General features: G+C 36.6%; 1 non-coding gene across 1 annotated transcript; it reads right to left on the bottom strand.

The window, feature by feature from the left end:
• Positions 1-124641: 124641 nt before the first annotated feature.
• LOC141688028 (small nucleolar RNA R71) lies at positions 124642-124748 on the bottom strand. The gene has a single exon (XR_012561498.1). It is a non-coding gene; the product is annotated as a small nucleolar RNA R71 (small nucleolar RNA).
• Between the last annotated feature and the right edge of the window lie 19431 nt (positions 124749-144179).

The raw sequence follows: 144179 nt of genomic DNA, 5'->3' as shown, positions 1-144179 counted from the left end.
GGAGTTCCAGGTGCAGAAAATTCCTGTTTGATTCCATGATCTTTGCAGAACTCTTCCATGACTGAATTCTTGAACTCAGTGCCATAATCATTCTTTATGATTTTAACAGAATCTTTGATCAATTTATCCAGTTGTCTGACATGATCAGTTAGGGTAGATGCAGTTTCAGTCTTCTTGTGCAAGAAGTACACCCATGTGTACCTTGTGAACTCATCCACTATAACCATAGCATATTTCTTCTTTGCAATAGACATGACATTGACTGGACCAAATAGATCAACATGCAGTAGGTGATAAGGCTCAAGAATTGATGACTCAGTTTTGCTCTTGAAAGAAGATTTTCTTTGTTTTGCCTTCTGACATGAATCACAAAGGCCATCAGGAGCAAATATTGTTATAGGCAGTCCTCTCACAAGATCTTTCTTTACAAGCTCATTTATATTGTTGAAATTTAAATGAGAGAGTTTCTTGTGCCAATTCCAGCTTTCTTCAATTGATGATGTACTCAACAGACAGATTGCAGAACCATCAGTACTTGTTGAAAGTCTGGCTTCATAAATGTTACCATGCCTGTATCCTTTTAGAACCACTTTTCCTGTTGAATTACTTATAACTTCACAGTATTCTTCAAAGAAATCCACATGATAACCTCTGTCACAGATTTGACTTATACTCAAAAGATTGTGTTTAAGTCCTGAGACAAGAGCTACTGATTCAATGATGACATTCCAAAGATTGATCTTGCCATATCCCAGAGTTTTCCCAATGTTGCCATCTCCATAAGAAACTCTTGGGCCAGCTTTCTCCATAAAGTCCGATAGTAGGGCTTTATTTCCAGTCATATGTCCTGAACATCCACTGTCCAGAACTAGGATGTTCTTCCTGTTGCCCTGCAATCACAAAGACCACTAATGGTTAGTTTTAAGGACCCATACTTGCTTGGATCCTTTGGCCTTTTTAAGTTTGTTAACATTTACAGCGGATTTAACATTAAAGTTTATGCTAACAATTTTCTTATCAGTATTAACATTATCAGACTTTGCATAATACTTTACACTAGAAGGAATTAAAGTAACTTTCTTCAAAGAAAGTTTTATCTGATAATAATCATAGTACAAACTATGATATTCCTTACAAGTATAAATGGAATGCCACATACTACCACAATGAAAACAAGGATTTTGTGGCTTAAACCTAACAGACTGACTCTTAACTCCTAACTTAGAAGGTAAGGAGTTTATATTCTTATTCTTCCTGCAAAAAGAAGCCAGATGGTTAGAATTTCCACAGTTATAGCATTTCTTTCTAGGTGCGTTAGGAACAGGCATATAATTGTTGCTTTTATTCACACCTTCCTTTCCATTCCTATTTTTCCTAGCTTCCTTTACCTTGTTTACACAGGTAATCATGTTCTAATTTGTCAGAAGTTGACTCTGCTATCACTTCTGTCTCAACATCTTCCATCTTTTCAGAATCAGACTTTACAGTTTCAGTTACAAATTTAACAGGATTTAGCTTTGTCTTAGTAGTCTGTTTAACAATAATTGGCTTAACTTGTTCAGTTCCTTTTTCACTTTTCTCATCTTCATAACCTAAGCCCTCTTTCCAGTTTCCACTATTTAGTATATCCTGAGTTGCTCTGCTAGAGTTTGTCAAAATCCTGATAATCTCTCTCTCCTTTTCTAACTTAGTTTTTAGAGATATATTCATTTTTAGTACTTCATCTCTAACATAGAAAGCATCATCTCTATCCTTCTGAATTTGATGGAACATAACTAACTCTTTTTCTAAATAATCATTTCTCTTTTTAAAAGCAAGATTTTCTAAATAATCATTTCTCTTTTTAAAAGCAAGATTTTTAGAAGTTAATCTTTCACATGTTAAAGTTTGATCTCTATAGCTAATAAACATGGTTTTAAGATATAATCTCAACTCAGTAATATCATCACTATGAAAGGCATAAGTTGTTTGAGGTACATTTAACTTAGCAGCATCAGAACTGCTATCAGCATTTACCATCAAGGCATAGTTCTCCTCATCTTCAGAATATGAGGTGTCTGTCCAGCTTTTCTTCTTTGTGACAAGAGCCTTGCCTTTGTCACTCTTTCCTTTCTTGTAGTCAGGAGATATGTGGCCTTTCTCACCACAATTGTAGCATTTGACATTTGAGTAATCTTCTCTGTCAGACTTTCCTCCTTTGCCTTCAGATTTTCTGAAACCCTTCTTATCAGAACTTCTTCCTTTCCTGGAAAACCTCTTTCCTCTTCTGAATTTCCTGTAGGCTATCTTTGTGATACCCTTCACCATAAGAGCACACAACTTCATCATCTCTTCATCAGCATCTACTTCAGGTAGACTTTTAGTTTCTGAATCATCATCATCAGAACTTGATGATTCTGAATCAGACTTTATGATGAGAGCCTTTCCTTTTCCTTTCATTGAGACAACCACTTTGGGGGATTCCTCCTCAGCATTAAGAGCAACTATTCTTGACTTTCTCCCGTGTATCTTGCTTCTTTGATCCATCTCAAGTTCATAAGTCTTGAGCATTCCATAAATTTCATCAAGAGTAGTTTCATCAAGAGCATAGGTATCTCTTATAATAGTAGCTTTCAAATCCCAACTTTCAGGAAGAGCTAAAAAGAATTTTAGATTTGAATCTTCAATGTCATATTCCTTCTCCACCAGTGATAGATCATTCAAGAGTTTGACAAACCTGTCATATAAGTTAGTTAATGACTTATCACTTTTTGAGTCAAAGTGTTCGTACTCTTGAGTGAGTATAGTCCTCCTATTTTTCTTGATTGCATCAGTTCCCTGACACCTTGTCTCCAAAGCATCCCATATCTCCTTTGCAGTCTTGCAGTGAATTATCCTATTTGACATGACATTATCAATGGCACTAAGCAGCAAATGCCTTACCTTTGTATCCTTGGCAATAGATGAGATATCTTCAGCTGTGTATTCACTTTTCTCCTTTGGTATGGTCTTTGCTGGCTGATATGCAACTACAACAGAGAGCTTGGTTGGCTTATGCGGTCCTTCATTAATTTTGTCAAGGTATTCTGGATCTGTAGCTTCCAAAAACATAATCATCTTCACTTTCCATATGGGATACTCAGACGGTCTCAGCATGGGAACCCTGATAGTCTCATATCGACTATGGGTTTGAGTCTTTGAAGTTTTTTCAGTTTTAGCGGGCTTGGTTGGATTTTCTGTTTCTTCAGACATGATTATTTTGGATCTTTACTGTATGTGTGTTAACAGATAGGCTCTGATACCACTTGTTAGGTCACACAACAATGTAGAAGGGGGTTGAATATATTGTAGAATACAACCAAATCAATTTAAAGCACAAGTAACAGAAAACAGATGTATTCGATATAACAAACTCTGTTACAATGGAACTGTTCTCTCTCAGTGATGAACAAATATCACGAGAGCTGCTAGGTTATAATATATGATCTTCTCGATGATCGTAACTCTTATAGAGTAAACCTATGTCTGTGTTTATATAGACACACGGTTACAAGATAACTTCTAGTTGATATGGAATATAATTCTGTCTCCTAAAATATTTAAACCAGATATCTTATATAATTCTTCTAGTCCTCGAACTCTTTCCATGCATATCTTATTCCGTATTAGTTTCGATCTTCTTTCATGTAAATCAACTTCCTTTCTTAACTGTTAGTCCTCCAGTACTTAAGTTATGATATCCATCTTCTGATATTATCTTCTGATAATCTAAGTTCTAATATCCTTAAGTCCTGACTTCCAGTAAGTCCCGATTCCAGTAAGTACTGATATTTCCTGTTAGTTAAGATCTGAAAACTAAACATGAAACATATTAGACATGACATCTCAAATATATCCAACATGATCTCTAAAACTAATGAACATGGTTTTCAGATATAATCTTAGCTCAGAAATATCATAAGTATGAAAAGCAAGAGTTGATTGAGGTACCTTTAATTTAGCAGCATCAGTACTGCTATCAGCATTTACCATCAAGGCATAGTTCACCTCATCTTCAGAATCTGAAGTGTCTACCCGGTTTTTCTTCTTTGTGATAAGTGCATGTCCTTTATCACCTTTTCCTTTCTTGGAGTCAGGAGAGATGTGGCCTCTTTCACCATAACTATAGTATTTGACATTTCATTTGTCTCCTATGTTAGACTTTCCTCCTTTGCCTTCAGACTTTCTGAACCCATTCTTTTCAGAACTTCCACCTTTCCTAGAAAACTTCTTTCCCTTTTTGAATTTCTTGTAATCTATCTTTGTGATACCCTTCACCATAAGAGCACATAGTTGCATCATCTCTTTATCAACATAAACTTCCGATAAATTTTCAGACTCTGAATCATCATCATCAAAATTTGATGACTCTGAATCAGACTGTATGATGAGAGCCTTTCTTTTGCCTCTCTTTGAGACAACCACTTTAGGGGATTCCTCCTCCGCTTTAAGAGCAACTGTCTTTGACTTTCTTCCATGCCTTTTGCTCCTTTGATCTATCTCAAGTCCATGAGTCTTGAGCATACCATAAATTTTATCAAGAGTAGTTTCAGCAAGGTCATAGTTGTCTCTTATGGTAGTAGACTTCAAATCCCAATTTTTAGGAAGAGCTAAAAGGAATTTTAGATTTGAATCTTCAAGATCATATTCCTTGTCCACCAGTGACAGATCATTCAAGAGTTTGGCAAACCTGTCATATAAATCAGTTAATGACTCATCAGCTTTTGAGGCAAAGTGCTCATACTCTTGAGTGAGTATAATCTTCCTATTCTTCTTGATTGCATCAGTTCCCTGACATCTTGTCTCCAAAGCATCCCATATCTCCTTTGCAGTCTTACATATAATTACCCTGTTTAACATGACATTATCAATTGCACTATGAAGCAGATGCCTTACCCTTGCATCCTTGATAATAGATGAGATGTCTTCAGTTGTGTACTCACTTTTCTCCTTTGGTATCATCTTTGCTGGTTGATTAGCAACTGCAACAGAAAGCTTGGTTGGCTTATATGGTCCATCATTGATTCTATCAAGGTATTCTGGATCTGTGGCTTCCAGAAACATAGCCATCTTTACCTTCCATATAGGTACTTAGATGCTCTCAGTATGGGAACCCTAATACTCTCATATCGACTGTGAGTTTGATTGTTTTGAGTATCTTGAGTTTTGGTGGGCTTAGGTGGGGTTTGTGTTTCTTTGGACATGATTGTAAACTGGATCTTGTTGTTTATAAATCAATAGAGAGGCTCCGATACCACTTGTTAGGTCACACAACACTATAGAAGGGGGTTGAATATAGTGTTTATACAATCAAATCGATTTCGAACACAAGTATGTAACAGTAATCAAGTATATTCAATATAATAAACTATGTTACAATAGAACTGTTGTTCTCTCTCAATGATGAGCAATATCACTAAGAGCTGCTAGGTTATAATGTATAATCTTCCTCGTGAATGATAACACTTATAGAGTAAATCCTAAGCTGTGTTTATATAGTACACAGTTACAAGATATCTTCTAATTGATATGGAATATAATTCTGTCTCCTAAAATATATCAATCAGATATTATCTTCTACAAGTCTTCTAACTGTCCAACTCTTCATGCATATCTTTTATTATTTTAGTCACGATCATTTCCTGTAATTCAGCTGTATTCCTTATCTGAAGTATCCGCACTTAAGTCCTCATATAAATCCTGACGGCCTTAAGTTCTGATATAAGTTCTGACTTCAGTAAGTTCTGATTTCCAGTAAGTCCTGATATTAAGTTCTGAAACTAAACACAACAGATTAGACATGACATCTCAAATATATTTAACACATAGATCTTGTACAAAACAATATACAGGTTAGTTATTTACATGTCTCCTCCACAGTATCTAAATACAATACATACACTTGACTCCTACAAAATATTACAAATTCAGGTAAGCTAGAAGCCTCTAATAGAGTTAGCAGCAAATTTAAAATAATGATGCTTACTAGTCCCCCGGTAAAAAGAGTAGCAACACATAGACTTCATATGTTCCTGTGTATTGAATTAATAAAGATATAAATCTGACATATTATCCCTCGATAGTAAACCCAAAGCTTTCAGGTTGCCCCTGTGTAATAACCCCAATTTTTGGGAATTTTTTTTTGAAACCCTTATGAATAGTGATTTTGCTGATTGAGAAAATTTTTCATGCCACACTATGTAGGAGTTCTGATATGGATATTCTGAGGTTTTATTAGTACTCTATATGGTATATAAGTGTATGCAAAGATCGTCAGAATCCAATTCCGAACACTTTGATTTTTCCCGGAAATACACTGGATACGGAGAGAATTGAGTATAAGGTAACAGGATAAAAAGGATTTGAATTAAAGGATTATAATAGAGGATCATAAAAAGGAATATAATGTATTGAGAAAGGTTAAGGGAACCTAAGTAATAAGATCCCGGGTATGATCCCTCAAACGATAAACGAAAGTTAAGCGAACCATATAACAGATCAGCGGTCATTAGGCAAACAATTAGAAGCTAATCAAAGAGATTAGAAGGGATGATGACATATCAATGTGACATAAGCATGACATAAGGGGAAGGAGATGTGGTTGATTTAAAACCACACAAAGTCAAGGCTAGAAAAGTAATTAACCAAAAACAAGACAAAAAGCAACCAACCAAGCCAAAACATTTCATTTTCATCAAAAAAACACAAAACCCCCATTTTCTTCTTCAAGCTCTCGGCCTCTTTTCTTAAAAAATGAAAGTCCAAGCTCCTCCACTTACTATTTAGCAAGGTAATTATCCTAGCTTCTCCTAGTTAAGTTACATACTTCCTATAAGTTTAAGCTTCTAATTCCAAGCCAATCTTTTTCTATAAATCAAGAAAGAAGATGGTGAATAGTACTTTCTTGAAAATAATTTTTGTGTTCTTGATTTCTTTGAAAGAACAAGCTTGTAGGAGGTTAGATTAAGGCTTCCATGGGCATTCCAAGGATCTTTCATGGATTAAAAGCTTCAAGGAAGGTATAACTCTTCATGATCTTAGCTTTAAGTTTTGTTGTTTAGATTTCCTAATGTTTAGATGAAGGGTTAGGGTAATGGGTGTGTAATCATGTTAAAGCTTGTTATGAGTATTTTAGTTGGTGAGAGGCATGATTATTGTGTGTTTAGAGATTGGTTGATTTTGTGATATTTTTGGAGTTGGAAATCTTGGTTAATTAGTCAATGAACTTAAGTAAAACTCTTAGTTCATAATTGAGAAATAAGTATGAATTGGTAACATTGATTTGATGGGGCTGTTGGAGTGTGTTTTGGATGGATGTTGGTTGTATGATTGATTTGGGGTTGAATTGTGGTTGGTTTTGAATGGTTTAAATTTGGGAAATCACGTAAACATAGCCGTCGTAACGTCCGATTTTCTTTAGACTGTTTTTGTGCATAACATTAGGACCCGAGAACCCCCTGCTAGATTATGACCATTGCCATGTCTAGATAGCTCATGTTACGAGCTTCGTTTTGATATGTGGTTCGTTCGATTCCGATGCACGGTTTAGGAGAAACGACCGTTTTAAGTAACGGCGTTTCGCGAACGAAACATTTCCCCTCGCCTTACTTTGAAACATAGGTTAAAGGCCAAAAAGGGTTAATTAATGTATGAAACATTTATGGTAAGTGTGTTAGGCAGTTGGTAAGACACTCGCGAAGGAATCGCCTTAAAACTCGTAAAGGTTAAATTATTAAAAAATGGTGGAGCCGAGGGTACTCGAGTGACTTAAGAGAATCAGTAAGCACAAAACGAGCGTTAGAGTCTGAGTTGGTTAGAGTATAGATTTACAAGTGACTTTGGTTTAATTCCAACTTACTTGTTGTTTATAGGTTACCAGACTCGTCCCGAGCCTTTTTCACCCCAAGTTGCTCAGGCAAGTTTTCTACCCGTTATACTGTTGTTGTGATGTATATATGTATTTGCATTATCTTGCGATAGATGCATGTTGGTTAATTAGCAAATGTTGCAATATATTGAAGCATGCTGCTATGATATATATATATGTGCATGCCTGTTTCGTATTCTTGCTATATATATCTGTTGATTCAGTTGATAATACCTATGCTAGAGGATAGCGGTAACTTGCATATACCCTTAGTATAGGGACCCAAAAGGTGGAAATATTTTCTAAACCGGGAGTCGAGGATCCCGAGTAGATTTTGTATATATGTATATATATACATATATACTTATATATATATGGTTATAGTTTTCAAAACTATTAATCGAATAAGGTTTATTCGATAACTTTATTTTATTTAATGAATATTATTATGAATATTCATTCGAGGGTTTATGACTTCTTTATTTTATTAAATGAATATTATTCACATATTCATCCGAGGACTTATGACTCCTTTATTTTATTATTGAATATTATTTGAATATTCATTTGAGGATGTATGACTCCTTTATTTTATTTAATGAATATTATTTATAATATTCATTCGAGGTATTATGACTCCGCTTATTACTGAAATATATTCTTTATTTTATTAAAGAATAAGGTGTCGATAATCAAACTTATTATTGATTATTCAAATAAAGATATTACTTTCGTATAAGTATATCTTTGATTATTTGCTATTCATTTCGAGTATAAGTTTTCCAACTTCTACCTCCATTATTCTTTATGGGAATATTATTTAAATAATAATATTCAGATATTTCTTTCATAATTGGGACTGATTTATTTCATAAATCAGCATTACTCCAAACATTCTTAAAAATGTTTTCGAGTCTTCAAAATGAATTTAAAAAGGGTAGAGCGGATCCCAAAACTTGTTTTCAAATTCAAGATCTTCCATTTTAAGGGGACTTGAATACTCGCTCAAAAATCTAAGGGATCCAGCTCTGTGGGGTATTTTATATTCGCAACAAGGTTACAGTTTTGGTAAATGAATTGATTACTTACCTAACGTTCGGGAAGTAAGTCCATCTATCGAGTCGGCATAAGCAACATGGGCTCAGTGGGCGTCCATGATAGTGTAAGTGGCTCAATGGGAGTCCATCAAATGCATAAGTGGCTGAGTGGCAGTCCAGCATAAGGTCCTATTGAGACCAGGGTGATGACCAGTGGGGAATTCGTCCATCTACTAGTAGAAAAGGTTACTTATTGGTATCTTTGCCTGATCAGCAAGATATCAGGTTTATGTCAAAATTCTTTCCTTTCCAAATTTATTGGATATTGCAATTCTGTTCATACTTTACATGACAGAGGTTTTCAGGAAATGTATATATATATATAGGTGTATATATGTCGGGACTTAATGAAGTATCTCGTAACTTCATTATTTATAATGATATTCAAAGATTGAATCTATTCAAATCTTGTCTTGTAGTCTCATCTATGTGATGAACTTTTGAAACTAATTATAACTTGAACGGTGGTAGTTCAAGTAGTATTTGGGAAAGATATAAGTATATTGGGGTATCTTGTAACTTCATCTTTTAAACTTATATCTAATTAATAATTGTCTTATGAATGACAAAGATTTTCAGAAAAATATTGAGACAAGGTTAGATATATGAGATCACCTTGCAACGATATTTTTTTTATACAGTTATACACTGGGACTTTGTGTATATTATGCATGGAAGAGGACTTCCAATATTTTGAAAAGTATATATGTATATATATATATACTGAATATTTTGCGACTTCATCGCATTAAGATATCGACTTGGTTCATTTCTTTTGACCAAGACTTTCATGAGTATTATGAGTAGGCTCATATATTGTTAATCATTATACATATTATTTTGGTGGGCTTGCTGCTCACCCTTGCTTTCTTTTTTCATCACACAACATCAGATAGATAAGATGAACAGGACCAAGCTCCCAATTCGCAAGCGAATAGGAAACGTTCCGCAGCTTTCTGGAAGCGTTGAGGCCGCTGTAGCTGAGGTAGAAATTACCAATAGGCTAAGTTTTTAACTAATAATGTACCAGACTTATGTATCTTTATCAATTGTAATAATGGCAAAGAAATGTAAATCTATTCAGAAACCTTTTTAAGGTGTATTGACATATAATTGTGGAATAAAACGACTTGTGATTATTTTTGGATATTCATCTCTGAGACTATAACTTGTGGTGTGTGTGTTTATTGTGGGGTCACAGTACAAAGTAGTTGATTGTGTATTAAGATTGGGTGTTATTAAGGGAAATGGAACTCGTGACAACCTGGATCCCCTACCCTGGATCTGGGGGTGTTACAGAAGTGGTATCAGAGCTAAGCGTTATAAACCTCAGAGATGATGTGACGTTAAGATAATAAGTTCACTAAGATGATAAGAACTCTTGCCAAGTTCATAGTCGGGCTACCTAACGTAGTACTAATAGTTAAAACCCTTATGGGAACCCTTATAAATATCGTGATAGAAGCGTAGTTCGTTATCGTATATGGTAGCGGGAATCCGAACCCTGAGGTTGAGGAACAACAGCGCGATAATGTTTTATTACTAATTGGAGATCGGATTGTGGATCCGATAGAGCGTCCTAACGCAGGACCGGATGATGTTGATATTGAGGATGTTGTCCTAGAAGGGATAGTTGCTGAGGAGGATCCCATGGAGGATCCTGACAAGAATGAATAAAGGACCACTGATGAATTGATGACCATGGTTAGGTCGACTACCAGAGGTAGGATTGGTCGATCACTACCGGAGGTTCGTTCAAGTTTGTAAAGATAGTAGCCCCCTTTAACGCGGCTTACTCGTAAGACTGAGAAGTTTGAATGGACAGAGAAATGCGAGAACAGCTTTCAAGAACTGAAGCAAAGGTTGGTGACGGCCCCTATGCTGGCGTTGCCGGATGGAAAAGGAGATTTTATGAAGTATAGTGACGCTTCGCACAAGGGCTTAGGGCGCGTGCTTATGCAGCACAATAAGGTAATCGCATACGCGTCAAGTCAATTAAGGGAATATAAAATTCGATATCCCCGCCCATGAGCTTAGGCTCGTGGCAATAGTTTTACCCTAAAGATTGGAGGCACTACTTGTATGGAGAGAAGTGCGAGAATTACCTAAGCCATAAGTGCTCTAGTACATTTTCACGTAGAAAGAGCTCAACATATGCCAGAGGAGGTAGTTAGAGCTAATCAAGAATAATGATTGGGAGATTCTTTATCATTCGGGGAAAGCCAATGTGGTGGCTGATGCCCTTAGTAAAAAGGAGAGACTCAAGATGATAATGTCTTTGGGAGAGTTTATAAGAGATTTTGGAAATAGTAGTGAAGGTAACCGGAGCCGGTACCGAAAAGCTGTTTGAGATTGCAATACAGTCCGAATTATCGGAAAAGAACATATTGTGCGAGAAAAAGTGAAGAATGAAGGCAGAGAGCCAACAAAGAGATATGAGATTAATACCGAGAAAAATGATAAGGGAATAATGAGGTATTCCTATAGAATTTGGGTTCCAAATGTTCAAGAGCTTAAAGATGAGATCTTAGATGAAAGTCATAGTTCAAGGAATAAGATTAAGGGCAAACCCTGAATGTGATAGTCAGGGAGGACGCCATCAAAATAGAAGGAACCCATAACATAATGAAGTGGAAAATGAGGATTTTAACGTATAAGATAACCCCAAGTATGGGAGAAGGATGAAACATTTCATACTAAGGAAACAGAAAGTCGAGTAAGGAAAGGAGACCCGAGACGTTACTCCAATACGGCAATTCATGGACCTGTCTAAAAAGAACTTAGACTATTATCCCCAACCACCACCTTGAGGAAACAATGCGGTAGGAAATTCTTTCATGACCTTTAAGTCGCTAAGCTCTTAGAGTTCTAAGGAACAAGCTGACCCAGTCGAGGCAAGAGCCTGGCTAAAGGAAATATAGGAATCATTTGAGATTCTAAATGATTGACGAACCACAAAAGACTGTTTTTGTCACTTACCCTCCTAAGAGAGAGACCACCCGCTGGTGAAAGACCAAGAAAGGCACGGAGCCAGAGGTTAGAATAAACTGATTTAAGTTCAGTCAATTGTTTTCGGGAAAGTAATTCCCAAAGATAAGGAGATAGTGTAAAAGCTTTGGAGCTAGAACAAAAGTGGATGAGTATGATGAATTATGAATCTAAGTTGTAAAAGTTATCAAGATTCGTTCTGAGGACACGAATCCAGAATGGCGGGATGTTTGGAATCAATACTTATGTTGTGTTAGTTCATGAAATAATGATAAGAGAAAGGAAAATAAAAAGAAACTGAAGTGGAAAGGAATATAAAGGCAATAGAGTTTGAGGTATGATAAGGGAGTTGGGTATGAGGAAACCCTAAAGACTCGTAGCAATAGACATAGAAAAGTATGTAATCGTCAGGATGAGGGTGATTCACCATGAGTTAAAATAGATGGTTGAAGGCATAAGAGATACACATATAATTATCCCCTGTAATTTGGGAGAATTCAATGAAACCTTGAGATAATTCGAAGGGTAAATAATGAGACGCGGATAGACTAAGGAGACAAGGAAGTAAGAAATTAAGAAAATTGGATGAAGGAAGTGACCTTCAAGAATGGGAAGTGTAAGACCGGTGGCATGATACCCAGAAAGGGAGACGCCAGGTATGAAAGATATCCCAACATTGAGGTGACTGTTGAGATAAACAACAAAAGTACATAAGGAATATTAAGAAGAAGTTCATGTTGAACATGACAATTATCTTCCAGAACATCCATGTTATCATTACCAAATCAGGAAAGAAAAGCGGATGACCATTGTTATCTTTTGGAGGCCATATGGATTGACCTCAATTTGAATAAGGATGCTATTATGAAGTTAGGTATAGACTATCGAGGTGGGGATGATTGAATAAGACACCCTTATCAGGGATATATGACTTGATTTATCCATGGAAGAAGGCAGGTACCTTTTAAAGGTGGAATTAAGGATAGAACATCGGTAACTTAAAATGAATCCTCGGGGAATGCATAAAAGTTGGAATTTCACCCTTAATAGGGATAGTGTGAGTTTTGACCGTATGAATTGGAAATGATTAAGGTAATAACAACCTTTAAGAATCAGTGGAGAAATTTTTCAGAAGTATATAGACAATGATTCTGGTATTAATAAATGGTATCTTGATATGCCCTGTATCTAGGGAATACAGGAGGAACGATTGAAGGATAACCTTAGAGGTTTTACAAGGAGAAAGGTAATATTCAAAATTCTCAAGAATAGAAATGTTGATAAAGAAAATATGACGTAATTATAATGTTGCCAAGTGGGGCACGTGTTAAACCACGAGAAAGTATGGATCGAACCAGTAATGGTCGAAATTGTTTAGGGCAATTAGGATTTAAGATAAAAGATGTTCTAAGTATGATTGAGAGTCAGTCTTGACAGTGATTAGCCTCTAAAGACTGAGGCAATAACTTATGGAAAAATGGTGATATTTTTTTTTATTTACTCATCAGATATTAAAGAAAAGCAATTTCACATAAGCTGTGATTGAAATAAGGTAGAAAATTTATTTGGAGGTGGTTAAAATGACATTGACTGTAAGGAAATTTTACTATCAGGAAAGGCCAAAGAGGTGGCCGACACTTTAAAGGTAAGTGGATAATTATAGGCGCGTGTGCCAAAAGAATACAGTGATGATGGTTAAAACTGTGAAGGTTGTATTATGGTTTGGAAGATTGACATTCCTTCTGATGACTGTGCAATACCCAACCGTAATAGTAGTTGGTAAAGGTATAATTCGTGTAATCGCCATAAACGGGCTATCTATCTTAGAAGGTCCTATCTTGAGATAAGTCAGGACCATGTTTCAAAAAGGACTAGACGAACCTTTGAGTAAGTCTTCTATTTAAGGCATATGATTTAGAATGGTATTAACCTGCTATCGTTGCTTTGATTGAAACTCTTCTGCAATTTTATCTGCTTCATGTCATGTATGTATGTCAGGATCAGGAGTGTTCTTCATGAATCAGGAATGGTGATTATGTTACCTCCTTAGAATGATTTAATACGACATGTATGGACTCCGTATGGTTAGATATTAAGATTTTATGGAAAAGTGAATAACGACAGTAGGTCAGTGGTGGACCATAGTAAGGCAGCAATGATTCTGCGAGTAGTGAGCTGATTACAACCATGAGAGTTGTATTGGAATGGGTGTTGAGATTGAGTACCACTAATCGGGTCGTGGTAGTGTATAAGTTATCATTGATAGACTAATTAAGTAGAGTATCTACCTATTGTATATTTATTCTACTTATCAATAGAGAGTCGTATTACTATACGAGGAAGGTTACAGTGCAAGCATAGAATTTTAGTAACGGTGATGTCTGGAATGAAAACCCAGATTCAATTTTCGATGTCGAGGGAGTTTCAAAGGTGATTGTGTATAAGCTCGAGGAAGAGCATGGGTCCATAGAATGATGGACGGAATAGCAAAAAATATTTAAGCATGCAAATGCGATGCGATAATACTTGATGTTGATATAAATACATATGTTTTGTTCTCCTATGACAAACCTCTATAGTTCAGAGGTAGGTTCCAAGCCAGATATTTTGTGGCAGTATAATTTTTTTCATATATACAATTCTCTTCAATTCGTTCTTTTCTCTTCTTTTCATTTCATGTAAGCTGAGAAGAACAACCCTTCCAGAAGGGGAGGTATTGCCGAATGACTATCTATCTGTGTGATAGAAGCCTAGTAGGATACCATCTATTGTTTAATTGCTTGTCAAGTACTAAAGGCTGGCCACCTTCTGTACTAACTATGCAATATAACAAGTGTTCATGATCATAGTGATCTCTCAACAAATTCCTTTATTTCTATATGATTGATCAAACTTTGGGAAATAGAAACAGCTGAAAAGGAGTAATAAAGTTGTGGTAGTATTCGGAATGGAAACACATTCGTGATACTAAGGTTGACCGTGGTTATTAAAAGGTTATAGAACTGCTAACGAGCAAAGGTATAACTAGTATAATATTAGGAACGGAAGGTAGTAGCGACTACGAACTGGAAACAGATGGGTAGTGAGACGCCAAAGCTATAATGCTTAGAAGCTATGATGAGAGTCTGTGTAATAGACTTGAAAGAATTTGGAATGATCACTTAACGCGGATTAAGTTATCTTACGACAATAGATCATATGTCATTATCGAGATGTCGCCTTATGAGATCTTGAGGGAGGACAGTGTCGATCTCCCTTATGTTAGGATGAAGTTGTAGAGCGCAAGATGCTCGGACCCGCAGTAAGTCCAAAGGACCAGGGATATAATAGATCTAATCAGAGGACGAGCTGGTAGTAACCCCAGAGGACATAAGAGGTATGCTGATTTGACTCAAAAGGGACAAAGAGTATGAATAGAGGCACCTAGTAATGTTATAAGGTATTCCCTTGAAACCTTGGAAAGGATTAATGAGATTCGGAAAGAAAGGAAAGCTAAGTCTACCAATTGTTGGACCCTTGGATATATAAGACGTATTGGGAAGTTAGCATATGAGCTAGCCTTACCCCAGAACCTGTAGCAAGTCATAACGTGTTTCACGTATCCAATGTTAAGGAAGTGTAATTCGGATGCCAGATAAATAGGGGCATAGGAGCGCATAGACATGCAACCAGACGTAACCTATATGGAGCAACCAGGAAGGGTATAGATTAAGAAGGAACGAGTTCTTAGGAGAAGGGTTATCAAACTAGTAAGAGTTTGATGGTAGAACCACAATATGGGAAAATTGACTTGAGAGTTAGAAAGTGCAATACTAAGAAAGTATCCCTATTCATTTCTATCTGATTCCGGGATGGAATCCTTTTAAGGAGGGGAGACTGTAATAACCCCAATTTTTGGGAATTTTTTTTTGAAACCCTTATGAATAGTGTTTTTGACTGATTGAGAAAATTTTTCATGCCACACTATGTAGGGTTCTGATATGGATATTCTGAGATTTTATTAGTACTCTATATGGTATATAAGTGTATGCAAAGATCGTCAGAATCCAATTCCGAACACTTTGATTTTTCCCAGAAATACACTAGATACGGAGAGAATTGAGTATAAGGTAATAGGATAAAAATGATTTAATTAAAGGATTATAATAGAGGATCATAAAAAGGAATATAATGTATTGAGAAAGGTTAAGGGAACCTAAGTAATAAGATCCCGGGTATGATCCCTCAAACGATAAACGAAAACGAAAGTTAAGCGAACATGTATAACAGATCAGCGGTCATTAGGCAAACAATTAGAAGCTAATCAAAGAGACTAGAAGGGATGATGACATAGCAATGTGACATAAGCATGACATAAGGGGAAGGAGATGTGGTTGATTTAAAACCACACAAAGTCAAGGCTAGAAAAGTAATTAACCAAAAATAAGACAAAAAGCAACCAACCAAGCCAAAACATTTCATTTTCATCAAAAAACACAAACCCCCATTTTCTTCTTCAAGCTCTCAGCCTCTTTTCTTAAAAAATGAAAGTCCAAGCTCCTCCACTTACTATTTAGCAAGGTAATTATCCTAGCTTCTCCTAGTTAGGTTACATACTTCCTATAAGTTTAAGCTTCTAATTCCAAGCCAATCTTTTTCTATAAATCAAGAAAGAAGATGGTGAATAGTACTTTCTTGAAATTAATTTTTGTGTTCTTGATTTCTTTGAAAGAACAAGCTTGTAGGAGGTTAGATTAAGGCTTCCATGGGCATTCCAAAGATCTTTCATGGATTAAAAGCTTCAAGGAAGGTATAACTCTTCATGATCTTAGCTTTAAGTTTTGTTGTTTAGATTTCCTAATGTTTAGATGAAGGGTTAGGGTAATCGGTGTGTAATCATGTTAAAGCTTGTTATGAGTATTTTAGTTGGTGAGAGGCATGATTATTGTGTGTTTAGAGATTGGTTGATTTTGTGATATTTTTGGAGTTGGAAATCTTGGTTAATTAGTCAATGAACTTAAGTAAAACTCTTAGTTCATAATTGAGAAATAAGTATGAATTGGTAACATTCATTTGATGGGGCTGTTGGAGTGTGTTTTGGATGGATGTTGGTTGTATGATTGATTTGGGGTTGAATTGTGGTTGGTTTTGAATGGTTTAAATTTGGGAAATCACGTAAACATAGCCGTCGTAACGTCCGATTTTCTTTAGACTGTTTTTGTGCATAACATTAGGACCCGAGAACCCCCTGCTAGATTATGACCATTGCCATGTCTAGATAGCTCATGTTATGAGCTTCGTTTTGATATGTGGTTCGTTCGATTCCGATGCACGGTTTAGGAGAAACGACCGTTTTAAGTAACGGCGTTTCGCGAACGAAACATTTCCCCTCGCCTTACTTTGAAACATAGGTTAAAGGCCAAAAAGGGTTAATTAAGGTATGAAACATTTATGGTAAGTGTGTTAGGCAGTTGGTAAGACACTCGCGAAGGAATCGCCTTAAAACTCGTAAAGGTTAAATTATTAAAAAATGGTGGAGCCGAGGGTACTCGAGTGACTTAAGAGAATCAGTAAGCACAAAACGAGCGTTAGAGTCTGAGTTGGTTAGAGTATAGATTTACAAGTGACTTTGGTTTAATTCCAACTTACTTGTTGTTTATAGGTTACCAGACTCGTCCCGAGCCTTTTTCACCCCAAGTTGCTCAGGCAAGTTTTCTACCCGTTATACTGTTGTTGTGATGTATATATGTATTTGCATTATCTTGCGATAGATGCATGTTGGTTAATTAGCAAATGTTGCAATATATTGAAGCATGCTGCTATGATATATATATATATATATGCATGCCTGTTTCGTATTCTTGCTATATATATCTGTTGATTCAGTTGATAATACCTATGCTAGAGGATAGCGGTAACTTGCATATACCCTTAGTATAGGGACCCAAAAGGTGGAAATATTTTCTAAACCGGGAGTCGAGGATCCCGAGTAGATTTTGTATATAATATTCAAATATTCATCCGAGGACTTATGACTCCTTTATTTTATTATTGAATATTATTTGAATATTCATTTGAGGATGTATGACTCCTTTATTTTATTTAATGAATATTATTTATAATATTCATTCGAGGAATTATGACTCCGCTTATTACTGCAATATATTCTTTATTTTATTAAAGAATAAGGTGTCGATAATCAAACTTATTTTTGATTATTCAAATAAAGATATTACTTTCGTATAAGTATATCTTTGATTATTTGCTATTCACTTCGAGTATAAGTTTTCCAACTTCTACCTCCATTATTCTTTATGGGAATATTATTTAAATAATAATATTCAGATATTTCTTTCATAATTGGGACTGATTTATTTCATAAATCAGCATTACTCCAAACATTCTTAAAAATGTTTTCGAGTCTTCAAAATGAATTTAAAAAGGGTAGAGCGGATCCCAAAACTTGTTTTCAAATTCAAGATCTTCCATTTTAAGGGGACTTGAATACTCACTCAAAAATCTAAGGGATCCGGCTCTGTGGTGTATTTTATATTCGCAACAAGGTTGCAGTTTTGGTAAATTAATTGATTACTTACCCAACTTTCGGGAAGTAAGTCCATCTATTGAGTCGGCATAAGTAACATGGGCTCAGTGGGCGTCCATGATAGTGTAAGTGGCTCAGTGGGAGTCCATCAAATGCATAAGTGGCTGAGTGGCAGTCCAGCATAAGGTCCTATTACGACCAGGATGATGACCAGTGGGGAATTCGTCCATGTACTAGTAGAAAAGGTTACTTATGGGTATCTTTGCCTGATCAGCAAGATATCTGGTTTATGCCAAAATTCTTTTCCTTTCCAAATTTATTGGATGTTTCAAACCCTGTTCATACTTAACATGACATAAGTTTTCAGGAAATGTATAAAGGAAGATGTATATGTGGATATATATATATATATATCAGAACTTAATGAAGTATATCATAACTTCATTTCCTTTAATAATATTTTAAAGATTTAATCTATTCAAATCTTGTCTTGCAGTCTCATCAATGTGATGGACTGTTGAAAGCTCATTATACTTTGAACAATGGTAGTTCAAGTAGCTTTATAAATGATATAAGTGTAGTGAAGTATTTGGTAACTTCCTCTTTTAAACTTATATCTAGTTAATAATTATCTTGTGAATGACAAAGATTTTCAGAAAAAGGTTGAGACAAGGTTAGATATATGAGATCACCTTGCAACGATATTTTTTTATACAGTTATACACTGGAACTCTGTGTGTATTATGCATGGAAGAGGACTTCCAATATTTTGAAAAGTATATATGTATATATACTAAATATTTTGCGACTTCATCGCATTAAGATATCAAACTTGGTTCATTTCTTTTGACCAAGACTTTCATGAGTACTATGAGAAAGCTCATATACTATTAATCATTATACATATTATTTTGGTGGGCTTGCTGCTCACCCTTGCTTTCTTCTTTCATCACACAACAACAGATAGAAAAGATGAACATGACCAAGCTCCCGATTCGCAAGCGATTGGGAGACGTTCCGTAGTTTACTAGAAGCATTGATGCCGCCCTAGCTGAGGTAGGAACTACCAATAGGCTAGGCTTTCAACTTCTGATGTACCAGATTTATGTATATTTATGAATTGTAATAATGGCAAAGAAATATAAATTTATTCAGAAAACCTTTTAAGGTGTATTGGCAGATAATTGTGGAATAAAATGATTTGTGGTTATTTTTGGATGTTCATCTCTAAGACTATAATGTGTGGTGTGTGTATTTATTGTGGGGTCACAGTACAGAGTAGTTGAGTAATTATTAAGATTGGGTGTTATTAAGGGAAATGGAACTCGTGACAAACCGGATCCCCGACCCCGGATTTGGGGGTGTTACAGTCAATCATACCTCTGTAATCAGTAATATCTACTGATTTACCAGTATCCTTATCCAGTTTTGTTGCAGTGGCCATGGGAGTGGATGCACATGAACAATCTTGCATTCCAAATTTCTTTAGCAAGTTTCTGGTGTACTTAGTTTGACAAATAAAAGTGCCTTCTTCATTCTGCTTGACTTGAAGGCCCATAAAATAGCTAAGTTCCCCCATCATACTCATCTGATACCTTGACTGCATCAGTTTGGAAAACTTCTTGCAAAGTCTGTCATTTGTAGACCCAAAAATGATATCATCAACATAAATCTGGACCAGAAGTAAGTCTTTTCCATGGTTGAGGTAGAACATTGTTTTGTCTATTGTTCCTCTGTTAAATCTACTTTCCAGAAGAAACTGAGCTAATGTCTCATACCATGCTCTGGGAGCTTGCTTAAGTCCATAAAGTGCTTTATCAAGCCTGTAGACATAATCTGGATGTTTGGAATCTACAAAGCCTGGAGGTTGTTCAACATAAACTTCCTCCTCCAATTCTCGATTGAGAAAAGCATTTTTCACATCCATTTGAAAGACAGTAAACTTTTTGTGAGCAGCATAAGCCAAAAATATCCTTATGGCTTCTAACCTAGCAACTGGAGCAAATGTTTCATCATAATCAATTCCCTCCTGTTGAGAATATCCTTTTGTAACCAGCCTTGCCTTATTCCTTGTAATTATGCCATCACTGTCAGTTTTGTTTCTGAATACGCACTTTGTACCAACAACAGATCTATTCTTTGGTCTTGGCACTAGGGTCCAGACTTTGTTTCTTTCAAATTCATTTAACTCTTCCTGCATTGCTTGCACCCAATCAGCATCTTGAAGAGCTTCTTCCACTTTCTTTGGCTCAGTCTGAGAGAGAAAAGAATTGTAAAGACATTCGTTTGAAGTACCTGTTCTAGTTCTGACACCTGCATCAGGATTTCCAATTATCAAATCAGGTGTATGTCATTTAGTCCACTTCCTTGCAGATGGAAGGTTTTCTCTAGAACTGGATGCTCCCCCATGATTCATGCTGTCTTCATTTTCATTTTCTGGTGCTCCCCCTGAAACTATGCTCTCTGAGTTGGATTCTTCAGAATTTAGATTTTGAGAACTATCAGAACTTGGCTTATCAGAACTTGACGAATTAGAACTTGAAGAGCCAGATGTATGTTCTGATGCTTCTTGAGATGTGGTATGTTCTTGAGTATGCTCCCCCTGCATAGGTGTATCTTCCTTTGGCGTAGTCACCACAGTTTCAATAATATCAGAGTTTAATCCATCAGAGTTTACAGTATCAAGACTTAGACTGTCAGGATTTTCAGTATCAGAATTTGAGTCTTTATTTTCAAATCTCAGCTGATCATGATCAATAAAATTTTCAAGACCAGTAATATTCTTGTCATCAAAAGAGACATTGATAGATTCCATGACCACTCTTGTTCTCAAATTATAGACTCTGAAGGCTTTTGTGGAAAGTGGATATCCAACAAAGATTCCTTCATCAGCTTTTAGATCAAATTTAGATAGCTGTTCAGGATGAGTCTTGAGAACAAAACACTTGCATCCAAATACATGAAAGTACTTCAGATTTGGCTTCTTTTTCTTCACCATCTCATATGGTGTTTTTCCTTGCTTGTTAATGAGTGTTGCATTTTGAGTAAAACAAGCAGTCTGCACAGCTTCAGCCCAGAAATAGGTTGGAAGCTTTGCTTCTTCAAGCATTGTACATGCAGCTTCAATGAGAGTTCAATTCTTCCTTTCAACAACTCCATTTTGCTGTGGAGTTCCAGGAGCAAAAAATTCCTGCTTAATTCCATGGTTTTTGCAGAACTCTTCCATTATCAAATTCTTGAACTCAGTGCCATTATCACTTCTTATGGTTTTCACAGAATCTTTGACAAATTTATCCAGATGTTTGACATGATCAATCAAGATAGATGCAGTTTCACTTTTTGTGTGCAAGAAATACACCCATGTGTATCTGGTGAACTCATCCACTATGACCAACGCATATTTCTTCTTTGCAATAGACATGATATTCACTGGACTAAATAGATCAACATGTAGTAGATGATAAGGCTCAAGAATTGATGATTCAGTCTTGCTCTTGAATGAAGATTTTCTTTGTTTGGCCTTCTGACAAGAAACACAAAGGCCATCAGGAGCAAATACTGACTTTGGCAGTCCTCTCACAAGATCTTTCTTGACTAGTTCATTTATATTGTTGAAATTTAAATGAGAGAGTTTCTTGTGCCAATTCCAGCTTTCTTCAATTGATGCTCTACTCATCAGACAGATTGCAGAACCATCAGTACTTATTGAAAGCTTAGCTTCATAAATGTTACCACGCCTGTATCCTTTTTGAACAACTTTGCCTTTGGATTTACTCACAACTTCACAGTGTTCTTCAAAGAAATCAACATGATAACCTCTGTCACAGATTTGACTTATACTCAGCAGATTGTGTTTAAGTCCTGAGACTAGAGCTACTTCTTTAATGATGACATTCCCAAGATTAATATTTCCATATCCCAATGTTTTTCCAATGTTGCCATCTCCATAAGAAACACTTGGGCCAGCTTTCTCCACAAAGTCTGATAGCAGGGCTTTATTTCCAGTCTTATGTCCTGAACATCCACTGTCCAGAACTAGAATATTTTTCCTGTTGCCCTGCAATCACAAAGACCACTAATGATAAGTTTTAATTACCCAGACTTGCTTGGATCCTTTGGCCTCATCAAGTTTGTTAACATTTGCAGCGGATTTAGCATCAGAGTTTATGTTAACATTTTTCTTATTAGAACTTACACTATCAGACTTTGAATCAGAATTTACACTAGAAGGAACAATGGAAACTTTCTTTAAAGAAGGTTTTATTTGATAATAATCATAGTACAAACTATGATATTCCTTACAAGTATTAATGGAATGCCATAAACTACCACAATGAAAACAAGGATTTTGTGGTTTATATCTAACAGACTGACTCTTATCTCCTGATTTTGAAGGTAAGGAGTTTATGTTCTTATTCTTCCTGCAAAAAGAAGCCAGATGGTTTATAATCATTGCTTTTATTCACACCTTCCTTTCCATTCCTATTTTTCCTAGGTGATTTTACCTTGTTTGCATTCTTAACATCTTTCAGCTTATGCTTAAGCTGCTTCTTAGTCATTAAGCCTATGTTTACTTCAACTGTCTTTTCCTGTTTTAGTTTGTCAGAAGTTAATTCCTCTTTAACTTCTGATTTCTCATTATCAGACTTTACAGTTACAAACTTAACAGGTTTTAATTTTGGCTTTTGCTTAACAACAGGCTTAATTTCTACAGTTCCTTTATCATTCTTATTCTCTCCATAACCTAAGCCCTGTTTCCAATTTTCACTACTTAGCAAATTTTGAGTTGTTCTGCCAGAGTTAGTCCAAGTCCTGATAATCTCTCTTTCCTTTTCTAACTCAGTTTTTAGAGATTCATTCATTTTTAGCACTTCATCCCTAACATAAAAAGCATCATCTCTATCCTTCTGAGTTTGATGGAACATAACTAACTCTTTTTCTAAGAAATCAATTCTTTTCTTAAAAGCAAGATTTTCAGAAGTTAATCTTTCACATGTTAAAGTTTGATCTCTATAACTAACACGCATGGTTTTAAGATATCTTCTCAACTCATTAATATCATCAGTATGAAAAGCATAAGTAGTCTGAGGTACCTTTATTTCAGCAGCTTCAGAACTGCTCTCAGCACTTTCTTTATCAGCATTTGCCATCGACGCATAGTTCTCCTCACTTTCAGAGTCTGAGGTTTCTGTCCAGCTTTTCTTCTTTGTGACAAGAGCCTTGCCTTTGTCACCCTTTACTTTCTTGCAATCAGGAGATATGTGGCCTTTCTCACCACAGTTATAGCATTTGACATTGGTATAATCTCCTCTATCAGACTTTCCTCCTCTGCCTTCAGATCTTCTGAAATTCTTCTTATCAGAACTTGTGCCTTTCCTAGAAAACTTCTTTCCCTTCCTGAACTTCCTGTATGCAATCTTTGTGATCCCTTTCACCATAAGAGCACACAGCTTCATCATCTCCTCATCAGCATCATCCTCAGGCAAGCTTTCAGAATCTGAGTCATCATCACTTTCAGAACATGATGACTCAGTATCAGACTTTGTGACAAGAGCTTTACCCTTGTCTTTCTTTGAGGTAGCTGTTTTGGGGGATTCTTCTTCAGTCTTAAGAGCAATTGTCCTTGACTTTCCTCCTTTCCTCTTGCTTCTTTGTTCCATCTCAAGTTCATGAGTCTTGAGCATTTCATAAATTTCATCAAGAGTTGTTTCATCAAGATTGTAGTTGTCTGTTATTGTTGTTGCCTTTAAATCCCAACATTCAGGAAGAGCTAACAGGAATTTAAGGTTTGAATCTTCAAGATCATACTCCTTATCAAACAATGACAAATCATTCAAGAGTTTGACAAATCTATCATATAAATCAGTCAATGACTCATTAGACTTTGAGTCAAAGTGTTCATACTCTTGAGTGAGTATTGTCTTCCTGTTCTTCTTAATTGTATCAGTTCCCTGACACCTTGTTTCCAGAGCATCCCATATCTCCTTAGCAGTCTTGCAGTTAATTACCCTGTTTGACATTACATTATCAATGGCACTATGCAGTAAGTCTCGTACCTTAGCATCCTTAGCAATTGATGCGATATCTTCAGCAGTATAATCAATCTTCTCCTTTGGTACGATCTTTGCTGCTTCACCTGCAACTACAACAGCGAGCTTGGTTGGTTTGTGAGGCCCTTCCTTGATTCTATCAAGATATTCTGGATCTGTTGCTTCCAGGAACATGGTCATCCTCACCTTCCATATGGGATATTCAGATGGTCTCAGTATGGGAACTCTAATGGTCTCATACCGACTTTGAATTTGTGTCTTTGGTGGTTCTTCAGTTTTGGTAGGCTTAGTTGGAGTTTCTGTGTCAGACATGATTGTGTTTGGATCTTTAACTGTATGTGCGTTAACAGATTAGCTCTGATACCACTTGTTAGGTCACACACACTGTAGAGGGGGTGAATACAGTGTAAAGTACAATCAAATCGAACTTTAATATCTCAAGTAAGAGAAAACAAACTTTATTGAAACAATAAACTCTGTTACAGTATAGAACTGTTACCTCTCAGTGATGAACAAATATCACGAGAGCTGCTAGGGTTACTACAAATAATCTTCTTGAATATGATAACACTTATAGTGTAAACCCTATGTCTGTGTTTATATACTACACAGTTACAAGATAATCGCTAATTGATATGGAATATAATTCTGCTTCCTAAAATATATCAATCAAATATCTTTTCTTGCAAGTATTCTATTCTTTATAGAATTCCTTCTTCATGCATATCTCTTCTTATGTTTATCTCGATCTTCTTTCCTTTAATCAGCTACTGTCCTTATCTGAACGTCCTTCAGCACTTAAGTTCTGATATCCATCTTCTGATGATTATCTCCTGATAATATAAGTACTGATATCCTTAAGTCCTGACTTCCAGTAAGTACTGATTTATCCTGTTTAAGTAAGATCTGAAAACTAAACATAAATCATATTAGCCATGACATTATCAAATATATCTAACACAGTTCAGGATGAAGACCTAAAGTCTGATATTCACTGAAGTAACATTGAATATATATACTTGATTCCTGCATTTAGATAGTTTTGACATCATCAATTGGAACTTGTCCATAATTCTATAATGAACAAGTAGGGGAGATTGTTAGGAGAAATTGATGATATCAAACAAAAACTATCAGAAGCATCTATAGATGGTAATTAATGACATCGATGGATGATGGTGATAAGCATCGACAGATGATTACAATCATCGACGGATGATGATGACATCGACGGATGTTGATATTCGACGGATAACGATAACAACAGATGGTGATGTAAACAGATGATGGAATCAGTATTTGTCACATTAGTTGATCTTTGAAGAAGAAAAGGAAATAAGAAACTCAAGTCGGTGGAGGACTTTATCTCAGAAGCAATAGTATAAGTTTCCTTGAGTTAATAGAATAAGATTCATTATACATTGGTAGTTGTGCTCTATATAAAGCACAAATTAGGTTCATGCTATAAGCATTACGACATTGTTATATCTTTCGCATAACCTAGCAGCTCTCAAGGATATCTTGTTCATCCTTTCGAGAGAGTACTTGTGCAATAAGTTTTATATGATCGATATAAAAACTGTTGATTCTGTTGAAGCTTTATCGAGTTGATTATATTAACTGTATTCACCCCCCTCTACAGTTGATTAAGGGCCTAACAAACTATGATGCTAGGTTTATGACCGAATATAAACGTACAAGAGTTGAACCATAATTTTTCGGTATAGAATCGGTAATGATTGTAGACCGAAAGGACCAAGTATTGAGAAACAAGACTATAGCGCTAGTGAGAGTGCCATGAGAGAACAAGAAGGTTGAAGAGTCAACATGGGAATAAAAATATGTTGCAACGGAGAAGTACTTTCATTATTCTAATTAGATTCCCAGGACATAATTCTTTTAAGGAGGGGATACTGTAATAACCCAAAATTTTGGATGAATTTGAAATTTTTGGATGAATAGTAATTTTGCTGATTGGGAATATTTTCAGACAACCATATGTACGAGTTCTAATAATGAAATTCTGAGATCGTATTAGTATTAAGTAATAAATTTGAGTGTATGTAAAAGTCATCAGAACTCGAAAACGAGCAATTTGATTTTTCCCGAAAATCCACCAGTCACTAAAGGGATTAAGTATAAAGCGTTAAGGTTGAAGGATTTAAATCCAAGGATTATAAAATAGATAAGTTGTATTCGTAATAATATTAATTCCTTTGAGGATTTTACACGTCTGGTGTTATAACTGGGGATTCGGACGAATGCGTATTCTATCGGTAATCGAGGATCAATTTTTTTGGTATAAAGTTATTAAATAGTAACTTCACAGGATACATAAATATATATCATTCCACCTATACTGCAAGACCCGGAACAGAATTCGAAATCCATATTAGTGATCCATACTATAAATATGGGTATGTAAATCACGTCAGATCTCAGAGATTCGCAACTTGGATTTTGACCAAAAAATCGAACTATTTCGGTAACTGAAAGAGTGTAGGAATATTTAATTCCTCAAAATGGATTTATAAAGAGATATTTTTAATCTAGGAATTAAATAAACGTAAGTTGGGATCGTCAGAATATGGAAACTGAAAACTGTGATGAATAGTGCCCAATAAATAGTAAAAAATTTCGGTCTCCGATCGATCCCATATTTCAGCGGATTCTCCGGGATGATAGATAGTGACTACATTTGCAATTATAAATAGTATCTGAGGCAAATAAATTAAAATTTTAGAGGAAGAGTAGATCGAAGGAGAAACAATAAGTGAAGTGTATTGAAGAAGCGTTGAAAGAAAGCAAACTTGAGTGACTAACTTGCACTTTGAACAGACCTTTGTTATAAATTGATAACACACCAAAAAAGGCCTTAAAAGCATCCATTTTCTCCCCCATTTTCATAAATAATTTGAGGATTAGGAAGAAGAAGGAGTGGAGCTTGCTCGTTTCTTGGTGGATCGCCGCGTTCAATAGCTTAAAACAAAGAGGAAAGCGAACCCGTTCTTTTGAAGGTAAAATCTATCATATGCTCCATCTATAGAATGATATTTTATTAAGTTATATATGTTGATTGATAGTATTTTCATAAATTAAATTTCTTGAAACTTATAGATGAAATCATGTATGTATTGTTTATGTTAATGGTTGATATTTTAAGCGATTAGATGAGTTTTGGAGATTGGTTTTATATTTTTCTCTTGAGTATAATGGAGTATTTGACTGAGTATAGGGAGTAGAAGCTGGATTGTGAGTTGGTCTTTGATTGGAGGTTATTTGGTTGAGTTTTGATCTTTGGAAACGTCCCGTTTATAACCGTCGTAATGTCCGCGGAACGTTACCCATTGTAGGATTTTTTGTAGCACATTTTCGAAAATGTAAAATGCTTATTTTTAAGCACCACTAGTCATGAATGGAAAGAGCTTGTCTTTTAAATTTTAACCATCTAAATATCGTGTCCAGATGATTTACCGTTTAAGAGAAACGGTCGTTTTAGTAAAAGCGGCACAAATAGTAAAACTTAGTAGGCTCAACTTTTAAAATGTTTTCATCGAGTTAAACTCTTAATTTTGAAACATAACATTTATTATAAATATAAAAAATACCCAAGAAGAGTTTGGAAGTGGTTTTATATCTAAATACGAATTCCTTGATTTATTAAAATTGTTAGACTGCGAGTCGCGTAATAGTAATTCTCAGGAATGTCAACTCTAGAGGCACTACTTTGACCATCCATTCTGACCAAGATAAAAGGGTAGTTTCAAATAGGTTAAAACACGGAAAATGTTGAGGATTATCATGACTAGTGTTGAGAATGAGTGTAAGGATCATAGATTAAGTATATGTTGTACTTGTGTTTACTGGACTCAATATAGGCTTGTGGATTAGTATCAGGGTCTTGGCAAGTAATGAGTTAATGGAGTTAAATATGTTTCTTAGTTGTTTATTAGCTATTGAAGCTAATTTAGATTATAATATCAGTTGATAGAACCGGTCAGAGCGAGTGGAGCTCTGAGGACAATTAATGACTGTGAGAAACCTTGAGACTATATAGCTGGACTTCAGGCAAGTTTTCCAACCTCGAACTCTATTTTCATAATATTATATCCTTGTTTTGCATATAAGATATAAGTATGTTATGCAAGTTTCTAAGCTTATGTTTTACATAATAAAACACACTATTGTTATTTAGCAAAAAAAACACACACTATTGTTGTTTATGTAAGTTTCTTAATACTATATCTTGCTTATCAAAGTATAATTGATTATTACGATGCAAGTTTTCTAACCCTGTATTTTACCTATCAAAATATAGGTTATTTGTTTATGCAAGACTTATATCCTTTAACTGTTAACTTCTTGACTTTATGATATTGTTCGTTATAAAATGTGTGTATATATATATATATATGAATAGACTACATATGAATTCAGAATTAATTCGAGATATGAATGACTACCCTAAGTTATGTACGTATAAGAACTTGTAAATCCCTAGAATGTGGAAGAGTAACTAAGTGAATTGGATTCAATTGAACGAGAAAGTTATTAGCTAATTAATTTTTTTCGTTATGTCAACCAAAAGCCGACATTTCTTCTAACAGTAGTCATCTCAGTTCAAAGATTGTTCCTTCAAATATTATACGATTATATATTATTCCTTTCTTGGTTATCAGATATTGAGGTATTTAATCTTATTAAATACCAGAATGAGGATAACAAACAAGTTTATCACAACCTAAACTCATAAAGACGATGTAGTCATAATTTCATTATCTATCTATTCTTCAAAATATTTTGGGTTTAATGAATGATTTGAAATCGATTTTGGTAATTGAAGATTAGTTGATAACAGTTAATAATTTAAAGAAAAATAATTTTGCTTTAGTTTAATTATTTTTGTAATACTGGATAAGGTTATCTTAATTGATATTCAAATGAATGCTGAATTCTAAAAGTATTATTTTAAATCAGAGAGTAAGAGATTATTAAATTACTTAGAAATTGTTAAGGCTTCCTAGTCAAATCAAGAATGTTCTTTGATTAATAATATTCCTTAATGGATAACAATTAATGTAATGACTATTGAGATAAATAACAGTAATAATGAGAATAAAGAGATAATAATGATGTGATTGATATAGAAAAGATTGAGAGGAAATTTTGGAATATGAAACATGAAATGTTATGAATGGATTAAAATAAAAAAAGGAAATATTTTTTTTATAATGAATGGGACTCGATTAGTGCAAGGATCATTGTACATGATGCCCTAGCAGATGCGACCGGATTGGTCAGCATACTATTAAAACTAGATTACGGTTGACATGAACGTCAGTACCGTGGATTGAGAATACTGGAAAGGAGGTACTTCTGCGTAAGTAGCCGTGTCTAGTTGGTCTAACCATTTTATTTCTGGCCCATGTGCTGCCAAAGGATGTGATCATGTTTGAAAACCGTTCTTTTCCATCATAAGGTCAAGTCCAAAAAGTGTTATTACCTTGGTCAAGTTCGAAAAGTGTTCTTTTCCATCTACTAGTAGTAAAAAGGTCCCTAAGAAGGACATGATTGAATGAATGATCATCGTTTAATCATATCCAGTTGGTTAAAAGTCTCAATCCCTCGGTAAAGAAATATTTAAAATGTTATAAATTTAATTTTCACTGAAATGATGTTAATAAAGAGAATAAATTATTTTCCTATATCTAATAACATATTGGATGGTTAAGATTTTTTGGTAATGGAACATCTTGAAACTGATGTTGATTGTTGAAAGAGGGAATTGGGTAATTATTGTTATTAAATTATATTACAGCTAAGTGCTGGTAAATGATACATTAAAGACTAAATGGCAATTGGAGAATTATAAAATGGTTTGAGGTTTATAAAAGATGTTGAGATTTCATTCGCACTTTATACTACAAAGATTTTCAGAAAAACGTTTAGGTAAGGTTAAATATATGAGATCACCTTGTAATGTTATATTATATATTTTATATTTTGAAACTCTGTTTATAATGTGAATAACAGAGTATTTCAGACAATTATGAAAAGAATATATATTAAAGTACCTTGTAAGTTCATCTTTTAGAATATATCGAAACTTTATTCATATTTGCATACTAAAGGTTTCATAGGTATTATGAAAAATTCTATATATATTGTTATGCATATATATATGTACATATATTATTTTGGGATTTTTGCTCCCTTTTATACAGTATTTTGAACAGTATGTTATCCTCGAAAACTGAGAAATGTTATTATCCCTTGTATAATATTTCGAACCTTATGGTATTCTGAAATCAATGTTGTGTCTTAGAGATTTTGGTTGTTATACCAATAAAGATTATTAAATTTCAAACTTATAAGTGGAGAAAATATTTATTCTACGGTAGGAATACTTGCTGAGCATTATTGTACTCACCCTTATTTTATTTTTTAAACCTTTCAGTTGCTGGAGAATATAGTCAATTATTTCGTACTACGAGGAATGGATGTTGAAGATTCAACCCTGAGAAAGCCAGTTCAGAATGATTAATGCAGAAGAGAGTTGTACAGGTTTCAGTCGGGAATATTGAAGCCGGTATTCAAGTCTAGTTGTTTATTCGGTATCCTTGTATAATTAAGATTAACTGTTAGTATAACTTCAGGTAGAGGTTGAAATTAATAGTGTGAGATCTTGGATTGTACATTTGGTTTGTAATATCTAATGTTACTTTTTAGAATCATTTTATAGGCTCTAACTTGTGTGTGTAAGAGACTAGGGTCATTTGGTGTTGTATTATTGGATTATTGAGTTAATGCATGTAATATATGTTTGGACGGTAGCGTAACGACTCAGATCCCTGACCTCGGGTTTGGGGGTGTTACAGTTGTTAATGTGACAGTCTTTTTGTACATGCATGTCTTACACAACAATCTCCCCCAATTTGTGAGAAGATTACTCTTCACAAATTCATTCCTGATAACAAGACTAACCCCAAGCTAAAATCAAATAAAAATAAAATAGACAAATTTATAAAGTATAATTTTCATATATTCTTGCAGTTAAATTTGGAATTGAGTTTGCATGACTATCTGAACTTCTCATAACCAGGTTCTTTTCTGATTAGATCCTTGAGTTTGACTAAGATTTCAAGTTCTTCAATTATCTCAGTTCCTCTTAGAACTTCCACCAGTTTGAGCCATTCTTCCAATGAGTATCTGTCAATCATGTTGATCTTATACCTTGATAATCTACGAGTCTTTATATTCATAAATACGCCATTTACAGACACCATACTCAATCCTTTTGCCTTTAATTCATTAGACCTTGGCTCAAACATTTCAATATCCTTAACATATTTTCTTTCACTTTCCTCCCTTTCAGCCTTTTCCCTTGCATGCCTTATATTTCTCTCCCTCAACATCTCAGCCAATGCAACTTTCCTCATTCTTGTAAATGAGTCCCTTGTATTCATCAAACTTATTACTCTCTCCAATTCTGCAGTTGAAAATGTCTCAAAAACCTCTCTATTCAGAAAATTGAAGGTGTCATCTTTATAGTAGATTCTGACTTATTCTAAAATAGCAATACAGACTATGACTCTCTCCTCAGCTAGTTGTTTGTGATCATCATCTACCATACTCTCAGAATTTGGTAGAAAGTCATCTTGATTGAAATAATTCGAAAGTGCACCATCTTTAGTTTGAATTTTTCTTTGCTTTTTTCCAGCGGTCTTGAAGTGAGTTCTAGTTGGAGGTTTGAATGAAGGTGGTTTATATATTTTCTTTAGTGAGGTTTGGCTAGCGGTGATAGGGAGTTTAAGTGGAGAGTTTTCAGTTGGATTGAATAGGTAGTTGGGCTTAAGGGTTTGGATAGTTTGAGATTGTTTTTGGGTTTGTAGAATTTTTGATATTTGGATTTCTAGTGCTTTCTATATATTCTTTCTATCCTCTCCATCTTTCTTTTTTTTCTTACCTTCATCTTTCCCTTTTTTCTCTTCCTTACTCTTCATTTTATCATCCACCTTACTACTACTTCCTTCTTTGCTAGAATGACTTAGATTTGAACCAGAAAGATTTTTGCTCATCTTTCGTCTGCTCATCATCATCCAAATAATCTTTTGTATTCATCTGAGTTCTAGGTAGCATGGCTTCAGCATTCTTCAAGTACTTAGCAATAATCTTCAACATCCCCATACCTTCAAATGTCTTGATTTTCTTTGTTTTCAAATCAGTTTGCAAGATCATCAAAACTGTTTTATTCCCCATGACACAGTGCTTGGGAATCTAGAAGTGTTTGCACCTTTTAGTGTTAGGACAGATGTACGCCACTCCTGTAACACCCCCAGATCCGGGGTCGGGGATCCGGGTCGTCACGGTCTTTCTTTCCACAATATCACTTCACTTAATTAATAAATAACCTTATGCTGTGACCCCACACTAACACACACCACAACCCGTTATAGTCTCAGAGATGAAATTTAAATAAGTACAAGTCTTTGAATCCACAATTTAAAAGTTATTACAACCCAAAATGATTACTTAATAAATTTACAGTTAATTGCCATTATCTACCACAAGTTATAATTATACATAATTGATTCTCGAAAGTAGATGATCTGATCTACAATAGATCTACCTCTGCAGCTATAGCAGCTACAACATCAACGGGAAGACGCAGGACGCTTCCCGCGCGCTTGCGCTGGGTCTGCTGGAGTCTGGCCATCTTTCCTAACTGTTGTTGTGTGATGAAGAAATAAAGCAAGGGTGAGCAGCAAGCCCACCAAAATAATATGTATAATGATTAACAATATATGAGTCTTCTCATAGTACTCATGAAAGTCTTGGTCAAAAGAAATGAACCAAGTTGATATCTTAATGCGATGAAGTCACAAAATATTCAGTGTATATATATATATATTCATATATACTTTTCAAAATATTGGAAGTCCTCTTCCATGCATAATACACACAGAGTTCCAGTGTATAACTGTATAAAAATATCGTTGCAAGGTGATCTCATATATCTAACCTTGTCTCAACATTATTCTGAAAATCTTTATCATGCATAAGATAATCATTTACTAGATATAAGTTTAAAAGATGAAGTTATCAGATACTCCAATATACTTATATCTTTTCCAAATACTACTTGAACTACCACCGTTCAAGTTATAATTAGTTCAAAAGTTCATCACATAGATGAGACTACAAGGTAATACTTGAATAGATTCAACCTTTAAAATATCATCAAAATAAAATGAAGTTATGAGATACTTCATTTGATGTAAACATCATTTTGAAAACTTGACCCTGCCAACACTCAACAATCGCCCAACCGTAGCCTTTCTATCGAAGTGCTCTAGGTAGTGTTGCAGAAATTATCCAATTGGATGATGAACTCATTACGGGAGTTTGCCGCGCCAGGAAGACCACTTACGATGATCAGTCGTAGTAGTACAACCCCACCATTTTCTACATGTAGAGGAGAACCTGTCGGATTTACTTGTCAACCGAACACTGAACTCCTAAGGAATGGACCGCCTTAGCGGAACTTCCAGGCCATTTGGGCCAATATAATAAGGCTGGGCCGGCGCTACTCGACCACTTATGCCACTCCTAGTTCAGATGAAATCCATGACTCTGAAACGTAAAGCTCGTTTCCCCCTTTCCCCAAGTAGAAACTTGTTGATACGGCTCCACCAAGAAGTCGTACCTAGTTGGAAAGGAAAACTCACCGATATTTCCCAGGCGATGCCTGTTAATGGATTAACTTGTTCCAAGAATTTTACTTCCCGAATATTGGGTAAGTAATCAAAAACTCTTTTACCAAGACAGCAACCTTGTTGCGAATATAAAACACACCACCGAGCCGGATCCCCCAGGTTTTGAGCGAGTATTTAAATCCCCTTTTTAAAAGGAAGATCTTAAATATAAAAATAGTTTTGGGATCCGCTCTAACTTTTGAAAATCATTTTAAAGACTCGAAAACACTTTAAAGAGTGTTTGGAGTAAAACTGATTTAATGAAGTAAATCAGTCCCCAGAATATTTAGAAAATGTCTGAATATTATTATTTAAATAATATTCCCATAAAAAAATAATCTTTATAAAATAATTGAAGTAGAAGTATTAAAACTTATACTTGAAATGAATAGCAAATAATCAAGGATATACTTATACGAAAGTAATATCTTTATTTGAATAATCAAAAATAAGTTTGATTATCGACACCTTATTCTTTAATAAAATAAAGAATATATCTCAGCAAATAATCGGAGTCATAGATCCTCAAATGAATATTCAAATAATATTCAATAAATAAAATAAGCTGAGTCATAATACCTCGAATGAATATTATAAATAATATTCATTAAATAAAATAAAGGAGTCATACATCCTCAAATGAATATTCAAATAATATTCAATAATAAAATAAAGTTAAAGTTATCGAATAAACCTTATTCGATTAATAGTTTTAAAAACTATATCCATATATATATATATATAAATATATATATATATATATATATATATATATATATATATATACTCGGGAACATCGACTCCCGGTTTAGAAATATGTTCACCTTTTATCCCCTATACTAAGGGTATACGCAACTACTTGCTTATTTCTAGCATAGGTATTATGCAACTATAAGCATTGAAATCAACAGATAGATAACCAGATTACGAAACAGACATGCATATATACCACATTAGCATGCTCCAATATATCGCAAAGTTTGCTAATAACAATCATGCAATATCACAAGATAATACATATACATATATTTACATCACAACAATAGTATAACGGGTAGAAAACTTGCCTGAGCGACTGGGGTTACGAATGGCTCGGGACGAGTCTGGTAACCTATAAACAACAAGTAAGTTGGAATTAAACCAAAGTCACTTGTAAATCTATACTTTAACTAACTTAGACTCTAACGCTTGTTTTGCGCTCACTGATTCGCTTAAGCCACTCGGGTACCCTCGGCTCCACCATTTTTAATAATTTAACCTTTACAAGTTTTTAAAGCGATTCCTTCGCGAGTGTCTTACCAACTGCCTAACACACTTACCATAAATGTTTCATACATTAATTAACCCTTTTTGGTCTTTAATCTATGTTTCAAAGTAAGGCGAGGGGAAAAGTTTCGTTCGTGAAACGCCGTTACTTGAAACGGTCGTTTCTCCTAAACCGTGCATCGGAATCGAACGAACTACATATCAAAACGAAGCTCGTAACATGAGCTATCTAAACATGGCAGTGGTTATAATCTAGCAGGGGGTTCTCGGGTCCTAATGTTATGCACAAAAACAGTCTACAGGAAATCGGACGTTACGACGGCTATGTTTACGCGATTTCCCAAACTTTAAACCATTCAATACCAACCACAAATCAACCCCAAATCAATCATACAACCAATATCCCTCCAAACCACATTATAACAGCCCCAACAAATCCACATTAACCATTTATACTTATTCCTCACATGAACTAAAGGCTTTACTTAGGTTCTTTAACTAATTACCAAGATTTACAACTCCAACAATGCAATAAAACCAACTAATCTCTACAAACTCAACCAAACCTCAAACAATCAAGCATCATGCTTCACATATGCTATATCAAACACATTCAATCCTAATTACTCAAAACTAAAGCTAGGGTTTGTAGTTTATACCTTCCTTGGAGAGTGGAGAATCAAGAGAATGGCTTGGAATCACCTTTAAAGCCCTTATCCAAGCTTAATCTAAACAAAACTTCAAGAACACAAATTTTAGTTCTTGAAAACACTATTCACCATCTTCTTTCATGATTTATAGAAAAAGATTGGCTTGGAATTAGAAGCTTAAACTTATAGGAAGTATGTAACTATCCATGGGGAAGCTTAGATAATTACCTTGCTAAATAGTAAGTGGAGGAGCTTGGACTTCCCATTTCTTAAGAAAAAACCCGAGAGCATGAAGAAGAAGAAGAGAGATTTTTGTGTTTTGGCTTGATTTGCTTTTGGTTGGTTGATTTTTGTTGTTTGCTTTAGTGAATTACCTAGTTGCCCTTGGTTTTGTGTGGTTAAAAAGTCACCACATCTCCTTCCTTTCTTGTCATACCTATGTCATCCTCATGATGTCATCCTCCCTTCCTTGTCCTCTTTCTATTGGTTGGATGACATCATTCCCACTAATCCCTTTGATTAACTTCCTAATCGTTTGCCTAATGACCGCTGATCTGTTATACGGTTCGCTTAACTTTCGTTTTCGTTTATCGTTTGAGGGATCATACCCGGGATCTTATTACTTAGGTTCCCTTAACCTTTCTCAATATATTGTATTCCTTCTATGATCCCCTCCTATAATCCTTTAATTTAAATCCTTTTTATCCTGTTACCTTATACTCAATTCTCTCCGTATCTTGTGGATTTCCGGGAAAAATCAAAGTGTTTGGAATTGGATTCTGACGATCTTTACATACACTTATATACCACATAGAGTACTAATAATATCCCATAAGATCAATAACAGAACCCCTACATAGCGTGGCATGAAAAGTTTTCTCGTTCAGCAAAAACACTATTCATAAGGGTTTCAAAATTTCTCAAAAATTGGGGTTATTACAGTCTCCCCTCCTTAAAAGGATTCCGTCCCGGAATCAGATAGAAAACAAATGGGGATACTTTCTTAGCATTACACTTTCTAACTCTCGAGTCAATTTTCTACATTGTGGTTCTACCACCAAACTCTGCCTAGTTTGATAATCCTTCTCCTAAGCACTTGTTCCTTTTCACTCTATAACCCTTCCTGGTTGCTCCATATAGGTTACGTCGGGTTGCATATCTATGTGCTCATATGCCTCTATTTATCTGGCATCTGAATTACACTTCCTTAACATTGATACGTGAAATACGTTACGACCTGCTACATGTTCGGGGTTAGGGCTAGCTCATATGCTAACTTCCCAAACGTCTTAATATATCCAAGGGTCCAACAAATTGTAGACTTAGCTTTCCTTTCTTTCCGAACCTCATCAATCCTTTCCAAGGGATACCTATAACATTACTAGGTCCCCTATTTCATACTCTTTATCCTTTCGTGTCAAATCAATATACTTATCATGTCCATCTTGGGCTACTACCAGCCGTCCTCTGATTAGATCTATCATATCCTTGGTCCTTTGGACTACTGCGGGTCCGAGCATCTTGCACTCTACAACTTCATCCTAACATAAGGGAGATCGACATTATCTTCCCTCAAGGATCTCATAAGGCGACATCTCGATAATGACATATGATCTATTGTCGTAAGATAACTCAATCCGAATTAAGTGATCATTCCAAATTCTTTCAAGTCTATTGCACAGACTCTCATTATAGCTTTTATCATTAGAACTTTTGCTTCTCAATACCCATTCTTTTCCAGTTCGTAATCGCTACTACCTTCCGTTCCTAATATTATACGGGTTATACTTTTGCTCATTAGCGTTCTATAACCTTTTAATAACCACGTCAACCTTAGTATCACGAATGTGTTTCCATTCCGCATACTACCACCACTTTATTACTCCTTTTTCAGTTATTTCTATTTTCCAAAGTTTGATTAATCATATAGAAGTAAAGGAATTTGTTGAGAGATCACTATGATCATGAACACTTGTTATATCGCATAGTTAGTACAGAAGGTGGCCAACCTTTAGTACTTGACAAGCAATTAAACAACATGTGGTATCCTACTAGGCTTCTATCACAAAGATAGATAGTCATTCGGCAATACCTCCCCTTCTGGAAGGGTTGTTCTTCTCAGCTTACATGAAATGAAAAGAAGAGAAAAGAACGAACTGAAGAGAATTGTATATATGAAAAAAAATAAACTGCCACAAAATATCTGGCTTGGAACCTACCTCTGAACTATAGAGGTTTGTCATAGGAGAACAAAACATATACGTATTTATATCAACATCAAGTATTATAGCATCGCATTTCACGTGCCTAAATATTTTTGCTATCCCGTCCATCATTCTATGGACCCATGCTCTTCCTCGAGCTTATACATAATCACCTTTGAAACTCCCTCGACATCGAAAATCGAATCTGGGATCTCATTCTATACCTCATCGTTACTAGAATTCTATGCTTGCACCGCAACCTTCCTCGTATAATAATACGACTCTCTATTGATAAGAAAGAATAATTATTCACTAGGTAGATACTCTACTTAATTAGTCTATCAATGATAACTTATACACTACCACGACCCGATTAGTGGTACTCAATCTCAACACCCATTCCAATAGAACTCTCACGGTTATAATCAGCTCAATACTCGCACAATCATTGCTGCCTTACTATGGTCCACCACTGACCTACTGTCGTCATTCATTTTTCCATAAAATCTTAATATCTAACCATACGGAGTCTATACATGTCGTATCAAATCCTTCTAAGGAGTTAACATAACCACCAATCACAATTCATGAAGAACACTCCAAACTCTGACGTACTTTCATGACATGAAGCAGATAAAATTGCAGAAGAGTTTCAATCAAAGCAATGATAGCAGGTTAATACCATTTTTAATCATATGCCTTAGATAGAAGACTTAACTCAAAGGTTCGTCTAGTCCTTTTTGGAAACATGGTCCTGGCTTATTCTCAAGATAGTACCTCCTAAGATAGATAGCCCGTTCATGGCGATTACACGAATTAAACCTTTGCCAACTACTATTACGGTTGGGTATTGCACAGTCATCAGAAGGAATGTCAATCTTCCAAACCATAATACAATCTGCATAGCTTTAACCATCATCATTGTATTCCTTTGGCACAAGCGCCTATAATTATCCTCTTACCTTTAAAGTGTCGGCCACCTCTTTGGCCTTTCCTGATAGTAAAATTTCCTTACAGTCAATGTCATTTTAACCACCTCCAAATAAATTTTTCCACCTTATTTCAATCACAGCTTATGTGAAGATGTTTTCCTTAAAATCTGATGAGTAAAAAAAAAAAATCACCATTTTTCCATAAGTTATTGCCTCAGTCTTTAGAGGTTAATCACTGTCATGACTGATTCTCAATCATAATTAGAACATCTTTTATCTTAAGTCCTAATTGCCCTGAACAATTTCGACCATTATTGGTTCGATCCATACCTTCTCGTGGTTTAACACGTGCCTCACTTGGCATCATTATAATTACGTCATATTTCCTTTATCAACATTTCCATTCTTGAGAATTTTGAATATTACCTTTCTCATTGCAAAACCTCTAAGGTTATCCTTGAATCGTTCCTCCTGTATTCCCTAGATACAGGGCATATCAAAATACCATTCACTATTACTAGAACCATTGTCTATATACTTCTGAAAAATTTCTCCACTGATCCTTAAAGGTCATCATTACCTTAATATTTTCCAATTCATACTGTCAAAACTCATACTATCCCTATTAAGGGTGAAATGCCAACCTGTATGCATTCCCCTAGGATTCATTTTAAGTTACCAATGTTCTATCCTTAATTCCACCTTTAAAAGGTACCTGCATCCTTCCATGGATAAATCAAGTCATATATCCTTGATAGATTATCTTATTCATCATTCCCACCTCGATAGTCTATACCTAACTTCATAATAGCATCCTTATTCAAATTGAGGTCAATCCATATGGCCTCCAAAAGATAACAATGGTCATCTGCTTTTCTTTCCTGATTTGGTAATGATAACATGGATGTTCTGGAAGATATTGGTCATGTTCAACGTGAACTTCTTTTTAATAATTCCTTATTTACTTTTGCTGTTTATCTCAACAGTCATCTCAATGTTGGGATATCTCTCATACCTGGCGTCTCCCTTTCTGGGTATCGAGCCACCGGTCTTACACTTCACATTCTTGAAGGTCACTTCCTTCATCCAATTTTCCTAATTTCTTACTTCCTTGTCTCCTCAGTCTATCCGCGTCTCATTATTTATCCTTCGAATTATCTCAAGGTTTCCTCGAATCTTCCCAACTTACAGGGGATAAAATATATGTATCTCTTATACCTTCAACCATCAATTTAACTCATGGTGAATCACTCTCATCCGGACGATTACATACTTTTCTATTTCTATTTCTACGAGTCTTTAGGGTTTCCTCATACCCAACTCCCTTATCATTCCTCAACTCTCTTGCCTTTATATTCCTTTCTCTTATCGTTATTTCATGAACCAACACAACATAAGCATTGATTTCAAACATCCCGTCATTCTGGATTCGTGTCTTCAGAACGAATCTTGATAACTTTTACAACTTAGATTCATAATTCATCATACTCGTCTGCCTTTGTTCTGGCTCTTAAGCTTTTACACTATCTCCATAACCTTGGGAAGTACTTTCCTGAAAACAATTGACTGAACTTAAATCAGTTTATTATAATCTCTTGCTCCGTGCCTTCCTTGGCCTTTCACCAGCGGGTGGTTTCTCTCTTAGGAGGGTAAGTGACAAAACAGTCTTTTGTGGTTCGTCAATCATTTAGAATCTCAAATGATTCATCTATTTCCTTTAGCCAGGCTCTTGCCTCGACTGGGTCAGCTTGTTCCTTGGAACTCTGAGAGCTTAGCGACTTAAAGGTCATGAAAGAATTTCTCACCGCACTGTCTCCTCAGGGTGGTGGTTGGGGATAATAGTCTAAGTTCTTTTTATAGAGGTCCATGAATTGCCATATAGGAGTACCGTCTCGGGTCCCCTTTCCTTACTCGACTTTCTGTTTCCTTAGTATGAAATGTTTCATCCTACTCCCCATAATTGGGGTCATCTTTTAATTTAAAATCCTCATTTTCCACTCCATTATGTCATGGGTTCCTTCTATCTTGATGGCGACCTCCCTGATTATCACGTTCAGGGTTTGCTCTAAATCTTATTCCTCAAACCATGGCTCTCATCTAAGTTCTCATCCTTACGCTCTTGAACTTTCGGAACCCAAATTCTATAGGAATACCTCATTATTCCCTTATCATCTTTCTCGATATTAATCTTTTATCTAATTATTGGCTCTCTGCCTTTATTCATAACTTTTTCTGGCACAATATGATCTTTTCCAATAATTCGGGCTGTATTGCAATCTCAAACAGCTTTTCGGTACCGGCTCCGGTTACCTTCACTACTATTTCCAAAATCTCTTATAAACTCTCCCAAAGACATTATCATCTTGAGTCTCTCCTTTTTACTAAGGGCATCAGCCACCACATTGGCTTTCCCCGAATGATAAAGAATCTGCCAATCATAATTCTTGATTAGCTCTAACCGCCTCCTCTGGCGTATGTTGAGCTCTTTCTACGTAAGAATGTACTAGAGCACTTATGGCTTAGGTAATTCTCGCACTTCTCTCCATACAAGTAGTGCCTCCAATCTTTTAGGGTAAAACTATTGCCACGAGCCTAAGCTCATGGGCGGTGATATCAAATTTCATATTACCTTAATTGTCTTGACGCAGACGCGATTATCTTGCTGTGCTAAGAAGCACCCTAATTCCTTATGCGAAGCGTCACTTACAAATCATAAAATCTCCTTTTTCCATCCGGCAATGCCAGCATAGGTGCCATCACCAACCTCTGCTTCAGTTCTTGAAAGCTTTTCTCGCATTTCTCTGTCCATTCGAACTTCTCAGTCTTACGAGTAAGCCGCGTTAAAGGGGCTACTATCTTTACAACTTGAACGAACCTCCGGTAGTGACCGGCCAATCCTACCTCTGGTAGTCGACCAAACCATGATCATCAATTCATCAGTGGTCCTTTATCCAATCCTATCAGGATCCTCCATAGGGTCCTTCTCAACAACTATCCCTACTAGGACAACATTCTTAATATCAACATCATCTGGTCCTGCATTAGGACACTCTATCGGATCCACAATCTGATCTCCAATAACTAATAAAACATCATCGCGTTGATGTTCCTCAACTTCAGGGTTCGGAGTCCCGCTACCATATACGATAACGAACTACGCTCCTATCACGATATTTATAAGGGTTCCCATAAGGGTTTTAACTGTCAGTGCTACGTTAGGTAGCCCGATTATGAACTTGGCAAGAGTTCTTATTATCTTAGTTAACTTATTATCTTAACGTCCCATCATCTCTGAGGTTTATAACGCTTAGCTCTGATACCATTTCTGTAACACCCCCAGATCCGGGGTCGGGGATCCGGGTCGTCACGGTCTTTCTTTCCACAATATCACTTCACTTAATTAATAAATAACCTTATGCTGTGACCCCACACTAACACACACCACAACCCGTTATAGTCTCAGAGATGAAATTTAAATAAGTACAAGTCTTTGAATCCACAATTTAAAAGTTATTACAACCCAAAATGATTACTTAATAAATTTACAGTTAATTGCCATTATCTGCCACAAGTTATAATTATACATAATTGATTCTCGAAAGTAGATGATCTGATCTACAATAGATCTACCTCTGCAGCTATAGCAGCTACAACATCAACGGGAAGACGCAGGACGCTTCCCGCGCGCTTGCGCTGGGTCTGCTGGAGTCTGGCCATCTTTCCTAACTGTTGTTGTGTGATGAAGAAATAAAGCAAGGGTGAGCAGCAAGCCCACCAAAATAATATGTATAATGATTAACAATATATGAGTCTTCTCATAGTACTCATGAAAGTCTTGGTCAAAAGAAATGAACCAAGTTGATATCTTAATGCGATGAAGTCGCAAAATATTCAGTGTATATATATATATTCATATATACTTTTCAAAATATTGGAAGTCCTCTTCCATGCATAATACACACAGAGTTCCAGTGTATAACTGTATAAAAATATCGTTGCAAGGTGATCTCATATATCTAACCTTGTCTCAACATTATTCTGAAAATCTTTATCATGCATAAGATAATCATTTACTAGATATAAGTTTAAAAGATGAAGTTACCAGATACTCCAATATACTTATATCTTTTCCAAATACTACTTGAACTACCACCGTTCAAGTTATAATTAGTTCAAAAGTTCATCACATAGATGAGACTACAAGATAATACTTGAATAGATTCAACCTTTAAAATATCATCAAAATAAAATGAAGTTATGAGATACTTCATTTGATGTAAACATCATTTTGAAAACTTGACCCTGCCAACACTCAACAATCGCCCAACCGTAGCCTTTCTATCGAAGTGCTCTAGGTAGTGTTGCAGAAATTATCCAATTGGATGATGAACTCATTACGGGAGTTTGCCGCGCCAGGAAGACCACTTACGATGATCAGTCGTAGTAGTACAACCCCACCATTTTCTACATGTAGAGGAGAACCTGTCGGATTTACTTGTCAACCGAACACTGAACTCCTAAGGAATGGACCGCCTTAGCGGAACTTCCAGGCCATTTGGGCCAATATAATAAGGCTGGGCCGGCGCTACTCGACCACTTACGCCACTCCTAGTTCAGATGAAATCCATGACTCTGAAACGTAAAGCTCGTTTCCCCCTTTCCCCAAGTAGAAACTTGTTGATACGGCTCCACCAAGAAGTCGTACCTAGTTGGAAAGGAAAACCCACCGATATTTCCCAGGCGATGCCTGTTAATGGATTAACTTGTTCCAAGAATTTTACTTCCCGAATATTGGGTAAGTAATCAAAAACTCTTTTACCAAGACAGCAACCTTGTTGCGAATATAAAACACACCACCGAGCCGGATCCCCCAGGTTTTGAGCGAGTATTTAAATGCCCTTTTTAAAAGGAAGATCTTAAATATAAAAATAGTTTTGGGATCCGCTCTAACTTTTGAAAATCATTTTAAAGACTCGAAAACACTTTAAAGAGTGTTTGGAGTAAAACTGATTTAATGAAGTAAATCAGTCCCCAGAATATTTAGAAAATGTCTGAATATTATTATTTAAATAATATTCCCATAAAAAAATAATCTTTATAAAATAATTGAAGTAGAAGTATTAAAACTTATACTTGAAATGAATAGCAAATAATCAAGGATATACTTATACGAAAGTAATATCTTTATTTGAATAATCAAAAATAAGTTTGATTATCGACACCTTATTCTTTAATAAAATAAAGAATATATCTCAGCAAATAATCGGAGTCATAGATCCTCAAATGAATATTCAAATAATATTCAATAAATAAAATAAGCTGAGTCATAATACCTCGAATGAATATTATAAATAATATTCATTAAATAAAATAAAGGAGTCATACATCCTCAAATGAATATTCAAATAATATTCAATAATAAAATAAAGTTAAAGTTATCGAATAAACCTTATTTGATTAATAGTTTTAAAAACTATATCCATATATATATATATATAAATAAATATATATATATATATATATATATATATATATATATATATATATATATATATATATATACTCGGGAACATCGACTCCCGGTTTAGAAATATGTTCACCTTTTATCCCCTATACTAAGGGTATACGCAACTACTTGCTTATTTCTAGCATAGGTATTATGCAACTATAAGCATTGAAATCAACAGATAGATAACCAGATTACGAAATAGACATGCATATATACCATATTAGCATGCTCCAATATATCGCAAAGTTTGCTAATAACAATCATGCAATATCACAAGATAATGCATATACATATATTTACATCACAACAACAGTATAACGGGTAGAAAACTTGCCTGAGCGACTGGGGTTACGAATGGCTCGGGACGAGTCTGGTAACCTATAAACAACAAGTAAGTTGGAATTAAACCAAAGTCACTTGTAAATCTATACTTTAACTAACTTAGACTCTAACGCTTGTTTTGCGCTCACTGATTCGCTTAAGCCACTCGGGTACCCTCGGCTCCACCATTTTTAATAATTTAACCTTTACGAGTTTTTAAAGCGATTCCTTCGCGAGTGTCTTACCAACTGCCTAACACACTTACCATAAATGTTTCATACATTAATTAACCCTTTTTGGTCTTTAATCTATGTTTCAAAGTAAGGCGAGGGGAAAAGTTTCATTCGCGAAACGCCGTTACTTGAAACGGTCGTTTCTCCTAAACCGTGCATCAGAATCGAACGAACTACATATCAAAACGAAGCTCGTAACATGAGCTATCTAAACATGGCAGTGGTCATAATCTAGCAGGGGGTTCTCGGGTCCTAATGTTATGCACAAAAACAGTCTACAGGAAATCGGACGTTACGACGGCTATGTTTACGCGATTTCCCAAACTTTAAACCATTCAATACCAACCACAAATCAACCCCAAATCAATCATACAACCAATATCCCTCCAAACCACATCATAACAGCCCCAACAAATCCACATTAACCATTTATACTTATTCCTCACATGAACTAAAGGCTTTACTTAGGTTCTTTAACTAATTACCAAGATTTACAACTCCAACAATGCAATAAAACCAACTAATCTCTACAAACTCAACCAAACCTCAACCAATCAAGCATCATGCTTCACATATGCTATATCAAACACATTCAATCCTAATTACTCAAAACTAAAGCTAGGGTTTGTAGTTTATACCTTCCTTGGAGAGTGGAGAATCAAGAGAATGGCTTGGAATCACCTTTAAAGCCCTTATCCAAGCTTAATCTAAACAAAACTTCAAGAACACAAATTTTAGTTCTTGAAAACACTATTCACCATCTTCTTTCATGATTTATAGAAAAAGATTGGCTTGGAATTAGAAGCTTAAACTTATAGGAAGTATGTAACTATCCATGGGGAAGCTTAGATAATTACCTTGCTAAATAGTAAGTGGAGGAGCTTGGACTTCCCATTTCTTAAGAAAAAACCCGAGAGCATGAAGAAGAAGAAGAGAGATTTTTGTGTTTTGGCTTGATTTGCTTTTGGTTGGTTGCTTTTTGTTGTTTGCTTTAGTGAATTACCTAGTTGCCCTTGGTTTTGTGTGGTTAAAAAGTCACCACATCTCCTTCCTTTCTTGTCATACCTATGTCATCCTCATGATGTCATCCTCCCTTCCTTGTCCTCTTTCTATTGGTTGGATGACATCATTCCCACTAATCCCTTTGATTAACTTCCTAATCGTTTGCCTAATGACCGCTGATCTGTTATACGGTTCGCTTAACTTTCGTTTTCGTTTATCGTTTGAGGGATCATACCCGGGATCTTATTACTTAGGTTCCCTTAACCTTTCTCAATATATTGTATTCTTTCTATGATCCTCTCCTATAATCCTTTAATTTAAATCCTTTTTATCCTGTTACCTTATACTCAATTCTCTCCGTATCTTGTGGATTTCCGGGAAAAATCAAAGTGTTCGGAATTGGATTCTGACGATCTTTACATACACTTATATACCACATAGAGTACTAATAATATCCCATAAGATCAATAACAGAACCCCTACATAGCGTGGCATGAAAAGTTTTCTCGTTCAGCAAAAACACTATTCATAAGGGTTTCAAAATTTCTCAAAAATTGGGGTTATTACAACTCCCTTTTTTGGCTGTATGTAGGCTTCAGGAAATGCACCTATTTGACTCTTTTTAAGCTCAGTAAGCAAGAGAGTGTCCTTTGGAATCACCACATTTACTTGTTGATAAAAATATCCATCTCATATGCTCTTCTTGATTGTAAGAGAGAGAGAGACACCTGCATACATATAACCACCCCTAAGTCATTGACATTGATAATTACCCTTTTTTCCCTGTAGCTTTGTCTAGTCACCAACACCACCCTTAGGAAATTGATGTTTTTATCCATAGCCTTCTTGTATGTAAAATGGTTGAAATTTAGAGAGACTCTCAGGGCTTCTAGAAGTTCATCAATTCCCTATCAAGGCAAGGTCCCTCAGCTGCCCGTGACACTGAATTTTGCATCTGTAAGTATTTCTGGGAGTCTATAAGGGACTTGATGTCATGTTGTTGACTTTGGACAATAGAGGTAAGTTGTGACACTTAATTTGACAGTGATTTGTTTGAGGTGAGCAGTTGCTGAGCAATGTTTGCAAAGCCTTCAGTTGGTGAGCAGTTGCTGAGCAATGTTGACTTTGGACAAGAGAGGTAAGTTATGAGCAGTTGCTTGTAGCCATTGGGATAAGATGTGTGGTGAGTGTGTAGAGGTTGAGGGTTGGTTTGAAGTGTTTTAGCTTAATGGGATAGAAGTTGAAACTTTACCTGTGACAGGTGCACAGTTGAACTCACAGTGGGAACTGTGATTGTGACAGTGTATTATTCACTAGTAGAGTGAAACTCCATCGGAATTAGAGGGGATTTCACTAGGTTACTGTCATGTACCATGGCCTCAAACCCTTGTGCCTCTTGCAAGAGACTGGCACTTGAATGTGCTTGTGTAATTGCCTAACCAATAGCTGGATCATTGAAAATTGAACTCCTGGCTTCAATTGACAAAGCAATTTCAGCTAGGGTTGTGAGATAAGTTATTTCTACATGAGAAACCTCCAATTGAAGTGGACAGGATTTGAGTAGCTCCCCTCAAGGGTACTACCCTCAAATCTTTCATTCTGTGAAGACTGTTGTGCACATGAAGGTGCATATTTAACTTGTACAGGGTCTTCAGTAAAAACTGATGAAACCCATATATATATAATGGTGTCATCAAGGTCTACCTCAGCATGTAGCCTCTCACCATCTAAATTTGGTGCCCGAGTGGTGAGCATAGTTTCTTGAACTATGTCACTTGATTTTGGAATGTCCTGAGAAGAAGATTCAAGCCCCTCATTAAAGGATGAAGAAATTTCCTAAATGAGGTGAGTGAGCTCCGACATGAGTGTTGGCAACTCCCACTGAATAGATGAGGGAGTTTTAATTGATGTGCTCTCAGTATGTGTGCCAATTATATGACTTCTTTCACCCTCTTGAGAATACTCAATAGGGGTACAGACTCTTTATAAGGTGCATCGAAGAGAATTCTTGGTTCGATAGTGACACCTTGTTGAGAAGGTGCCACTAAAGTCCGTTGTTGGCCCTATGTTACAACTGCATCTTGTTAGGACGAAAACACGCGCTAATATTCACGCAAGTATACGCGATCGCAAGTAATATAGAATAATTTCTAGTTCGTTCCCACAGAGACTGGTTTAGGTTAATTTTAATCAATGCACTTATGCAACAATGGTATGGTTATTATCCAATGCTAAGATGATTAACAAATTAAGATTGTTATAACTACAATTAACTAAGAGATTATACTAAAGAATATTAAGTAAGAGATTAGAAAGGATTGATTAACTATATGACACAAACATGGGATTCTAACTTCATTATTACTTTATTCAATAACCTCTTTCTTCTTAACCTTAGCATGCAATGGTGATGACACTAATAAGATAACACGAAACTGATAAACGCCAAATTTCACTGCACGAATACCATGCTACCAGACATCCATAAAAGAGATAAAAGCTGAATACACAACAATTATATTGAGACCCTATATGTCTATAGGATTTGACAACATAACGGTTTAATTTACAAGTCATCTATCATGATTACATAGGGCAAGTAAGATGGTTAAAATCACCTACGAATTATGCATATCAAATACATGAACCTATGCTAGCATGGCAAGTTCTAAACCCCTAAATTCACTTTTGCTTCATTAGAGATTAACACGCTATTTTATAAGTTCGCGATGCTCATAAGATGATTAAGCACAACCAATACTAGGTTGTCATACAATCACCACACACTAAGGTATCGAAACAAATCAACTAAAGAAATCCATAAGTAAATTCGCTAGAACCCTACGATAACGATTAGCCAATAATCGGACTCATCATCAACGTGGGTTTCGATGAAAGCATGGTATAATTAACGTAGTCTTTATACTGAATAAATAATAAAACCAAGTACGAAACAAGAGTATAGGTTCACAAATAAGAAAACTAGCATCCAAAGTTACAACTTAAAACAAAGAATCACAAGAATAAACTAGATCCTCTTCGCTTTGGTTGATTTGTGCTATATTGTCTTCTTATACCTTCTCGTTAAGCTCTGGTACGTCTTGTTATAAAAAACGATCAAAAGTTATGTTTATAGAGCAGCCCATGCGGAATAGAAGTCCAGCTGATCAAAATTGGAGTAGAATCAGGATTCTGTGATCCCAACTTGGCGCGGGCGCGCGGTTCACCAGCGCGGGCGCGCTGCAAATATGCTTCGCGGCGCGGGTGCGGGCGCGCTGACTTTTTGGAAAAACTTCTACTTTTTATTTTCTTGCTGGTTTGAGTTGGTCTTTTCACGAGCAATCTTCTTGACACCATCCTAACACCAAATTAGCATCAATTCAATGCCAATTCACCTGAGTTCCTGATATAAGCCTGAAATGCAAAAACACTACAAAACATATCAAAAACATAAATAACTTGAGTACAAAACACCAATCCAAGCCTTTATAGAGCATTCTAAGTGGACATAAATGCCACTTAACAACACCTTGTTGAGAAAGTGCCACTAGAGTCTGTTGTTGGCCCTATGTTACAACTGTATCTTTTTGTGAAGATGCAGAAGTGGTCATTTGAATGTTCAACTCAACCTTCCTTTGCTTCTTTGGCTTTTTGACCAAGGGTGACTCAATTTGTGGTTGGTGTTCACCACTCTCACTAAAAAATATCAAGGTTTTTTCTTTCTCTTATTTTTACTAGCTCTACCCTATTGAGAGGATAAAGTAGTTGGTGTCCTAGCAGCTAATGGTTTTGAAGAAAAGATATCAGCTGTGGAAGGCCCCTGTGTGCTATTCTGTTTGGGTTCTTCTACAGGTGCATAGGCCATAGATGTACTAGATATAGCACTTGTTCTCATATCAGGCATAGGGTAAGGGTAAGTTCTAAATTTCTCTAACATGAAGTCAGTGACATTTATAATTACCTTTACCAGATTCTTTGTAGTTAGTGAGCCAAATAGAATTTTGGACACCTGTTTACAAATGTCTATCTCATTTCTATTTAAAGTGGACATTATGAAAGAAAATTTCTTTACCTCTACTTACCAAGGGCATTTTATAGCCTGGTGCTCAGTTCTTCCAGGATCAAGCTTTCAACATTCAGGTGTCTGTTGTAGGCAATGGAATGCACCAGCTTTTGTACCACACTAAAGATGTTGTCATAGCCAGTCTTTATGATTGAGTCAAATATGAAGGACCATTCTCTTCTCAGGTTCTTCTTATTCAATCTGGCCATGTCAATTTTCTGAATGTAATTTATGAAATCCATAAACTCAACTAGTTCTTGTGTTGATGGTGCCTCCACCATGTTGTTTGTAGGAATACCCAAAGCTTTGTTGATTTCATCAGCATTGAATTCCATAGCAACACCCCTAATTATACAGTTAACCACCAAGGATACTGCTTGATTTTCATGGACAATGGTGTTGATAATAGCAGTGTTCCAGAATTCACATTCAACACATCCAGGTAAAGCACAGGGTTTGCAGTCAAAGCCCCTGAGAGATAAGATTCAGAAAGAAATTTGACAAAGCACTTGAAATTATCAAGTGCTTGGTTTACATCAACAAATGCCAAGTAGTTTGTTCGCTCTTTGGGGATGAATGCTCTCACATTGTTAGCAGCCATGAAAGTGTTTGAGTTGGAACGGGTAAGTATTTTGAGGAAGAAAAAGCTTCAAACGGTAGAGAATGGTGAAAATTTGCAGAAATTAGGTCAATTGAGATCTCGAAAGCGTAAAGAGGGGTTATGTCGAGATGTCTGGGTATATTTATAAGGTAAAGATGTGACTTGTCGAGAAGTGAAGAATGAATGGTTGGTATTTTCTAGTAGAGAAGTCACATGACCTATAGAGAACTCATGTCGAGATGTCACTTTCTTGACTCTTATCAAGAACTAGATAGTGAATTATCGAGATGTTGTACAAATACCCAGTTTATCCCTATTGGACTAAATTATTCTAATTTATATTGAATAAATCAAGATAAAAATAAAATTATTTTTATATCAAAAGTATTTTATTGAAATTATTTATTAAAATAAATTATTCCAATTCTGAGTTATCGAGAAGTCTAAACTTTGAACTTGTAGAGAACTCCATATCGATAAGTATATCGAGATCTCTACAATACTTATCGAGAACTCATAAAGAGGCTTATCGAGAAGTCTATCAAGAAGTCATGGAAATGACTTATCGAGAACTCTGTCGAGATGTCTCAAAATGACTTGTCGAGAAGTCATTTAGACTTATCGAGAACTTAGTTCTCTATATACTTTTATTCTTACTTAACTCTATCTTATATTTAATTTCACATTGAAAATGTGGATTAACTTTTAGACAACTATTATTGGAATTACAAAGATTCCAAGTTAAATTTTATTTTGAAAGATAAATAAATATACAGATAATTTTGAAATATTTATAAATCATATTATAGTTAATTTCGAATTATATCAGATTAATGTTTATCTATCAGAGATTAATCTGTTGCAACATGTTAATGAGTTCTTTCATGTAGGATGAAGAATTTAACATACCAATTTCACTTACAAGTCTCGTGAAAGTTGCTTCATCTAAAGGTTTAGTGAAAATGTCAGCTAACTGTTTTTCTATTGGAACGAAAATAAGCTCAATAGTACCATTTCCAACATGTTCTCTAATAAAATGGTATCTTACATCAATGTGCTTAGTTCTAGAATGATTAACTGGATTAGCCACAATGAATATTGTACTAGTATTGTCACACATGATTGGAATCTTTTGTAACACTAGTCCATAGTCCATCAGTTAGTTTCTTATCAAAAGCACTTGAGCACAGCAACTTGCAGCAACTATGTATTCAGCATCAGCTGTGGAAGTTCTGATGAGCCTTTATTGTACTTTATTTTGTACAGATAAACACAAATATACAGTAAAATTATATAATTATCGAGAGAAAAAATAAGTATTCATCGTGTTCTTCATAATCAAACTAAGATTTGAAGGCGTTAGGGAAGTCCGTTTTCAAAGTAAAAGTAACCGGATCGAAGCTTTCGACAAGTAGAATCAAGTTCTAGCAATCATATCGCTGCAAAAATTTTAGGTGATTTTCTATTTATTTTTATTAAATTCAAATTAATTAGGATTAAAATAGGTTTTTAAAATCTAGAAGTGTTTGATGTGATTTGATGATTGCATGTTGTAGATCTTTGAATTCTGATCATTTTAGTATGTCATATGATTGGAAATTTCTATCATGTCCAAATTTGTGTTTAATTTTCGAATTATTAAATTAGGGTTATTGGTGTTCTTGAATATTTTTAATTGAAATTTTGGGGTTTCTTCCCCAGGGGTTATTGATGAAATTGGTTAATACCATCATGTTTAGAAAGATTCCAGGAGTTGAATCATGCCCTTGAATCCATGGGAGGATTTCTGGATCGACCAAATCGGGAAATGAAGAACTCGTCGGCGACGACGAGTTTCCTGAAAATTTTTCGGCCAAATCTTTGATTATTTAATGGTTTTAATTGCATGTATGAATTCCATGTAGTCTGTAGAGTATATCTGGAGAGTTTGGTGGCCTGAGGTGGCCAGAATCTCCACCTCCTGCGAACCCCAACGGTTTTCCGGCGACGGACTGCAAATTTGCAATTTGGTCCCTATAGTTTTGAAGAAGATACAGTTAAGTCACTATAATTTCTAGAAATTTCATTTTTAATACTATCCTTTTAAAATCTTTTAAAAATTATATATTTTAATTTTAAAAAATATTTTTTAGTTATTTATAAATTTAAAAATAAATCTAAATTAATTAATTAATTAATTTTAATTAGTATTAATTATTTAATTTGTCAATTAATTTAAATAAATAAATAGATATTTATTTATTTATTTATTAATTTTAATTGACTATTTAATTGTATTTAATTATTCTTTTTGATTTAAAAATTCTGGAAAATAGTTTCGAGCCTTAAAATATTTTTATAAATTATGTTTAATGCTCGTTAATTATTTATAAATGATTTTAAAGCTAAATTCTGGTATTCGAACTTTATTATTTATTTATAAAATAATTCTTTTACCCGTTTTAATTCCAAAAAATGTTTAAAACTTCATATTAAATGCCAGAAAAATCATTTTAACCCTGAACCTTCTTTGAAAAATTATTTTTTCAAATACCTTATATGTTATGTGCTATCTGATCGATATGTTATATGCTTATATGAGTATTGTGTGACTGTTTTAATCGTAATTTTCGATCCATAAATCCAATTTGGGTGAAAAGAAGGGTAGATAGAAGCTTGTGTCGATTGTGTGACGATTAGAATGCTATGGGATTACATATTGATATATGATTATTATGCCTAGCAGAAGAAGAAAGGTGTAGGAAATGAAAGCAAGTGGTCATGGAGTAGTGATGTTCAACGAGTACAATTAAGGTTGGAAATCATTGAGATAAGGCAAGTACCATGAACCGTTCTCGGGTTATATTGAAAGTAATTTGAATATACTTGAGATATATCATATAGTAGTAGGTGTTAGTTAAATGGATTAGTCTTAAACCCTGACCGGATCATTTGATATTTGAACGGTAAACCATGTCTACTGTGAACTATTGATTGTTAAATTCCCGGATACTAAACCACGTAAATACGATACTAATTCTCAAATACATTCACACCAGACACAAAACACTAAAACAGAATTGCCTAGCATACGATAGCTCATACATTCTACAATATATTGTAAACTTAAAGAACCAAACCTTGTGTAACCACTACACCATTTTTCATCTATTGTCTGATTTTGCTACAGACATGAAGCCATTCTTCATATACACTTTAATATACCCTTGTGATACTCATGAATTACTTTTATAAATGTTGATTATAATTCTGTTCTATTGAATTATATTATATATCATATTGAACTATTATAGAATTGGATAGTTTTCTAAATGTGGACCAGATTCGTGGTCAGACCAGATTCGTGACCGTGTTAGGCCAATGTGTGACTTGGATCCAGTATAGAGAGTAGGGCTGTGTCCTTGTTTGGGGTTAGTGCATGACTGATCAGCAGACTAACCTTATTTTCTTTTTAAAATTAAAATGTGAATATCCATTTCTAATAATTGCTTAACAAGAGACTTGATTTCTCTGAATCATTTCATTTGATCATTGTTTAACCTCAGTCATTATTTATAGTTAGCTCACCCTTGCGATCATTTTTGTGTTCTTTTCCAGTTAAGGGGGAAACTGCTGATTGCGAAGATCCCTAGACTACTGTCCGAGCTAGGATTCCAGGTTAAGTGTTAGAAAGAGCTAGCAGGAGTATTATGCTATAGTTATAAGTTTTTGCAAGTTTGTAAGAATGTTTTGTTATAAGTTGTAAGTTTAAATAGTTGGGATTTGGTACGTTGTAATATAAGTTAAAGTTGTGGCTTGTTTTATACTTTAACATGTAGCGATCCGGGGATGTTAAGGGTCATTACATATATTATATTTTAGACAGGTTTATATTTTGGTATTACCCCCAAGTCTATGACCCGGATTTGGAAGGCATCACAAGTCCCTTAGGATACCATAATCCAAAGTTTGTTGTACCCTTCAAATATATGAAAATCCCTTAGGATGCCTTTAAATGTGATTCTTTAGGATTTGCTTGAAATCTAGCATATAGACAGGTTGCAAACATGATGTCTTCTCTACTTGCAGTTAAGTATAATAAAGATCCAATCATTCATCTATAACTTGATATGTCTACACTTTTTCCTTTCTAATCTTGTTAGGACGAAAACACGCGCTAATATTCACTCAAGTATACGCGATCGCAAGTAATATAGAATTATTTCTAGTTCATTCCCACAGAGACTGGTTTAGGTTAATTTTAATCAATTTACTTATGCAACAATATTATAGTTATTATTCAATGCTAAGATGATAATAATTTGAGAGTATTTATAACTACGATTAACTAACATGCAAATTAACTACGAGATTAAAAGGTTGATTAACTTATATAACATAAATATGGGATTCTAACTTCATTAAATACTTCATTCAATAGCTTTCTTGTTCTTAACCTTAGCATATAATGGCGATGACATTAATCTGATAACACAAAACTAGTAAACGCCAACTTTCATTGTACGAATACCCTACTACTACACATCCACAAAAGAGATAGAAGCAGAATAGACACCAATTGTCTTGAGACACAATTTGTCTATAGAATTTGACAATATAATGGTTTAATGCGTAAGTTATCTATCATGATTACATAGGGCAAGTAAGATGGTTAAAATTACCTACGAATCATGCATATCAAATACATGAACCTATGCTAGCATGGAAAGTTCTAAACTCCTAAATTCATTTTCACTTCAAAAGAGATTAACACATTATCTTATAAGTTTACGACGCTCATAAGATGAATAAGCACAACCAATACTACGATATCATATAATCACCACACACTAAGGTAACGAAACAAAATTAAATAAAGAAATCCATAAGTAAATCCTCTAGAATCCCACGATAACGATTAGCCCATAATCAGACTCATCATCAACGTAGGTTCCAATGAAAGCATGGTATATTAAACGCAGTCTTATACTGAATAAATAATAAACCAAGTACGTAAAAAGAGTATAGGTTCAACAAACAAGAAACGAGCATCCAAGATTACAACTTAGAATAAAGAATCATAAGAATAAACTAGGTCTTCTTCGCCTTCGTTGAATTATGCTATAGGTCTTCTCATCGATCTCTCCTTAAACTCTGTTATGTCTCTCTTTGAAAAATGATCTTCATTTGTCATTATATAGCAGACCATGCAGATTAGAAGCCTAGAAATCAGAATTATAAGAGAATCATGATTCATTCATCCCGACCTGACGCGGGCGCACGCTTTACCATCGCGGGCGCGCTGACCTTCTGTACTTCTGATACGGCCGTGCGCTAGCCCAGTGCGGGTGAGCCATCTTTTTGGAAAAACTTATAATTTTGCTTCTCTTTAATTTCTGGTTCTTGATGGTCTATGCACAAGCGATCTTCATTACACCTTCCTAACACCATTTTAGCATCAAAGCAATGCTAAATCACCTGGATCCCTGATATATGCCTGAAATGCAAAACACTATAAAAACACATCAATAAACAAATAACTCGAGTACAAAACATCAATTCAAAGCTTTACGAAGTGTTATAAGTGGATATAAATGCCACTTAACATACCCCCGAACTTGAATCGATGCTTTTCCTCAAGCATAAACAGACTCAAAGAACAAGAAATAAAAATGCATGAATGCAAACTACATGAATGCAACGATCCCCTCAGATTAACTAAACCAACCAACCAGCAACATCTCAACAAATGTAGTTATTCGAACAAAGATCAATTGAATCCCGCAAATCAACTTACAAGCCAGAAATGTGCATGTGTGCTACTGCTTACAGATATACTATCGCAACTAGATCAATAATCATGACTCACTACTCATCAAGGCAATCACAAGGTTATAAATAGAATAAATGTTAAACTCAAAATGACTTATAACACTTCAATTTTTATTTCGGAATTATACACGGATTCATGCTTTTATTGAAACACATAACACACATATATGCTTATTTGAACGTGCAATGAGTGAGGTCCACAAAAGACTTATACAATAATACCCATGTAACGAGCGTTAGGTTAGTGGATCCCAGACTATAAAAGCCTTAGGTTACTAGGCACAAAGTCCCCTAAGAACTTAATAACTCGAGTACTAAAGATCCCACTCATGATTAATTATGCATAAACATATTTCTTTTTTCTATTTTTTTTCTTTATTTTTCACATGATTTCTGAACGAGTGCGTTTCACTCCATCTCGCTCAACCCTAGACTACTCATATAAAATGAGTCGGCTAGAAGCCATTTGACGCCTAGCCACAATAACTAGCAATAAAATCCATTTTTTCTCCAATTTTTAAATTTCCATGTTATTTTATCATTAAGAGAATACTAAATTCTAAATATAAATAAATGATTAAGCCTCGACAAACAAGCATATCATGACCATGATCTGGCACTCAAGCAACCTATAAGACTTAATGAAAAAATTCTTGCTTCTAGCATGCAAATCAACTCAATAAGACTTAAGATTCCTAAATACGACCTCACCACACTTGCATCAATATCACAAATTAATCAAAAAAAATCATCTAAGGGATCATATTGTAATGCAAATGCATGAAACTATATGCAACATACTAATAACAAAATAAAATAAAAAACTACATGTCAAATATGCAACTATATGAACTAAGTATCATGATATGCAAACTATATGAGACACACACAAACATATATTCCTTAAACTACTACCCCCAAACTTAAAATATTTACTGTCCTTAGTGAAGGTAATAGTAAGGAATCAGGCATACCTACTCTGAATCAAGGTCATCACCCTCATGGGGTGGTATGTCAGGAGTGTCTGGAGGCGGGTACACAGAGTCCTCACTGAATACTGGCCACTGGATATCAACTCATGTAGCTCTGAATGCAGTCTTTAATGCCTAGGTAAGGTCATGTGAAACCGAATATGGATGTCATGCATCGCATCCATCCTCCTCATCAAGCGCCTATATGGCGCAGAATTCAAACCAACACTGCCCTGTGCTTCCTACTACTACTGCTGATGCGACCGCGAAGGACCAGCCTCCTCACCCAACTGAGTTCTCCATGCTTCCCTGCTCACCTGAGTCGAACCACCAGCATACGTCCGGTCAGCTGAACGACCACCTGGTAAGTGGTTATAAGAATAACCAAGCCCCTTCGGATCAGGCTTCCCACCGTACCACTCCTGCATACTCAACAACATCAAACTATCAATCGGGGCACTCGGAAGTTGCAGCTGCTCATGTGCCGGCCAATGAACTCCAACCGCCACATACAGCTTCTTTACAATGGACGCATATGGAATAGAACCTGTAGTACTGCATCGTAGAAACCTCAAAATACCCTGATAAATCACCATCCTGAGATCCACATAATCTCCCTGAAGAATCCCCCACAGTAACTGTGCACGCTATATAGTAACATCATGCACATGAGAAGATGGCATGATGTTGGCACAAATAAAAAAATGCCATGCACGTGCAAACCTGTTCATACATGAGGCAGGGAAAGTGGCATACTCGTTCATGCCCTTATTGAACTTCGAGTGAGTATCTGGAATACACAACGTAGCAACGATCAAATCCAAGTCAAAATCATCACCGGTCTTGGAATTCCAATCCTCCTGCTCCGGCTGTCTCTCGGGCTGATTTATTACCCGACGAGTGGCCTCCGCACTATAATCCACAGTCAACCCCTTCATCATAGTAAAACCGTTCTTATCTACCTTTGCATTCATGTAAAACTCATGAACCACACTCATAGGTACCGCAGCGGGTGCCTCACAAAAAGCAATCCAACCCATCTCTACAATCATCTCCAGCAACTTACCATCCCTTCCCGATGGCAGAAAACCTTGCTCCTTGGCTATGGGCTTCGAAATCAGCCTCGCATACTCCGTCTCGGCCTCCAGAGTTGAAAACCTAGGCCTTACACCACCCACACTCGAAGAATCAGTTGTGCTGCTGCTAACTTGGGTTCATTGTCTTTTTGGGTTCCATTGAAAGTGAATAAAAGAGAATAAGAGATGTGTGTATAAAAGAAATTTGTGTTTGAGAATTTGAGAAGTGATGGAGAAGTTTGTGTATAAGTGTGTGTATATATAGGAATTTGGTAGAGAATTATTTATGGGAAAGAAGTGGGAATTGATTATGGGAATAATGGGAGTAATGAGATGATTGAAATTGATTTGGAGAGGGAAATATGGAAGTGGGAGAGTAAAATTCGGTCGGGAATTGATTTGGTGCTCAAATTCCCATTTTTCTGCCTTTATATTTTTTTCAGAACCAGGGATCCAGCACGAAAGCCCCGCCTGGCAGCGCGGGCGTGCCGTGCTACTGGAAAACCAGTGCGGCCACCCCGCATACCAGCACGGGCGCGCTGTGCCATTGGAGTTTCAGCGCGGCCGCCCCGCCTCGCAGCGTGGGCACGTCATGCTACTATAGTTGGCACTGATTTTTTTTCTGCTTTTTTTTGTTTTCTCCTTGTTTTCTACTTCCTCTATCTATTAATGTACAACATACTTGGGTTGCCTCCCAAGAAGCACTTGTTTTACATCGTTAGCTTGACGTAGAAATCCTGAGGTCAAATGGTCAATAAAATGATATTAACCACCTCACGGTTTGCCGTATTCCCATAGTAATGCTTCAATCACTGTCCATTTACCTTGAATGCTTGGCTCGGATCATTTTCAGAAATCTCCACCGCTCCATGTGGAAACACAGTTTTGATGAAAAACGACCCTGACCACCTCGACTTCAACTTTCCAGGAAAAGGACGTAGACGAGAGTTGAACAAAAGAACTTGTTGCCCCGCCATAAATTATTTGACCACAGTTTTGTTGTTCTCATACGCTTGAAGCCGAAACTCATCGAGTTCATTCAATTGAAGCATCCTCTTCTTACAAGCTGCATCCAAATCAAGGTTTAACTTCTTCAAAGCACAATTTGCTTTGTGCTCTAGCTCCACATGCAAATGACACCCCTTACCATAAACAAACTGAAACGGTGACATACCTAGCGGAGTCTTATATGCTGTTCGATATGTCCAAACAGCTTCTTCCAGCTTCAAAAACCAATCCTTCCTTGATGGACATACAATTTTCTCTAAAATGCGCTTGATCTACCTGTTAGATACCTCAGCTTGACCATTAGTCTGAGGATGGTAGGTTGTAGAAATGCGATGATTTACATTATACCGCTGCATCATAACAGTGAATTTGTGATTGCAGAAATATGATCCCTCATCACTGATTATGACTCTTGGAGTCCGAAATCTTGTGAATATCTGCTTATGAAGAAAATTTAGCATTACCTTCGCATCATTTATCGGTAAATCTTTGACTTCCACCCATTTCGAGACATAATCAACCGCCAACAATATATACTGATTATTGCAAGATGAGACAAATGGCCCCATGAAGTCAATTCCCAAAATATGGAAGACCACAACCTCGAGAAGCACATTAAGACATATCTCATCCCTCTTAGACATATTACCAACCCGCTGGCATCGATCACACTTCAAAACAAATTGATGCGCGTCCTTAAACAATGTAGGCCAAAAAATCCTGTTTGAAGGATATGAGCTGTAGTCTTTTCTCCACTATAGTGGCCTCCATAAACAGTCGAATGACAGTCTTGCAAGATCCCCCCCCATTTCGCTGTACGAAATACATCTCCTGATGATTTGGTCAGCTCCTTGCCTAACGAAAAATGGCTCATCCCACATGTACCACTTCACCTCATGAAAAAACTTCTTCCTTTGAGTAGAAGACAAGTATTGAGGTATAATATTGCTCACAAGGTAGTTCACAATGTGTGCGAACCACAGTTCTTCTTCTTGCACCCCAAAAACCTGCTCATCGGGAAAATACTCATTTATCAATGTCTTATCCAGTGAAGTTGCACTTGGATCTTCAAAACGAGATAGATGATTAGCGACTTGATTCTCAGTAACTTTCCAGTCCTTGATCTCTAACTCAAATTCCTGAACTAAAAGAACCCATCGTATCAATCTAGGCTTTAAGTCCTTCTCTGAGACAAGATAGCGAATAGCAGTGTGATCAGTGAAAACTGTCACCTTCGTCCCAAGCAAATATGATCGAAACTTCTCAAAACTGTAGATAATGGCTAAGAGTTATTTCTCAGTAGTAGTATAGTTCAGTTTAGGATCATTGAGGGTCTTACTAGCATAGTAGACCATATGAAATATGTTGTTCTTTCTATGCCCAAGAACTACTCCAACTCCATAGTCACTTGCATCACACATCATCTCAAAAGGCTCATTCCAATCAGGTACAGTTATGATAGGTGCCTTGATTAAATTCTTCTTTAAGATCTCGAAAGCAGCAAGGCACTCGTCATCAAACTTGAAAGGGACATCTTTCTCTAAAAGATTGCACATGGGTTTAGAGATTTTTGAGAAGTCCTTGATGAACCGCCTATAGAACCCCGCATGACCAAGAAAGCTGCGAACTCCCTTAACAGAAATTGGTGGAGGAAGGGTTTAAATGACCCCCACCTTGGCTTTGTCCACCTAAAAACCTTTACTAAAGACCTTGTGCCCAATAATAATGCCCTGTCGCACCATAAAGTGATATTTTTCCTAGTTGAGAACCAGATTGGTCTCAACACACCTTTTAAGAACGACGCCAAGATTTTGCAAGCACCTTTCAAAAGAATCACCGAACACCAAGAAATCATCCATGAACACCTCCACATTCTAACCAATCATATCAAAGAATATAGCCATCATGCATCTCTGAAATGTGGCAGGTGCTCCACATAACCCATAGGAAACTCTTCTGAAGGCAAAAGTACCAAATGGACAAGTAAAGGTATTATTTTCCTGATCCTTTGGAGCGATGTAAATCTGATTATAACCCAAATACCCATCCAGAAGACAGTAGTACTCATGCCCAGTCAACCTGTCAAGCATCTGTTCAATAAAGGGAAGAGGGAAGTGATCCTTCCTTGTGGCTTTATTTAGCTTCTTATAGTCCATATAAACTCTCCACCACGTGACTATTCGAGTAGGGATGAGCTCATTCTTCTTATTCACAACAACTGGAATACCTCCTTTCTTCGGCACAAACTGAACTGGACTCACCCATGAACTGTCAGAAATAGGGTAGATGATCCCTGCATCTAGCCACTAGAGAGTTTCCTTCTTCACAACCTCTTTCATGATCGAATTAAGCCTTCTTTGTTGCTCAACAGTAGGCTTACTTCCTTCCTCTAGCAGAATTTTATGCATGCAATAAGAAGGGCTGATTCCCTTAATATATTCTATAGTCCATCCAACTGCCGATTTGAACTCTCTCAGAATTCTCAAGAGCTTTTCCTCATCACTACCTGAAAGGTCAGATGTAATAATAACAGGAAAAGTAGTTGCATCACCCAAAAAAGCATACCTCAAGTGTTCAGGCAATGGTTTAAGCTCAAGTGTAGGAGCTTCCTTGATAGAAGGCTCGAGTCACCCCGCAACATTTTTTAGTTCTGACATTCCAAGGGATTTAAAAGTCATATCCAACCTTCTCTTTCAAGGAGAGGCATTCAAATATTGAAACTACTCATCACCTTCGTAATCTTCGCTATCTGAATTCCCCAACACGGCCTTCTCTAATGCATCAGACCTTAACATTTGATCAAGTTCTGAAGTAACCACAGAATCGACCAACTCCACTTTTAAGCATTCCTCGTTCTCAGTTGGGAATTTCATGGCATTAAACACATTAAAAGCACATCCTGATCCAGTACTCACATGGTAAGCTCACCTTTCTGCATATTTATAAAGGTTCGGCCAGTAGCCAAGAATGGCCTTCCTAAGATTATGGGAATCTTCTTATCCTCCTCAAAATCAAGAATTACAAAATCAGCAGGAAATATGAGTTTGTCCACTTTGACCAAGACATCCTCCACAATGCCTCGTGGATATGTAATAGAGCGATCGACCAACTGCAATGACATAAAAGTAGGCTTTGGATCAGGTATATCCAACTTTTTGAAGACAGATAAGGGCATCAGATTGATGCTAGCTCCTAAATCACACAAACACTTGTCGAATGACAAGTTTCCGATAGTACAAGGAATAGTAAAACTTCCAGGATCTTTAAGCTTTGGAGGCAACTTCTGTTGTAGCACAACACTGCAGAGTTTGATGTCAGGGTGTTAGTTCAAGTCTTTCCAGACAGTGAAGCCCTTAGAGTTTAAATGAGAGATAGATCCTGTTGATGTCAGGATATGGTTAAAGGAGATGGAAAAGGTGTTTGCGCTCACCAAGGTGAGTGAGGATTTAAAGACAGATTATGCTAGCTATTTTCTGAAGAATGATTCGAATTATTGGTGGGAGTCTTCGCGAGCCCTAGAAGGACAAGGTCATGTTCCATGGGCCAGATTCACAGAGTTGTTTTTGTAAAAATATTTCCCGGACTGTCTCCAGAGTCAGATGGAAATGGAATTTTTGGAATTGAAACAAGGAGATATGAGTGTTATGGAATATGAAGCAAAGTTTATGGAGTTGGCCCGTATAACACCGGAATATGTGAGTTCGGAAGCTCAACGAGCGAAGCGATTTCAACAAGGGTTGAAGCTAGAAATAAGGAGTGGATTTGTAGCCTTACAACTCAAAACATATACTTCGGTAGTCCAGGCTGCCCTAGTGATAGAAAGTGATCAGAGGTTAGCTGCAAAGGAGCAGGGCGAGAAGAAGAGGAAGTTTGAATGTGGACCTGCTAGGTTAGAATCAAGAATAGCCAGTCGGAAGTTCCAGCGTTGGTTTGGAAAGAATAAGAATAAGAAGTTCAAGAGGCAGAATTTCTGCCAGGCTAGACCCAGTACTACCTTAGTTAACTCTACAACGACATGGGTCAGTAAGCCAGTGATTGATTGTAAAACATGTGGGAGGAAGCATAGTGGACAGTGTCGAGAAAATATTAATTGTTTTAAGTGTGGCTAGAAGGGTCATTATTCCACGGAGTGTAAGTCTAAGACTCAAGGAGTAACTTATTTTAGTTACGGTAAAGTGGGATATATAGCTAGGAATTGCAAGTCGGTGACCCAAGGTAATGTTGGAAGGAGCGTGTCCCAAGGACCAGAAACCAGTACTGCTAGAGCTAGGACCTTTAAGATGACCAAGAAATCTCCAGTTCATGATTCTGATATGGTTGCAGGTACGCTTTCTCTTAGTTCCATACCTGTTAACATTTTGTTTGATTCGGGAGCATCCGAATCTTTTATATCTGTGAATTGTGTGAATAAATTATAATTAATGTTGGAAGATTTAGAAGAACCTTTGACCATAGAAGTGGCTAATAAAGATAAAGTGCCCATAGGTCAATTTTGTCCTAAATGCTCCTTAGATATTTCAGGATATATATGTTCCCTCTTGACCTAATACCTTTCGAGTTGGGAGACTTTGATGTTATTTTAGGCATGGATTGGTTGTCTCTATATAAGGCGAATATTGACTGTAAGAAAAAGAGAGTTGTTATGTATACCCTAGATAATAAAAGAATCAGCTACCAAGGGCAGAGGCAGGATAAAAAGTTCTTTTCAGTAATGCAAGCAAAGAGATTGTTGCGGCAAGGATGTGAGGCGTATTTGGCTCATGTGGTGGATACGAAGAAAGAGACCCCTACTTTGGATGAAATTCCCATAGTGAGAGAATTCCTTGACATTTTCCCAGGCGAGTTACCAGGATTGCCACATGATCGAGAGATAGAGTTCTCTATTGACTTGATACCCGGAGCTGAACCAGTTTCCAAAGCTCTATACGGGATGGCCCCAATGGAAATAAAAGAATTGGCTAAGCAACTTTAGGAACAATTGGATAAGAAAGTCATTCGACCCAGTGTTTCTCTGTGGGGTGCTCTAGTGCTATTTGTGAAGAAGAATGATGGAAGTATGAGACTGTGCATTGACTACAGAGAGCTGAACAAGTTGACAATAAAGAACAAGTATCCTTTACCACGCATCAACGATTTATTTGATCAGCTTAAGGGGGCATGTTATTTCTCAAAGATTGACTTAAGATCTGGCTACCACCAATTGAAGATAAAGCCCGAAGATATCCCCAAGACTGCAGTCAGAACAAGGTATGGCCATTATGAGTTTTTAGTGATGTCATTTGGATTGACAACTGCGCCAGCGACTTTTATGGATCTAATGAATAGGGTGTATAAGGAGTAGTTGGATAAGTTTGTTATTGTATTTATTGATGACATCCTAATATATTCAAAGACTCCAGAAGATCACTCAACGCATACGCGGATTGCCCATTAGAAGTTGAGAAAAAAACAATTATATGCAAAGTTTTCCAAGTGTGAGTTTTGGCTGACAGAGGTAGACTTTCTTGGACATGTGGTGAGTAAGGAAGGTATCAAAGTAGACCCAGCAGAGACTGAAGCTGTATCCAGATGGGAGCAACCGAAGACTCCAATGGAAATAAGAAGTTTTCTTGGATTAGCTGGATATTACCGCAGATTTGTGAAAGATTTCTCGAAGATTGCATCCCTGTTAACCAAGTTGACCAGGAAGAATGAGAAGTTCATTTGGACGGAAAAGTGTGAGGAAAGTTTCCAGGAATTGAAAAGGAGGTTAGTGACAGCTCCAGTATTAGCATTGCCAGATGAGACGGGGAACTTTGTGATTTATAGCGATGCTTCTTTGAAAGGATTGGGTTGTGTATTAATGCAACATGACAGAGTTATCGCCTATACCTCCAGACAACTAAAGCCTTACGAGCAGAAATATCCAGTTCATGACCTTGAGTTGGCGGCTATAGTGTTTGCTCTAAAGTTATGGCGTCATTACTTGTATGCTGAGAAATGCGATATTTATACGGATCATAAGAGCTTGAAGTACATATTCACGCAAAAGGATTTGAACATGAGACAAAGAAGGTGATTGGAACTGATTAAGGACTACGATTGTTCGATTAATTATCACCCCGGTAAAGCCAATGTGGTAGCTGATGCCTTGAGCAGAAAAGAAAGGTTGAATATGGTAAAGATTGCGGACGAACTGGCACAAGACTTGTAAAGAATGAAGATTGAGGTTCGAGTACCTAGTGGAAATCAAGAGCAACTATATGAAGTTACCTTCCAACCGGCATTGATGGAAAAGATCAGAAAGTGTCAAGAAGGAGTTATGGAGCAAGAATTGGATACCTTGATGGGAGAAGAGTTGTGTACTCGAAGAGATAATCAAGGTTTGTATAGACTTTCATCCAGAGTTTGGATTCCTAATGTAACGGAATTGAAGAATAAAGTATTACACGAAGCGCACAACTCTAGGTTTTCTATCCATCCTGGTAGTACTAAGATGTATCAAGACTTGAAGAGAAAGTTTTGGTGGCCAGGAATGAAGAAAGATATTGCCAATTAGGTTAGCAAGTGTCACGTATGTCAAACAGTGAAAGCGGACCATCAACGACCAAGTGGAATGTTACAACCTTTGGAGAATCCCCAATGGAAGTGGGAAGAGATTGCTATGGATTTTGTAGTGGGATTTCCAAGGACGAGAGCAAATCGCGATTTTATTTGGGTAATAATTGATAGATTGACCAAGTCAGCGCATTTTCTTCCGATCAATGAAAGGTATTCGTTGGAAAAGTTAGTTAAGTTATACCTGGATGAGATAGTTACCAAACATGGAGTGCCTGTGTCTATAGTGTCAGATCGAGACCCGAGATTGAATTCCAGGTTTTGGACTAAATTCCAAGAGTGCCTAGGAACAAAGTTGAATATGAGCACCGCTTATCATCCTCAGACAGACGGCCAAAGTGAAAGAATGATTCAGACCATAGAGGATATGTTGAGAGTCTGTGTTTTAGATTTTAAGGGTAATTGGGATGAACACCTACCTTTGATTGAGTTCTCATATAATAACAGTTACCATGCCAGCATCGGGATGCCACCCTATGAAGCTTTGTATGGACGTAAGTGTAGATCACCGTTATATTGGGATGAAGTAGGAGAGAAGAAAGTGTTAGGTCTCGAGTTGGTTCAGCAAACCAGAGATCCAATAATATTGATTCGGAAAAGGTTAGAAGCAGCCCAAGATATACAGAGGAAGAATGCAGATTTGCATAGGAAAAATATGAATTTCGAGATAGAGGCTTTGGTATTATTAAAGGTATCACCTTGGAAAGGGTTAGTACGATTTGGGTAGAAAGGTAAACTTAGCCCCAGATTTATATGACCCTTTGAGGTATTAAAAAAAGTCGGAAATGTTGCTTACGAGATAGCGTTACCACCGCAGTGGGAGCACATTCATAATGTGTTCCACGTATCTATGTTGAAGCCTTATGTTCCCGATTCGAATCAAGTCATTGAATATGAACCAATTGAGCTGTAGCCAGATTTGTCCTATGTGGAACAACCGATCCAAATCGTAGACCGTAAAGAGCGAGTCCTTAGGAATAAGTCGATCCCCATAGTGAAAGTCTTGCGGAAAAATCCTCGAGTAAAAGAGTCTACTTGGGAATTAGAGTCAGACATGCTTGATAAATATCCTTATTTGTTTAGCTAAGTCAGATTCTGGGGACATAATCTATTTAGGGGGAAGGGATATAACGACTCGTGTATAATCTTTTATTTTTAATATTTTCAAAGTGTAATAAAGGTTTAAATAATTAAATAAATGTGTATGTTGATTTTTGCAGCAGTTGTTGATTGTTACTTATTTATTTGTGATATGTGGATATGAGGATTGGATTATGTGATTTATGGTTGAGTCATACGATTTTATGTCGCCTGTAAAAGTGATTTTATTATAGTTTTAATTCCATAAATATTTGGATTGTCTCTAAACTTGGTTTTCTAATTTTATAATTTCAATAATTATTTTAAGGACTTTATAAAATTGAGAATTCAATATTTCACTAATTATTTATTTTCAAATGATTTTCTGATTGTGTTTATTTGTAAAATCCATATTTAATTCTGGATATCTTCAAAAATCATGAAACTTATATTTTATTAAGTCCGTATTATTATGAGAATTTTAAAATTATTTTGGCAATTTTCGGGATTAATTTCACTCGTACGTCGTTTCATTTGATTGTTAAAAACGGGTATAACGTGCTCCTTAAAAATTGTTTTAAAATTTCAAAAATTATGTTTATATAAACTTCGGGATTTTTCTATTATTTTAAGATTAGTTTTGTAAATTGTAGGAGCAGACTCGTGTGCATCTCAGTTCATTTATTCATGAAATCGCACCAGAAATCCAGATTATTCGGGGGACACGTGTCAAAATTCTACAACAAAATTTGACACGTACCCATTTCCAGACCATACGTGTTGCAGCAGGAGCAATTGTAAATGAAAAATTAATAAACCACCCCCTTCATCCCTGTTCTCGGCTCATTGTCTCTCTTGCTCTCTGTTCATTTTTTTCTGATTGTCTCTTTCTCTCTCTCGATCATATCTCTACTCCTTTAATCTCTTCTCCTCCTCTGTCTCGTTCCTCGCCTCTCCTGTTCTTGGTGGTTCCACCATTTCCCGGTGAGTTTTTGGCCGGTTACTCCGACAATTTCTTTAGCCCCGCTTCTGTGCATGCTTATATATAGACATGCGATGTGTATGCATATGTTGGAGTGGTGTGTAGTGATTGTTGTGTCCTGTTGTGTGCTCTATTCATTTTCTTCTGCCGGTTCAGGCGGCGCGTGGCTTACACGCGCGAATGTGTGCGTGTTTGTGCACTTTGTATTGGCGAATTGTGTTGTTATTTTATTGATTTTAGTTTTCTCTTGTGCAGGAATTATTTGATTAAATAATTTTGAAATGAAAAATATTTTTCCGTGCGAGGAATAATTAATTTTCTATCAGTGAAATTTTCGCGTTGGAATTCGAATAATCGAGTGCCCCGAGAATTTTTCCGCCGTCCGCGATGAATTTTTACGAGCGGACGGTGATGACTTTGTTCTGAGACAAAATTTTATAAATAAATAAAATGATTTGCGTAAAATATTTTCGTACTTAAATAATTAATTGTATTACAAATTGTGTTGTGGTGCAAGTTGTATGAAAATGGTGGAATTGATATTATGAATTATTGTGATTGTTGACGTCGATTGTAATTGACGGGTAGGCTTATAAACAAAGGAGTTGCTGCCAAAATTTTCTAAAAAATTATTTTAAAATTATTTATTTATATTATACGTGTTACCCCTATTTGTGTTCGGATTACGTGACTATGTGTATAATAACTATACGAGTCGGGTTGTCAGATTGAATTATTAGGGTTTAAGGGGTTATCAAGCATGTCGATAAAACTGATTAGGGTTTTTCATGTTCATAGGTTCCAGTCGAGTTCCACCTGAACCGAAGTCCACATAAAAGCTACTAAGAGTTTTAAAAGTGTTGCAAGGCAAGTACCCCTGACCATTCTTTTATGGTTAGTACATATGAATAGTTAAATGTTTTATTCTCGTAATGGAACAAAAACATTTTAAGTTACGTATCCCCCGTAGTTATAAAACACTATATTCAAATTATTTTGGGGAAAAGTAACTTCAAAAGGTACCTATCTCGAATGAAATGATTTGCGAACTGGATTTTTATCTGTGTGCTGGTAAAAAGAATGGTTTTGAAATGAGATAGGTACAAGTGTTTTGAAAACTGGATAAAACGATCAGATATGGGATACATAGGGGCCAGAGTAGGCCTATTGAAGTGGCGTAAGAGGCTAATTCGGTTGCGCACAATATTTTACCGATTATTCTAGCAGGTCAGAGACCTAGCTAGTCTCTGAGTTCCGTAACAGGTAAATGGGATGGCAGTTAGAGCCGTCTGGTGTTGATATCCTGATCAGCTGTCTTCACATATCTGTTACGTATCTGATTTGGATTTATGATTTTCGTAAGGGAATAAGTGGTTGATACAGTGGTTTTATAAATGTGAATAGCATGCTAAAAAATTGACTCTGCTACTTACACAACACACTGTACGTTGTTTTATCAAAAGCATGCTAGACAGTGATATCCAGTTTTCTCAGTTTTTCATTATATAATGTTGTTGGAATGATTATAGCTTTGTTCATATCATTGTTTACGTTACTGTTTTTATCCTGTTATTCATATGTTGGTACTACTGAGTGATTATGCTCACCCTTGTAACCTGTTATTTATATATATCGCGGATGCCTAGAAGACCAGTCAGACAAACCCGTGTTCCCGCGCCTTCAGGACCTGGCTCCTCAGAGGTAGTGTTTGTCAGACCACATGCGGTCTGATGAGTTGCTGAATAAAATTAGAGTGTGTTAGATGCTGAATAAATGGTTTGTATTAATATGAACCTGAATCATACTTGAACCTGGATCGGATCTTGGTTCGGGGTCAAGTTAGTTTATATATTAATAATAATCTTGTTGTTTATATTTTGTTATTTGTGTTTGGTGACCTCAACTCCTGACCTAGGGGTTGAGGCCGTCACAATCATGCTATAATGCAAATGCATGAAACTATATGAACAAACTATCATAAAAACTACCAAAATAAAATAAAAAAACTACATGGCAAAATATGCAACTATATGTACTAAACTATCATGAACATGCAAACTATATGTGACTCAAACAACACATATTCCTTCAACTACTACCCCCAAACTTAAAATATTCACTGTCCTCAGTGAAGGTAAAAGTAAGGAATCAGGCATATCTACTCGGAATCAGGATCATCACCCTCAACGGGTGGAGTGTCAGGCATGTCTGGAGGTGGATACACAGAGTCCTCACCAAATACTTGCCACTGGATGTCAACACCTGTGGCTCTGAATGCAGTCCCTAGTGCCTGGGTGAGATCACGTGCAAACCGACTATGGATGTCATGCATCACATCCATCCTCCTCGCTAGACGCCTATACCGCGTGATGCTCAAACCATCTCCAACATCCGCTACTGCTTTTTCATGCTCCTGCTGCTGCTGCAACGGACCGGCTTCTACACCCAACTCAGCTCTCCAAGCCGTCTTGCTAGACTGCTGCTTACCACCAGCATATGACTGAGGAACTGGACGTCCACTTGGAAGATGATCTTAAAAAATTTCCAAGCCCCTTAGGATCGGGCTTACCACCATACCATTCAGTCATGCTCAACTGTGTAGAACTGTCGATACGAGCACTGGGAAGCTGTAGCAGCTCATGTGCGGGCCAATGAACACCAACTGCCTAGCACAGCTTCGTCACCACGGATGCATAGGGTATAGAACACATAGTACCTCCTCTAAAGAACCTCAAAATACCTTAGTAAATAACCATACCCCAAGATCCACAAAGTTGCCCTGAAGAATACCCCATAATAGATGAGCATGCTCCACAGTAATCTCATGCACATGAGAAGATGGCATGATATTAGCACAAATAAACGAATTCCAAGCACGTGCAAACCTGTTCATGCACGAAGTCGGGAATGTGGAATAATCAGTCGTGCCCCTCTTGAACTTCCAATGAGTCTCAGGCACACATAAAGTAGCAACAATCAGATCCAGAACAAAGTTCTCTGGAGTCTTATCGTTCCATGTGTCCTGACCGGGCTTCCTCGCGGGCTGCTCAATCACCCTTCTTATCGCATCAGCATATTAATCCACAGTCATCCCCCTAACCACAGTGAAACCATTCTTCTCCGCCTTTGCATTAGCATAGAACTCTCAAACAACACTCATGGGCACAGCAGCGGGAGCCTTGCAAAAAGGAACCCAGCCCATCTTCAGAATTATCTCCAACAACTTACCATCCTTCCCTGATGGCAGAAAACCTCGCTCCTTCGCTATAGGCTTTGAGAGAAGCCTCGTGTAATCCGCTTCAGGCTCGAGAGTTGAAAACTTCCGCCTCACACCAACTGCAGATGAAGAATCGGTGGTACTACTGCTTACTCGAGTTCTTTGTCTCTTGGGTGCCATGGGGATTGAATAAGAGAGAATAAAAGATAAGTGTTTGTGAGAGATTTGTGTTTGAGAATTTGTGAAGTGATGGAGAAGTTTATGTATAAGTGTATGTATATATAGGCGGTGAGAAGAGAATTAGATATAGAATAAAAGTGGGTATTGATTATGGGAATCGTGGGAATAATGGGTTTGATTTGGAGAGGGAAATTTAGGATGTGGAAGAGTAAAAATCGGGTAGAAATTGATTCTATAGTAAAAATCCCGATTTTCTCTTCACAATTGCTATTTTTTTTTCTAATTCAGGACCCCAGCGCGACCGCGCGCTAGACCAGCACAGGCGCGCCCACCTTCTGCCAAATCGGCGCGGCAACACGCTAGATCGGCACAGGCGTGCTTGGGTTCTGGAAAAACAACACGGCCGCGTGCCATTTTTTTCTTTTTTTGATTTTTTTATGTTTTTCTCTTTTCTTCTTACTTCCTCTACTTACTAATGTACAACAAACTTGGGTTGCCTCCCAAGAAACGCTTGTTTTACATCATTACCTCGACATAGAAATGCGAGATCAAACTGACAATAAAATGGCACTAACCACCTCGCAGTTTTCCGTGTTACCATAGTAATGCTTCAACCTTTGACCATTTACCTTGAATGCTTGGCCCGAATCATTCTCAAAAATCTCCAGCGCTCTATGTGGAAGCACAGTTTTGACAACAAACGACCTGACCATCTTGACTTCAATTTTCCAGGAAAAAGATGGAGATGAGAGTTAAACAAAAGAACTTGTTGCCCCAGCACAAATGATTTGCGCACTAGACCCCTATCGTGCCACCTCTTGACTTTCTTCTTATACATTTTGTTGTTCTCAGAAGCTTGAAGTCGAAACTCGTCGAGTTCATTCAATTGAAGCATCCTCTTCTTTCCAGCTGCATCCAAGTCCAGATTCAACTTCTTCAAAGCCTATTACGCTTTATGCTCTAGCTCCACTAGCAAATGACACCCCTTACCGTAAACCAACTAAAACGACGACATTCCAAATGGAGTCTTGTATGTTGTTCTATATGCCCAAACAACTTCGTCAAGGTTAAAAGACCAATCTTTTCTTGATGGACACACAACCTTCTCTAAAATGTGCTTGATCTCTCTGTTAGATACCTCAGCTTGACCATTTGTCTGAGGATGATAAGCCATAGTAATGCGATGATTCACATTATACCTTTGCATCATAGCAGTGAACTTGTGATTGCAAAAATGCGACCGCTCATCACTGATTATGACTCTTGGAGTTCCAAACCTTGTGAATATCTGCTTGTGAAGAAAATTAAGCACTACTTTCACATCGTTTGTTGGAAACGGCTTAACTTCAACCCATTTCGACACATAATCAACTGCCAACAAGATATACTGATTGTCACAAGATAAGACAAATGGCCCCATGAAGTCAATTCCCCAAACATCGAAGACTTCAACCTCGAGAAGCACATTAAAAGACATCTCATTCCTCTTGGACATATTACCCAAAAAAAAACTTGCTTGCAGAATACAAGCTGCTGTATTTTCTCCACCATAATGTCCTCCGTAAGCCGTTGAGTGGCAATATCGCAAGACCCCCCCTCCCCCCCATTTTGCTGTAAGGAATACATCTCCTGATGATTTGGTGAGCTCCTTGCCGAAAAAGAAACGGCCCATCCCCCATATACCACTTAAATTCATGCAGAAACTTCTTCCTTTATGTGTATGATAAGTCGGGAAGCATGATATTACTCACAAGGTAGTTCACAATGTTTGTAAACCACGGTTCTTCCTCTTTCACTCCAAACAGCTGCTCATCGGAAAAAGACTAATTGATTAATGTCTTATCTAAAGAAGTTGCACTTGGATCCTCAAAACGTGAGAGATGATCAACGACTTAATTTTCAGTCCATTTTCTGTCCTTGATCTCTAATTCAAATTCTTGAAGCAAAAGAACCCATCTGATCAATCTAGGCTTCGAGTCTTTCTTTGAGACGAGATATCGAATTGTAGTGTGATTAGTGAAAACTGTCACCTTTGTCCCAAGCAGATAAGATGGAAATTTCTCAAAACCATAGAAAAAGCCAAAAGTTCTTTCTTCGTAGTAGTGTAGTTCAGTTGAGAACCATTAAGAGTCTTACTAGCATAGTAGACCACATTAAATATGTTGTTCTTTCTCTACCAAAGAACTGCTCCAACTGCATAGTCACTTGCATCGCACATCATCTCAAAAGTTTCACTCCAATTAGGTGCAATTATGATAGGATCCGTGATTAAACTCTTCTTTAAGAACTAAAAAGCAGCCACACACTCGTCATCAAACTAAAATGGGACTTCCTTCTCCAAAAAATTGCACAAAGGTTTAGAAATTTTTGAAAAGTCATTGATGAAATGCCTGTAGAAGCCCGCATGACCAAGAAAACTATGAACCCCCTTAACAGAAATTGGTGGGGGAAGATTTTTGATGACCCCCACTTTGTCTTAGTCCACCTCAAGACCCTTACTAGAGACCTTGTGCCCAAGAATAATGCCATGTCGCACCATAAAGTGACATTTCTCCCAATTGAGAACCAAATTTATCTCAACACACCTTTTGAGAACGTCGCCTAGATTCTGCAATCACTCATCAAATGAATCACCAAATACAGAGAAATTGTCCATTAACACCTCCATATTCTGACCAATCATATTAGAGAAGATAGCCATCATGCATCTCTGAGATATGACTGGTGCTCTACATAGTCCAAAAGAAACTCTCCGAGAGGAGAAAGTACCAAACAAACAAGTAAAATAGTCTTCTCCTGATCTTCTGGAGCAATACAGATTTGATTATAACCAGAATAACCATCCAGAAGATAGTAGTACTCATGCCCAGCCAATCTGTCAAGCATCTGATCAATAAATGGAAGAGGAAAGTGATCCTTTATTGTGGCCTTGTTCAGCTTCCTGTAGTCCACGTAAACTCTCCACCCCGTGACTGTTCGAGTAGGAATGAGCTCATTCTTCTCATTAGCAACGACTGTGATACCTTCTTTCTTAGCCACACGCTGAACTTGGCTCACCCATGAACTGTCTGATATCGGATAGATGATCCCTATATCTAGCCACTTAAGAAATTCCTTCTTCACCACCTCTTTCATGATCGGATTTAGCCTTCTCTGTTTCTCAACAGTAGGCTTGCTTCCTTCCTCTAGCAGAATATTGTGCATACAATATATTAGGAATATATTGTATACTTGATGATAATTAAACAAAACACCTTAGTAGATTTAACTTAGTGAATTTTGTAGTACTCGACGGATGATCTAATATAGTCCCGACGGATAAACTTTACAGTCCCGACGGATGACAGATTAACATCCATCGAGTGAGTAGCTTATGGAATAATAAGAACTGTAGCACATTTCTCAAACAACATGTATAAGTCAAGTAGATTGCTTAGGGATTTGTAAGTAATGTTGGCTACTATATTAATATGCAGAATTGGTTGATTAATTGTAGATATGAAATGTCTTGTAATTCTGTATAAGTGAAATGGAGTCAAGTGACAAATAGACACCCGACGGATAATGTGGCGCCCTCCAAACCCGGGTCAGAAGTTTGAGGTCCACACACACACCTTATTTATAACTTGCTTATAACAATAATAAAGATAATAATAATAATATATGCAGTGACCCTACTTACCAACCACCACGGACCACAACAGGTTAAAGTATGCACACAAGCCAAACACACTAATATATTATAAACCGTTCAAATCCCAATCATTCAAACTCAAACTGAGTATTAAACTTTATTACAACTTTTACAAACTTAAATTATCCCAAAAGAAGCCTACTAGCTCAGCTTTCTCAACCTGAACCCCTAGCTCTCGCGTTGGACTGGGGATCCTCTTTACCAACTGGTTCCTTTTTAACTGGAAAGAATATAAACAACATTACACAAATGAGCTAACTAGCTCAGCAAGTCACAATGACAAAACTGAGAATAATGATCATCAAGTGAACATGATTATGATATCAAGTGAACAATGGATTATGATTTAGAATTGGATATTATACTTTTAATTTAAAAACCAAGGTTAGGCTGCTGATCAGTCACGCACTAACCCCGAGCAAGGCACACAACATTGCTCTAACTACTGGATCCAAGGCACATATTGGCCTAACTTGACCATTATATGGTTTGACCACGAATCTGGTCCACAATTTTATAAAAACAGTCTAATTCTAACATAATAACATAATATGCAATAATAAACAATAACCAGAATCAATAACAACAATAAGTGTTTAACAATGAAAGGGTTCCAATCCTTGTAAGGATTAATAAGTCAATTTAAAAGCTTGGATGCTGGGTAATGAAGAATTGGATAACAGAGGAATCAACATTTCAGGGTTTCAAAGATTTGGGCTTTTAAAGCATAGGATGCAATGATTGAGTATACAAGTAATTCAGTTCAGTGTTTGGGATTTTGTTTGCATGTATTTGTAGAGTAGTATCGTATGCTTGAGATTCGTGTTTGGGTACAGAACAATAAATGGTCTAGAAAGAATAAGGTTCATGGCTCAAGAACAATAACTGGAATCAGGGTTTGGGTTTCAGTGCTTCAAAGCACTTGCAATATCAACAAGACTATCAAGTACTACAATATCTCGAGAAAGTTCAGAACACTTTCCTGGTATTAGCTTACTACACTGCACTCGCTTCCAATTACAACCGTCTTACTCCTCAACTATCTGTTTCCCTTTTCTATGCCTTGCCTCTTCTGCTCACATATCATAAGCATCTATCAATAATCGACTCATAGAATTCTATTCAACACATACTTCTATCTACCCTTCGCTTTACCCAAATCCGATTAACGAATTGAAAGTTACGCAATAATCAGTAAACATCGAATATATAAACCGACAGTCAACAAACATATCACATATAACACATAATACGTCACATAATCAATGACATATCATTTATAAAGACATTTCGGGTCATAAATAGGCTTTCTGGTATTTAAAATGATTTTTAAAACATTTTTCGGAATTAAAACGGGTCGTTGGATCAATTTCGGGTTAATAAACAGGGTTCGGTTGGCCAATTCTGGCTCCGAAATAATTTTAGAATAATTATTGAGCCTTGGAAATAATTTAAAATAATATTTTAAAGCTCGAAACTATTTTTCGGAATTTTTAAATCATTTTTAAATAATTAAATCTAATTAAATAATTAACTAAAATCAATTAATAATTAATTAAATCAATTAATCAATTAATTTTTGAATTAATTGACCAATTAATCAATTAAAAATTAACTAAAATTAATTAACTAATTAATTCAGATTTATTTGTGAATTAAAAATAATTTTCGGAATTAAAATAATAATTTTTAGAATTTTCAGAAATTGAAAATGAATTTTTATAATAAAAATAAATAGGAAATATGATTTTTAAATATTTTATAAACAGGAGTCTTAAATTTGCAAAGTCTGGAAACTTAAGGGACCTACCTGTATCGTCCCCAAAAGTTCAGGGACCAAACTGCAAATATTACAGTCCAGTCGCCGAAAAACGTCGGGGTGGCCGGAGAACACGTTCCCGGCGTCCTCACCCCACCAACACCTCCAGATCACATCTATACTTTACCAGGAACACAACCAAGCCAACAAATCGTTCTAATCATCTCTGAGTAGGCCGGAATTTGGCCGTGAAGTTTGCCAGTTTCCGGCGAACTTCGGAAATATTCAAAATACAACTCCCTTCTCTACAGACCTCGGTGATTCATGAAACTTACACTACTGGATTGCAAATTTCACAGAGAACACAACCCATTATATCACAACATCAATCTATTACAGAATAAGAAACCCCCAAATTTCAATTAAGAACATTCATACGGGTTATAAACCCTAATTTTGAAATTCGAAAATCAAACTCAAATTTGAACATGTTATTGAACTCCCAATCAGACGTATAATATACCAAAATCATCAGGAAAACAAGCTCTACAACATGCAATCATCAAATCATACAAACAATCATCCGAACAAAAATTCATATTTTTAATAAAATAAATTCGAAAATAATTAAATTTTTAGAAATTAAGCCTTTGATTCTGCAGGTGTATGGATTACAGATTCTGATAGAGCTTCTCAAGACCTTCAAATCCAATACTCGAGCTTTTCAAACAAAGATCAATAACACTTTCAAAAGTTGGTTTGATTCTTGAAACAGTTTATGAATATAGGATTTTTCTCTGTAAATTATATATTTATCTGTCTGCAAATGATTTTGATACGAAATAAAATACGGAAAAAGGCTATTTATATTTATGGAAAATTAGTATCCCGTTGGATCATTCCGGATATAAAACGGTACGTTTATTTGTAAAAACTGATCCAAACGGTATCGGTTTTCGGGATTATTATCCAAATCAGTACAATTTGTACTACGGTCTTGGTCTCAGCGCCTAGTTACACATACTACGAAATGATAATTGGGATAGTTTAATAAAAAGCTCCCGTTTATCAAAAATACGGGTTTTATTGATTTACCTAAACGAATATTGTATCGAAAATGTTGCGCCGGAACCCGCGCAGGATAAACCGTACACCGGATCGAAAAAGTCGAAACATGGAATATGCTCGAAATATTACAATTAGGTTAGGAAGGAGTTCTCGGAAGAGTTTCGGGTTCCAAAAACGTAACAACGGGTGACGTCGGTTGGTTCCAGTTTTTATAAAATAGATTTTAATTACCCGGAAAAAGATTTTATAAATTTCATATGATTTTTATAAATCCATAAATCAACCTAAAAATAATTAGGAAGATATGACAATTATTTATATTTTATTTTGGACATATAAAAATTAAAATACTCAATTAATATTATTTTTGAATATCCAAGTACAGATAACACTTAACAATTAACTCACAGAATAGATACTGAACACACATAATAATTATTTAATAGCAAAAATAATTACACGATATATCCCGGATATTACAGATAATCTACAAGACTCCCGACGGATGATCAACAAAGCTTCCCGACAGATGACAAGCATAGACCCGACGGATGATCAAATTCAAATATCTATTGACAGTGACAACACAGTCACGTGCATCGGGTGTTTGCAAAAGGAATGTGGCAGCCTGTTAAGCAGGAATTTGAGAACAAATAAGCATTACCATTTCCATGCAATTGTGAAGATATTCAAAGATGTTGGAATAGAGTAGTGAAGCATCATGGAGTTAGACTAAATATGTTTTATTTTATTATCTTGTCTTATTGTTATGTAAACTTGGTGATATATAAACCAAGTGTAGCTAGTAGAACATTCAACTAAGCAAACACAATTTAAAGAGAGATAGAAAAAGCTGTACTTGTCAAGAATTTCTATGTAGTTTGTTTGTTTAACTTGTAAAGCAGCTGTGAGCCATTTTAAGCTACATAGAGTTCTCAAAATGATATATATATATATCTGGTGGACACATTCAAATCCACCAGAAAGTTTTAAAGCCTGTGTTTTATTACTTAGTGTTTTGATTTCAATTATCTGTCAATTTCTCACCTTAGCAAATCAAACACTGTTATATGTATTAAGTAAGAACTATTTTAAAATATGAAAAAGGAGCCAGAATTACATTCAACCCTCCTTCTGTAATTCTTGTTGTATTGTTAGGGAATAACAATCGGTATCAGAGCAAGCTCTTGAAGTACAAAGAGTGTAAAGATCACAACAAACAGCAAGATGAACAAGAAGGATGTTAGAGTCAAAATTCCATTTCTGGACAAAGATAATTATCACACTGGAAGGTGAAAATACACCTACATCTTCTTTCCTAAGATGAGGCCTATGTTGATTGCAGAGAGAGAGGTCCTCATGTACCAATGAGAGTTGCAACTGGCAATGAACCATTTGTTCCGAAACCTAGGCATGAATGGTCAGATCCTGATATTGAGCAAGTCAGGAAAGATAAGAAGGCCATGAAAATATTGTCCAATGGAGTTGATAGTGATATGTTTGATAACATCATTAACTGTAAAACAACCAAAGAGGTTTGGGACACAATCCAAATTATTTGTGATGGTACTGAGCAAGTAAGGGAGAACAAGATGCAGCTACTGATTCAGTAATATGAGCATTTCCACTGTGAAGAAAGTGAGTCTTTTACTGATATTTTAAGTAGATTTCAAAAGCTACTAAATGCTCTGAAGTTGCATGGAAGAGTCTATCAAACAAAAGACTCTAACCTCAAGTTCCGTAGCTCTCTTCCAAAAGAGTGGAAGCAAATGACAGTTTCATTGATAAATTCTCAAGATTAGAAGGAGTTCACCTTGGAGAGACTGTATGGCATCCTAAAAACTTATGATCTTGAAATTGAGAAAGATGAGAGGATGGAGAAAGGAAGGAAGAAAGGAGGGTCCATAACACTGGTTGCTGAGTTAGAGAAAGAGAAAGAGATGAAGGTAGATGCTTTTGAGTCCACATCAAAGGTCTGTGAAAGCAAGGGTAAAGGGCTGGTAGCTGAAAATGAAGATCACTTGAGCCAAGATGACATGGATGATATTGATGAACATCTAGCATTCCTATCCAGATGATTTGCTAAGCTCAAATTCAAAAAGAATTTTGGAACAGCCAAGCCAAATAGAAATATGATGGATAAATCCAAATTTAAATGTTTCAAATGTGGCCTGGCAGGGCATTTTGCTAGTGAGTGTAGAAAGTCTGATTCTAACAAGAAGAAGTTTGAGCCTGTTGACTATAAACAGAAATACTTTGAGTTGCTCAAACAAAAGGAAAGGGCTTTCATCACGCAGGAGAATGATTAGGCTGCAGATGGATTGGATGAAGATGAAGAAACAAGTTATGTCAATCTAGCCCTAATGGCCAAATATGATGAAACAGAAATAAGTTCTTCAAGCAATCAGGTAATCACCACTAACCTAGCGCATTATCTAAAGCTGGGTGTAATGATGCAATAAATGACATGTCCACATAATTATATCACTTACGTGTTACACTTAAGTCCCTCAATAAGGAAAATGCTAAAATTAAAGAAAACAATTTGTTTTTAAGTGAGAGGAATAATGTGCTAGAGTCTCAGTTTATTGAATTTGAAAAATTGAGAATTGAGTGTAAGATTGCTAAAGATGAATTAACCGAGTCCTTGAAGAAAGAAGAGATTTTAAAGAAGCAGGTTGAACGAGAACGGGAAGTGATTAAAGCATGGAAATCATCCAGAGATGTCCATGCTCAAATCATTAAAGTTCAAGGTATTGAGTCCTTTTGTGATGCATCCTGGAAGAAGATTAAAGAGAAGCTTGCGCCCAATTTGATTGAAGGATTGCTTACAGATGTGGACTCGACGGATGATGATAATTATCCATCGGATAATCAAAAAGATTATCTGTCGAGTGATGAGGAGCCACATCCGTCGGCTGTGAGTAAACCAGCTAGCAAAGCTAAGCTAGCCAAGTTAAATAAAAAGTATGGCTCAGTTTCTAAGAATTTTATTCCAGAAAAATCAAGTCAAGTCCAGAAGGAAAAGAAAGTTAATGTTCGTCATCTGTCCATCAAGCAGTTGAATGACAGATTAGGAAATATTGAGGTTAAAACAGAAGCTAAAAAGAAAAATAATAGAAATGGGAAATTAGGAATTAACAAACATAACAACTACACACCTGATAAATATGCTCCAAGAAAAATATATGTTAAGTGTGGTAGTATTAATCATTTTTCTATTAATTGCAAACTTTCCATGCCTACTCCTATGTCGGCACCCTCTTCTTTTCCCAACATGGCTGTCATGCCTACCATGCCTATGAATGCTTTATCAGCTCAGAATATGAATGCACAGTTTGGTCATATGCCATTTGCACCTAATCCTTATTATGTTGCATTTAGTATGCCTCAAATTCCATTTAGCATGCCTTACTGGAATAAAATGTTTGTAAATAGCAGGCCTTTTCCTGTTAATCAAAATGTGCATGACAATTCTGTTTTAATGACCGATTTTAAAGGTCCAACTCAGATGATTAAAGATGAATCAGAAATTCCCAAGTCAAATGAGATCAAACCTAAGCAACCAAAGAAGAAAGCTAACAAGGCAGGACCCAAGGAAACTTGGGTACCAAAATCAATTTGATTTGATTTTGATGTGTACAGGGAAATAGAAAGAATCTTTGGTATCTGGATAGTGGTTGTTCAAGGCACATGACTGGAGATTCTACCCTCCTCACTGAGTTCAAGGAGAGAGCTGGCCCAAGTATTAATTTTGGAGATGATAGCAAGGGTTATACTGTGGGATATGGCTTGATTTCAAAAGACAATATCATCATTGAAGAGGTTGCCCTAGTGGATGGTCTCAAGCATAATTTGTTGAGTATCAGCCAGCTTTGTGATAAGGGCAATTCAGAAACCTTCAATTCAGAAGCCTGTGTTGTAACAAACAAAAAGAGCAACAAAGTGGTTCTCACTAGAGTGAGAAAATGAAATGTGTACCTAGCTGATTTCAACTCATCCAATGCAGAATCAGTCACTTGCCTTCTCAGTAAAGCAAGTCAAGATGAAAGTTGGCTTTGGCACAAGAAGCTGTCCCATCTAAACTTCAAGACCATGAATGAACTTGTCAAGAAAGAACTGGTTAGAGGTATTCCTCAAGTGGAGTTTACTAAGGATGGATTTTGTGATGCCTTCCAGAAAGGAAAGAAGATCAAAGCATCATTTAGAAAGAAGCTTGATTTAACAATTGAAGAACCTTTGCAATTACTACACATGGATTTATTTGGACCAGTCAATGTGTTGTCCATCTCAAGGAAAAGATTTGCCTAGTAATTGTGGATGATTTCTCAAAGTTCTCTTGGACATATTTCCTCAATTCTAAAGATGAAGCTAGTGAAATCATTATCAATCACATAAGGCAAGTCAACAATCATCCTGATCATAAAGTAAGAAGAATCATGAGTGATAATGGAACTGAGTTCAAGAATTCTGTGATGAGATCATTTTGTGAAGAGAATGGGATTATGCATGAGTTTTCTGTAGCAAGAACTGCTCAACAAAATGGAGTAGTGGAAAGGAAAAACAGATCTCTTATTGAAGCTGCAAGGACAATGCTTGAAGAATCAAAGTTACCAACATATTTTTGGGTTGAAGCTATGAATACTGCCTGCTACACTTAGAATATCTCTTTGGTTAATCAAGCAAAGTGCATGACACCCTACCAATAGTTCAAGAATAGGAAGCCAACTCTAAATTTTCTTCATGTCTTTGGCTGCAAATGTTATATCTTAAGGAATCAAACTGATCAATATAAGAAGTTTGATGTTAAAGCAGATGAAGGGATTTTTGTTGGATATGTTGCGGGAAAGGCATATAGAGTCTACAATCTAAGAACCAACATTGTTATGGAATCAGTACATGTTGTGTTTGAGGATAAAAAGATTAAAGGACTGCAAGATGGAGATTTCCATGAGAGCCTCAAGTTTGATAATGTGGAGATGGTTAGTGATGATAGTGATGATGAAAGTGATCAAGAAACAGTGAATAAGGATAATGCAGAAAAATCTACAACTAATGAAGCACATAATTCAACATCTGTCGAGTTACAAAATGCTTCATCCGTCGGGAGATAATCTGCCTTATCCGTCGAGAGATAATCAGCTTCATCCGTCGGGACATAAAGTGCATCATCCGTTGATATATTAAGAGAAGCTGAAAGTCAGAATAGATAACCTACAGAAAGTTCCCCTTTCTCAAATCAAAGATTCACAAACTCAGGGGGAGTTTCTCATAATCAAAACTCAGTCACATATCAAGAAAACAATGAGGCCTCTTCATCAAGAGCTAATCAACCTCAACAAAGAAAATGGACTAAAGATTACCCTTTTGAGCTCATCATTGGTGATGCATCTTCTAGAGTTCAAACAAGGAGAACAACTCAAGAAGAATGTCTATATAGCAGCTTCCTATCTAAGGAAGAACCAAAGAAGGTAAAAGAAGCTTTGTTGGATCCTTATTGGATTTTAGCTATGCAGGAGGAGCTAAACCAATTTGAAAGGAAAAAGGTATGAAAGCTGGTACCCAAACCTAAGGGAAAGAATATAATTGATACCAAGTGGGTATTCAGAAATAAGATGGATGAAAATGGCATAATGGTCAAGAACAAAGCTAGATTGGTTGTTAAGGGCTACTGTCAATAAGAAGGAATAGACTTTGATGAAACCTTCGCTCCTGTTGCCAGACTTGAAGCCATCAGAATTTTCTTAGCCTATGCAGCTCATGCCAATTTCAAGGTCAAAAGTGCCTTTCCAAATGGAGATTTGGAGGAGGAAGTCTATGTTAGTCAACCTCCTGGTTTTGAAGAGCCAAATTTTCCAGAATATGTCTATTATCCCTTGAAAGCACTCTATGGACTAAAGCAAGCACCTAGAGCCTGGTATGACACTTTATCAAAGTTTCTTTTCGAAAATCACTTCACAAGAGGTACTGTTGATAAAACTTTATTCTTTAGAAATGTTAATGGTTCTAGTATACTTGTTCAAATCTATGTAGATGATATTATATTTGGCTCCACAGATGAAAAACTTTGCAAAAAGTTTGCCAAATTGATGCAAAGTAAGTATGAAATGAGCATGATGAGAGAACTAACTTACTTTCTTGGTTTACAAGTTAAGCAAGTTAGTGATGGAATATTCATTAGTCAAACTAAATATATTCATGATCTTTTAAAGAAGTTTGATCTAATGGATTGCACATCTATAAAAACTCTCATGCCCACTGTAACTAAGCTTGAATTAAACACTACTGAAAAGTCTGTGGATATTTCAAGCTATAGGGGCATGGTTGGCTCACTTTTGTACTTAACAGCTAGTAGGTCAGATATAATGTTTGCTACTTATCTTTGTGCTAGATTTCAGGCTGATCCTATAGAATCTCACTTAGTAGCTATGAAGAGAATTTTTAGATATCTCAAGGGAACACCAAAACTTGGCATTTGGTACCCTAGAGATTCTAGTTTTGATCTAACTGGTTATTCAGATGCAGATTATGCAGGTTGTAAAATAGATAGAAAAAGTACAACAGGAACCTATTAATTTCTAGGAAACAAGCTTGTGTCCTGATTCAGTAAAAAGCAAAATTCAATTTCTACTTCTACAGCTGAAGCTGAATATATTGTTGCTTGTAGTTGTTGTGCATAGATTTTGTGGATGAAAAACCAATTGGTGGACTATGGTCTACAAGTGGACAGAATTCCCATTTTCTTTGATAACACAAGTGCAATTGCCATCACTGAAAATCCAGTACATCATTCAAGAACAAAGCACATAGACATCAAGTACCACTTCATTAGGGAACATGCGATGAATGGTACTGTGGAACTTCATTTTATTCCAAGTGAAAAGCAGCTTGCAGATATCTTTACCAAGCCACTTGATGAATCCACCTTTTCAAGGTTGGTAAGTGAGTTAGGTATGCTTAATTATTCTTGAATTATTTAAGATATTTTTGCAAGTTATAATGCAGCCAGAAACTTAATTGATTTTTCTGTAATGGATGAAATTTTTGCTAAGTCAAAATTTACATCCCAACGGATGTTCATTATCCATCGAGTTTGATCATCCGTCGGAATATTATTTGTTAATAAAAATCAATTACTTTTCTGGATAATTTTATAACACGACGGATAATTGATTTATCCTCATCCGTCAAATTTTCTCAATTTTAGTCGTTAAAACTCTTAACGTTATCCATCGGGTATACTTACAATTTGTAAGTATAACACGACGGATAAGTGACAGAATTTTTATAGTTTCTTTATTTTTTAAACGGCTATTTTGGGTTATTTTGATTGGTTACTTTACTTCACTTTATTATTTTTGACAGTTTATTTCTGAGATAGTATAAAAGCATAATTCATTTTTATTCTACTCCTTTATCATTCTCAAATCAATTGCTCTAACTTCCTTTCTTCTCCAAAGCAAATATTCTCTCTGCAAACTTCTCATTCTCTAACAATGGGACCAGTCGTCAAAATCATGTCTCAAGATGGATATATCTATGAAAAGAACAACTTTGTAGCTCTTGTGAATAAGGAGATTCCACAGTCTAGAGACTTTCACAAGATGATGGATTTTGTGAAGAGCTGTAAACTCAGTTATGTTATGCTGGAATCACCCACAATCTAATGTGAAGTTGTGGAGGAGATATGGACAACTTCCGTGTACAACTCATCTGACAAAACCATTACTTTTACACTTAAAGGTAAGCAGTTTTGCATCAATAGTGACATTGTCAAAGCATGCTTTAGAATTCCAGATAACAATGCTACTATTCCACACACAAATACTGATATAGTTAACATGCTAAATTCTATGGGCTATGCACTTTCTACTTCTAAGTTAAGTGAAATTAGGAGGCTGGGTCTTAAAAAGGAATGGATCTATCTGTGTGATATGGTAACTAAAGTATTTTCTGGTAAAATTAGTAACTTTGATTCTGTTACATCTCCATGCTTAACATGCTTTATATGCTAGTTATTGATAATGTTATGACCGGCATTTTGTGTAATATTATTTTTGAACTCTGTATCATATTAAAGTTGATTATAAATATGCATAATGATTTTACGTTTGTGTGAATGGAAATTGCTGCATTATAAATTGCTTTATGGAGTATATAAATTTTTTTTTCAAAGCAAGAGTTTTATTAATTGCCCTTATTTTTTATTTATAAAGAATATTATATACCCTGGAAAATTATCTTTTAAAAAAATTATTTCACTCACAAATTTCAAAAGTGATCTCATAAAATTTCTAAAAATCCAAGTTATTTTATGGTATAAATTTTATAATTTTTGAACTTTTATTTTATTTTATAAAAGTAAATCTTTGAAAATTAGTTATTTAATAATAAGAAAATTACATGGAAACCCTTGCATGCAAATCCCTCTTCCATTCAATTAAAGGGCAAAGAAGACATTTCCAACCCCACTAACTCACATTTTGTTAGCCAAATTACCTCCTTGACCTTGCATGCAAAATGGCATAACTTTAGGTAGAGGGTTATTCTTGTCATTTCCTAAATCCACTCACATTTTTAGTCAAATCAAGGACATAAAAACAAACCAAAGAGTGATGATCACTCCATTCCACCCCACCACTTCACCCTCCCCTTTCTCCTCCTCCCTCCCTCTCGGCTTTTCCCCCTCCCTCTCGGCCATTCCATAGCCGAGGCCCCATTCCCTTCCTTTCTTCATTTCTTCACTCAAACAATCATCCTATAATCAAGTAATCTTACTCCCTACATGTTGTTCTTATATATCTCGAAAGTTTAGAGTGAAAAACTTATGTGTTGACCTTGCATTGTGGTGTTTTTGTTAAACTCAAAGTGAACATCCTTGATTCTTGTGAATCCAAGGCTTTCACCATGAGTTATAGTATCATAGGGTTGAGAATGGAAAGACATGAGTGTGGTATACTTATGCAAATGTTGTTTTCACCCTAATCCATTCGGCCATAACTTGATAGGAGCCGAATGGATGGTGTTTTGTTGCCTTGTTTCATTTTTGTGTGTTTTTGTGATGATAACATGAAATTTGTAGTATAATCTTGGTAAAAACCTTTGCATGCTATGTGGTAATTTAGTTATAATCCATGTTAGGCTTGCATGTTGAATTATGATGAAAATTTATTTGGAAATCATGTTGTTTTGGCTTGTAAGATTCGAAGGCATGCATGCATGAAAACCACTCTTGAATTTTGGAAGTTCTTGATCATTTTGATTGATATTTTAGTTAGTAAACTTTAATTTCAGCTAAGTTAATATATTAATTAAGATTTGTGCTCCTTAACATGTCATGTTAATTCGTTTATATTTATAAAGAAGGTAAAAGTTGTTGTCCTTGAAAACTTGATGACTTGTAATTTGTTTAATGTGATTACTTTTATTTTTCTATGTTGCATCTTAGGTAAGGATGATCTCCACTAAGCCTATTTTGAGTGTAAGAGAGTTAGTTCTGTAGATCACCTTAGTTAAATATTGGTTTGGGTTTTTGGTTGTTGTTGGTTGGGTTTGTTAAGTAAGAACCTTGGTGAAAGGAGAGTATTAGTTTCTGCAGAAAATAGGTTTGGTAACCTGAGGTTTAGAGTGAGATTTGACCATGTCATTGTTGTGCACTTTGAGCCCCAAGCCACCAGAAGCTAGAACTAGGAGTATAAAATAGGTTTTAGGTGTTTGTTGGAGGTTTGTAAGACGTTTGGTTTGGTGCACGAGTGGAATCATAAAATCTGTCCAGCAGGGGACAATTTTGTTGCAACTTAAAAATGGGAAGTTTTGACCATGTCATAGGTAGGCCCTCATTAGGTCCTGTTGGGCATTAGTTAGAGGGAGTGTCAGAGGAGTTTTTCCAGCCATAGTTCATAGGATTTGAGTTATAAAAATGTGTCAAAAGTTAGTTCAAGTTAGGACCTTTTCTGCCCAGAAAAACAGGGGAACTATGGACTTTAAGCTTAGGCCTAGGGAGGCCCCAGCCAGGCCCTTGAGCCACATCAAGTTTGGGAGTTGCCTTATGATCGGAAGAGTCTAGTGTAGAAGTTTTGGAGGTAAACTTGAAGTGTAAGAGTGTCAAATGCACCCAAGAAACCTTAGATGTCATTCTGAAATTTATCATAATTAGCACCTTCACTTACCACATAGTTTTAGAGAACTTATGAGTGAGGCCTAGGTTGGCCACTATAGTTGCAAGATAGCCTAAATCCAGTAGAGTGAAAGGACCAAGTTAGGGTCAATAGGAATTGGATGGTTTAGTAAAGACACTTCGAGTTAGGAAGCAAAAATTTGGAGATTTTGTCTAGTTTAGCAATCAAGTGACTTAAGTTGTGGAGCAAGATCATCCAAGCCTAGTGTTGCAATATGGTGTGTGTGATATTATTTGGTACTTAAATATGGTATGTGAGCATATGTGGTTATGTGTACTATTATGTTTATAAGGTGATTATAAATTGCGTGTATATAGGCCTAAGTGCCGTTGTGTTTAATTTCGGTTTGCAAATAGGTTGAGTTGGTGAGAATATATTATAATGAGGTTATTATTATTTGTGTAGGATCTCGAGATGAGGGTAAACTTTCCATAAAGGTCGAGTAAAGATTCCTGTTGCTCCTACCTGCCAGTCCAGTCCAGCCTTTCTCAAGGCAAGTGATTCAACCTGCTTTTTAGTTTACACTGCAAATGTGTGATAACTAGTTCCTATATATGATGCGAGTATTCTGATTTATCTTGTTATATATGAACCAAGAGGTTCTCAAACCTATCTTCGTATTATATAGAAATGCCATGAACCCTCAAGTGTCTATTGCAAGTAATTTAGCCTCATTTGAAGATTGTTATGAAAGTAGATCAAATGTCATATTATACTAGCATACCAAAGTAATTGTGATGTTGAACCATGTGTAAGTTATAGTCAGTAACCTCATCTTGAAGCCTAGAAGCCACTCATTCCTTAAAGATTGTTAATGATTGCTTGATAACCCTATCCTTACCCTAAAGCTTGATACCCTGTTATACCTTGAGTTGATGATCACTTTCTTTGTATTTTAACACCCATATCATACCTGGAACCAGTAATGCTTATCTTCTTGATATTTTAATACCTAAACTTTATCTGAAATTATTGCTTTAAGCCTAGTCTGGCATTACTCTTCCATATTATCCGATAACCTTACTAAACCTCCTTGTCAAAGTCCTTGTAAATAGAAACCTTCCAAATTAACCTGATAGAGTAAAGCCTACTGGATCATGGCCCTACTGGACATATTTCCAGTGTTTCAAAGTAGATTCATACCCCTTCATAAAAATGTTTACTATTTAAGAAATTAATTGTCAATCGGCATTAGTTTTTGAAATGATTAAAAATTTGGATTTTCAGTCCCAAAGGGGGATAAATGTTTTCTTTAAATAGTGGATCTGGGCTGAGACGCGAGTCCTTTCCACACTTAAATTGTAGGCTTAAAAGTTGCCTAGGGATTCCATTAATGTTTTAGAACCCAGCGAGGTTCGGGATTACTTCGCGGCTGATCACCGGCTGTAATCCGTAGCGTCATAAAATGGTTTTTGATTAAGAAATGATTTTGGAAATGTTTTGATACAAACAATTGATGCCATCACACAAAAGTTCATCTCTTATTATGATTAGCTCTATCTTCACATTGTTATTTCTTTATATATCTCGATTTATATTTTGTACCGTATTGTTTAGCACTTGTTGAGCATTTGGCTCACTACTTGCTTTCACCCTGATATTACAGCTAGCAGCTATGGTTAGATTCAAGAAGACAACACGTAAGACTTGTGATGCCGATGTGTATGTTCGAGCTCAGGTAGAATAAGAGATAGTTTTGTGTGAGGACTCGATATTAAAACTAGTTGTAATAGTTAATAGTGTTGGGCTGATCCAAACCCTAAACTGTAAGATCTTGGATTCGGTTGTATTTAATTTCTTTTAACTATTGTAATAGTTTTTATATTATGTATTGTTAAGTTGGGGGTGTGACAGGTTTTGGTATCAGAGCTACGGTTTAGAGTGCCTGGACAGCCCAAATAGGTTATAGGATATATGTATAAGTTATAGTTTTTATGCGAGAGAGTAGGTTAAGTAAATTTATTATTAATACCCCTTTTATATATCTATGTATGGTTTGTCAGCAAAGGGCGCACTCCTCGTCATCCTCTGGGTCGGATGACACTATTGCTTTCTCCGTGTATGCTGAGTTGAGGCGCGTGTTTGACATGCTTTAGGGCAAGTACGACTGATTGATAGACCGATTAAAGGACGTGTATCCGGACAGCCGAAACTATGAAGGGAAGCCTAAGGAGCAGATGACTGCGAGACTTGAGACTTTGGTTCAGTACGTCAACACTAAGCTTGAGGAGATGCATCGCACCGAGACCGTACCAGCCAGTATATCATCCAGATGGTGGTGGATGAGCTCCAGAATATTACGAAGATGCTTCGAGAGGAGAAGACTACCAAACCCTGTTCTGATGGAGTGGAGCCTTAGTTCTTTCCATTATCTACTTTTTATGTTGTTGTATTATCCGACTATGTACAACTCCCTGTTGTTCCTTTAAATAAGCATGTTATTCCTAAATTCATACCTTATTCTAATCTTGATGTATTGTGACCTTAAATTTTAATTATTATGCGCTATCGTTCTGTTTGCTTTCAATTCTTTGTTTTACTCCTTTATACACATCACCCTATTCGTTTAATTTGAAACTTCACCTCATATATGAATAAGAATGCCATGCGACACCCTCAAATTATCTCATTATTCATATCTGTTTTGACATAACTCTTATTTCAGGATCATGCCACCCAAAAAGAAGAACCCAACAACCACATCTACCACAGATCCAAATATTCTCCGATTACTGGAAACCTTACAACAGCAAAAAAATGCTATAGCTCAAAAATAACTAACTCTTCAATAACAATTTGAAAACCAAGATAACCGTGAACCTCACCAACCACCTGATCCACCAGTACCACCTCGACAAGTTGTTACTTTCAAGGCTTTTCAGAATGTGAATCCACCTGCATTTCATGATACCACTGATCCAATAATAGCAAACACATGGATTAAGGAAATGGAAAGAGCTTTTGAATTGGTACAGTTAGGGGATGATCAGAAGACACCATATGCTACTTACTTCCTGAAGGGCGAAGTAATTTATTGGTGGGATTCAGTGAAATCTAAGGAGGCAAATCAGCAAGTTTCCTGGGAAAGATTTAAGAAGTTATTTCTGGAAAAGTATTACCCTAAGTACATGCAGAATCAGATGGAACATAAATTTCTTGAATTGAAGCAAGGGAGTATGTCTGTACTGGAGTATGAGAAGAAGTTCATAGAGTTGTCAAGGTTTGTGACAAAGTATACCAGCGGTGAGGAGGTAAAAGCAAAGAGATTCCAACAAGGATTAGAGTCTTGGATCAGAGATAGAGTGGCTATGTTTGAGCTTGATACTTATGCAGGCGTAGTTCAGAAGGCTGGTCTGGTTGAAAGTAATGGGATGCAGTCAAGGAAGGAAAGTTATAACAAGAAGAGAAAGGTTCCATTCTATGGAGAAAAGTATGAAGCCGGAAACTCACAAGACCGGAATATGAAGAGGATTGGATTCCATAAAGGCGAAAATTTTCAAAAGAAGGGAAATTTGAGCAAAAGACAAGAATCAAAGGGGAACAACCAGGCAAGCCAAAAACAAGTTGGAGAAAACAGATTTCAGAGACCAGAATGCAAGCATTGTGGAAGAAGGCACCTCGGAAAGTGTAATAAGCTGAGCATGACATGCTATAGGTGCAACCAGAAGGGACATTTAGCAAACGAGTGTAAGATGCCGAAGCCGGGAGTTACATGCTACAAGTGTGGAAAGACTGGAAACATAGCTAGGGAGTGCAAGTCAACCGGACCAGTCAAAGCTCTGATGAACGTGGAAAGTACCAGTTCAAGCGTGCCAGTTGAGGTATTGGCCTTACCTCCACCAGCTACAATAACTCCACAAGCAACAACAAGGACATTTGATTTAAAAATGAAGGACGTTGTTCAGAATTCTGAGGTGATAGCGGGTACACTTTTACTAAATAATGTCGAAGCTAAAGTATTGATTGATTCTGGGGTGACGAGATCTTTCATATCAGAAACTTTTGTTGATAAAATTCAATATGATAAAATGGTTATGAACGAGGTAGTAAATGTGGTAATTATGAATCAAGAGAAGATTCCTGTGAGTCAACTCTGTCCGAAGTGGGAGATTGATGTTTCGGGGTATAAATTTTCAGCCGACTTGATACTCTTCAAGTTGGGAGAGTTCGATATAATTTTAGGCAGGGATTGGTTAGGGAAGAATAACGCCCAAATTAATTGTAAATCCAAGAAGGTGTATTTAAAGACGAAGAGTGGAGAGAAAGTAGTATTTAAGGGACAAAGGCAAGAGCAACTATTTCTTACAATCGTTCAGACTAAGAAGTTACTTAGGAAAGGTTGCATGTCGTTCCTAGCTTATGTAGTGGATTCAGAAAGAGACAACCTCAGTATATAAGATATTCCTGTAGTCAACGAATTCCCAGATGTGTTTCTAGGCGAACTACCAGGCTTACCGCCCGATCGACAAATCGAGTTCGAGATCAACCTTGCTCCGGGCACGGAACCAGTTTCGAAGGCCCCATATAGGATGGCACCAGCAGAAATGAAAGAGTTGACAAGTCAGCTACAAGAATTTTTGGACAAAGGAGTGATACGGCCAAGTACGTCGCCATGAGGAGCACCTGCTCTGTTTGTAAAGAAGAAAGATGGAAGTATGCGGTTATGTATAGATTATCAGGAGTTGAATAAGGTGACGATTAAGAACCGTTACCCGCTACCAAGAATAGATGACCTATTTGATCAGCTGAAAGGAGAAAAGTGATTTTAAAAGATTGACTTGAGATCAGGATACCATCAATTAAAGATCAAAGAAGAAGATATTCTAAAGACAATATTCAGGACAAGATATGGACATTATGAATTTTTAGTAATGCCTTTGGATTGACTAACGCCCCGACAGTATTTATAGATCTGATGAATCGGGTATTTAAAAAGTATTTGGACAAGTTCGTAGTGGTGTTCATTGACAACATCCTTATTTATTCAAAGTCGTAAGAAGAACATAAGCAGCATATATAGATAGCATTGGAGATACTCCGACAAGAGACGTTGTATGCCAAGTTTTCTAAATGTGAGTTTTGGTTAAAGGAAGTTCAAATTTTGGGACACGTCATTGGAGATGAAGGAGTTAAAGTAGATTTGGCAAAGATTGAGGCACTTATGAGTTGGGGGAGGCCAAAGACGCCTACGGAAGTGTGAAGTTTTCTAGGATTAGTGGGGTATTATAGAAGATTTGTCAAGGATTTTTTCAAAATCGCCACGCCATTGACTAAGTTAACCAGGAAGAATCAGAAGTTCGAATGGAATGAAGAATGTGAGGATAGTTTTCAAGAGTTGAAGCAGAGGTTGGTAACAGCTCCGGTGTTAATACTACCAGACGACCAAGGAAACTTTATGAATTTCAGTGATGCTTCACATAAAGGATTGGGCTGTGTTCTAATGCAACACAATAAGGTGATCGCCTATAAGTCAAGACAGTTAAAACCGCATGAATTGAAGTACCCTACGCATGACTTGAACTAGCCGCCACAGTATTCGCACTTAAGATTTGGAGACATTACCTCTATGGAGAAAAGTGTGAGATCTATACAGATCACAAGAGTTTAAAGTATATTTTCACTCAGAAGAAGCTCAATATGAGGCAAAGGAGATGGTTGGAACTAATTAAGGACTATGATTGTTCGATAAATTATCATCCTGGAAAGGAGAACGTGGTAGCCGATGGTTTGAGTAGGAAGGAAAGATTGAATATGATAGTAATAACAAAAGAATTATCTGAAGAGATTAAGAGGTTGGAATTGAAACTTTGTGATTGTGGAATAGTTGAAGAGGTTTATCGTACAATGACTTTTCAGCCAACATTATTGGAAAAGATAAGGAAATGTCAGGAAGAAGTAATGAAGAAAGAGAAAAATCAGCTAACTAGAGAAGAGATTGGTACTCAAAAGGATGAGCAAGGTATACTAAGGTTTTCCTCGAGAATTTGGATTCCTCATGCACCTGAATTGAAGAATGAGATTTTGCAAGAAGCCCACAATTCAAGATTTTCAATCCATCCGAGAAGCACCAAGATGTATCGAGACTTGAAACAGAACTTTTGGTGGCCAAATATGAAGCGAAAAGTGGCAGAATGGGTTGCGAAGTGCTACACATGTCAGAAAGTAAAGGCAGAACATCAGAGATCAAGCAGATTAATTCAGCCCCTAAAGATTCCAGAATGGAAATGGGAAAACATTGTTATGGACTTTATAGTGGGACTACCGCGAATGAAATCCGGACATGACGCTATATGGGTTATAGTTGATCGTCTTACGAAGTCGGTGCATTTTCCTCCAATTAATGAGAAGTCGTCACCGGACATATTGGTTCATTTGTATGTGCGTGAAATCGTACTAAGACATGGCGTACCCGTATTGATGTTTTCAGACAGAGATCCCCGATTTAACTCGGGATTCTGGAAGCAATTTCAAGAGAGTCTTGGCACGAAGTTGAACATGAGTATGGCGTATCATCCACAGACTGATGGTCAGAGCGAAAGGACAATTCAAACAATCAAAGACATGTTGCGCAGTTGTGTAATCAATTTTGCAGGAAGTTGGGATGACCACTTGCCATTAGTAGAATTCTCCTATAACAACAACTATCACTCCTGTATTGGCATGCCACCATACGAAGCTTTATACGAACGGAAATGTAGATCACCGACAAGTTGGGATGAAGTAGGAGAAGGAAAGAGTTTTGGCTTAGAATTGGTGCAACAGTTGCATGAGACAGTCAAATTAATTCAGAAAAGGTTGCTTGCTGCTCAAGATAGACAGAGAAAGTATACGGATCCAGCGCGTAAGGATGTTAGATTCCAAGTAGGGGAAGCCGTTTTGCTGAAAGTGTCACCAAGGAAAGGGTTGTTTAGATTTGGCAAGAAATGGAAGTTAGCACCTAGATATATAGGTCCTTTGGAAATTTTGAGTCAAGTGGGGAAGGTGGCTTACGAGTTAGCCTTACCACCTCAGTATCAGCATGTGCATAATGTGTTCCATGTGTCATTGCTTAAGAAGTACAATCTTGATGCCAACCATGTGATTGAATATGAACCTGTAAAAATTCAGGTAGACTTGTGATTTGTGGAGCAACCTGTCAAATTACTCGATTGACAAGTAAAGAGGCTTAGGAATAAGTCGGTAAAGTTAGTGAAAGTACTTTGGAGGAACCTCAAGGTCGAAGAATCAACCTGGGAGTTAGAGTCTGATATGCGTTCCCGGTATCCTCATCTGTTCTCTTAGATTCTGGGGAGAGAATCCTTTAAGGGGGAGAGGATGTTACGACCGACATTTTGTGTAATATTATTTTTGAACTCTGTATCATATTAGAGTCGATTATAAATATGCATAATGATTGTACGTTTCTGTGAATGGAAATTGCTGCATTATAAATTACTTTATGGAGTATATAATTATTTTTTTTCAAAGCAAGAGTTTAATTAATTGCCCTTATTTTTTATTTATAAAAAATATTCTATACCCTGGAAAATTATCTTTTAAAAAAATTATTTCACTCACAAATTTCAAAAGTGATCACATAAAATTTCTAAAAATCCAAGTTATTTTATGGTATAAATTTTATAATTTTTGAACTTTTATTTTATTTTATAAAAGTAAATCTTTGAAAATTAGTTGTTTAATAATTAGCAAATTACATGGAAACCCCTGCATGCAAATCACTCTTCCATTCAATTAAAGGGAAAAGAAGACATTTTCAACCCCACTAACTCACATTTTGTTAGCCAAATTACCTCCTTGACCTTGCATGCAAAATGGCCTAACTTTAGTTAGAGGGTTACTCTTGTCATTTCCTAAATCCACTCACATTTTAGTCAAATCAAGGACATAAAAACAAACCAAAAAGTGATGATCACTCAATTCCACCCCACCACTTCACCCTCCCCTTTCTCCTCATCCCTCCCTCTCGGCTTTTCCCCCTCCCTCTCGGCCATTCCATAGCCGAGGCCCCATTCCCTTCTTTCTTCATTTCTTCACTCAAACAATCATCCTATAATCAAGTAATCTTACTCCCTACATGTTGTTCTTATATATCTCGAAAGTTTAGAGTGAAAAACTTATGTGTTGACCTTGCATGGTGGTGTTTTTGTTAAACTCAAAGTGAACATCCTTGATTCTTGCGAATTCAAAGCTTTCACCATGAGTTATAGTGTCATAGGGTTGAGAATGGATAGACATGAGTGTGTTACACTTATGCAAATGTTGTTTTCACCCTAATCCATTCGGTCATGACTTGATAGGAGCCGAATGGATGGTGTTTTGTTGCCTTATTTCATTTTTGTGTGTTTTTATGATGATAACAAGAAATTTATAGTAAAAGCTTGGTAAAAACCTTTGCATGCTAGGTGGTCATTTAGTTATAATCCATGTTAGGCTTTTATATTGAATTATGATGAAAATTATTTGGAAATCATGTAATTTTTGCTTGTAAGATTCGAAGGCATGCATGCATGCAAACCACTCTTGAATTTTGGAAGTTCATGATCATTTGGATTGATATTTTTATTAGTACACTTTAATTTCAGTTAAGTTAAGATATTAATTAACATTTTTTCTCCTTAATATGTGATGTTAATTCGTTTATATTTATAAAGAAGGTAAAAGTTGTTGTCCTTGAAAACTTGATGACTTGTAATTTGTGTAATGTGATTACTTTTATTTTGCTATATTGCACCTTAGGTGAGGATGATATCCACTAAGCCTATTTTGAGTGTAAGAGAGTTAGTTCAGTAGATCACCTTAGTTAAGGATTAGTTTGGGTTTTTGGTTGTTGTTGGTTGGGTTTGTTAAGTAAGAACCATGATGAAAGGATAGTATTAGTTTCTGCAGAAAATCAGTTTGGTACCCTGAGGTATAGAGTGAGATTTGACCATGTCATTGTTGTGCACTTTGAGGTCAAAGCCACCAGAATCTAGCACTAGGAGTATACAATAGGTTTTAGGTGTTTGTTGGAGGTATGTAAGACGTTTGGTTAGGTGCACGAGTGGAATCACAAAATCTGTCCAGCAGGGGACAATTTTGTTGCAACTTAGAAATGGGAAGTTTTGACCATGTCATAGGTAGGCCCTCATTAGGCCCTATTGGGACTTAGTTAGAGGGAGTGTCACAAGTTAGTCTAGAGTTCATGGGATTTGAGTTAGAACAATGTGTCACAAGTTAGTTCAAGTCAGGACCTTTTCTGCCCAGAAAAACAGGGGAACCATGGACTTTAAGCTTAGGCCTAGGGAGGCCCAAGCCAGGCCCTTAAGCCACATCAAGTTTGGGAGTTGCCTTATGATCAGAAGAGTCTAGTGTAGAAGTTTTGGAGGTAAACTTGAAGTTTAAGAGTGTCAAATGCACCCAAGAAACCTTAGATATCATTCTGAAATTTACCATATTTAGCACCTTCACTCACCACATAGTTTTAGAGCACTTATGAGTGAGGCCTAGGTTGACCACTGTAGTTGCAAGATAGCCTAAAGCCAGTAGAGTCAATAGGAATTGGATGGTTTAGTAAAGGCACTTCGAGTTAGGAAGCCAAAATTTGGAGATTTTGTCTAGTTTAGCAATCAAGTGACTTAAGTTGTGGAGCGAGATCATCCAAGCCTAGTATTGCAATATGGTGTGTGTGACATTATTTGGTACTTAAATATGGTATGTGAGCATATTTGGCTATGTGTACTATTATGTTTATAAGGTGATTATAAATTGCGTGTATATAGGCCTAAGTGCCATTGTGTTTAATTTCGGTTTGCAAATAGGTTGAGTTGGTGAGAATATATTATAATGAGGTTATTATTATTTATGTAGGATCTCAAGACGAGGGTAAACTTGCCATAAAGGTCGAGTAAAGCTTCCAGTTGCTCCTACCTGCCAGTCCAGTCCAGCCTTTCTCAAGGCAAGTGATTCAACCTGCTTTTTAGTTTACACTGCAAATGTGTGATAACTAGTTCCTATATATGATGCGAGTATTCTGATTTATCTTGTTATATATGAACCAAGTGGTTCTCAAACCTATCTTCGTATTATATAGAAATTCCATGAACCCTCAAGTGTCTATTACAAGTAATTTAGCCTCATTTGAAGATTGTTATGAAAGTAGATCAAATGTCATATTATGCTAGCATACCAAAGTAATTGTGATGTTGAACCATGTGTAAGTTATAGTCAGTAACCTCATCTTGAAGCGTAGAAGCCAATCATTACTTAAAGATTGTTAATGATTGCTTGATAACCCTATCCTTACCCTAAAGCTTGATACCATGTTATACATTGAGTTTATGATCACTTTCTTTGTATTCTAACACCCATATCATAACTGGAACCAGTAATGCTTATCTTCTTGATATTTTAATACCTAAACCTTATATGAAATTATTGCTTTAAGCCTAGTCTGGCATTACACTTCCATATTATCCGATAACCTTACTAAACCTCTTTGTCAAAGTCCTTGTAAATAGAAACCTTCCAAATTAACCTGATAGAGTAAAGCCTAGTGGATCATGGCCCTAGTGGACATATTTTCAGTGTATCAAAGTGGATTCATACCCCCATGATAAAAATGTTTACTGTTTAAGAAATTAATTGGCAATTGGCATTAGTTTTTGAAATAATTAAAAATTTGGATTTTCAGTCCCAAAGGAGGATAAATGTTTTGTTTAAATAATGGATCTGGGCTGAGACACGAGTCTTTTCCCCACTTAAATTGTAGGCTTAAAAGTTGCCTAGGGATCCATTAATGTTTTAGAACCCAGCGAGGTTCGGGATTACTTCGCGGCTGATCACTGGCTGTAATCCGTAGCGTCATAAAATGGTTTTTGATTAAGAAATGATTTTGGAAATGTTTTGATACAAATAATTGATGCCATCACCCAAAAGTTCATCTCTTATTATGATTAGCTCTATCTTCACATTGTTATTCTTTTATATATTTCTCGATTTATGTTTTATACCGTATTGTTTAGCACTTGTTGATCATTTGGCTCACTACTTGCTTTCACCCTGATATTACAGCTAGCAGCTATGGTTAGATTCAAGCAGACAGCACGTAAGACTTGTGATGTCGATGCGTATATTCGAGCTCAGGTAGAATAAGAGATAGTTTTGTGTGAAGACTCGATATTAAAACTAGTTGTAATAGTTAATAGTGTTGGGCTGATCCAAACCCTAAACTGTAAGATCTTGGATTCGGTTGTATTTACTTTCTTTTAACTATTGTAATAGTTTGTATATTATGTATTGTTAAGTTAGGGGTGTGACAGATAAGTACATTAATCTCAGTGACTTGATAATGTTTGAGTTAGGTTATAAGTTAGGAGAACTTAATAAGAGAGGTAAAAGTGTATATTATGCTAGATTCTTTATGATGCTTGCTAACCATCTTATTAAGAATATTACTGTTGAGAACCCAACCAACAAGCTAAATTTTTGGGTTCAAGAAAGGAGAGTCATTGCTGATCTCAACAGGGCAAGTCACCACAAAGAGGTGCCCCTCCTTTACTTTCCCATCATGGAGGGACCTCAGGTAAGTGAGGTAAGCACCACTGTGTCCACTCTTCCAACCTCACATATTTCTTTGCCTTCAAGTGTAGCTATGACATCTGTGTCAATAACCCAACAAATGCCTACCCAATCTACCAAATCAAATATTTCAAAATCCAAAACTAAGAAAGCCCCTTCTGGTTTCTTTCAAAAGAAATCAGTTGCAAAATCTACTAAACACAAAGAGGGGAGTGTTAAAGAGAGCGAGCAAGGTGAGGGACAGGGTGAAAATCAAAAAAACCCTAAGGATAAGGCTGGTGAGATTAGTATACCTAAGCCCGGCCACACCACAGTTTCCCAACAAACTGTGGTTGTTAATAAGGATATTAGCTCAACTCTAGTTTCATCATCCCAAAAGGATGTTGCTATTGAAACAAGCTCCCAACCAGGAGCACAAGTCAAGAGGGTTAGGAACATAAGTTCACCACAAACTTATGCTAGAAAGAAAAGATCTAAAACCCTTGGGGATGCACAGGGAACATACACAGTGTAAACTGGTGCTAAAGACCCAGTCACTACACCATCTCAAAGTCAGATTGATGTGGCTCCAATAAATATGGAGTCACAGCCAAAATCTTTAATAATTGAAGCTCCTGAAACACCAAATTCACCCATACATTCACTGGATGTAGATATGATTCATACATCACTTCCAAATTCTCCATCTTTAACTCTATTGGAGAAGCCAAACATCCAAGCAAGTGAGCATCATCTTTTGGATAATTTGTCGGCTCACTTGCTAATTCTTTCCGAGTCTATTGAGACATATGTGCTGAAATTTTCATCAATCTGCACAGACTCTACAATAGTCTCCACTCCAAACTCATTCATTTTTTCTATCCCGGTGGATATTATTCATCCGTCGAGTAGTGATTGTATCCCAACGGATGTTCCTAACAACAGTCATTCGTCATCTAGCCAAAATACTATTATGGCGCCCTCCAAACCCGGGTCAGAAGTTTGGGGTCCACACACACACACACCTTATTTATAACCTGCTTATAACAATAATAAAGATAATAATAATATATAGTGACCCTACTTACCAACTACCACGGAACACAATAGTTTAAAGTATGTACACAAGCCACACACACACTTATATTATAAATGCCCAAATCCCAACTATTCAAACTTATAACCGAAAATTAAACATTATTACAAACTTTACAAACTTTAATTATCTCAAAAGCTGACAGCTAGCTTAACTCGATCAACCTGGACCCCTAGCTCTCGCACTGGATTGGGGATCCTCGCTACCAAAAAGTTCATTCTTAACTACAAAAGAACATAAACAACATCGCACAAATGAGCTAACTAGCTCAGCAAGTCACATTGACAAGACTGAGAATAATGATCATCAAGTGAAAAGAGTTAAGGTATCAAGTGAACAATGATTGATAATTTAAAATTGGATATTATATTTCCATTTTAAAAACTAAGGTTAGACTGCTAATCAGTCATGCACTAACCCCGAGCAAGGCACACAACAATGCTCTGATTACTGGATCCAAGGCACACATTGGCCTAACTTGACCACCAATCTGGTCTGACCACGAATCCGGTCCATAATTTTATAAACCAATCCAATTCTATCATAATAACAGAATAAACAATGTAAAGCAATAAATAGAATCATAAGCAACATTGGATGCCTAATGATGAGATGGTTTCAATCTTCACAAAGGAACAATATGGCAATTTCAAAGAATGGCTATCAGGTGGTGAAAGAATTGGATAACAAAAGAATCAAAGTTTCAAGGTTATAAGGATTTGATTTTTCAAAGCATAAGGTAGCAATCTTGATTCCGTGTTCGGTATTTAGTTTGTATGTATTTGTGGAGTAATATCATATATATGTGGTTCGTATTTGGGTAATCAACAATCAAAGGTTCAGAAAGAATAAGGTTTACGGCTCAAAGATCAATAGCTGGAATCAAGGTTTAGGGTTCAGTGTTTCAAAGCACTTGCAATATAAAACAGGACTATCAATTATCTACAGTATATCTCGAGAAAGTTCAGAACACTTGCCTGGTATTAGCTTGCTATACTTCACTAACTTCCAATCACAATCTCCTATTCCTCAACAACTTGCTTCCCTTTCCTACGCCTTGCCTCTTCTGCTCACATATCATAACTATCTATCAATACTCAACTCATATAATTCTATTCGGTATACACTTTTATCTACCCTTCGTTTTACCCAAATCCGATTACCGGATTGAAAATTATACTAAAAACATATAAACACTGATCATATAAACAAACAAACAAGCCACAAATAACACATAACACGTCAAACAATCAATGAAATTTCATTTATAAGGAAGTCTCGGGTCATAAAAAGTCTTTCGAGTATTTAATATGATTTTTAAAACATTTTCTGGAGTCAAAACGGGTCGTTGGATAAATTTTTAAGCAATAAACAGACTTCGGTTGGCAAAATATGGCTTCAAAATAATTTTATAATAATTATCGAGCCTTGAAAATAATTTAAAATAATATTTTAAAGTTCGAAACTATTTTTCGGAATTTTTAAATCAATAATAAATAATTAAATCTAATTAAATAATTAATTAAAATCAATTAATAATTAATTAAATCAATTAATCAATTAATTTTCGAATTAATTGACTAATTACCTAATTAATTATTAACTGAAAATTTTTAACTAAATAATTTAAATTTATTTTTGAATTAAAATTTTTTTTGGAATTAAAATAATAATTTTTGGAATTTTTATAATTAAAATAAATAGGAAATATGATTTTTAAATATTTTATAAACAGGAATCCTAAATTTGCAAATTCTGGAAATTACAGGGATTAAACTTCATTGTCCCCAACAGTTTAGGGACTAAACTGCAATTTTTCAACCCTATGCAGGAAAATTCCCCTGCCTCGCCGAAGAACATGATTTCGGCATCCTCACACCACCATCACCTCCAGATCATGACTACAGCTCACAAGGAACATAACCATGTAATCAAATCAGTCTAATAACCCCTGAGTTGGCCAGAAATTGGCCGAGAAGTTCGCCGGTTTCCGGTGAACTCGATTAAAATCGGTGAAACTTTAAAAGACAACTCCGTTCAAACCAGGGATCATCTGTTAACAAGCTATACACGAATCGATTGCAAATTTCAAGGGGAACAAAACCCACCCATCTAGAACGTCTACAAATCCTTAAATAAGAAACCCCCAAATTCAATTAAGAACATTCAAACGAATTAAAAACCTTAATTTTAAAATTCAAAAATTAAACTCAATTTTAAAAATGTTATTGAACTCCAAATCAATCATATAATATATCAAAATCATGAGGAAGACAAGCTATACAACATACAATCATCAAATCATTCAAACAATCATCCGAACAAAAATTCATAATTTCAATCAAAATAATTCGAAAATAAATAAAATTATATCAAATCAACCTTTGATTCAACAGTTCTGAAACTTGGATAATCTGATAGTACTCCTTAAACCCTTCGTTTTGATTACCAGAGCTTTCCAAACGGATATCGAAAACACCTTGATTTGTTGGTTTGATTTTCAGAAAGTTTATATGAATATAAGTATTTTCTCTGGAAAATTCTGTAAATACTGTTTGCAAATGATTTTCGGTAAGAAATAAAATACGATAAAGGTTATTTATAATTACGTAAAATTCGTATCATGTTGGATCATTCCAGATATAAAATAGTACGTTTATTTAGAAAAATAGATCGAAACGGTACCAGTTTTCGGGATAATTATCCAAATCCGTACAATTTGTACTTTGGTCTTGGTCTCAGCGCCTGATTATATGTATTACGAGGTAATAATTATAACAGTTTAATAAAAAGATCCCATTTATTGAAATACGAGTTTTATTGATTTACCGAAACGAATTTTGTATCAAAAATATTGTGCTGGGACCCGCACAGGACAAACCGTACGCCGGATCGAAAAAGTCGAAACATGGAAAATGCTCGGAATATTGCCATTAGGTTAGGAAGGAGTTCTCGGAAGAGTTTCGGGTTATAAAAATGTAAAAACGGGTGAAGTCGGCTGGTTCCTGATTATATAAAATAGTTTATAATTACTAGGAAAAAGAATTTATAAAAATCTATAAATTTCCTATAAAATCATAAATCAACATAAAAATAAATAAGAAAATCTGACAATTATCTATATTTTATTTTGGACATATAAAAATTAAAATACTCAATTTATATTATTTTTAAACATCCAAACACATATACCACTTAACAAATAATTCACAGAATAATTACTTAACATGAATAATATTTATTCATTAGCAAAAATAATTACACGATGTATCCCAGGTATTATAACTATCCCGATGGATATTCCTCATCCGTCGGGAGTCTCTACACAACTTCAAATTCCTACAATTGTCACAAGTGTTGATGACTTAGTAGTAGTACAATCACTCTTACGACTGAGGGCATGGAGTGAATTGAGTGAGAGGTTGAGTTGCTCCCAGGCAAAAGGAGAGAAAATGAGTGAACCTATGCAGTCCATTTCTTCAGGACTGGCAAAAGTGAGTAAGGGGAGTCCCCCCTTAGATGGTGAAGGTGAGAGTGTGAGGGTGGGAAGCCAAGGAGAGCCCTTGATGCAACAAAAGAGAGATTGTGAGAGAAATGTAGGTACAAGATTGATAAGGATGGACACCCCTGCTAGTGGGTCAATGAATGTCAGTGATGCAAAAAGTAAGAGACTATTTCATCAAGAATATCAAGCTGTCATAGATTCTATTTCCCTAGATGCTGAAACATTTACTCATCCTGCTACAACTTATCAAACTCTAGTTGTACATGGCAATGAGGATTCTGAAAAGATGCTCAATCTAGTGCACACAACTGCTTCTCTACAAAGAGCAAAGGATACAATCACTGCTATGCCATCCAATACTGGCAGTGATTTTGAACTAGCTGAAGATTCTTTTTGGGATGCTGGTGGGGATGATGAGGAAGATAGCATGAGCATAAGGGGAGATGCAGACATTCCTTCCTGGATGCTAACCAATGAAATGTTCATACTTACATCTCCAATCCACATTGTTCAAGCTCATTCATGACACCCAAACAACCATTTAAACATCTACAAATTCCAGCAAAAAGAGACTACTTACAACACATCTTGAAGCTCTTCAGCTACACAAGATTCAAGCTCTCCAACACAGTCAAAATGTGGATGAAATAAAGCAAGAAGTTTCTGAAGTAAAATAGGATCTCATAGCAAGGTTGGATGCTAGACTTCCTGGAACCACCATGACTGAGATAGCTCAGAAACTGAGGAAGGAAACTGATCTAAATAGAAAGGTTGAGACCATGAACTCTAGATTATCTGATGTGAAGAAGTCAATGGCCAAGATACTTGCTAATCAGGAAACTCAGACTACTTTGCTCCAACAATTGGTGGCTTCTCAACTCCCTTCCACTCAACCACTTGATGCTAACAAAAAGGGGGAGAAAGGCTCATCAAGTGAGGGGGAGAAATAGCTCAACATTCAAGTCAGCAAAGTAATTGTGCTAAAAATTGCTTTCATTAAGCCATCAGCCATGGACAACATTGATATCATCAATCTGGCAGCAGCAAAACTGGAATCAAATGACAAACTGCTAAAGATTGATGTAGCAGCAGCGGAGAAGGAACTAAAAGAAAAATGGAGGAAAATAGATGCAGAAATTCTACAGAAATTTGGACCAATTTAGAAACCAGACAAAATCTTTTATCATCACTGTCAAGTCAAGCAGATTTCTGTGAATGAGATGAGTTTGAATTATCTGGAAAAGGGTAAAACATATTTCCTAAAGTCTCCAAAGGCAAATCTGGTCCTGAAGTCTAAAAAAAACTACTCAAAGTTTTTAGACAAAAATCCTATGGATATTGTGTATGAAACACCTAGGCCAGATGAGAAGAAGCTGTTGGCTAGGTCAATTGCATTTTTCAAAGATCTAGCTGATTCAGAACTTAAAAGAATGATTGCCAAGATCTACAAAAATGGTAAGGAAATCTGTGTGGTGGCTGGACACCCTCAGTTTGTAGAAGCTAAAAAGGAAGAGAAGGAAAGAATCAGGCAAGAAAAGAAGCAAGCTACCTTAGATGTTAAGAAGTTCAAACAAAAGAAGGAGCAAGCTGCTATCTTGTCCAAACTTCAAGCTGTGAAGACTACAACTGAGATTTCTGAACAACCATCTGTGATTGTTGAACCTCAGGATCAGAAAATGCAACAGGAACCACAACATAAAAAAAGATTCAGATACAAGTTCCCCTCCAAAAGAAAATTGGACTTTAGTGATGAGGAAATGGAAGACTACATTCCAAAAAGTCTACAACTTCAAATTAGACAACCAAACCCTCACTGATATTTGAAGAATTCAAGGTGGTGGATCCAAATAGGAATATTCATGGTGAGCCTATAATTCCAAAGGATGAGCCAGTAGATTGGGATAGTTTTCCAATTCCTGAACTAAACTTTCCTATCTTCAACATCCACAAAAAACAAAGACTAGAGCAATCAAGAAAGTGAATCCTGTGACTCTCAGATCCACGACCCTAACCAAATCTCAACCCACAGTCAACAAGGAAGATCTCTTATACATCCGTGACATCAAGGAGTTCTCAGAAATAAACTTCCACTTGGATGAATTGGAAGAAGTAAGAGGGATTGATGCTTATAGACATCTTCCTGAAAGGCTATTGTTCAAGTACAAGGGAGGGAAAAAGATCACATGGCCACTTCACAGGATTCTTCAAGAGAGCCAATTTGTAGTGATAAAGGTCTATTCATCCTGCAAGAACAACTTTGGATTTAATGTGACTGCAAGGAGAATAGTATTAAAGAAAATTGAGGAGCAAAGGAGTAATAGAGCCAAAGATGCACTTCCAAAAACTCTGTCTATTCCCTTCACAGGAAAGAGAGTGCATTTGAGGCCTTATTGGCTGATGAAATTTATGGATGATAAGGGAGTTAGAAGATTCTTCAGACTAGATGACCAACTCAGTATCTCTAGCAATGAGACTCATTTGGAAATACAAGAAATGTTGGATTTATCTGAAGCTGATGAACTTGAATTCCACAGACAACTCCAAAATCAGATAGAAGAGAACAACAGGAGGCTTGGGAAGAAATCCAGACCATCAAGGAAATAGATTTATCTAGTCAGACTAAAGGAGCCCCTTGATAATGATTGTGAGCAACTTTTTGTATACTTTGCTTTGTTCAATTTTCAGTAAATTTTGTAGCACTTATCAATTTTATCTACTACCTTTCAATCTGTATCTTTAGGATGTTTTGTTATCATCAAGTTTCTCTTAATTTATGGCTACAATTCAAGTAGACATAAACTGGGGGAGATTGTTAGGAATATGTTGTGAACTTGATGATAAATTAAACAAAACACCTTAGTAGATTTAACTTAGTGAATTTTGTAGCACTCGACAAATGGTCTAATATAGTCCCGACGGATGAACTGTACAGTCCCGATGGATGAACTGTACAGTCCCAACGGATGACAGATTAACATCCATCGAGTGAGTAGCTTATAGAATAATAAGAACTGTAGCACATTTCTGCAAACAACATGTATAAGTCAAATAGATTGCTTAGAGATTTGTAAGTCATATTGGCTACTAGATTGATATGCTGAATAGGTTGATTAATTGTAAATATGAAATTTCTTGTAATTCTGTATAAGTGAAATGGAGTCAAGTGACAAATAGACACCCGACGGATAATCTACAGGACTCCCGACGGATAATCTACAAGACTCCCGACGGATGATCAACAAAGCTTCCTGATGGATGACAAGCATAGACCCGACAGATGATCAAAATCAAATAGTTGTTGACAGTGACAACATAGTCACATGCGTCGGGTGTTTGCAAAAGGAATGTGGCAGCCTATTAAGCAGGAATTTGAGAACAAAGAAGCATTACCATTTCTATGCAATTATGAATATATTCAGTGATGTTGGAATAGAGTAGTGAAGCAGCATGGAGTTAGACTAGATATGTTTTATTTTATTATCTTATTTTATTGTTATGTAAACTTGGTGATATATAAACCAAGAGTAGCTAGTAGAACATTCAACTAAGCAAACATATTTTAAAGAGAGATAGAAAAAGTTGTATTTGTCAAGAATTTCTCTGTAGTTTGTTTGTTCTACTTGTAAAGTAGCTGTGTGCCATTTTAAGCTACACAGAGTTCTCAAACTTATATATATATATATATTTATATATATATATGGTGGATACATTCAAATTCACCAGAAAGTTTTAAAGCCTGTATTTTATTATTTAGTGTTTTGATTTCAATTATCTGTCAATTCCGCACCTTAGCAAATCAAACAATGTTATATGTATTAAGTAAGAACTATTTTAAAATCAGAAAAAGGAGCCAGAATTACTTTCAACCCCCCTTCTGTAATTCTTGTTGTATTGCAAGGGAATAACACAATACAAAGGGATGATTCCCTTAATATCTGCTATAGTCCAACCAATTACCGATTTGAATTCTCTAAGAATTCTCAAAAGCTTCTCCTCGTCGCTACCTGAAAGGTCAGATGCAATAATAACAGGAAGAGTAGATGCATCACCTAAAAATGCATACCTCAAATGTTCAGGTAAAGGCTTAAGCTCAAGAGTAGGAGCTTCTTCAATAGATGGCTTGAGGTGCATAGGATCTTTGTTCAACTCTTCCATTCCCAGAGACTCAAAAGGCATATCGATCCTCCTCTTCCAGTAAGAAGCATTCAGAAATTGGAGTTGTTCATCCCCTTCATCATCTTCACTATCGGAATTCCCCAACAAGGTCTTCTCTAAGGCATCAGACCTTAGCAATCAAGTTTTTACGAAACCACAGAATCAACCAACTCTACTTTTAAGCACTCCTCATTTTCTGTAGGGAACCTCATGGAATTGAACTTATTAAAAGTTACATCCTGATCCATCACTCACATGGTGAGCTCACCCTTCTGCACATCTATCAAGGTTCGACCAGTAGCCAAGAAATATCTTCCCAAGATTATGGGAATCTTTTATCCTCCTCAAAATCAAGAATTACGAAATCAGTAGGGAAGATGAGTTTATCCACCTTGACCAAGACATCCTCCACAATACCTCATGGATATGTAATAGAACGGTCGGCCAACTGCAAAATCATATAAGCAGACTTTGGATCAGGCAAGTTCAACTTCTTGAAGATTGACAAAGGAATCAGATTGATGCTAGCTCCCAAGTCATATAGACACTTATCAAATGACATCTTTCCAATGGTGCATGGAATAGTGAAGCTTCTAGGATATTTAAGCTTCAGAGGTAACTTCTGTTGCAGCACAGCACTGCATTCCTCCGTGAGAGCAACTGTCTCGAAGTCATCAAGCTTCACCTTCCTAGAGAGAATACCTTTCATCAATTTTACGTAACTAGGCATTTGTTCAAGAGCTTCAGCGAAAGGTATGTTGATGTGAAGTTTCTTGAACACCTCCAGAAACTTCTCAAACTGTTTGTCCAGCTTTTTCTTCTGCAGCCTCTTAGGAAAAGGAGGTGGAGGATAGATCTGTTTGTCCCCTGTATTACCCTCAGGAGGAGTGTGCTCAACAGTAGTCTTCCTTGGTTCTACTTCTGCTTCCTTCCGCACTTCTTCTTCTTCAGCCTCAACTTCAGATTCTGGAATCTTAGCTTTTTCAGGATTCGCAACCATACCAGACCTTAATGTAATTTCCTTAACATGCTCCTTAGCTTCCTTCTTGCCTGGCACTTCAGTATCGCTTGGAAGCGTGCCAGGTGGACGATTCAGTAATGCATTAGCAATTTGCCCAATCTGATTGTCCAAGGTCTTGAGAGACACAACTTGACTCTTGAACATGAGCCTCAACTCCTCCAATTCATATTTTTCATTAGCTTGCGGTAGCTGCTGAAGTTGAAGTTGTTGACTAGGGGCGTATTGCGGTTACTGAAAACCAGGAGGGTTATACAGCTTTGCTGTATGCTTGATAAGATTGTTGCACCATATTTTGATACTTACTCCAGCTGAAGTTAGGATGAATGTGGTTATTTGGAAGATAAGTGGCTGGAGCTTGTTATTGTGATCTCTGAAAGTTGCTCACAAATTAAGCTGATTCGCTAGAAATAGCACAGTGCTCTGTTTCATCCGCTCCCGCACAAAGCTCACAAACACTAGAAATTTGATTAACTCCATAATTCACCAAAGAATCCACTTTCATCGTCAATGCTTTAAGTTGGGCAGTTATAGCATTTGTAATATAAGGGAAAATTATGTGAATATTTTATGTTAAATGAATAAATATTATGTGTTTTATAAGTTTAAAGTGATTATTTCCATGATATTAAATATTATAGCTGTTTATTGTGTTCCCGTGCAGACCATAAAATTTTTTGATTGATTAATATGTGTTTAAACTGCAATTATATGAATTGATATGCAATTTGCACTCGTATTTAATTGCTTCTTTATCGAGGTACTCATTTTATCTCGTTTTATGTGCGTTTGAATGCATTTTATATGTTTTCGGGATTTTATGTTAGTTTAGGGATTGTTCCAGTTTTTCAAAAATCAACAGACTGGGACCCCACAAAATTCACATTTTTATTTTTAGAGAATTATTCGTATTTCAAATACCTCGTATTTTTGCATTTTTGAATTATTCGCAATTTTTGGGAAATTTTGATATAAATTGTGTATTTTATTGCTTTTAAAATTATTCCCCGTAATTATTATTTTTGGGTCTAATTATTATAATTAGGGGATAAAAACACCCTTAATTTATTTTAGAGTATTAATTTCTGTAAAAATATAAATACCAGCAGATTTATTTACTTTATTCATTTTTATTTATTTTCAGAAAATTCAAGAACAGATATTGGGGGTGAAAATTCTTTCTCCAACTTTGATCAATGATTTTGGCCTAACAAGGAAACCAAATTAGGTGTTCTAGTAATCAATATCATCCTCTTGACGAGAGCTTTCCATTGATACCAATTTTATAATCTGAGGGTAAGTATATTGAAAAATCGATCTTTAGTTCATGTTCTTGAATTTCAATTTTGAAACATGATGATTGTTGATTGATTTTGATGCTATAGATAGCTTTAAAATGATCTGGAGAGTCGATTTATAAACTTGGTTGAGTTGTTTTAGTCCGAGATCGATGAACCCGAGTTTTTGAGTTTTGTATTTTTTTGATTCGAATTTTTGAGTTAAGCATGATGTTCTTGATGATTTTGATGATAAGAATAGGTTGTAATTGATATGAGCTTTGATTTGGTACTGGAATTACTGAGTTTGGTTAAGGATAGTTTGAATTCGCGATTTTCTGATAAGGTCGTCGGATAATGCTCGGTTCTTGCCGGAATCGGAGCTCTGTTCGTTGTTTATGGTTGTTGATGTTGGGAATGAATTGATGTGGTGATTTGGAATCGACTTTGGCCTGAAAACTAGACAGAAATCAGGCGAGATCGAGCAGTGTAGGGATTGCCGGAAAGTTCTGTAGTGGCCGGAAGTGATGGTCGGATTCTGGGCTCACAAGAACACCGGCTGGTGTTCGACACGGATCCGGCAAGCTTCTCGGCGACCCGCGAATCGACCCGGCGGGTTGTTTTTTGACTCGACTTTGATTTCTCCAGTCCTGAAACCAAATTCTGAAATGTGTTTTTGAGATTTCCTTTTTATTTTTAATTCAAAATTATTTTCTTATTTCTAAAAATCATTTATTTTATTTTCAAAAATCATTTATTTTATTTTCAAAAATCATTTACTTATTATTTTAAATTCTAAAAATTATTTTATTTTATTATTTTCAAAAATTCAATTTGATTTAATTATTTATAATTCATTTTATTTAATTATTTAATATTTTAATTAATTGATTAAATCATTTAATCAATTAATTTTATTTATAAATATTTAAATAAATGTAAATTATATATAATTATTTATAATTAATTGATTTAATTCCATTTAATTCTTATTTTATTCATAATAAATAAACCGTTCGTCCGTTTAATACGAAATGAACGCATATAGACTCAGAAAAACATTACGCTTCCAATAAAAATATGTTTGAGACCTAATTTCTTTTGTAATGCAATGTCATTTATATTGGTGAGTCATTTTGAGTCGGTATATGATCGATAAACATTGTTAATGACCCGATTCCAATTCTAAACATACTAAAACCTATGTTTTGACGACCTGACTTATGTGTTACATGAAATATGTGATTACGTGTTATATGAATACCATGATTACATGTTATATAATATACATGCTATATGTTTAGAGTTTTAAAATGTCATGATTAATTATAAACGATCGGGTAGATGTCAAGACGTATAGTTACGTCGATTGAGTTTGGTTCTATCAATTAAGATAGCCCTTTTTTATAGAATCAAGTAGCAAAGAGTGCAGTCAAGTGTTAGACAGAGTCGGTAGCCTGCAGTTGTAAGAAGGGTTATAGTAAAAGGTTTTCAAGCATACCAGGCAAGTATGCCTACTTTCACTTATTGTTCAAGTGATGTTTATTATGAATCCTGTTATGCAAGTATTTATATCTTCACTTATCATTCAAGTGATATTGACTCGGAACTCTATTCTTTGAATTTATATACTATTCTAAGTTCAGAATAGTTAAACATTTTATATTTCACTACAAATTACTCTATACAGTGGAACGTTGAATTGAGATTAGCAAATAACTAATTGTTCTAGTTATTTCTCCATCGGTTGTTGAGATAGCTCTGGACCATGAGAAATGGGGAGTAAAATTGTTAAGGATGTCGTTTGATTCAGATCCTTTGATCAAAATGTTTTATGGATTGGATGAATGCGTTAGTGACCGGGATGGATGGTCCAGCGGAGGGCTATACATCATAAGAAATATTATGATATAACTTGTGCCACAGGAAGATATATTGCCTTTTATTTGAGTACTCGTGTTTTAGGACATATTTCTACGAACCATGATCCAGTACTATCACACGGGCTAATCAGCATGTGATAATACGTCCTTCGGAAATAGACTCCAATCTAAAAATTATCATTTATTGCTGATAGCTTGTCAAGCTTTTATTATTGATCAAACATCACTGATTTTATCCTGTTACTCAGTTATTATCAAAATGTGATTTATCATTTCAAGCACACTTTATACTGCTTATTGAGCACTTCTTTCGCTCATACTTATTTATTATTCTAATCTTTCAGCTAAGCCAGAGCAGGCTTGAGTTCCAGGTTTGATCAAAAGTCGAGTGCTTGTAGATAGTTTCGTGTGTTTTCCAGGTAGACAGTTTGGGACGCTTGGATAGTCTAGAGGTTTGTTATAAAATTTGAATAGTTTGTAAAACTAATCAGACTTCTAAGTTGTAATAACATTTGGTTTGTATTAGTGCATGTTCAATACTATAACCTGTGATCGATCCATTTGCATGCAAGGGTTCATATTGTAATAACCCCAATTTTTGGAATCTTTGAAACACTGATCAATAGTGATTTTGCTGATTATGCTGATTAAGAAAACTTTTCATGCCACACTATGTAGGAGTTCTTTTATTGATATTCCGAGATCTTATTAGACTCCATATGGTATATAAGTGTATGTAAAGATCGTCAGAATCCAAATTCGAACACTTTGATTTTTCTCGAAAATCCACCAGATACCGAAAGAATTGAGTATAAGGTAACATGATTAAAAGAATTTAAATTTAAGGATTATAAGAGGGGACCATAAAAGGAATATGAAATATTGAGAAAGGTTTAGGGAAACCCAAGTAATGAGATCCCGGATATGATCCCTCAAACGATCAACGAGAATGAACAATAAACGAGTCATAAAATAATTAAACGACTAAGTAATGCAAGAGGCAAGGAGGAGGGTCAATTAGTGCAAGATTAATGCACTTAGTTAACATCTTAATATAAGGATTAAGCTTAAAACGATGCTTCCACCATAAGGATGAGACAAGTGGCAAGGATTATGTAAGCTTGATGACATCACCATGCTTATGTCACTTTCCACTAATTTAAACAAAACAACTAGTCAAGTAAATATCTTAAAATCATTTCATTTCCACCACAAGTTCAAGTCAACACAAGCTCTCATCTTCCTCCCCCATTTCCATTGCTCTCGGCCAAAACAGAACCAGCACATTAAAACTGCCGTATCTCCTTCATTTCTCACTCAAATGTTATGTTCTATAGCTCGTTGGAAAGGTATTGAGATGGCCTACAACTCTAGTTCACAAGTCTCATCCAAATAAGCAAGGTAAGACTCTAATTTTTACAGTTCTTTCAATTGGACTTTTAGAAACTTCAAAGCCTAACTTTGTGTTCTTGATTTCTTTGGAAAGATCAAACTTGTAGGAGGCTCCCTAAGGATTCCTAGCAACTTAACACCTCCCAAGGAAGGTATAAACTTCATACCCTATCCTTTACTTTGATTATTAGTGATTTTGATGGTTGGTTTTCTAAATGAGAAGCATGACCTTTGATTATTAGTAGTTTGATTTGGATTTAGAGTGATTTGGTGAATGAATCTTGTTATAGTTAATAAAACTTGATTGTGGTTGGTTGAGATGAAGAATCTGAAGAATAAGGACTGGTATAGTATTATTTAGTTGAGGTTTTGATGTGTTAATAATTGTGGGTTGTTTGGTGAGGTTTTGGTGTAGTGAGAAACTTGGAAAACTCATAAATATAGTCGTCGTAATGCCCATTTTTATTCAACTGCTTGTTCTTAGTGTTCAGGATATAAAACTCAATAAATAATCTGTAACATTGCCATGTTTATCTAGATCGTGTCGTAAGATTCGTTTTGATATGTGGATCACTTGGTTCCGATGTATGGTTTAGGAGAAACGACCGTTTTAAGTAACGTCATTTCGCGAACGAACCATTACCCCTCGCCTGACTTTGAAACCTTGGTTAAGGCCCTTAAATGACTAATTGGAGTATGAAACAATTATGTAAAGTGGATTAGCCAGTTGGTAGGGTACTCGCGAAAGAATCGCCTTAAAATTCTTAATGGTTAATTTATTAAAAATGGTGGAGCCAAGGGTACTCGAATGACTTATGTGATTCGTTAAGCGTAGAAGTGACCATAAGCAAGCGTTAGGGTTCAATTGGTTAAAGTCTAGTTTCTTAAGCGACCGTGGTTTAATTCCGACTTATGTTGTTGTTCATAAGTTAGCGGACCCACTCTAAGCTTAAGTCTAACCGGGAATACTCAGGCAAGTTTTCTACCCGTTATACTGTTGTTGTGATGTATATATGTATATGCATTATCTTGTGATAAGTGCATGATTATTATTAACAAAGTCTTGCAATATATTGGAGCATGTGATATGATATTTATATGCGTGTCTGTTTCTTAATTTTGATATTCTATTATCCATTCAAATGCTTATAAGTTACATAATACCTATGCTAGAGATAAGCAGTACTTGCGTATACCCTTAGTATAGGGGACCCAAAGGTGAACATTTTCTAACCCGGGAGTCGATGTTCCCGAGTATTATATATATATATATTTATTTATTTATATACATATATAGATATAGTTTTCAAAACTATTAGTCGAATAAGGTTTATTCGATAAACTTATTTATTTAATGAATATTATTTTGAATATTCATTTGAGGACTTATGACTCCGCTTATTTTATTTAATGAATATTATTTTGAATATTCATTCGAGGACTTATGACTCCGCTTATTTTATTTAATGAATATTATTTTGAATATTCATTCGAGGACTTATGACTCCGCTTATTTTATTAAATATTATAATTTATTTTATTAAAGAATAATGTTTCGATAATCAAACTCATTTTCGATTATTCAAATAAAGATCGTACTTTCGTATAAGTATATCTTTGGTTATTTATTATTCATTTCAAGTATGAGTTTTAAAACATTTACTTCAATTATTTTTATAAGGATTATCCTTATGGGAATATTATTTAAATAATAATATTCAGATATCCTCCAACATATCGGGACTGATTTATTTTATTAAATTAGCATTACTCCAAACATTCTCAAAAATATTTTCGAGTCTTCAAAATGATTTTAAAAGTTAGAGCGGATCCCAAAACTCGTTTTCAAATTTAAAATCTTCCTTTCGAAGGGGACTTGAATACTCGCTCAAAAATCTAAGGGATCCAGCTCTGTGGTGTATTTTATATTCGCAACGTGGTTGTTGTTTTGAGAAAACAATTTGATTACTTGCCCAATGTTCGGGAAGTAAGTCCATCTAATTGAGTCGGCATAAGCGACAGGCCGGGGTACGGTCTATGAAGATGTAAGAGGCTGGGTGACAGTCCATCCATGCGTGAGTGGCCGGGTAACGGTCTAGCACGAGGTCCTAATGCGGCCAGGGTGATGACCGGCGAGGAATTCATCCATCTATAGTAGAAAAGGTTACTTATTGGTATCTTTGCCTGATCAGCAAGATATCAGGTTTATGTCAAAATTCTTTTCTTTCCAAATTCATTGGATATTACAACTATGTTCATACTTTATATGACAGAGGTTTTCAGGAAATGTATGAGAGATATATATGGATATATATATCGGGACTTAATGAAGTATCTCGTAACTTCATTTCTTTTGAATGATATTTCAAAGATTGAATCTATTCAAATCTTATCTTGTAGTCTCATCTATGTGATGAACTTTTGAAACTGATTATACCTTGAACGGTGGTAGTTCAAGTAGTATTCGGAAAAGATATAAGTATATTGGAGTATCTTGTAACTTCATCTTTTCAACTTATATCTGGTTAATGATTATCTTATGCATGACAAAGATTTTCACAAAAATGTTGAGACAAGGTTAGATATATGAGATCACCTTGCAACGATATTTTTATACAGTTATAAACTGGAACTCTGTATATATTATACATGGAAGAGGACTTCCAAGATTTTGAAAAGTATATATATACATATATACTGAATATTTTGTGACTTGGTCGCGTTAAGCTATCAAACTTGGTTCATATCTGCTTAACCAAGACTTTTATGAGTACTATGAGAATGCTCATATATTGTTAATTATAATACATATTATTTCGGTGGGCTTGTTGCTCACCCTTGCTTTCTTCTTTTAACACACAACAACAGATAGACAAGATGAACAGGATCAAGCTCCCAATTCGCGAGCGGATAGGAAACGTTCCGTAGTTTCCTGTAGGCGTTGATATCGTTGTAGTTGAGGTAGGGTCTACCAATAGGCTAGGCTTTCAACTTTTATTGTACCAGACTTATGTATATTTATGAATTGTAATAATGGCAAAGAATGTGTAAATTTATTCAGAAACCCTTTTGAGGTGTAATGACTTATAATTATGGAATAAAATGACTTGTGTTATTTTTGGTATACATCTCTGAGACTATAACTTGTGGTGTGTCTGTGTATATTGTGGGGTCACAGTACGCAGTAGTTGGTTGATTATTAAGATTAAGTATTATTAAGGGAAATGGAACTCGTGACAACCCGGATCCCCGAACCCGGATTTGGGGGTGTTACAGAAATGGTATCAGAGCTAAGCATTATAAACCTCAGAGATGATGTGGCATTAAAATATTAAGTTCACTAAGATAATAAGAACTCTTGCCAAGTTCATAGTCGGACTACCTAACGTAGTACTGACAGTTAAAACCCTTATGGGAACACTTATAAATATCGTGATAGAAGCGTAGTTCATTATCGTATATGGTAGCGGGACTCCGAACCCTGAGGTTGAGGAGCAACAACGCGATGATGTTTTATTAATTATTGGAGATCAGATTGTGGATTCGATAGAGCGTCCTAACACAAGACCGGATGATGTTCACATTGAGGATGTAGCGGTTAAGGATGTTGTCCTAGAAGGGATTATTGCTGAGAAGGATCCCGTGGAGGATCCTGACAAGAATGAATAAAGTACCACTGAGGAATTGATAACCATGGTTAGGGCGACTACCAGAGGTAGGATTGGCCGGTCACTACCGGAGGTTCGTTCAAGTTTGTAAAGATAGTAGCCCCTTTAACGTGGCTTACTCGTAAGACTGAGAAGTTTGAATAGACAAAAAAATACGAGATCAGCTTTTAAGAACTAAAGCAAAGATTGGTGACGACCCCTATTTTGGCGTTGCCGGATGGAAAAGGAGATTTTATGATGTGTAGTGATGCTTCGTATAAGGAATTAGGGTGCTTCTTATACAACACAGCAAGGTAATCGCGTACGCATCAAAAAAATTAAGGGAATATAAAATTCGATGTCCCCACCCATGAGCTTGGGCTCGTGGCAATAGTTTTTCCCTAAAGATTGGAGGCACTACTTATATGGAGAGAAGTGCAAAATTTATATAAGCCATAAGTGCTCTAGTGTATTTTCACGCAGAAAGAGCTCAACATGCGCCAGAAGAGTTGATAAGAGATTTTGAGAAAATGGAAATAGAAGTGAAGTTAACCGGAGCTGGTACCGAAAAGCTGTTTGAGATTGCAATACAACCCGAATTATTGAAAAAGATCATATTGTGCCAAGAAAAAGTGATGAATGAAGGTAGAGAGCCAACAAATAGAGAAGAGGTTAATACCGAGAAAGATGATAAGGGAATAATGAGGTATTCCTACAGAATTTGGGTTCCAAACGTTCAAGAGCTTAAGGACGAGATCTTAGATGAAAGCCATAGTTCGAGGAATAAGATTTAGGGCAAACCCTGAATGTTATAGTCAGGGAGGTCTCCATCAAGAAAGAAAGAACCCATAACATAATGAAATGGAAAACAAGGATTTTAACGTAAAAAATAACCCTGATTATGGGAGAAGGACGAAACATTTCATACTGAGAAAACAGAAGTTGAGCAAGATAGGGAGAACCTGGATGGTACTCCTATGGCGAAATTCATGGACCTGCCTAAACAAAAATTATACTTTTATTCCCAGACACCACCCTGAGGAAACAATGCGGTGGGAAATTCTTTCAGGACCTTTAAGTCACTAAGCTCTCAGAGTTCCAAGGAACAAGCTGACCTAGCCGAGGCAAGAGCCTGGCCAAAGGAAATAGAGGACTGATTTTATATTTTAAATGATTGATGAAGCGCAAAGACTATTTTTGTCACTTACCTTCCTAAGAGAGAGCCACCCGCTGGTGAAAGACCAAGAAAGGCACAGAGCCATAGGTTAGAATAAAATGGTTAAAGTTCAGTCAATTATTTTCGGGAAAGTAATTCCCAAGGTTATGGAGATAGTGTAAAAGCTTTAGAGCCAGAACAAAGGCGGACGAGTATGATGAATTATGAAGCTAAGTTGTAAAAGTTGTCAAGATTCGTTCTGATGACAAGAATCCCAGAACGACGTGATATTTGAAGTCAATGATTAGTGGGTGCGTGAAATGATTATAATAAAAAAGAAAATATAAAGAAACTGAAGTGGAAAGAAAAATAAAGACAATAGAGTTTGAGGAATGATAAGGGAGTTGGGTATGAGGGAACCCTAAAGACTCGTAGCAATAGAAATAGAAAAGTATGTAATCGTTAGGATGAGGGTGATTCAACATGAGTTAAAGTTGATGGTTGAAGGCATAAGAGATACATATATTTTATCCCCTATAAGTTGGGAGGATTCGAGGAAACCTTGAGATAGTTCGAAGGATAAATAATGAGACGCGGATAGACTGAGGAGATAAGAAAGTAAGAAATTAGGAAAATTGGATGAAGGAAGTGACCTTCAAGAATGTGAAGTGTAAGACTGGTGGCATGATACCCAGAAAGGGATACGCCAGGTATGAAAGATATCCCAACATTGAGATGACTGTTAAGATAAACAACAAAAGTAAATGAGGAATTATTAAGAAGAATTTCACGTTGAACACGACCAATATCTTCCAGAACATCCCTGTTGTCATTACCAAATTAGGAAAGAAAAGCGGGTAACCATTGTTATCTTTTGAAGGCCATATGGGTTGACCTCAGTTTGAATAAGGATGCTATTGTGAAATTGGTATATACTATCGAGGTGGGAATGATTGAATAAGATAATCTATGAAGGATATATGACTTGATTTATCCATGGAAGAGTGTAAGTATCTTTAAAGGTGGAATTAAGGATAAAACCCCGATAACTTGAAATGAATCCTAGGGGAATGCATAAAGGTTGGCATTTCACCCTTAATAGGGACAAAATGAGTTTTGACAGTATGAATTGGAAAGGATTAAGGCAACAACAACCTTAAAAGATCAGTAGAGAAATTTTTCAGAAGTACATAGACAATGGTTCTAGTATTAGTAAATGGTATTTTGATATAAGTATATTGGAGTATCTTGTAACTTCATCTTTTCAACTTATATCTGGTTAATTATTATCTTATGCATGACAAAGATTTTCACAAAAACGTTGAGACAAGGTTAGATATATGAGATCACCTTGCAACGATATTTTTATACAGTTATAAACTGGAACTCTGCGTATATTATGCATGGAAGGGGACTTACAAGATTTTGAAAAGTATATATATACATATATACTGAATATTTTGTGACTTGGTCGCGTTAAGATATCAAACTTGGTTCATATCTGCTTAACCAAGACTTTTATGAGTACTATGAGAATGCTCATATATTGTTAATTATAATACATATTATTTTGGTGGGCTTGTTGCTCACCTTTGCTTTCTTCTTTCATCACACATCAACAGATAGACAAGATGAACAGGATCAAGCTCCCAATTCGCGAGCGGATAGGAAACGTTCCGTAGTTTCCTGTAGGCGTTGATGCCGTTGTAGCTGAGGTAGGGTCTACCAATAGGCTAGGCTTTCAACTTTTGTTGTACCAGACTTATGTATATTTATGAATTGTAATAATGGCAAAGAATGTGTAAATTTATTCAGAAACCCTTTTGAGGTGTAATGACTTATAATTGTGGAATAAAATGACTTGTGTTATTTTTGGTATTCATCTCTGAGACTATAACTTGTGGTGTGTGTGTATATTGTGGGGTCACAGTACGCAGTAGTTGGTTGATTATTAAGATTAAGTATTATTAAGGGAAATGGAACTCGTGACAACCCGGATCCCCGACCCCTGATTTGGGGGTGTTACAGAAATGGTATCAGAGCTAAGCGTTATAAACCTCAGAGATGATGTGACATTAAAATAATAAGTTCACTAAGATAATAAGAACTCTTGCCAAGTTCATAGTCGGACTACCTAACGTAGTACTGACAGTTAAAACCCTTATGGGAACACTTATAAATATCGTGATAGAAGCGTAGTTCATTATCGTATATGGTTGCGGGACTCCGAACCCTGAGGTTGAGGAGCAACAACGCGATGATGTTTTATTAATTATTGGAGATCAGATTGTGGATTCGATAGAGCGTCCTAACACGAGACCGGATGATGTTCATATTGTGGATGTAGTGGTTAAGGATGTTGTCCTAGAAGGGATTATTGCTGAGAAGGATCCCGTGGAGGATCCTGACAAGAATGAATAAAGGACCACTGAGGAATTGATAACCATGGTTAGGGCGACTACCAGAGGTAGGATTGGCCGGTCACTACCGGAGGTTCGTTCAAGTTTGTAAAGATAGTAGCCCCTTTAACGCGGCTTACTCGTAAGACTGAGAAGTTCGAATAGACAGAAAAATACGAGATCAGCTTTTAAGAACTAAAGCAAAGATTGGTGACGACCCCTATTTTGGCGTTGCCGGATGGAAAAGGAGATTTTGTGATGTGTAGCGATGCTTCGCATAAGGAATTAGGGTGCTTCTTATACAACACAGCAAGGTAATCGCGTACGCATCAAGAAAATTAAGGGAATATAAAATTCGATGTCCCCACCCATGAGCTTGGGCTTGTGGCAATAGTTTTTCCCTAAAGATTGGAGGCACTACTTGTATGGAGAGAAGTGCGAAATTTACATAAGCCATAAGTGCTCTAGTGCATTTTCACGCAGAAAGAGCTCAACATGCGCCAGAAGAGTTGATAAGAGATTTTGAAAAAATGGAAATAGAAGTGAAGTTAACCGGAGCTGGTACCGAAAAGCTGTTTGCGATTGCAATATAACCCGAATTATTGGAAAGGATCATATTGTGCCAAGAAAAAGTGATGAATGAAGGTAGAGAGCCAACAAATAGAGAAGAGGTTAATACCGAGAAAGATGATAAGGGAATAATGAGGTATTCCTACAGAATTTGGGTTCCAAACGTTCAAGAGCTTAAGGACGAGATTGATAAGTGGCATTTTATACCACTTAGAACGTCTTAAAATGTCTTAAATTGGTGTCTTGAAATCAAGTATTTTGTGTATTTGATGCATTTTTCTAGTGTTTATGCATTTCAGGGTTTTAGTTGCATTTCAGGGGAGGAATCATCAAGAATAAGCATTGGCATGTGTTCACCATTGCGAGAGGAAAGAAACGGGCAGATTTCGGCGAAGAAATGGAGCAAAATCAGATTTTTTCCAGTTGAGGTCTGAGCGCCCGCTCAGCATTGCTGAGCGGCCGTGCAGCAAGCTGAGCGCCCGCTCAGCTATGCTGAGCGGCCGCGCAGGGTCGGGAAAAAAGACAAATTATTTTAGGACTTCTACTTCTGTTTGGTTTCCACTTCTATGTAATCTGAGTTTTATGGGACTATTATATAAGTAGATTTGAGATGTTTTCACAAGTGTGGAGAAAAAGAAGATTGTGTTTTTACGCAAGAAGCGAAGGAAATAAGGAAGAAGACCGATTTAGCACACCGCAACGAAGAGGAAGCATATTTTCTTGTGATTCTTGTTTCGTTGTAACGTTGGATGCTAGTTTTCTTGCTTTAACTTATTTACTCTTGTGACATACTCTGTTTTAATATAATTAGTTTAGTTATTATTTTCTTGTGTTTGTTTATCATGATTTCATATGAACCCATGATGACGATAAGTTCTATTATGGGCTAATCGTGATCATGGGGTTGCAACGGATTTATTATGGAATTCTTTAGTTAATTGTTTAATACTTTAGTGTGTGATGATTGCATGATATCTAGTATTGGTTGTGCGTATTCTTCTTATGTGCGTCGCGAACATATAAGATAGGGTGTTAATCTCTTGTGAAGCGATGGTGGATCTTGAGATTTAGAACTTGCCATGCTAGCATAGGTTAATGTACGTTGTGCATGATTAGTGGGTAACTCTAACAGTTTTATTTGCCCTATATAATCAAAAGGAATAACTTGTGCTTAAATCGTTGTGTTGTCAATTTCTGTAGACATATAGGAACTCAGCATAATTGATGAATATTCAACTTCTATCTTAATTGTGGATGCTTGGTAGAATGGTATTAGTACAATGAAAGTTGGCTTTTATCAGTTTCGTGTTATTCGATTAATATCATCAATGTCACATGCTAAAGGTAATAACAATGGCTATAGAAGGAAGTAATAATGAAGTTGTGATCTCATGAGTGTTTTATTATTGATAAATTGAAGTGTTAGTTAAGTGATTAATTAAGTAGTTAATTATAGTTAATATTTAATCAACAATTTTAAGTGTTAGTGTCTTAACATTGAGAAGTAATCATACATTGGTGAGTGAGTTTAATTAGACAATAATTTAGTCTGAGTCTCTGAGGGAATGAACTACAAAGTATTCTATATTACTTGCGAACGCGTATACTTGCGTGAATATTAGCGCGTGTTTTCGCCCTAACAAGTTTTTGGCGCCGCTGCCGGGGACTCGGCGTATTTGTTTAGTTTATGTACTTACCATCATTGGTCATTAGGACTCAGTGATTAGGACGTAGTAGTTACTTATTTTTTCCGGTTGTGTTTCAGGTACTTTAGCAAGCGTTTATGCAAACTCGTTCTCGTGCTCGCAAGAGGACTTTAGATACAGCTGAGGAGACAGACGAAGTTCTTGATATTCCGGAGAAGTTAGATTTTGAGGATTCGGATTCAGGAACTGAGCAGAAAGAACCAGTAAACATGGGAGATCGTATTGTTCAAGCTGATCCAGCTCTTATGGATTTTTCTCGGCCTAAAATTGATGACATTCAGTCAAGCATCCTTCATCCGGCTATTCAAGCTAACACCTTTAAAATCAAGCCGGGCACTATTCAGATGGTGCAGAATTCTGTTTCTTTTGGAGGAGCGGCAACTGAAGACCCCAACATGCACATAAGGAATTTTGTCGAGATCTGCAGCACTTTTAAGTATAATGGCGTGACTGATGAGGCTATCAAGTTGAGGCTTTTCCCATTCTCACTGAGGGACAAGGCTAAAGACTGGTTACATTCTGAACCAGCTGGGTCCATCACTACGTGGCAAGATCTTACGCAAAAGTTTCTGGTGAAGTTTTATCCGATGGCAAAGACTGCTGCTATGAGGAGTGCTCTTACTCAGTTTGCGCAGCAACCTACAGAATCTATGTGCGAGGCTTGGGAATGCTACAAGGAAATGTTGAGAAAATGTCCACATCATGGAATGCCAGATTAGATGGTGATCACTGGTTTCTATAATAGTTTGGGGGCCCAATCTCGGCCCATGCTCGATGCAGCAGCTGGAGGCGCCTTATGGGCTAAAAGCTATACTGAGGCGTATAATCTTATAGAGACGATGGCTGCAAATGAGCATCAAAACCCAACTCAGAGGATGACGTCAGGCAAGGTAGCAGGTATTCTGGAAGTTGATGTAGCCACCGCTATTGCAGCCCAGCTCCAAGCGCTATCAATGAAGGTTGATTCTCTGGCTACGTATGGAGTTAATCAAATAGCTATGGTTTGTGAACTTTGTGCAGGTTCTCATACTACGGATCAGTGTTCTCTTGCCAACGAATCTGTTCAGTATGTGAATAATTATCAGTGACAATAGCAGCCTGTGCCAGCGACCTATCATCCTAACAACAGAAATCATCCAAATTTCAGCTGGGGGAATAATCAGAATGCTATTCAGCCACCATATCAGCAAGGAGTGAGTAAACAGTTTAACCCACCTGGATTCCAGCAACCACAGCAGTATGTTACAAGGAAATCACATCCTCAACAGGGAAGTACAGCTGCACCTACTAGTGCTGATTTTGAGGAACTTAAGTTGTTGTGCAAGAGTCAGGAGGTTTCTATCAAGACCTTGGAAAATCAAATCGGTCAATTAGCCAATGCAGTGCTCAATCGTCAACCTGGCACTCTTCCCAGTGACACGGAAGTACCAGGCAGGAAGGAAGCTAAAGAGCAAGTCAAGGCTATTACCTTAAGGTCTGGAAAAGTGGCTGATGCTGAAATGGCAAAAGAAGTAGAAGCTGAAATTAGAGATGAAGAATCTAAGCAAAAGGAGAAAGCGGCAGAACCAAGGAAGACTACTGTTGAACACACTCTGCCTGAGGCTAATACAGGGGAGAAACAGCTCTATCCTCCACCACCTTTTCCTAAGAGATTGCAGCAACAAAAGCTGGATAGACAGTTGGGGAAGTTTCTGGAGGTGTTCAAGAAACTTCACATCAATATACCTTTCGCTGAGGCTCTGGAACAAATGCCTAGTTATGCGAAGTTTATGAAGACTATTCTTTCAAGGAAGGTGAAACTGGATGACCTTGAAACCGTTGCTCTCACGGAAGAATGCAGCGCTGTTCTGCAGCAAAAGTTACCACCAAAACTGAAAGATCCAGGAAGCTTCACCATTCCTTGCACCATTGGCAATCTGACTTTTGACAAGTGCCTTTGTGATTTGGGAGCAAGCATTAATCTGATGCCGTTGTCGATCTTTAAAAAGCTGGATCTGCCTGATCCAAAACCCACATACATGTCGCTACAATTGGCTGACCGTTCCATTTCTTACCCAAGGGGCATAGTTGAGGATGTGCTCGTCAAGGTGGATAAGCTCTTCTTTCCAGCAGATTTTGTTATTCTGGATTTTGAGGAAGATAAGAAGATTTCCATAATCTTGGGAAGGCCTTTCTTGGCTACGGGCCGTACCTTGATAGATGTGCAAAAAAGGGAACTTACTATGCGGGTCCAAGATCAGGATGTGACCTTCAACGTATTCAAGGCAATGAAATTCCCTACAGAAGATGAGGAGTGCTTAAAATTGGATGTGATTGATTCTGCGGTGACTTCGGAACTCGATCGCATGCTAATGTCTGATGCATTGGAAAAGGCCTTAGTGGGGGATTTTGACAGCGATGATAAAGATGGCAACGAGCAATTACAATATCTGAACGCTTCTCCTTGGAAGCGAAAGCTGGACATACCATTTGAATCTCTTGGTACTTCTGACCTTAAGAATGCTGAAGGGAAGCTCAAACCATCAATAGAGGAAGCACCTACCTTGGAGCTCAAGCCATTACCTGAACACTTGAGGTATGCTTTTTTAGGTGATTCATCTACGTTACCTGTTATTATTTCATCTGACCTTTCAGGTAGTAAGGAAGACAAGCTCTTAAAGATTTTGAGAGAATTCAAATCGGCTATAGGATGGACCATAGCAGACATCAAGGGGATAAGTCCTTCATATTGTATGCATAAAATTCTGCTAGAGGAAGGTAGTAAGCCAACTGTGGAGCAACAGCGAAGACTGAATCCCATCATGAAGGAAGTGGTGAAGACAGAAATTCTGAAATGGCTGGATGCAGGCATCATTTATCCTATTTCTGACAGCTCGTGGGTGAGCCCCGTACAATGTGTACCTAAGAAAGGAGGTATCACTGTGGTCGCAAATGAAAAGAATGAGCTCATCCCTACTCGAACAGTTACAGGATGGAGAGTATGCATGGATTATAGAAAATTGAACAAAGCCACAAGGAAGGATCACTTCCCTCTTCCATTTATTGATCAGATGCTTGACAGATTGGCGGGTCATGAGTATTTTTTCTTCTGGATGGTTATTCCGGGTATAATCAGATTTGTATTGCACCAGAGGATCAGGAAAAGACTACCTTCACTTGTCCATTTGGCACGTTTGCTTTTCGCAGAGTTTCGTTTGGGTTATGTGGCGCCCCGACCACTTTTCAGAGATGTATGATGGCTATATTCTTTGACATGATTGGAAATAACGTTGAAGTGTTCATGGATGACTTCTCCGTCTTTGGACATTCATATGATGAATGTTTGAATAATCTGCGCGCCGTACTCAAAAGATGCGTGGAAACTAATTTGGTGCTCAATTGGGAGAAATGTCATTTTATGGTGCGTGAAGGCATTATCCTTGGGCATAAGGTCTCTAGCAAGGGTCTGGAGGTGGACAAGGCCAAGGTGGGAGTCATTGAAAATCTTCCTCCACCTAATTCTGTGAAAGGAATCCGTAGTTTTCTTGGTCATGCGGGTTTTTATCGGCGATTCATCAAGGACTTTTCAAAGATATCTAAGCCGTTGTGCAATTTGCTTGAGAAAGATGTGCCTTTCAAATTTGATGATGAATGTTTGGCAGCATTCGAGACTCTCAAGAAGAGTTTGATCACTACACCAGTTACTACAGCACCAGATTGGACAGAACCGTTTGAGATGATGTGTGATGCGAGTGATTATGCAGTAGGTGCAGTTCTGGGACAGCATAAGAAAAACCTCTTCCATGTGGTCTACTATGCGAGTAAGACTTTAAATGGTGCCCAATTGAACTACACCACTACTGAGAAGGAGCTTTTGGCTATAGTCTTTGGTTTTGAGAAATTTCGATCGTATCTACTTGGTACGAAAGTAACAGTATTCACTGATCATGCAGCTATTCGCTATCTAGTTTCCAAGAAGGATTCGAAGCCGAGACTCATTCGTTGGGTGCTTTTACTTTAGGAATTTGAGTTAGAGATCAAAGATAGAAAAGGTACTGAGAATCAAGTAGCTGACCATCTCTCTAGATTGGAGAATCTCGATTCTACTTCACAGGATAGGACGTTAATCAATGAATCTTTTCCGGAAGAGCAGTTGTTTGCAATTCGGGAGGAAGAACCATGGTTTGCAGATATTGTAAACTATCTCGTCAGCAATATAATGCCTCATAATTTGACATTCGCTCAAAAGAAGAAGTTTCTGCATGAGGTGAAGTGGTATATGTGGGATAAACCATATTTGTTTAGACATGGAGCTGACCAGATCATCAGGAGATGTATCCCGTTCTGTGAGATGGAGGGGATATTACGAGACTGCCATTCCACAGTTTATGGTGGACACTATGGTGGTGAGAAGACGGCAGCTCGTATTCTGCAAGCAGGTTTTTTTTGGCCTACTTTGTTCAAGGATGCTCATCAGTTTATTTTAAGGTGTGATCGTTGCCAAAGAGTGGGAAATTTGTCAAGGAAGGATGAGATGCCATTAAATGTGATGCTTGAAATCGAGGTCTTTGATGTGTGGGGAATCGATTTCATGGGGCCTTTTATCTCGTCTTGCAATAATCAGTTCATCTTGCTGGCAGTCGATTATGTCTCAAAATGGGTCGAAGTTAAAGCTTTACCGACAAATGATGCAAAGGCAGTGCTAAATTTTCTTCATAAGCAAATTTTCACAAGGTTTGGAACACCGCGGGTAATTATAAGTGATGAAGGATCGCATTTTTGCAACCGTAAGTTCACTTCTATGATGCAGCGTTATAATGTGAATCATCGAGTAGCTACTTCCTATCATCCGCAAACAAATGGTCAAGCGGAAGTGTCTAACAGAGAGATAAACCGCATTCTAGAGAAGGTTGTTTGTCCGTCAAGGAAGGATTGGTCTTTAAAGCTCGATGAAGCTGTTTGGGCTTACAGAACAACATACAAAACTCCACTTGGGATGTCACCGTTTCAGTTGGTGTACGGTAAGGGATGTCATCTACCTGCGGACCTTGAGCATAAGGCCTACTGGGCATTGAAGAAGTTGAACCTGGATTTAGATGCAGCTGGTAAGAAAAGAATGCTTCAGCTTAATGAACTTGATGAATTTCGACTTCAAGCGTACGAGAATAACAAAATGTATAAGGAAAAGGTGAAGAGGTGGCACGATAGGAAGCTACATCCTAAGTTATTTGTGCCAGGGCAACAAGTTCTTTTATTCAACTCTCGGCTCCGACTTTTTCCTGGGAAGTTGAAATCAAGGTGGTCTGGACCTTTTATTGTCAAAACTGTGTTTCCACATGGAGCGGTGGAAATTTTTGAGAATGATCCGGACCAAGCATTCAAGGTTAACGGTCAGCGGTTGAAGCACTACTTTGGGGACATGGCAAACCAAAAAGTGGTTAGTGCCATTTTGTTGACTACTTGAGAAGGGTACGAAATGTCAAGCTAATGACGAAAAAGAAGCGCTGCGTGGGAGGCAACCCATGAATTGTTATTGCAGGAACCCTTAGAAGTTAATAACCTATCCAAAAACACAAAAAAATCAGAAAACAGGGGTTGAAAAAAAAATTCCAGTGACCCCCTGAGCGCCCGCTCAGCTTTGCTGAGCGACCGCGCAGCAAGCTGAGCGCCCGCTCAGTTTTGCTGAGCGACCGCTCAGGGGTCGAGTACCAGAATTTTTTTTTTACAGTTCAGAAAAAAAAAACAAAACACAAAAACAGTTTTAGCCCATAAACCCACGATTTGTTCCCACTACCCCATCATTTTACCCCTTAATTCCGAAACCCTAATTTAATCCACACCCTATATATACATACACCTATCCTACATATCTCCCACAAAACTTCCTACACTTAAACCCTCTCACAAACATCAAAAATCAGTTCTTACACACTTTTATTCACGAATCAATGGCACCCAAGAGAGCACGCACTATTGACAGCAGCAGCACAGTTCCTACTGCTGATTCATCGAGGGGTACTGCTGCAAGGCCTCGGTTAACTGACAGAGCCGCGGAGGAGGAGTACACTAGGCTGTTCGGGAAGCCGATTCTGAAGGAGAGGGGGTTTTTACCATCGGGGAGGGATGGTGAGTTGCTGCCCATGATTGCAGAGAAGGGGTGGATAGCTTTTTGTGAGTCACCCGAAGCAGTACTGATGAGCGTTGTTCGCGAGTTCTACGCGAACGCGAAGGCCGAAAAGAATGGGTTTTCTGTGGTCTGTGGGCTGACGGTTGATTATCATCCTGCGGCGATTCGCCGTGTGATTGGACAGCGAGAGAGGAAACCCGAGGAGGAGAACTGGAATGAAAAGACTGCTGAGGATTTTGACTTGGATTTGATTTGTGCGACTCTCTGTCGACCGGGCACAGTTTGGACCTGCAGGACCGGCACTAATGAGTATCGTCACTTTCCGGTGATCGCCATGAACAGGTATGCCCGTGCATGGAATGCATTTATTTGTGCTAATATTTTGCCTTCTTCGCATGCACACGAGGTCACAGTTGAGAGAGCACAGTTGTTGTGGGGAATTCTGAATGAGGAATACTATGTGGACCTTGGTGAGTTTATCTACCAAGGAATTCTGAAGTTTTTGAGGGGAGCGAAGCATATGAACATCCCTTATGCATCTACGGTTACGAAGCTATGCCGAGCAGTAGGAGTGAGCTGGCCGGCTCATGAGCAGTTGCAGTTGCCAGCAGCTCCGATTATTCTGGCACTCTGAATGGGATGCAGGAGTGGACCGGTGGTGAGCCTGAGGAGCATGGGATGGGTTATCATCTTCCAGGAGGGCGTCCAGCACGAGGTGCTACTATGGCTAGGCCAGGGCGTGATGAGGCTGGTTCTTCGAGAGCTCAGGAGGGTGCTGGGATGGTTGATGCCCAGTATAGGAGGCTTTCACGGCGGATGGATGCCATGTATGAGACGCAGAGCAGGTTTGCTCAGGAGCTCACCCTTGCATTAGGGACTGCTTTTCGGGGCCTTGGAGCTGATATCCAGTGGCCAGTTTTTGGTGAGGACTCTGCATACCCGCCTCCTGATACTCCACCCACTGAGGGTGATGATGATGATGACTCCGAGTAGGTATACCCTGTGTTCCTTTCTACTACTTTCACTGAGGACAGTGAAGATTTTTAGTTTGGGGGTGGTAGTTAAGGAATATTGTGTGTGTGTCATTTAGTTGCATATTCATGATAGTTTAGTTCATATAGTTGCATAATTTATGCCATATAGTTTTTTTTTGTTATGAATGTCATGTAGCTCATGCATTTACCAAGATCCCTTTTGCAATGATTTATCGACTGAATTGTGATATTGATGCGAGTGTAGTGATAGCATTAAAGTGATATTAAGTCGTGTACGTTGATATGCATGCTAGAAACAATTGTAAGTCCACTAAGTCTTAGAGAATGCGTAAGGGCTAGATTGTTGTTATGATTTGGTAGTTTTCAAGGTCAATCTACTTATTATGCTTAGAATTCGATTATAGGTTCTTAGTGATAAAGGCATGAAAAAGAAAAAATTTTGGAGAAAAAAAATATGGAAGTTATTGCTAGTTGTGGCTAGGCGTCAAATGGCTAGTAGCCGGCTCGCATATGGTACGAGTAGTCTAGGGTTGAGCAAGATGGAGTGAAACACACTTGCTCAGAAGTTATGAAAAAAAAAATTTATGCATAATTGATCAAGAGTGGGCTCTTTGGTATTCGAGTTATTAAGTTCTTAGGGGACTTTGTGCCTAGTGACCTAAGGCTTTTATAGTATGGGATCCGCTAACCTAACGCTCGTTACATGGATACCATTGTATAAGTCTTTTGTGGACCTCACTCATTGCACGGTCAAATAAGCATTTGAGTTGTAAATAAAAAGCACGATTCCGTAATAAGCTTCAGAGTTCTTGTAGTGTTGTATATCACTTTGTGCCTAGAATTTTTTATTCTTTGTATAATCGTAGGATTGCCTTGAGGATAGTCTAGTCATAATAATTGGTCTAGTTCCGAAGCATATATGTTAAGCATTTGCACACACCACGTTTCTGGCTGTATGTCCGTTTGCATGAGTTTATTGATCTTTAGTTGTCTAACTGCATTCGTTGAGATGTGGCAATTTGGTTGGTTAATTGTAGTAAGGGGGATCGCTGCATTTTCATATAGATTGCATTTATGCATGTTTTTATTTGTTTTTGAGTCTGTGACGCTTGAGGATAAGCATCAATTTAAGTTTGGGGGTGTGATAAGTGGCATTTTATACCACTTAGAACGTCTTAAAATGGCTTAAATTGGTGTCTTGAAATCAAGTATTTTGTGTATTTGATGCGTTTTTCTAGTGTTTATGCATTTCAGGGTTTTAGTTGCATTTCGGGGGAGGAATCATCAAGAATAAGCCTTGGCATGTGTTCACCATTGCGAGAGGAAAGAAACGGGCAGATTACGGCGAAGAAACGGAGCAAAATCAGATTTTTTCCAGTAGAGGTCTGAGCGCCCGCTCAACATTGCTGAGCGGCCGCGCAGCAAGCTGAGCGCCCGCTCAGCTATGTTAAGCGGCCGCGCAGGGTCGGGAAAAAAGACAAATTATTTTAGGACTTCTACTTCTGTTTGGTTTCCACTTCTATGTAATCTGAGTTTTATGGGACTATTATATAAGTAGATTTGAGACGTTTTCATAAGTGTGGAGAAAAAGAAGATTGTGTTTTTACGCAAGAAGCGAAGGAGATAAGGAAGAAGACCGATTTAGCACACCGCAACGAAGAGGAAGCATATTTTCTTGTGATTCTTGTTTTGTTGTAACGTTGGATGCTAGTTTTCTTGCTTTAACTTATTTACTCTTGTGACGTACTCTGTTTTAATATAATTAGTTTAGTTATTATTTTCTTGTGTTTGTTTATCATGATTTCATATGAACCCATGATGACGATAAGTTCTATTATGGGCTAATCGTGATCATGGGGTTGCAACGAATTTATTATGGAATTCTTTAGTTAATTGTTTAATACTTTAGTGTGTGATGATTGCATGATATCTAGTATTGGTTGTGCGTATTCTTCTTATGTACGTCGCGAACATATAAGATAGGGTGTTAATCTCTTGTGAAGCGATGGTGGATCTTGAGATTTAGAACTTGCCATGCTAGCATAGGTTCATGTACGTTGTGCATGATTAGTGGGTAACTCTAACAGTTTTATTTGCCCTATGTAATCAAAAGGAATAACTTGTGCTTAAATCGTTGTGTTGTCAATTTCTGTAGACATATAGGAACTCAGCATAATTGATGACTATTCAACTTCTATCTTAATTGTGGATGCTTGGTAGAATGGTATTAGTACAATGAAAGTTGGCTTTTATCAGTTTCGTGTTATTCGATTAATATCATCAATGTCACATGCTAAAGGTAATAACAATGGCTATAGAAGGAAGTAATAATGAAGTTGTGATCTCATGAGTGTTTTATTATTGATAAATTGAAGTGTTAGTTAAGTGATTAATTAAGTAGTTAATTATAGTTAATATTTAATCAACAATTTTAAGTGTTAGTGTCTTAACATTGAGAAGTAATCATATATTGGTGAGTGAGTTTAATTAGACAATAATTTAGTCTGAGTCTCTGAGGGAACGAACTAGAAAGTATTCTATATTACTTGCGAACGCGTATACTTGCGTGAATATTAGCGCGTGTTTTCGCCCTAACAGAGATCTTAGATGAAAGCCATAGTTCGAGGAATAAGATTTAGGGCAAACCCTGAATGTGATAGTCAGGGAGGTCTCCATCAAGAAAGAAAGAACCCGTAACATAATGAAATGGAAAACAAGGATTTTAACGTAAAAAATAACCCTGATTATGGGAGAAGGACGAAACATTTCATACTGAGAAAACAGAAGTTGAGCAAGATAGGGAGAACCGGGATGGTACTCCTATGGGGAAATTCATGGACCTGCCTAAACAAAAATTATACTTTTATTCCCAAACACCACCCTGAGGAAACAATGCGGTGGGAAATTCTTTCAGGACCTTTAAGTCACTAAGCTCTCAGAGTTCCAAGGAACAGGCTGACCTAGCCGAGGCAAGAGCCTGGCCAAAGGAAATAGAGGACTGATTTTATATTTTAAATGATTAATGAAGCGCAAAGACTATTTTTGTCACTTACCTTCCTAAGAGAGAGCCACCCGCTGGTGAAAGACCAAGAAAGGCACGGAGCCAGAGGTTAGAATAAAATGATTAAAGTTCAGTGAATTGTTTTCGGGAAAGTAATTCCCAAGGTTATGGAGATAGTGTAAAAGCTTTAGAGCCAGAACAAAGGCGGACGAGTATGATGAATTATGAAGCTAAGTTGTAAAAGTTGTCAAGATTCGTTCTGATGACAAGAATCCCAGAACGACGTGATATTTGAAGTCAATGATTAGTGGGTGCGTGAAATGATTATAATAGAAAAGAAAATATAAAGAAACTGAAGTGGAAAGAAAAATAAAGACAATAGAGTTTGAGGAATGATAAGGGAGTTGGGTATGAGGGAACCCTAAAGACTCGTAGCAATAGAAATAGAAAAGTATGTAATCGTCAGGATGAGGGTGATTCAACATGAGTTAAAGTTGATGGTTGAAGGCATAAGAGATACATATATTTTATCCCCTATAAGTTGGGAGGATTCGAGGAAACCTTGAGATAGTTCGAAGGATAATTAATGAGACGCGGATAGACCGAGGAGACAAGAAAGTAAGAAATTAGGAAAATTGGATGAAGGATGTTAGGTCACACACACACTGTAGAGGGGGTGAATACAGTGTATAGTACACTCAAATCGAACTTTAAGATCTTAAGTAATAGAAAACAAACTTTATTAAAACAATAAACTCTGTTACAGTATGGAACTGTTACCTCTCAGTGATGAACAAATATCACGAGAGCTGCTAGGGTTACAAAGAATAATAACTTCGATAATGATAACACTTATAGTGTAAACCCTATGCCTGTGTTTATATACTACACAGTTACAAGATAATCGCTAATTGATATGGAATATAATTCTGCTTCCTAAAATATATCAATTAGATATCTTTTCTTCCAAGTATTCCATTCTTCACGGAATTCCTTCTTCATGCATATCTCTTCTTATGTTTATCTCGATCTTCTTTCCTTTAATCAGCTACTGTCCTTATCTGATTGTCCTTCAGCACTTAAGTTCTGATATCTATCTTCTGATGATTATCTCCTGATAATATAAGTACTGATATCCTTAAGTCCTGACTTCCAGTATAAGTACTGATCAACAGTTAAGTACTGATTTATCCTGTTCACGTAAGATCTGAAAGCTAAACATAAAACATATTAGCCATGACATTATGAAATATATCTAACAATCTCCCCCAACTTGTAAATTAACAAAATATACAAGTTTAACAGATATTTGATGATGTCAAAAACATTAAGTACAAATGCATGAGAAATAGACTAGATAACTACAACTTACAGTCCTTAAAGTTTTTACCAATTTCAACTTCTGATAACAACTTCAATCTTATAAATATCATAATTTAAGCAGTTGTAGATCTTCGACTTGGCTTCTTTATTTTCTGATCTCTCTGATGTCAGGAGTTGTTCTGAGATAGTTCTTCAACAAACATTTCTCAGCATATCTTAGTTCATCAATCATTCTCCTTTTAACACCTTTAAGCTCTGCAGTATCTTCACCAGTTTGAAAGATTGCAGCTTTGAGATCATTAATCTTTGCTTTTCTTAACTCCTGATCTAGTCTTATGACATAAGCTTTGTCAGATTCAAGATTGAATTCAAGTCCCTTAATACCAAGATACGTTCTGATCTGTGCAGTATTAGGCTTCATATCAACAATATCACCATTGTGATCTCTGTACTTTGGAACATATATGCTGTCAGACTTAACAGAATAAAGCCTTTTCTGTCTCTGAATCTGTTCTTTTAAGTAGTTTGCAGCAGTCTCTGTTATTCTGTCATCCACTTGAAGTAAGAAAAGTACATGCTCCAATTCTTCAAAATACTTCAAAGGAATGGCATTTTGTCTTATATGATAAACCCTACCATCTGTCATGAAATACAACATGATGTATTCTTTGAAGTAGGTATGGTAAACCATCTGTACAGATTCCAGTTGATTCAATCTCTCAGGAGTTGCTCCAATACCTGGTTCACTCAAGGAAGTTGGATCATTGGTAGTGTTGTGTACTCTTCTTTCATCAGCACTTCCCAATCCAGTTTTATCTCTAGCTTCCTTTCCAGTAACTACTCTTGCTTCAAAACCACTTACAGTAGTCTTCAAAGATTGAGTCTGTTTTGCTTTAGTGAATCCTGGTAGGAGTGTTTTAGATCTATTTTCTGATATCAAGTTAACTTGAGCACTGTCAGAGGTTACTTGCTTCTTCTGAATATCAGAACTTACAATTTCTTGACTCTGAACAACTTGAGCCATGTCAGAGGTTGTTTTAAGAACTTTTCTTGTAGTCAGAGCAAGATCATCTTTTCCATTAGTAATTTCTTCTTCCTCAGGAGGTACATAAGGCTTGATAGGTTCACCAACCTTTTCTTTACCCTTGGATCTTGGATCTATCTGTGGTTGTGATCTAGCCAAAGTTGCTTCAGTATGTATCCTTTCTTTGATCACAATGCCTTTAGGTTTTGGAAGTAACTTTTTACCAGAAGCTTCAGATTTAGATGTGACTTTCTCTGATTTAAGTCTGGCTTCTTCTTCCTTTAAACTTTCCAAGTCCATCCCTGGATTTTCTTGAAGAAATAACTATCTTGACATTTCCTCATAAAAATCTAGAAGTTCATCAGAACTTATCCTTTTACCAGCAGCAGAACTTATTCTTTTCTCAGTATCAGAACTTGTTCTATGACTAGCTTATCTTGATGTAAACCTTCTACCTTGACTATGACCACTACCCATTCCAGAGGTTCCTTGGTCATCTTTTCCATCATCCTTTCCTTGCAGTGTCTTGTTGGTTTTGCATTTGGACTTAATTACCTTCTCCCTCTTTTTGGCATCAGCAGGTAATAAAAGAGAGATAAGTAGTTCCACTGAGGTCTGGATTTCAGTAAGTTGCGATTGCTGAGAAGCTTGATTTGTCAGAAGTTGATCAATCTGAGCTTGTTGCTTCTCTTGAGTTTTCTCAATATAAGCAACCCTGTCAATGGTAGGTTGGAAGAACTTTTTCTTATCAATTTTCCAAACTTGTTCCTGTTTGATAAAGTTCTCCTGAATCTTGTGTAGCTCTGCATGAGTATTGGAATGAAGACCTTGTAGATGTTTAGTACTCAATGCAGTGACTCTAAGCTGGGTTTTAAAATCATCAGAATTTAACATTTCATCAGCTTTAGTCAAGTGCTCAGCAAGATGTAAAGCATTTGGAACACATGAAACCGAGTTCCATTCCTTAGTCCATTCCTGACCTGCAGGAGTTTCACTCCAAAGTACTGGTGCATCCCTGATAACAAACTCCTTTACCAGTTCAGACTTAGGAAGAGTCGGCGGAGGAGTATGTCCTGAAGGACCTGCTTCATCAGCATCTACAGTTGTAGCAGCTTCACCAGTATCTCCAACATTTGCAGCATCAGAACTTAAAGAATCAGTATCTTCTGATAAGACAACAGTGTGAGTAGCAATGGAGGCTTCAGCATCCTCTAATTGCTGATCTGATACTAAGTTCTGATCAACAGCCATATCCTGATGCTCACCTAAAATCTGATCATCAGCATCTTGATGCAGAGAAGGTGTTGTTGTAACTCTGGAGTTTGAACAGCATCAATAACAGGTGTTGTAGAAGTATTATTTGCTGTTGGAGCTTCTAAGAAAAGTATTTCAGGCACAACCAGGTTCTGAATATCAATTTCAGCACTTGTGCCTGGATCAACAAGAGACACAGATGGTGAGTTAGCCTTGTCAGATACAGCTTCCTGAGATGGAGTTGATGGAGAAGAAGTGACTGGAGCAAATTCCTTGTCTTGTGAGAACAGAGATTCCTGATCCCCTTCCTTAGCTGCTTCCTCCTCATCATCTGAAACTGGCCTTTGTGCCCTCTGTTTCTTGTACTTCCTTGTTGATTTGGATTCCTTGAGAGTTTCAGGAACTATCATGCGTCTAAGCCTCTTGAGAAGCCTAGAACCCCCAATTGCAGAATCCTTCTGAGAAGTTGCATTCTCAGCTTCAACCACAACAGGTTCTGAAGAAGGAATATGTTCCTCAGAATCTGATTCATCTCTCAAAGTAATTCTCCTCCTCTTTTGAGGTGTTTGAGGAACAGTCTTTGTTCTCTTTGGCTTAGAGGATGTAGGCTTCACAGTAGGTGCTGAAGAAGAAGGTTGAGCAGTCTGTGAAGTAGAGAGATAGGATTTGAGATAAGTTCTGAGGGTAGGTTGAGTAAAATGAGAGGTAGGTACTGAGGTTGATGGATTTTGGTTATGGTGAGTTGGTTGAACATTTGAGTAAACAGATTTGTAAGTAGCAGGATCAGCATTTACCAGAATCTGTTTCACAGACTGAGGAATCTGTAATTGTCTCACCATTGATTTCTTTGTGTCAGCATTTATCAGGTCGTTAAAGTACCTTTTTACAACCTTAAAAGGTGGGGTTTGAGTGCTGACTAACTGGGGTTCAGCAGTACAATACGTATAAATAAGTTGATAGAATCGAGCAAAATAAACAACATCTCGATCCTCTGTCATCCTATCCCCAATAAAACTAATTATTCCAGTTGCAAAGTCAAAATGAGTTTGATGGATAATAGCATACCCTATGTGCTGACTCAGAATTGGGATAGCATCAAAATTTGAACATTTGTTCCCAAAAGCTTTGGTGATGCAATCAAAGAAGAAACTCCATTCTCTTCTGATATTAGCCCGTTTCAACTGTCCAAGTTTCGTCAGACTCTTTTCATATCCCAATTCAGCCATTAACTCCCGAAGGGCTGAGTCCTCTGGAACTGATAAAGTACAATCCTCGGGAAGATGTAAAGCCCTGCGTACTGTACCAGGAGTGACTACAAAAGTTGAATCACCCACTTGGAAGATAATACTGGGAGTTCCACGGTTACCACCATCATTAAAAATGCCAGTCCTCCAGAACCTCAGAACTTGTTGACTTGAAAATAATTCAGGCTGAGTTAAGGCGTACCCAACCTCACTATGTGCAAGAAGATCTTGCACAAAGTGCAATTCAGATGAAGCTTCAGCATGATCAAGAATTGCAGCATAGTTGTTTGGAACAAACTTTGCTCCATCAATGATTAAATCCTTTGGTGCCATGAAAAAAATTGAGAATTAAGAATGCCTGATAGTTGTTTGATATAATGGCTGTAGGAAAACAACGGAAAAAGTAAAGTGAAGGATAGTAAAAGTAAGAAGAGAGATAAAAGATGAAGAAATTAAAAAGATTACAGAAATCTTCTCTCTGCTGTACTTATACAAAAAAATATTACCGTTGGACACCTGTCAGACATGCAGTAATAACGGATAGTTACTGGGCTCGAGAAAACAGGAATGATTACTTACCCAGTTGCCTTGTTTCAAGGAAAAACCGTTCCATTAATCAAGAGAAACAGTTTTAATTCAAAATTTAAACCGTTAGCACTGATTGAATTATTTTTCACTGCAACATTAATATTCTGAAAATAAATCATGTTAAAATTGACCGAGATAATTTCGATGAATAAGTGCTGACAGAGAATCAGAACTTAAATAAAAGCACAATTTAAATGGTCATCAGAATATCAATCAGGATATATCAACACAAGATAAAATAACTCAGAGACAAAATCTTGAAGTAAAAACAATTTTCATTAATATATCAAGTCAATACATTTATGAAATGGAAATGACATCAATACTTATACAAGATTTTCCCTAAGCTTCTAATCCTAACGTCAACAGCTTTAGTCCTAGCTAAGAAGCCTGACAAAGCTGATGATGAAGAAGAACAGGAAGAAGACGAGATTAAGTCATCTTCCTCTTCCTATCTTCGACGAACAAGATGGTGAGTCGTATGATTCGCTCTTGCTGACGGATAGCTTCCCGCCTTTCCTCCTCCAATCGCTCCAGATGGCGATGGTAATCCATATAGAAGAATAGAAGGTGAATCAGCACCTCCTGTGGGACAGAATCCCAGATCTCCTCAGGAATGGCTGTTACATGCCACTCCTACTGCCAATCGGCACAACTTAGCTCCATTGTGAAGGTTTGGTAGTTCAAAAACATGTTGTATCGAACCATTATGTTTTTGATAGAAGAAGGAGGATAAGTGTGTGAGAAGAATGTGATGGAAAGACTGATGTGAAGTGGTTGCTTATATAGGCAAGAGAATGCCAAGAGACGCAAAGATATTTAATGCTGACAGATAGAATTAATTCTACCTTGTCTCCCTAGACTTTGAAAAAGAATAACAGTCATTGGAAAGAGGAAGCATGGTCTAGACCGCACAAAACACAAGAAACAGTGGTCTGTTCAAGTACAAATACCATTAATCCTAATCACAGTGACTATTAATCTTCCACTTCAACATATTCGAGTACAAACTGAGACTGTTATCAAATTTTAGTCAAAGATAAGCCAAGTAAAGGATTAGACTGAGAAATCAGAACTTAGACCTATACCAGAACTTAACAGTCATCAGAACATAATTTCTTAACTCGAAAAATGAATGTCCATCTTAGTAAATACTCATACAAGTTCTGAGTTATGGACGTCAGTACTTAATCATCAGAACGTGTAACTTAGAACTTGTCCTCAGAATTTGTGCAATAATGACACATTGACTGTTTTATCTAAAATAACATAGACCACCACAGAAATTTTCATCATTCAGATGGAGTGATTAGTGTTAGGTCCCAATTTGTTTGTAGAAGGGGGGGTTGAATGCAAACAATACCGTTTCGTCGAATAAAATGCGGAATAAAATTGTGAAACAAAATTCAAGTTAAATAAAACTTTTATTAAACTTGAAAGGTGTTACAACTACGGTATCGATTACAAGGGATTAATCTCAAATCAATTATTACAAATTTAGAATAAATTCGACATGAACTTTTTCTATTTTTGTAATTAAAAGATCAAATGCTAAAAGCGATTTGAGATTAAGTTCTAGGGATTTTAATCCGCTAGATTGATATACAAGAACAAGATAAGTAATTCTAGTGGTTTGGATTTAACATTAACAAACTAGAATATTTGATCTTGAATAAGCAGATGATGAAATATTTTCTTTTGTTTCTGCTGTGTTTTCTTGTTCTGTATGTGCTCTCTGATTTTTATGATATTGTCTTCTGCTTCTTTTTAAACAATCACAGCCGAAGTGTTGAACTGGTGTGACAATCTATTTGAGCTTGAAGGACTTTCGGTGAGACAATCTATTAGAGCTAGGAAGACAATTAAAATGAACTAGCAAGACTTTCGGTATGACTATTGATTGTCATACCGATTGTCATAGTAGTACAATAAATTGTTTTTCTGAATAATAATTGATTTTAATCTAATGAAAATTCTATCAAGACAATCAACTGAATTAGCAGACATTCGGTATGACTATCAATTGTCATACCGATTGTCATACTAGTACAATCAGTTGTCTTTTTAGAATTAAACAGATTTTAACCAATTAAAATTCTGTAAATCCTTAATATTAATTCTAAATTAATTAATCAATTTAATTCAATTAATCAATAAATTAATCCTTGCAGATATAATTTATTTTCTTAATTAAATTATATGACTTAATTAATTAATAGAGAATTAATACTAACCCTGAGCAGCATCCATTCTTCTGACAATCTTCTGAAAGTCACTGAGACTTATGAATCAATTCCGCCACTTCAATGCTGACACTCGATGTACTGTCTGGTTCATGAGTGACTAACTTTCGTGACGTTTCTTCATGTCTTGACTTTGTTGTTCTGATTGAATCCTTGTAATAAATGATACCTTGACGAGATCTCTGTCACTTGATTAAATCCACGATCTTGATTTATATCACTGAGGCATGATCAAATTCTTGAACTTCTTCCAGTGAATCTTCAAGTCTGCAGATGAACAATGTTTCTTTATTCTTTGACAGATGTTACTTTGTGAGATCTCTCTGATGCTTGATCCACTATTTACTTATTACATTCTTATTTGAGTTGAGTTAAATACTCGAATAAACGAGTAGGCTATGACATATGCCTTTCAATCTCCCCCTATTTGCTTGTTAGACAATAACAACAAATACCTAGAGGATAACTCAACTAACAAATAAGAAAAAGATATAAACAGTAATGTAAAGTAAATAGCAGAAAAGTTCTGGATTATATTTAACATTTTCCAGATTCCAAATGAAATTTACAAGTGAATACAAGATAGATGTTCCTCTAGCCTGAACATATAACTACATTAGTCTATCTTGATTCATAACGCTCTAATCATATTACATTGAGTTTTGAGCTAATTGACTTTAGTTGTCTTCTCTTCTGACTTCACCTTCTTCTAAATCTTGAAGCAATTCCTTGTCAAAAACACGATCCTTTTCTGAAGTGAAGCTTGCAGGTCTGACTGGTTGAACTCCAACTGTCTTCAACTTATTCTTGAGTTGATTGTACCTTTTAACATTCTTCTCACAATAAGCTTGAATCAAGTCAGCAGCTTGAGTCTTCAACATGGATGAATATCCAGCAGTTCTCAAATGATGTTCCATCCAGACCAGATGCTTAGCTGAGTAGTCTTTAAGAGATTGTACATCTAGCTGACAGATTTGAAGACAATCAGACTTAAAGAATCTCACTTGATGAGGATTGTTGACCACTTGAGGACTAGCCCTGCTGGCAAACTCTTTAAGCCTTTCCCGAAGAACTTCATTCAACTCTGAGCTTCTTTTCACTTTGTTTAAAAGAACCCAAATCTCTGACAACGAACGATTCTCAAATAGATGAAGTGACACTTTGAATGATCCTTCACTCTGACAATATACAAAAATGCTCATCTCATTTAGGGATCTATCAAAAGCAGCTGTGATCCTTGAGACTTCAGTCTTGATAGCATTCATGTACATGTCATTGTTAGGATTTGAGATTTCCAGCTTGTCAAGAAGATGTAAGAACTGCCTATCATTGTTAGTGCATAGCTGAGGCATATCGAGTACTCTCCTAGCTTCATCCCACTTTCCACCAATCTTCAGTCTGACATCTCTTCTCCTTTCTTGAGCTTTAATGTCATGAAGACGTTGCTTTTGAAGAGTTTCTGTTCTTTGTATGTCTTTTCTCCTATCAATGATCTGTGAGACCTTCTTGAGTTCAGCTTCTTTTCTTTGCATCTCTGACTGCTCTTTCTGAAATTCTTTCTCAAACCTAGGATCCACTGTATCTTCTTCTTCCCAATCTTCAAAATCACTTTCTTCTTCAGCTTCAAATAACCCATCTTTATCTTCCTGAACTGGTTCAGTGGGAATGTCAAAAATATCGAAGTCATCCTGTTCTCCACTGTAGTAGGCATCATCAGCCTTCCATTATCTCCAGCAGAAGTATCGTTTTTCTTGTCCTTTGGAACTACTACTCCTCTACTCCTTTTCTTCTTCCTCCCCATGAAGTTGAGGGATCCTCACTGACTTTCCTTTGAAACCTCCACCACTAGGTTCCAGAGCCCTGATCCTCGCACCAGACGGTCCTTCAAATAGCTCTTGTTCTTCATTAGGGCAAGAGAAGTCTTGATCATGTAATATAAGTGCTTCATGCCTTCATTTAGATGTTCCCATGCCCGTCTCTATCTTAGAAATCTTGAGTTGTCCAGTGAGTGATTCATCTCAACGAGGTCTTCAAGAGAAGTCATTCTTGTATGTAGGGAGCAGAAGTTGGATATGTCATCAGCTGATAAAAATTTGGAGTGTCCTGAATAGAATTGAGCTTTGGTATTACAGTAGTCTTTAAATCTTAGATGTCATTCCTTATGATTGCAAGCTGATTGTCGACAGAGGTGGAAGAAGAAGACCGTTCAACCACCTGTGCTTTGAATGCTTGAGCTTCAGCTTGACTTTAGCAAGTTCTTCTTTCAGGGCAGCAATCTGAGCTAACAGGTTGATAGTATCAGTGTCTGTGTGTGCTCTCACCTGAAGTTCACTCGTATTTGGTTCACTCATCTCACGTGCAA

The sequence above is a fragment of the Apium graveolens genome, chromosome 9, assembly GCF_009905375.1.
Source record: "Apium graveolens cultivar Ventura chromosome 9, ASM990537v1, whole genome shotgun sequence".
Classification (NCBI taxonomy): Eukaryota; Viridiplantae; Streptophyta; class Magnoliopsida; order Apiales; family Apiaceae; genus Apium; species Apium graveolens.
This window is presented reverse-complemented; position numbering and strand designations above follow the sequence as displayed.